Here is a 112,552-nt window from a genome sequence, read left to right as displayed (position 1 = left end):
GCATTATCATATATCAGAGCCCCAGCCAGGTAATATCACACAGTAACATGCATTATCGTATATCAGAGCCCCAGCCAGGTAATATCACACAGTAACATGCATTATCATATACCAGAGCCCCAGCCAGGTAATATCACACAGTAACATGCATTATCTATATCAGAGCCCCAGCCAGATAATATCACACAGTAACATGCATTATCATATATCAGAGCCCCAGCCAGATAATATCACGCAGTAACATGCATTATCATATACCAGAGCCCCAGCCAGGTAATATTACGCAGTAACATGCATTATCATATATCAGAGCCCCAGCCAGGTAATATCACGCAGTAACATGCATTATCATATACCAGAGCCCCAGCCAGGTAATATTACGCAGTAACATGCATTATCTATCACACAGTAACATGCATTATCTATATCCGAGCCACAGCCAGGTAATATTACACAGTAACATACATAATATATATCAGAGCCCCAGCCAGGTAATAAGCCAGGTAATATCACACAGTAACATACATTATCTATATCAGAGCCCCAGCCAGATAATATCACACAGTAACATGCATTATCATATATCAGAGCCCCAGCCAGGTAAGATCACACAGTAACATGCATTATCATATATCAGAGCCCCAGCCAGGTAATATCACACTGTAACATGCATTATCATATATCAGAGCTCCAGCCAGGTAATATCACACTGTAACATGCATTATCATATATCAGAGCTCCAGCCAGGTAATATCACACTGTAACATGCATTATCATATATCAGAGCTCCAGCCAGGTAATATCACACAGTAACATGCATTATCATATATCAGAGCCCCAGCCAGGTAATATCACACTGTAACATGCATTATCATATATCAGAGCTCCAGCCAGGTAATATCACACTGTAACATGCATTATCATATATCAGCGCTCCAGCCAGGTAATATCACACAGTAACATGCATTATCATATATCAGAGCCCCAGCCAGGTAATATCACGCAGTAACATGCATTATCATATATCAGAGCCCCAGCCAGGTAATATTACGCAGTAACATGCATTATCTATCACACAGTAACATGCATTATCTATATCAGAGCCCCAGCCAGGTAATATCACACAGTAACATTCATTAGCATATATCAGAGCCCCAGACAGGTAATATCACGCAGTAACATGCATTATCATATATCAGAGCCCCAGCCAGGTAATATCACGCAGTAACATGCATTATCATATATCAGAGCCCCAGCCAGGTAATATTACGCAGTAACATGCATTATCTATCACACAGTAACATGCATTATCTATATCAGAGCCCCAGCCAGGTAATATCACACAGTAACATGCATTATCTATATCAGAGCCCCAGCCAGATAATATCACGCAGTAACATGCATTATCATATATCAGAGCCCCAGCCAGGTAATATTACGCAGTAACATGCATTATCTATCACACAGTAACATGCATTATCTATATCCGAGCCACAGCCAGGTAATATTACACAGTAACATACATAATATATATCAGAGCCCCAGCCAGGTAATAAGCCAGGTAATATCACACAGTAACATACATTATCTATATCAGAGCCCCAGCCAGATAATATCACACAGTAACATGCATTATCATATATCAGAGCCCCAGCCATGTAATATCACACAGTAACATTCATTAGCATATATCTGAGCCCCAGCCAGGTAATATCACACAGTAACATGCATTATCATATATCAGAGCCCCATCCAGGTAATATCACACCGTAACATGCGTTATCTATATCAGAACACCCACAGTACCTGATTGCAACAACAAAACTTTCCAAAGCACCACTTTGCACCAAGGTTGCACACACAAGCCTTCCAAACACCTAGATTGCCCATCCAGGAAATGCCCCAGCCAGCACCCAGATAGCACGCCCATGCTGGCTGAGCATCATGGGAAATGCAGTTGATAAAGCTGCAGATGTTAGCTGTGAATAAAAATTCCCATGATGCTCAGCCAGCCAGGTGTCCACCATGATGCTGGCTAAGCATCATTGGAATAGTAGTCCACAGCAGAAGAGATTTTTTTTTATATATATAATTACAGAAAATTCAAATGTTAGCCTCCCTCCCATACTTTTTTAAAATTATATTAATCCCTTGATTTATCATGTAATGGCCCCAGCTGCCCTCAGTGACCCCACAACCTTGTGTATTGTGTCAGGCCTCTAATGTTTTCATGCCCCCTGCCAGTCCCCCTTTATGTGATACCCCTAACCCCCTTGTGTGTTGCCCAAAGCCAGCCCCCCATTGTGTATTTATACCACCAGCCAGCCCCCTTTTAGTATAAATTTAAGTGATGCCCCTAGCCAGCCCCCCTTGTGTATTAATGCCCCCACAACCTTGTGTCACTTGCCTTCCCCCACTGTGTATGTATGCCCCCAGCCTGCAGCCCCTTTAGTCTTGATTTATAAAATGCCCCAGCCTTTTCCCTGTTGTGTATTATTACCCCCATCACTTTGAGCCCCCCAGCCAGCTACTTTTTTCCTGACTTTCCCACCTGCTGCACGGGACTGACTGCCACAACTCTATTGACTCTGTGAGCCCGCTCCCTCCAGCATCGTACAGCCTCTTCCAGGCGGCAGGACGAAGAGTCTCACTGAAGCAGAAGCAGCACGGCACACACAAGCCGTCTGCTTCTGCAGTTGCTTTGCTCCGGAGAATCGTGACAGAGGTAAGACAGGCGGGACAGGGGGACAGAGCCCCAAGATCGGCACTGTCCCTCCCACTCAGGGGCAGTTGAGGGCCCACTCAGAACAGACACTGATACCCAAAAACTCACATCTCGACAGGCTCTGCCACACCAACACCCAAACACACACACCAGGACAGGCTTTGTAACACCGACATTCAAACACACACACCAGGACAGGCTCTGCCACATTGACACCCAAACACACACCAGGACAGGCTTTGCCACACAGACACCCAAACACATATACCAGGACAGGCTTTGCCACACAGACACCCAAACACATATACCAGGACAGGCTCTGCCACCCAAACACACACACATCACGAAAGGCCCTGCCACACAGAAACACTCAAACACACCAGAACCTAGCAAAGTTACTAATCCCGCCCCACACCTTTTGCCTATTATGATAAGGAGCATTTAAAATATATAAAATAACCTTGGGTGCAGATCCCACCCCCTGCTCACCACCCCTGTCATGAGATAATCAATTAAAATAAATTTAAAAAAATACCCCAATACCTAAGTCCCCATGGCAGGAAGCATAAAGTCCATCCATAGGATGCTACCTTCAAACAAAAAAAGTCCATCCAACAGTTTACATTCAGCTCTGGCGTCTCAATATAAATTAAAAAAAAAACACCAGACAAAACAGGATTTGGTGATTTGTTGCCTCTAACAAAAAAAGGTATTTATTGTTCACTTGTATGGATTTACTTTGCATGTTATCATATTATTTTTCTGTCTTGCCCAAAGACAACTGCCCCACGGAAGGCAGACAACATACGTCGGCTTACTTCTAGTATGGGTAATAAAACACTTTTTATAAAGTTTTTCTTATAATCAGAGTTTGAAAGGTTTATTATGTCTTTTCAGTCATAACGCCATGAAGGTTCTTATGGTGGGTAATCCATCTACCAGCAGCACCTCCATTCATCTTTTACTTTGACACACGTCCTACAATGTGTATATACTTTATATCAAAGACTCAAAAGATAAAACAGAAATATCTAGTTTCGAACTTAAACGTATATAAATCAGTACACATGAATAAAACTAAAATGAAATAGTAAAAGTAAAAAAGACTAATAAAGGCAACTTTCCTTGATACAATAAGTATTGTCAACAAATTCTTCTCAGGGTATTAATTACTTTTTTCAAATGTATTTTGATATCTTTATTCCTCAGACTGTATAAAATTGGGTTACAAAAGGGCCCTACCACTGTAAGTAAAAGAGATAATAGTTTATTAAGGTTAAACGATTGCTCTTTGGAGGTGGCGACATAAACTGTTATTAGAGTCCCGTAGTAGGCACAAACTACACTCAGGTGAGAGCTGCAGGTGGAGAAGGCTTTCTGCCTCCCGATGCTGGAAGAGATTCCAAGGATGGTGACAAAAATGGAAATATAAGTAAAAAGAATAAAAAAGAAAGGGACGGTTAGGAAGGGCATGCTCATGACAAAATCGACAAGTTCAGTAACAGTATGTTTCATACACGACAACTCTAAGAGCGGAGCAAAATCACAGAAATAATGGTCAATTACATGACCACAGAACTGTAAAGCAGAAACCAAAGGGACAATGATAGATGTTATAATACACGCTAAGAGCCAAGAAAAAAGAATTAGTTGGAAATAGAGTTTAAATCCCATGATGGACGTGTAATGCAGTGGACGGCAAATGGCCAAATACCGGTCATAGGACATCATCGTGAGAAGAAGACACTCAGTACCTTCTGGAACAGAATAAAAGAAAAACTGAGTGATGCAGCCAGTCAAAGATATTCTGCTACCTCCATTAACTAAAACATGGAGCATGTTGGGGACTATGATGGTGGATACAAGGATATCGCATACTGATAACTGAGTGAGGAAGAAATACATGGGCGATTGCAGACTCGGAAACTTTGCCACCAATATAATAATCAGCAGATTCCCGACTAACGTCAAGATGTAGATCACAAGGAACAGAACAAACAGAACCGGAGTCCAGACAGGTGGATTTCTAAAACCTAACAGCAGAACATACATCACATTACTCTGGTTTATTACATTCATATTTTTAATTAAAACGACAAAAAAAAATTGATCTGACAAACTTTTTAAAAATATTATTAAAGGATCTAAAATTTTCCACAGAGTTTTCTAGTGCTACTAATGACTCAGCATTTTACCAATACAGACCTTTTAACTTCTATGGAAGATATTGAAACACTTTTTTTTTATATATAAAATTTGATGGTTGGAGGTAGGAAATGTATTCCACTGTTTTATGATAGTCCTGGAGCTTCAAGAACTAACATCGGCCATAAACCAGTTTGTTCTCAAAATGTTCTGAAAACAAGTAGTAAACCAAGTGCTCCGAGTTGTGGTTCTTCAAGATTCTGTGATAAGAGACATCTGGTCTTTATATATAACCTGCAAAATATATAGCACTAAAATGAATTAACCAACATATTACTTTGGGAAGCAACATTTACGTACCACAGGAGGTTGAGATCAGCGAGCGCTTCTGTGTTATCAACCCGCATAATTTGAACCGAACGTTATTGGAAACATTTGTACTAATCTCCTGTTTACAAGCATTCAGTGTTTAAACATGGAAAACATAGAAGATGTCACACGTAAAATTGTAAGCTATGTTGAAGTATACAGACCCTATAAATATCTTATATCTTGACTAAAGATAATGTTTCAATAACATGTAAGGATTGAATAAAAAACTCAGGAAGACATATTGATACAATTATGGAATTCCAGAATATAAACAATTTATAACGCTATGCACATCGAGCTAAATACATATATAATTTTACATATTTTATTTTAAGCAGAGATAGGTGAGCTGACAAGAAAGCCATCAGCAATGTATTTTGTGTATTGAAAATAGACCATCATAGAATAAATAAGGTAAAAAAAAAATCAATAAATAGCCATTGAATAAATCAATTTAGGTATAATTCATTTGGTCGCATCAAAACAGGCTAAATACTTAACTAGGACATTCAGAGCACAATCTATAAGCAAAAATCATCAATTGTATATAATCTAAAATAGAGATGAGATGAATGATGAATTCCGTATGAATGGTTATTTTGAAAAAAACAGGAACCGGAAAATCTTACCTCTTTTATATCAGAGTGGGAGATTAAATGATGTTTTCATCAGATTGAGGTGAAGTTGGAAGTATTTTCTGGCAGGACCCCACGCTGCTTGCGTAGCAGAGGTACAGTGCGGTAAACAGACAATAACAGGTGTCCTTATACTGTGTAAAAACCATGACATCATCTGTGTACAAGAACACTAGGGATGGGTATTATACAGAGAATTCCAGGGACGAATTCCAGGGAGCCTGAATGCAGCTACTAATGGGATTACATATCCATGTACATAATAACCATTTTCACATTGTATTTCCTTAACCATTTTGTGGTTTTCAAATTTGATCTATGCCTGAGAAGTGAGCCCTGCTCCTGCAACCCTGTAGACTACTAGGAGCTTAAGTGTAAGGGACTGCTTGAGCAAAGATGACTTGATTGTAATGTGGAGGAGTCAGAGGTTAACTCAACTGACTGGACTTTACTGGGGACATGTGCCCTTGCATGCTAACACACCAAAAAAATCTACTTGCACGTTCATGCAGGAGGCGCAGGAGGTATAAGAGTTGAATAACGACTTGCATACCCTCACCTGAAATATACAAAATTCAGTCCTAAAAATATTAAAAGGATGGTTTCCTCTATCTGGCAGGCTCATAAAAGAATACTGCATAATAATGTATTTTGTGAATGCTGCCCCTCTGTTTTCCTTACCTGCATTGCTGCAGCTAGGGAGTTCTAGAGAGTTCAAGAGAGTGTGGAGAAAGGCCCTTCATGTCAGCGGCTGTGAGAATAGGCCTCAATAACTGAATAGTTGGGCTGAATAAGAGAGTCCTTTTTGAAGAAGCCCCCTTTGCATTACAGCTAGCATCTGAAAGTGAAGTGCTGTGAACCGTATAAAGTTTGTCTACATAAAACATCCTACACTAAGAAGTTATGTGGTCAATTGAGTTTTGGGTTAAATAAAATGACCAAATTCAGCTTCAGTTGCATGCCCCCGCATACTGAGATGGGCAAAACAACTGGGAGATTCACTAATCTGGGAGTTGTTTCCAAGGACATGCTATTGTCTGTAACATTTTAGAGTTCGCAAATTTCAATGAGAACTCACATGTCCTCGCCTGAAACTTTAAAATGTAAAAATTAAATGTGAAAAAAATCCTCAACTAAATAAAAACTAACAAGGGTGGCGTGATGTTTACCCTTTCCCTTCTACCCCGGACCAAAGTGGGGTTAGGGTAATAAAAGAACATGGGGCAGTAGTTTATTGTCCTACACCTCTTCCCAAACCCGCTAATGGGAAAAGGGTATTAAATAATAAGAAAAAACTTTATAAGAGATGTGACCTCCAAGCTGTGCCACCATTTAACCCCTATCTCATGGGAGGGTGAATGGGATTAAAAATGAAAATTTCCCCCCATAACCCCCATTTGCTCCCATAAACTCACATTTTTTGCCTCACAACATGCACTTTATTGAATAGACCCGTTCTTCATACCTAAATGACTTATCAACACAGCAAAGACCTTTAGAAAAAGGTAGAGCATTTGTGAGGCTAGGCAGTAATGTTGGACAAAAAGGCCCGGCTCGCAATCTCTGTTCTAGTTCATCCCAAAGATGTTAGATGGGGTTGAGGTCAGGGCTTTGTGCGGGGTAAGTCAAGTTCTTCCACACTCATTCAATGGACCCAATCTGCTGCTGGAGTTCAGTATTCTGAAGTATGCAGCCCTACCATCCACAGAGGCGCCATTCATTTGGACAGTGTGTCAGATGGCCAACTCACGCCTGAATATAAGTTTTGTATTTTTTTTGATGCTGATGGACCTAAGAATCAAATTGACTTCTGTCTTCGATTGGATTCATATCATGACATTTGTTGGTTAGCCTAAGTGAAATGCTACCACTAAAATGAAAGCAGACGTTCAGTGCCAGTCTTTCCAATCTTTAATTTGTTACACAATCAGTGCTTGTAGTGAAAAAGAAAACTGTGTTGCATCATTGCTGCTATTACTGTTTTAGAATGCGTCAATACAAAGCCAAGGCATGCAGTCTAATGTTGCTTCCTAAGGTGTGTTGGCTATAAGTTGGCGATAAAGTAGACCTGAGGAGCTGTGGTGTAGAATAGTGATGCTGTACTGTTGATTAGTGTATTTATTGATAAGGTCATTTTTTTAATTTATTTTTATTTTGTTTATTTTTTTTAGATCTGGAGTAGGCCAATGTTGATGAGGTCATTTAAAGTGTAATCAGCAGGGAGTTATACCTCGTCTATGCAATAAAGTTTTTCCAAGAAATGAAATGTTCTAACATCTCTAAAGATATATCTTACATATCAACAAAAACATATCAATTCTATATTGGAAAAACATAATGTTCATGGATATAATCTTTAATTATGGGGAAACAGCTTATTGATCCAAGGAGAAATCTGACTGCCATTTTGGGGTCAAGAAAGAATTTTTTCCCTGGTTAGTGCAAAATTGGAAAGAGTCAAACTGGGGGGTTTTTGCCTCCAACAGCAACAAATAAACAGATATAGGAAAGGCTGAACTTGATGGACGCCGGTCTTTTTTCAGCCTATATAACTGTGTAAATAAGTAACTATATCACGCTAACTCCAATACACTCTTCTACTGATTTAAACCTATATATAACAATTGAGTTTGTTATTGTTCAACAAAATATTATTTTAGGGCGAAAATAAGAAAAGCAGAAACTGGCCTCAGAGAGATATTACTATACAATCCATATATCTAACATACCTATTTTACTGCTCTAAATCCAAGTTCCTTTGTCCCGTGTTTAAATGAAATGTAATGCATGAGTTCTAAACATGGAAGGTGGTCAAAGACCCTTTCATTTTTCTTCACTTTTTAATTTATATATTGTTAGCAATTTGCTCAATATGAAAGATAATGCACTTGGATTGACATAGCTGAACCAATGTTTTTAAATATAAGGACAAATAATGAAGTCATATTGGTCTACACAGCAAGGAGTTGGGTGGTTGACCATAAATACAACTTACTACAATCGGCAATTTAAAATGAATTTTTGAAAATGTATTTTGATCTCTTCATTTCTAAGACTGTATATAATTGGGTTAGAAAATGGCCCTACCACTGTAAATAAAAGAGATAGTACTTTATTTATATTAAATGGTTGCCCTTTGGAGGGGGCAACATAAACTGATATTAGAGTCCCATAGTAGGTACACACAATAGTCAGGTGAGAGCTGCAGGTGGAGAAGGCTTTCTGCCTCCCGGTGCTGGAGGAAATTCCAAGAATGGTGATACAAATTGAAATGTATGTGAAAATAATAAAGAAGAAAGGGAAGACTACAAAGGGTATGGCAAAGATAAAGTCTACAAGTTCAGCAAGTGTATGCGTTGTACATGACAACTCTAGGAGAGGAAAGAAATCACAAAAATAATGGTCAATAGCATGACTACAAAACTGCAAAACAGAAATCAAAGTTACAATGATAGATACAGTTATACTTGTTGAAAGCCAAGAAGAAAGAACGAGTTGGAAACACAGCCTAACAGTCATGATGGACGTGTAATGCAGGGGGCGACAAATGGCCAAATACCGGTCAAAGGACATCATCGTGAGAAGAAGACACTCTGTACCTTCTATAACAGAAAAAAAGTAAAACTGAGAGATGCAGCCAGTTAAAGATATTCTGCTTCCTCCATTAATGATAACATGGAGCAGGTTGGGGACTGTTATGGTGATAATCAGGATATCGCTCAATGATAACTGAGTGAGGAAGAAATACATGGGAGATTGCAGCCTCGGAAACTTGGCCACCAATATAATAATCAGCAGGTTCCCGACTAACGTCAAGATGTAGATCCCAAGGAACAGAACAAACAGAACCGGAGTCAAAATCTGGGGATTCTGCAAACCTAACAGCAGAATCTCCCTCACTTCAGTTTGGTTGATTTCATACATACTTCAGTGGACGGAACCATAAAATATTTGAATCCGGTAGATTTGTCTTCGAAAGTTAGATGTTTCTTTCTAATTTTCTAGTGGCCATTAATTATGCAGACCCTTATTATGTTAACCTTGTCTGAAGGGGAAAACAGTTGCAAGTATTGATGATGCGAAACCTTAGTAGTAGCGGCAGCTGTAAGCCAGGTTGTTCTTAGAATGTTCTGGAAGAAGAAGTAAACAAAGTAGACAAACTGTGGCGCCTGGAGATGTCCAGTCTTCCAATTTAACCTGAAAACATAGAACTAAAATATATTAGCCAATATGTTACTTTAGGTAGGACTGTTACCTGCCAACCACCAGTTATGTGCAATAGATATACCATAAATCAGACAAAATACAAGAAAGCTAAGGAAAAGATACTCTCCTTATAAACTCTCCTCCAATCCCCAAAAATATGTGTCTAACAATACAGAGAAAGCCATCTTCTGCTCCTAGGGCCTCCACAGGGCTCAAAAATATATGTATGTAGAAAGGAAGGAAGAAAGAAACAAAGGCATGGCACTGTATAGGTTAAAAATATTAATAAAAGGCAAATATAAACATATCTGGGGGTATTTTAAGACGCTCTCTACATCAAACAGCAACTTTAAAATCAATTAAGGTAGGGTCATTAAGTAGAGCCTAACAACTGCACGTACCTTGTCATATGAGATGTCGTATTTGAGTGTTCTGGGATGATGTCATTTTGAATGTTTTTGGTGATGTCATCAGTGCTGGTGGTATAAAACCCCTGAAATGTAAACGGCAAAGAATATTGTCCTCTTTCACTTTGTTATTTATTTATTTTTTTCTCAATTAATTTTTATTGAAATAAGTAACTTTTAAGAGAGGAATACAGAAAAAAAGGGGGAAAAAAGGGAGGGGTTCAGCTACTTACAATAGTTAATGTACATTTTTCATATATACTGCAGTACATCCACATGAGAGTATAATGAGATGTACAATCTTAATATATCACAATTGAACTTAGAAAATGACACAATACACTTCTCTTTTTCCTAAGTAGAGTCCCATTCTGACCTAAATTTGCTAGGAAGCTTCGTAAAAATTAGTTTTTTATGAAGTTGGAATATTTCTTTCTTTTCTCTGCAATTGCGTTTAGTTTTCTTTAATGCAATTCACATTGTGTTGATTTTTCTTGATCCCTTTTTTATAATTTGTCTAAATTAAATCATAAAAAGTGATAGAAACTCCGACCTTGGAACGAAGTGTTACAGACCTGCGTTATTAACACAGAGATTGAGTTGGAAGCTACCTATAAAAAGACCAGCATTTTAGGGCACAGATAAAGCTAATGATATAAGAACATATAGAAATAGAAACAATGCAGAAATAAATGTAGGAAAAAATAAATAAATATATATTTTAACTCACCAATTCATTCAGGTATACCAGAGAAGAAGATGAAATAATGTTTTCGTAAAGTTGAGGCAAAGTTGGAAATATTTTTGGGTAGGAGCACACGCTGCTTCTATAGCACCGAGCAATGACCAGTCAGTAAATGCTTCCGAGGACTTTATAGCGTGTAAAAAGCATGACATCATCTCGATACAGGAACACTAGGGACGGGTATTGCACAGAGGATTCCAGGGAAGGAACGCAGCTGCTCACCGTCTTAATCGTTTTCACACTGTAGTAAATTATATTCATCATATAAGTTATTTTGACATTAAATCCATTAAGTGGATGAAAGGGGCCCCCGATCTTATAAGTTTGCAATTTATTAGGGGGTTAATAAACTGCTTGGGCAAGGATGACTTGGTTGTAGTGTGGGCCATTGTCCTGGAGACGATGGGGAGAAATGATGGGTCCCTTTTTAGAATATCAGTGATTGGTATTATGAGGATTAGACTATACTCAGGTCACATGGTGAACTTGTATATTCACTAAGATATCTATATAGTTGACCCCTTAGTAACTTGACATATAAAAAAGACTATGTCTGAGCTGAATTTGATTAGAGAACAAAGACAGAACTGATTCAAAATATTTAATCTGAGTATAAAATAGGTCACAGCGCTGTTATACAAACATACATATAAAAAGAGACATAGACATAAATGCAAGTACATAAACAGTGTAAAATAAACGGGATAAAACAGCATGTCACATCATCATTTCTTGGAGCATTGGTGTTGGCTCTTTGAAGGTAACCACCTTCCCCGCCCCCAAGACCGTCTTTTTTCTGTCACCTGAGCAAAGGGAAGGGAGTAGGCAGTTCAGCAGATTGACATCCAGAAGGTGGCTCCTATCTGCTCAACTTTTGCCTGGGATCACATAATACTGAATATGACACTCGTTGAGCTTGGTATAATTATGACATCAGCATCATCATAATTCTCTGGTCCTAGTGATCATTTCCAGACAAGATGGCAAAAGAAAACTGTTGCATGTAAGCAAGCAAGCATGGCTGTGTACTTGTGTATGTGTGTGAGCATGAATGGGTACTTGTGTGTGTGTGAGAGCATGGATGTGTGCTTGGGTGCTTGTGTGAGGCTATGGATGTGTAATTGTGTTAGTGTGTATGTGTGAGCATTGATGTGTAACTGTGTGTATGTGGTGAGCATGGACATGTACTTGTGTGTGTGTAACGTTTCACCATGCGCTGGCTGGACTTGTTTATACTTTGCGTTATTCATTTCACGTTTCCAGCCACTAGTGGCCGCCCTTGCCACTCAGAACCACTCTGACTCATTATCAGGTCCAGCTGCAGTTGATTCCATCATCAAGATAGCCTTCATAAACCTGCCCAGCCCTGCAGTCTGGCCCTTGACATTAACGTTTAAGGACCACATGCTTTGCTTCCTGATTTGTTCCTGCTTTGTTTCCTGATTTATTCCTGAGTTGCGGCCAGCGCCCCACTAAGTGGACTCCCAAGTCGAGTGCCCTGCAAGTGGGCTTCCAGCCGTGTGCCCTGCAAGTGGGCTTCCAGCCGTGTGCCCTGCAAGTGGGCTTCCAGCCGTGTGCCCTGCAAGTGGGCTTCCTGCCGTGTGCCCTGCAAGTGGGCTTCCTGCCGTGTGCCCTGCAAGTGGGCTTCCTGCCGTGTGCCCTGCAAGTGGGCTTCCTGCCGTGTGTGCCCCAACCAGAGGGCTTCCTGTCAAGTGACTTTCTTTGTATATATTGTTGTACCACCATATACAATACAACTCCTAATCCTGATCTTCTGTCTGTGGTTTATTCCTGTGCCTGTCTGTAACAACCCCAGGCCATCATGCATTGTGGGGTACAGACAGAGCCCCTCGTATCCCCTGCACCTGGGCTCCTAATAGACCTGCTCACCAAAAAAGAAATACAGAGAAGGCAAGAGAAAGACCTGTGCTTTTATTGCGGAGGGACTGGCCACAGGATAACATATTGTCCGCACAGACCAGTCAAGCCGTCCGCAACCCACATCGAGAAACCCCATGCCCAGGAACCTGCATATGACGCCAGCAATGTCACAAAGCAGGAGCATTCCCTGTCGCGACCACAGACGGGTAATGCAGAGGTTAACCAGTCCTCAGCACCTGAGAATCCTACGCCCTCCATCGTAATGTCAGATGACCTCCAGACCTTGTCTGACGCCCCCCGAGTGGTCTGATATGGACAGTGTGTCATCTGAGGCGGATGCAACAGACACATCAATGGATATGAACCCCCCCGGCTGTTTGTGCGGTCAGGAACACCACTCCTACCACTCACAGGAGTAGGAAAAGGACACTCCAAACCGCACGACACTCCCTAGGGGCTCCTGGCAACGTCCTTGCATCAGATCGAAAGATCGTACACCGAACAGAACTGATGCAGTATGAACAACGTCTCCGTGACCAAAGGTCCAGTAAACGTTCCTCCTTTCCACCTGCAACCCAGCCCTGTCTTGGTGCTGTTCAACACCGATCGGAGGAAATCCGTGCACAGGGCAAATACCTAACCCCTGGTAACTTCAGGAGTGGATGTAGGACAAGACAAGCACTTACCGGGACCCTCGCATCTGTGTATCCAGTAGCTGAAGTCTATCCAGCCCAACTCAGCACAACAGAACCCCTACCATCAGATCCCGTTGTGACTTCCAATGGAAACGTGATATGTCGTGCAGACCTGGAAGGGTTTGAGAAAGCGCTACGTGCGAGAAAGAAGTCTCACCGCAGATGGTGAGACCACAGGTCTGTGAGCATCCGGAGGCTGCTCCTTGCGGTGGGGGTATGTAACGTTTCACCATGCGCTGGCTGGATTTGTTTATACTTTGCGTTATTCATTTCATGTTTCCAGCCACTAGTGGCCGCCCTTGCCACTCAGAACCACTCTGACTCATTATCAGGACCAGCTGCAGTTGATTCCATCATCAAGACAGCCTTCATAAACCTGCCCAGCCCTGCAGTCTGGGCCTTGACATTAACGTTTGAGGACCACATGCTTTGCTTCCTGATTTGTTCCTGCTTTGTTTCCTGATTTATTCCTGAGTTGCGGCCAGTGCCCCACTAAGTGGACTCCCAAGTCGAGTGCCCTGCAAGTGGGCTTCCAGCCGTGTGCCCTGCAAGTGGGCTTCCAGCCGTGTGCCCTGCAAGTGGGCTTCCAGCCGTGTGCCCTGCAAGTGGGCTTCCTGCCGTGTGCCCTGCAAGTGGGCTTCCTGCCGTGTGCCCTGCAAGTGGGCTTCCTGCCGTGTGCCCTGCAAGTGGGCTTCCTGCCGTGTGTGCCCCAACCAGAGGGCTTCCTGTCAAGTGACTTTCTTTGTATATATTGTTGTACCACCATTTACAATACAACTCCTAATCCTGATCTTCTGTCTGTGGTTTATTCCTGTGCCTGTCTGTAACAACCCCAGGCCATCATGCATTGTGGGGTACAGACAGAGCCCCTCGTATCCCCTGCACCTGGGCTCCTAATAGACCTGCTCCCCCGGTTCGTGACAGTGTGTGAGCATGGATGTGTACTTTTGTGTGTGTGAGCATGGATGTGTACTTGTATGTTTAAGCATGGATGTGTACTTCTGTGTATGAGCATGGATGTGTAATTGTGTGTGTGAGCATGGATGTGTAAGTAGGGTGAGATGGAATATGTGTTAGTGAGTATGAGTAAGTGTATGTAATGTGTGTGTTTATATATGTTTTATGTTAGAAGGAGAGGGGCAAAAGAGGCACGAACTAGCTGTTAAAGTTGGGAGGCCCGGGGAAATTTTCGCATCAGGGGCCGGTGGTTTTGTTATGTCCCTGCCTGTGTCCATTGTCTCCACCCCCTCATTGAGATGTAGCCAAGATGTCTGGTCCTTCACCCTTCCACAGGTAACATCTTCCTGTCAAAGGTGACAATACCCATTATCAAGATTTATATTGGGCTCTGACTTCAAAGAGAAAGGTGTGAACAAATATTAATGAACAAAGCCATACAGCCAAATCTCTTAACCCATGCTGTGCCAAGCTCAAGTTAACTCATGCAGTGGCATGACACACTTCTTCTCTTGTCTCTTCTTGCTCTTCTTTCTTCATCTGTTCTTCCCAAAAAAGCTCCTTTAACCAGACCTTCCACAACAATTGCCCCGATTGGTGGAATACGGGAGAGACTGTCCCCACGTGGTGCACCATGGATCTTCTCTGTTGCAGAAGTACTCAAAGAGGACAGTCAACTAATCATAATTATTACAGTACGGAAACTTTGTGCATTTAAGATGAAATAGCTTTACATGAAGTTTCATGTTCTGACATATTTCATGTCGCCAATTTCATTTTTCCAGAATTAACTGGCCCTACTGGCCTTTATACACTTAAATATTTTATGGCAATATTAGCCCTTAACATAAAAGTATAAAATTTTTTTACAATTGCTTACAATTCTAGACAGGATATTTTACTTGACAATATTACAGATTGGTAAAATAATGTACCTCTACCTGCTCCAGGGGGTATTACACCATTTCATAAAACTCACAGGGAAATGATGACATAAATTGCTTATTAGAACACTAGAGACCAGGATTGTATAGGGAGTTGCACTGAACCTCCTTGATTGCAAAAAATAGATTCAAGAAAAAATATACTATATGTATTTCATAATTTGTTATTATTTTATCTGTTAGCATTTTCCTCATTCATATTAGAGTTAAAATATCCAACATACTTGATTTGAATAATGTTGAAAAAGCTGTCACCTAGGTTATTTAAAAAAAAATAATTGAATAGAATCCATTTTTTAAAAAAAATATATGAGATGCTCTCCTAAAACAGGCAGCCACTTCATAGCCTGTCCTACTGTGCGCAATTGCTTAGGAACATCTCAAATATCAGCTTTCTTACAGAAATAAATCTCCATATACATATCTGTCTGATCTCACCAAAAAGGGCAGTCCAGATCCAAAAGCTCTTCTGTACAAGGAAACCAACATCCTCAGACATATGTTTGGTCCTTCGTTGGCCTCATCAGTGGGGTACGGTTGGTATCCCTCTAGGCACAATAAAGCAAGCATCTCATCCTCCTTGTTTATGACATTTCACCTTTCATAAATCACTTGGGGTTCACCAAGTGTAAAGCTGAGTCCAGACGTGGACCTCCTTGCTCTCTTGTGCCTAGGGGAATATCAACCTTATCTCACTGAATAGGCTAATGAAGGCAGAAATGTACCACTGGGTTTACCTCCAAAGAGCAAAGTTATAGAAAACAAATCCATGGACTGGTGCTTCCAAACCATCCAGTTATATCTTAAAATTCAGTTACTTCTGATAGGACCCATACTAATTAATGGCCTTAGTAATCAAAACCATCTGATAGCTTCTAATGAAAATAGTTTCTCCTACCCTCATCCAAGGGATTATCGCCATTGTTGGTTTTTAGAGCTTTCTCTTATCCAGTCTATGGAGCTTAGGTAGCCAGTCAGTTACAGAAGACAAGAACAAATAGGCATCGCAAGGGGAAACTTGATATATCACATATCTCCTATAGGCCAAATGTGTTAATCATTCCAAACTAAATAATAAAGGGGGTATGAAAGGAGCAAGATGTGCAGAACATTATGAAGCCTGACAGTTTACTATGCATCATGAAAGCACACAATCTAAGTCCTAGGCCAGTCCTGGGATTGATACAGAGAAGAAGATCTTACTCCTACACTCCATTGCACAAGTTAAATTTGAGGTGAAAGGTGATCATTGTTAACCTTATCTGCATATGTGGAAGCACCAAAAGATTTCCAAAGGGGAAAAACAAGCCTTTTGATTTGTCTAGTGGGATTTCCATCATCTTTACCCCACCATAACCGTTGTTATGTATATTTCTGGTGCTTCTCCAAGTTTCAAACATTAAGCCAGTATCAGAGTCCCATAAAAAAAACAGTTGTCCGTGAGTATGATCTGGCCATGAGCTTTGTCTCTAGTCTGCAGTACAGCGGACATTTGCTCTCGAGGGATCCATGTATACAGTGGATATGGAGGTGAAAGGTAATCTTTGTTTACCTTATTTGCATGTGCCTACCCAGAATCCCTTGGGGTTGTGACATCACCGTAAGATTTCTGAAGTAAAGACAGGGCTTCTGTCTTGTCTGGTGGGTGTGGATTAGTGTTTAATAATGCTTTACTACTAACCTTAGGTAGAAAAGCTACTTGTTAACAAGACTTCATAGAACTCAAATTCATCGAAATTTTAACAAAATTTGCCAATGTTGTTAATTCATACAAACGTCCGAGAACAAGGAGAGACCCACAATGGAACAAACTAAAACAAAGGAGAGAGCTCAGAATTTTTGTTTGCATTTCATTGTTTTTCTTCTCACTCGCTTTCACTCATGCTCTCTCACACGCTCTCTCACGTTCTTTCAAAATCTCTCTCACACTTTCTCTCATGCTCTCTTAATGTCTCCGTCACTTTTTAAAAAAACTTCCTTATCCTCATATTCTTCAGCGCCACTTCTTGTCTTGCCTTTTCTCATTCTTCTGTCTTCAGAATTCTTTCTTCTGTCTTCTTTCTTGGTCCGCTTCTCCCCACTATCCACTCTGTTAACCAGGCCTCCTGAAGCGCTCATACAAATGGACAGATCCTCAACACACATCTTCTCTCCCAATTGGAGTACCGTATTTGCTCGATTATAAGACAAGGTTTTTTCCAGAGCAAATGTTCTGAAAAATACCCCTCGTCTTATAATCGAGGTCGTCTTATAATCAGATAATAATGATAATAATTATAATACCCCTAACCAGAGTGGCATATAGGGGTATAAGGCATATCATGGGGCAGAGGGGCATATAGGGGGTTAAAAGGCATATCATGGGGCACAGTGGCATATAGGAGGGTATAAGACATTTCTGGAGGCAGAGTGGCATATAGAGGGTTAAAAAGCACATCATGGGGCAGAGTGGCAAATAGGGGGGTATAAGGCATTTCTGGGGGCAGGGTGGCAAGCCTGGGGGCAGATGTGCATAACGGGGGGGCAGGTTGGCAAATAAAAGGAAATAAAAAATATATATTTTTCTCAATCAAATTTAATAAATGCTAAGAAAAAATAGTTTACATAAATTAATATTTACTAGTAAAACTTTTTTCCTATAGGGTATCCTAAATTAATATTTTGAGTTTGGGGGGGGTCGTCTTATAATCAGGGTCGTCTTATAAGACAAGATGAAAATTTAAGTAAAAATAGTTGTCAATTATGTCAATAATTTTTCAAGTAAGAATATATAGCCGCTAATTAAAGGCATTTATATTTATCAGCCATTAAAGATATCTTTTGTGACTATAAAATAAAATGGATAAATATAAATATTTATAAGCTTCAAGATTTATTTCAATGCTAAAAAAGCTACATTCAATTATTTAGAAGACACAGCTGTCCTACCTTGAAAGTCTCTGTAGAGACATCAATTCCCTGGTGTCCTTCTACAGAGAGTGTGTCAGATCTCCTGGATGTATAGAAAAATGTATAAATATCCTTAAAGCAATTGCAGAGACAGTTATGTCAAAGAGATTCTGTGAGCAGAAACCATTCAAGATCATCAAACAAGATTTTGAAAGGTCCGATCATAATTCCATTTTCGATATTGTCCCATGGTTTAAAAACTCTTGAAATGAGAATCCTTTTTTTGGGTGATCAAGTGGAACAACAGAGGTAATTGAAATATTTTTCTGCTTTCTCTTATTGGTTATGGCAATAAATATTGATACATTTCATGGACATGTAATATTAGTAAATGTATTGAGCAAATATCCCAGATCATTTGTTAAAGATACCTAATAGAGGTAGCGATCTGACCAAAATGGTCATTGGTTATATATGGATGGATTATAGTGATTTTTTTACTTGTGGGATAATGATATATGTAAATTAAATCACCAGCATTTGAATAAAATGGATAGAAGTAATCTGAACTGAGATGTGGGTAGAGGCATCAGAGAAAGGTGGAAGAAGGGAGAGGAAAACCTTAATAAGTCATTGGTCATGTCTTGGATTCAGGAGCCATATGCCTATCCCATGCATGTTAACATTCCCTCGTTGTATTGGCCTCTACCACTTCTAATGGGAGGCTGTTCCATATATGTCCCATCCTCTCAAGTAAACCATCTAAGCTTCTGACATTTTAGTTTAAGGTTATGGTCTCTTGTTCTAACATATCTCCTTCGTGGAAATACACATCCCTCCTCTTCTTTGTTTAATGGGAAAACCATGGTTTGTTACTAACTGATATAGCTAAGCTGTGGTTAAATAGCATAAACCCATGGTCCCATCCCTCAAACAATCCCAGAATTATGTTCCTCTCCTCCTATTGACCCCCTACATGTCATACAAACCAGTACTGTCTAAGGTCGTGTAGATAATATGCCATCAAATCAACTACATTAGATACACTTAGCTCCATGGTAAGCAATACAGACATGTTAGGATAAGATAGGACTTAAAAAGATTGGGGTATGTGGTGGGCTACCAAACTATTTAACATGATGGGATTCCCGATACATATTTTAAATAGCATTAGCCATTTGTATTCCATATTTTGCTGTATGCATTTATTAATCATTGAAATAGCACCTTGATATCCAGTTTTCAATATATATCCATCAGAGTAAAACTCAAAGAAACAGGGTATGAATAAGTTAATTATAAAATTTAAATATACTTTATTTGAATAATATATTAAAACTATTAAGTCTTGTGATGTTTTTTTCTACTGTTAGGAAATGTTTCCAGCCAACCAGACGAAAGTGAGAGAATTCCTGCTTTTGGGCTTTCGTAATCCTCAGAATGTTAATGCGGTGCTCTCTCTACTATTCCTTACAATCTATATATTAACATTATTTGGAAACCTGCTGATTATTGTATTGGTGGCAAATGTCCAACATCTAAAAAACCCCATGTATTTCTTCATCACTCAGTTATCCTTGTGTGACATCCTTCTGACCTCAAACACCGTCCCCAACATGCTCCGTATTTTAATTAACGGAGGAAGCACAATATCTTTTATCAGCTGCATTGCACAACTTTATTTCCATGGGATTTCAATAACTACTGAATGTCTTCTTCTCATGGTGATGTCCTATGACCGGTATTTAGCCATCTGCCGCCCTTTACATTACACCTCTATCATGGATCTCAAGCTACAATTCCAACTTGTTGTTCTGTGTTGGATTGAATCATTTCTTATAGTATTGCCCATTGTCGTTCTAACAATGAATTTAGAATTCTGCGGCCCCCAAATAATTGACCATTATTTCTGTGACCTTGTCCCACTTTTGGCACTTTCTTGCTCAGACTATACAATTGTTGAAATTGTAGATTTTGCCCTAGGTGTGCCTACTGTTCTTGTTCCTTTCTTCTTCATTCTTTTCACGTACATGTATATTTTTACCACTACGTTTGGAATTTCCTCCTCCTCGGGTTTAAGGAAAGTCTTCTCCACCTGCAGCTCTCACTTGATAGTGGTGAGTACGTTCTATGGGACTCTAACAATGGTTTACTTGTTCCCTTCTGAAGGACAATCATCAAATCATAATAAGATCATGTCTCTTCTTTATTCAGTTGGAGCCCCTTTTCTTAACCCAATAATATATAGTCTTAGGAATCAGGAGATTAAAAGAACTCTGCTTCAATATATTTCCAAATGCTCAAACAGAAATTAAAAAAAATAAAAGTACACTCATATTTAAGTGGATTTTTTTACAAAATATGACTAGGAAAAAAGAAAGAATAAATTGTAAAATAAGCAGAAACAATTTACTAATCTAGAACTAGAGATCACTGAAATTACTTTGATTTTTTTTCTTCTTTTACTTCATTAGATGTTTGTTGGTTTGCCTTGATCTGATTAGGCTCAAGCTGGTCAATTATTCAACAATGGCTCCACTCAACCTTTATGTATATCTGATCAAAAAGAGATTATGTGAACTGGGAAGTGAATAGTATGATTTTAGTATAACCTGCATTTCTTTGTCTAGGTTTAGATGGTTCATTGAATCAAGCCCAAGTCCACACGGGACAAACAAATAAGAAACAAATATGTTAGCATTTATCGTATTGTGTGATAATAAGGCTTAATAAACATAATTATAATATGATGAATTAATTAAAATATATTCAAGAACACAAATATGTGTTTCCTGTGTGATGTAAGGGTATGTTTATATAAGTAAAGGAGAAGGTACCCAATGAATTTTGTTCCTACCTTTTTGGTTCAGATGAGATCCGGAAGGCTTTTTTATTATTTTGAAAGGGAATTAATTGTCTCCCACTCACTCTCATTAACTCTTACTCACTCTTTCTCAGTGTCTGTCTGCCTACCTTCACCAACAATCACTTTTCTCCTTCTCTACTTCTTTCCTTCTCGAGATGCCTGTGGTGTGCATAGAGACTCTGCCTTATTGCAGAAGTACTTGGAAGAGACCAGAATGATAATAATAATAATAATAATAATACCACTGGACAGCTCAGGGTCCAAAGATGTTATGATCCAAAAAGCGACGTGATCCGTCATTGGGACTCTGAGCAACAGTGTCAAAAACTTCCCCGGGAATAGTCCTAGTTCCATAGCCGCATGGACTTACTCCAGCTCACTATACAGGGCCGAAGAGAGCCATACCCATTATTTTCAATTGCGCCACACAAAGGGAAAAAGGGGACACATTTTCACTTAGACCACCCATACCATATATAACTAATATAATAATTTTTTGGTCAAAATCCACCTGTATTGTGTCAATATCTAATAGCCTCATCAGTATGTTTATATATCACATTATGTATGTATGGTGTTTCTTTTTATTATAAAATTATTGTGTACTGTGTCAACATCTAGTTGTTTCATCAAAATCCAAACAGTATGTTACATATTTGATGAGGAATATTTTTGAAGTTTTAGGCAAGGGCATGTGATGTCACATTGAACTCTTTTTTCCTTTCATGCCATGACTTGTTACTCATAAAATGTATGTTAATGTTCAGAAATGAAAATGAACGTTATCACACAAAGGCTGGAGTTGAGCTTTGTCAGCTGAGTTAAACCTTAACTTGACTGACCCCTCAAATTCATAGTGAATAGACTGAAAATGCTTTAAGACTTAACATTTTAGCCACTTTGATTATTATGACCTTGGTGAAAGCATGAAAGCCCTCTTCCACTTTTGGTTTTTATTTTTTCTCTCTTTGTCACCTATTTTTTTTCTTTCAGAAATCTCACATATTTTCCTATATATTAGTTGTAACTTTTGAAAATACTGTGTATTAGTAATGACTGGCTGTCAATTTCAACAAAACTAAAACAAAGGTTCATTCTTTTTTCAAAAGATGACAATTAAACTTAAATTATTTGTCACCATTGTCAACCATCTCATTTTTGTGTAAGAATATATAGCCACTACATAAAAGTACATGAAAGTATCTGCTATTTTACCTAAAAACTATTTGATATTCAACATATTTTGTGTGATTTGCAAAGCAACTATCGAGCTCAACAAAGAATTGTAACTATTTATGAGCTTCAATAGTTAATATTTTTTGTTTTCTACATTTGGTTATTTAGAAAGGTCAGAGGCAGGTAGCAATCAACAAAAAAAGAGTCAAGCAGAAGTTGGCAACAGGAATGAAATATTATAATGGAACAGGAACGCTAGGAAGAGTTTACAGCAAAAACATGGAAGCTCACATTGATCGTACATGCCCTCATCTGAAACTTGTAAAATGTAATCATGCAGGTACTTGTACTCCCTCGCAAACATCATGCAGATTGGAGAAGCTGTGCATTGTTTCTAAAGTGTTAGCATCTGAGGACATTCAACTGAAATAAAGTCAGGTCAGTCATGGTAACTCTTAAGGTGACTGACCACTCGCCTTCTTTTTGGATAAACCCAAGAGACATTTCAGAAGGAGATTTCAATTGAGCTTCAGATTCTTCTCTACACATTGCACTGCAGTCCATATCCATTATACCTGTCACACATCGCGCAACTCACCTGTCCACCCCCGATCACTATACACCCTATCTCCCCGGCAACCAGGGACACCGGGGGAAATGAGTCGGCAGGAGGGCCAGCCCCCACGCTCAGCGTTCCATGCAGCGTGATTTTGGCTGGACATGGAATGGCACAGGTGATGAGTGGGAATTTGGGGAGGATGAGAGGAGAAGAGGCCAGGCCAAGGTCCAGAGATAAGTGAAGCTCAACATGGAACTAGTTGTCTTTTTTTGGGGGGCAGGGGGAATTATTTCAGGTCTGAAGGGACACAAACTGATATAAAGGCCCTGTCCCCCACAGTAAAAAAAATCTTGATTCCTCCTTCTGGTTCATTTGTCAGCAGTGAGTGGGGCTGATGAAGGTTTGCCTTAAACAGAGGTATGCAAATGTGGAAGCGGGTAGGGGCTTCAGTTGTAGCCTCAGGTTCTTGGCAAGCCTGACAGAGGGTTTGGTGGCTGCTAGTATCTCATCCATAGATCTGGGGCTAAAGCCACCTTTCATATATCTCTTGAGAGGATCTCAGATGTTTCACTTCTTTTACCAGTAAGGAGGAGGATGATCGTGATGAATATCCATTGGAGGGTGCCAGGTTAAGGGGCTTCATGCTCTCAAATGCAGATAAGCTGGTTCTGATAAAAAAAACATTCAACACTACAAGCAAGGGCTCTTCAGAGTATAGATCAGCAATTATACAGAAAGTTAGAAGAATGTAGTCAAAGCAGTTGCCAAAACGTCAAGAGGTCCAAGAATAGATGAATGGTTTTAGGTGGAAAAAAACCACCTGAATTGACACCACACACTGTTTAATCTGTTTTAGTTTTGCAGCAGATACAAGACATCAGTTTCAATATAACATGAGAATACAATGGGGTTTATTTACTAAATCTCAAGTCTATCAAGCGATGAGTAACTTATCTCACTTATCTCACGTTGTATGCATCTGCATGCTACAACTCATATCATTCACTCATTCATGCTAATGTTGGTTGTGAGTGACTTTGAGTGCCTGTGGCATTAAAACACTCATGAAAGTAACTCACTTCAATTATAGTCAGCGGAGAATGTTTTGCTACAATATATTTTATAGAGAGCGCTGATTGTAAGTGCTAGGTATGCCACAAGGTGGCCATATTTATGGACCTCCCACGGACACTCTGTTGTTTCCGTTTCCTCGCTGTAGCTGTTTTTGTCGCAATACATCTTAGGTTTTCTAAAAAGTTTACTTTCAGAGAAGTATTTGCCGACATTTGTTTGTTCCTGAAATAGAACTTAACTTACGATAAACCATTATCCTTATAGAGTTCTCCCGATACACAAGGGCTCTTCCTTAATTCTCTCAATGCAACAGCTACTGTATCCCTCGTGTCTTTATACATAATGCATGTCATAGTTCTATGTGTGTCGAAAAAATGTATAAATACAGATAGATGTTGACTATATTCAAGTCGATTATATTATAAGTTGTGATAGCAGATGTCACGCATGATTACTTTTTGGTTCATTTTGAAAGATCCTGCTTTTAGAAGCAAATCTCAAAGGTAATCGGATGTTTTCATTGTTGATTATGAATTCAGAATACAAGCCCGTAACGTTTATGCTTTTTTTAGCTAATTTTATATATTTTTTTTACAAATTTGTAATTTGTACAATGTTGTTTCTTGTAAATTGTAAATTTCATGAATTTAAATAAAATATTTGCAAAATAAAAAAAATGACTTGTAATGTACTTTTAAGAGAAAATCTTAAGAAAAGTATGCTGTTCTTCTAAAACAATATTTGAAGTATTTTATGCCATTAATATGGTTATTTTATTTGTATTTATATTGCTTTTACATTATTTACAGGATGAAATTGTCATGAATACAACTGATTAAAAAATGATATTATGAATAATTCTTTTAATTATATAAAAATTATACAACACACACTGGGGCGCATCGAGTAGTCATAATTTCCAATACGGAGGAAAATAAGAACATGAGAAATGGTACAATACCATGCCAAAAAAAAGTTATATATGATACATTTTGCTACTTATTGTATGCCCTCCATACTGTATTGTTCGTGTTTACAGATTTTCATAAAATAATGTGAATTTAAAAAAAAAATGTAGTCGAAAAGACAAAAGATATACAGATAAAAGATCTATTTCCCATTTTTTCCACCAAAAGGTACTAACGCAAACAGTCTTTCCTGTTCCAGGAGATGCTACCAGACAACCGGACAAAAATGACAGAGATTCTGCTTCTGGGATTTCAGAACCCTCGGATTTTTAACCAGATGTTATTCGCTATATTCCTTGTTTTCTACATTTTGATAATGTTCAGCAACCTGACGATCATTTTACTGGTGGCAAAGGTTAAAAGCCTGCATACTCCCATGTATTTCTTCCTCACTCAGTTATCATTGTCCGATATCCTGCTCACAACCAATATAGTCCCAAACATGCTCCACGTTATAATGAAAGGAGGAAGCACCATAACGTTCCCTGGCTGCATCACACAGCTTTACTTCCATGGCATTTCCATTGCTGCCGAGTGTCTTCTTCTCACTGTGATGTCCTACGACCGATATTTGGCCATCTGTGACCCATTGCATTATACCTCCATCATGGAGCTCAGGCGTCAGGTCCTGCTAATTATGTTGTGTTGGCTTTCTGCTTTTCACTTAATGTTCCCCATTATTTTCCTCGTAGCTAACTTACACTTTTGTGGACCCCCCAAAATTGATCACTTCTTCTGTGATCTTGCTCCTCTTCTCGAGTTGTCCTGCTCAGATCGTACTATTGTTGAACGTGTAGACATAGCCTTAGGAATACCTTCTGTCGTTCTGCCTTTTTTCTTCATTCTGTTCACGTATACCTATATTTTCTTCACGATTCTTGGGATTTCCTCCAGCACCGGGAGGCAGAAAGCCTTCTCCACCTGCAGCTCTCACCTGACCGTAGTGTGCACCTACTATGGGACGCTAATAATAATTTATATGTTTCCTTCTTCTAAGAGACAATTATCTATTGGAAATAAGCTCATATCTCTGCTATATTCAGTGGGAACACCATTTCTCAACCCAGTTATATACAGTCTTAGGAACCAGGAGATTAAGACGGCTCTGCTTAAAGGTTTTCCACGTAGTTTCAAAATAACTTAAACATTTTAAGATATATGACACAGAAAAGGGAAACGTTAACAAATGAGTAGCAATTAAGGGATACATTTAAATTGTGCTAATGAATAAGAGGGTAGCCTACTTGTAAACTGCTTCTTTCATTTGTCCATGTTATAATTTTCAAAACAGACATTAATAGTTAAAATATAGATATTTGTCAGGCAGTTTAAGAAAGCCATTTAATATGATTTAATATGTTACATGATATGTATTCATATAGCTCAAGCAGATTCTGTAACACTCATGCAATAGGGTGCCATTGTAGGGTAAATAAAACATTAACAAATTAATAGTCGTTAACATACTGAGAAGGAGAACCATCAAACTATTTGGTAGCTGAGGACAAGGTTGTATCCTTCTCAGAATAGATGTTTTTTTTTACTGAATGTTTGAAATTAGAATAGGAGGGAGAACGTCTGATGGAACGAGGAAGGGAATTCCAGCATGTGAGAAGAGATGATATTGGTAGAGGAGATACACTGGAGTCATTGGAGGAACGAAGAGGGCCGTTGGAGGTGTATTTGCATATGGGGGTGCAGAGTTGTTGAAGGCTCTTTAGATAAGAGTCAGAAAGGACTGATTTGGGAGATGTTCCTCAGATGAAGGTAGGAGTATTTACTCCTCTCAGCACTCTGCAGAGACGCTTGGTCCTCCTTTCCATAATCGAGCACCTCAACCTATTTAACAGGGTAGAGTGTCAGTGGAACAGCTAAGTCTCAGCAAAGAAACATTTTGGTAAGACAAACTTTATAAAAGGGATATATATGGTAGCTTAACTATGTTTGTTTATCAAAGCTACAGTATTTATAGTTTTCATTTTTTTTAATTAGTTTGTTTGTATAGTTTAAAAGCAATGGGATGTTTTGCATCAGGCTACCTAAGATATTTGGCAAAGGGTGCCTCAAAGATTATGTCATTAATTTCATATCATGAAGTTATTTATTCTCTGCTGTCCAACCCTGACAAAGACTGCCTGAACAACATCCATCAGCTAAGCAGTAGATAAGAGACAATTTAACGAGAAGGCATCATCATTGAGAACCAAAGAATAGGAAGATGGCCGTTTCAATGGTATTTGGTAGTTTTCAACTGTGCTAATAATTCATGCCGGTTTAATTGATTAAACCAAGATGCCCCAAAAATATATATTTTTTATACAAAAAGCTTTGTCTCATAAGTGACGCAATTACGTTAACCGTTTAACAGTCTTGGGAGGTAGTTTTAAGTAAAATGGTCTACTCTAGTATTTTGACATTTCAAGTACACATGAGATCAGCCTGTCTAACAACAACAACATTTCAGCAGGAGCAAGAATCACTAGCTATGATACATACATTATCACCCCAGTACAACTACCATCCATTTTACAATCCAACGTAATTCAATGTAGTACCTTGCACATCACCGGATGGAAGGGGTTAAACCGCTAAGGTTCACTTCCTCCTTGCCCTTGTGTTGTTTCTGGCTGTGTTTCTGATTACCTGTGCAGAACCTGGCTTTCCCTGACGTCTCTCCCGGCTCCTGATTCTTGGCTTGATCCTGACAGCACGGATCTCGGTATTCCGGAATCTGGCATGTCTGAGTGCTCGCCTTGGTTCCTGATCCCGGCTTGTCTTTTGGTATAACTATTTGGCTTTGTTTGCTTGGTTATTAGAATAAAGATGTTTTGCACTTTACATTTTATGTTTATCTGGTTCCTGGTCCCTAACATTATACTAGGTCCATGAACCCAGAAGACGCAGGCAATCTACCATTTTTACCAGGTCTGACCAGGTAGACCAGCACATGAACCAGTTTGCATTAGCCCTCCAGACCTTCTTGCTCAGTACTGCGCATCTGGCTCCACCATCTTTGCTACTCACGGTGCAGGCTGCCCCTATACTGTAACTACTAACGATTCTGCTCCATCTGCCATAGGTGACTCCAATGATGCTAGAGGCATGACTGAGTTTGCCCCACTTCCCGAGCATTATGGGGCAACCTTAAACAGTGCAGTGGTTTCCTGACCCAGGTCAGTATCTATCTGGCGGTGCTATCTCAGGCCTCTCTATCTGATAGGAGTAAGGTGTGCTTCATGATCTCCTTACTCTAAAAAAGGGCCTTGGCATGGGCTAATCACCTTTGGGAGATGCAGAAGCCTTTAACACACACTTATGCAGAGTTTATTATGTCTTTTAAAAGGGTATTTGATGTGCCTGCTCGCGCCACTTCGGCTGCCAAATGACTAATATTTATTCGGCAGGGTACAAGGACGGTTTCAGATAACACCATTGAATTTTGTACCCTTGACACTTGGTTGGAGTAATGAGGCTCTCATGGTTGCTTTCTCTAAAGTGTTATAGCCTTATGATAATATATAGATTATAATTTCTTCATGATTAATGCAATAAATAATTATCAATTAGGATTTAACCCCTTAATGACAAAGCCCGTACATGTGCGGGCTCAAAATGCATTGTTTTCAATAGGTTTAGGGACCGCCCATTGTCCTTAAGGGGTTAATGTACTCACCCTTTCATTTTTAATGTTGTAAGTATATTGGTAGATATCAGACAGCTATGAAGTACGATGGTTAACTGTCTACATTTGCTTTTAATATAAAGTACGTGTCCACTCATGGTAAACAACTTTGAGTAACATAGTCAAGGTCATGACTGAGGTAGCGCCACTGCGTCGCCCTCTTTTACCCCCCCAAATAAATACACAAACACAAAGTAAATAATATAATGTTTTATTATAGTCAACTATGGAAAAATAAGGCCACGGTGCAGGCCGCTTTACGCCTTCCACACCGTGACACAGATATAAATAACTTTATTCATAGTAAAATGAACTTTATTTGTAAACACGATATAACATAGTATATAATATAGCGATGCACGTGCCGCACCACCCGACTTACTTATGACACGTGCAAGCCTTAAAACTAACAATTGTAAACCAAATATAAAGGCTACAAATCGTAACCCTAAATTGTAAACAACGACTGTAAACTACCGACCCGGCTGGCACAGGCGTAAAACCGTAAAAACCGTAGAGACCACCGGCGTCCCCTGCACGGCAGCCATTGTCACGGCTAGGATTCACCAAGGCACAAGCACAAGGAGTGTCCTGCACTTAGGCCGAGGGCCTGTGCACCACGGGTCAAACCACACCTAAGGTGGTTAACCCTTGCTCTATGCCAGCTTGATAACCAACCGCCAAGGAACAAAAAAGAGGGGTGGGAGGGAGGGAAAGCTTTCCAGGTCAATTGAAAAAGTGACCTAAACGGGGTGGGCTCCCATATATATAGTGACCCCCACCCCTAAGCACAGTAGGATGATGCCCACCTATCATTGTCAGCTCAGGGCCGTCAATCAACATTGACTGACAGCCCCCAAGCATGACTCAGCAGATTTTTCTGCAAAACAGGAAACGGGAGGGGGAGAGGGCTGCCTGACGTCCCCTCAGTCATGCCCCCCTCTTGCTCCATGCTCTCGCCTGGGGCTTTCTTACCGTGTGGCGATGCCAACTTTTGGTTAAGACAAAGGGTATATAAGATATAAAAGTGAAATTGTGAGTTTGAGGCGGGCGAAATACTTTTCTTACTGAGAGACTCTATCCCACAGGTATGTTGCAACTTATTCTCTTTATTGGCAAATATTATACTTAGTTTTATATACTCTGCTTTATAGATACATTTTTGGGCTCCGTGGGGGACAGGTCTTAAGTGGTGTCATGGCATAGTCACCCAACTGTTCCAAGACACACCTAATGAAAGTACTAAATGTTCCGAGATGCATTCGATAAGGGCCAGGCTGGTAAGCTCCCACTTTACCATCAATAAGATTGCACCATTGAGCTGCAATGAGGTTAGGTCTATCCTCTATCTGTCACAGAGAATAAGGCCATGGAGGAGTATGTCTCTCGTGTGCTGACTCGGGGGGTTCATCCGTAAGTCCTACTTTCCTGCTGGTGCGGATACTTCTTTGTGAAGAAAAGGAGCAGAAAACTGAGACCCTGTATTGATTACAGTAGACTTAACTGCATCACGGTTAAAAATGCCTACACGATTCCGCTTATTACCAAGCTATTTGAGCGCTTGAGTCCAAGATGTTTACTAAGCTCGACCTACGAGGGGCATATCATTTGGTAAGGATAAAGGAGCAGGGCCGGGCCAAGGCAAAATGCCACTCCCCCCCATTATCTACCCCCCCCCGGTACTTACCTTTCAGCAGTCCTGTTCGGTCTCGGTACCGGCTTGTAATGCTGAGCGCCGGAACAGGGAGACTCACCGCAGAGGAGAGAGAGAGGGGCGCCGAGCGGGTACTGACAGCTTGGTAAGCGAAAACCACTCGGCGCCCCTTTCTCTCTCTTTCGCTTTAAAAAAAAAACAAAAAAAAAGGGCTTGGGGCGGCAAAGTACCGCCCCTTCAAAAGTGCCGCCTGGAGCGGTTGCCCCACTCGGCTCCATTGTCGGGCCGGCCCTATAAAGGAGGGCCACAAATTGAAAACTGCATTTAACACCAGGAGCAGGCATTATGAATACCTTGTTATGCCCTTTGATCTCTGCAATGCTCCCAAGGTTTGCAAGCAATTCATACATTATGTCCTCCAGGACATGCTCCAACAATGCAGGGTGGTATACCTAGACCTTTTGGTATATGCTCCTGGATCACAATTTGGCTTTGTGTGTTTGGTTATAATAAAGGTGTTTTGCACTTTATGTTTTGTGTCCGTCTGCTTCCTGGTCCCTTACAATTAGCCCCCAATATTATAAAAAAGAAGAATTGAGTAAGGCAGGGCATTGAATCACAGAGGCAGGTACTAGCAGACAGACACAGAAATGATTTTCCCAATATTAGAAAAAAAACAAGAATTGACCGCCTCAGAGTAAGGAATGAGATAGAGATGCAGTGGCTGTAGTAAGGCATGTGGCCTGGACAGGCATTTGCAGATAGGCACATGGAGCCCCTTGGCATAGGACTGAATTTTCCTCAATATTCTAAAAGAAATAAAAAAAACAAGAATTGTCCACCCTAGAGGAAGGCAAGGAGGTAGAGCAGCAGTAGTAACACATATGGCCCGGGCAGGCACTGGCCTATAGGCACTTGTAGCCCCTTGGTACAGTATTGCACTTCCCCAAAATAAAAAAATAAAAAAGAATTAAGAGCAAAAGTAATTATAACCATCTAAATAAAATTACAAGAAAACTTTTCTGTTTCTCTAAATGATGCAATTACTTTATTAAATAAATTGTGTTTTCTTCCTTCTACCTGCCCCCAGTGGCCTTTCGCAGTAATCACACCATGGTTCCCATATGTATTTCTAAAGGATATAAACATCTTCAAAGCAGGCATTGGCTGTTTAATAAATTTGCATTACATGCAGAGAACACGTACGTTCATCAGAAAAACAAGTCATGGGTATTATTCTATAGGAAAAAAAACTTGAATTTTGAAACCTTGAATTTTACAATATAATTTTTTACAATATAATAGAACACCCCAGGTAATATGAAGAATATTCTGGGTTTTTTTTTGTTTTTTTTGGTTAATTGCTTGATGATTGATTTATTGAAAATGTATTACGAAACATTGATTTTGTAAATATAAAGAATAGATCTTGTGCCAAGGAACTTTCAGAAAATGTTAACATCTGAAGAACAAAAAAAAAAGGTGGTAGGTAAAAAGGAGTTGCGACATTACTCCGGGCACCCTTGTCATATTCATGCATAGTGCTTAATAATTAGGAAAACTGAAAAGTGAGGGGGGTAATTAACAAATCCCTGTGTATTCTTACAGCATATGAAATCAAATCTGTTAATATGATATAGTATATGCAACAATCTAAACATATTTAAATTTACTTGTGGATTTAATGTGAAATCTCCAGAATCACTTCCAGGGATTATTGTATAAAAGAAAATGTAAAAGGTGACCTTTTTTTTTTTTTCTTTTTTTGGAGGGGGGGTCTTGCAGGATTAAATGATAACCCTTGCTGCCTGCAGATAAAGGTTTCATTTTTTTTAAATAGTATTAAATGTTCAAATAGTGAATTAATAATTTTCTCTCCATTTATTATTATTTTGTCTCGGTTTAATTTGACAAAATTGTATTTACTTTCAACGTATCATGTACAGAGATAAAAATGATAAAACCGATTAAAATAATCATGTAACACCACTTCAAGCGTGTCAGTCCCTTATACATTGATACATTAAATAGTAAGAAAAAAAGGAAAATAAACAATGAAAAAAGGAAAGAAAGAGAAAAAGGTGTTTAATATATTAACAGGCTGCAGTCCCAGTAGAAGTCACATATTCATAGCTTATCATCAACACTGTTGATAATCTTTAGAAAGTAAGGCAAATAAAATAACAATGAAAATTAACCCAGGAGTAAGTTTAAAATTATATTTTTTCCCCTGATAAATAAAACGAACCTGTTCTAATGCCCAGTATATTGACATTTTCTATCCATATGTAGTTAAAAGGCCCTCTAAATCTGATTTTTTCATCTTTCCTTTCTCTTTTGTATATGTTCCTCATTATTTCTTTAATATTTAGATTAATCACCAATATATTAAAGGCCTTGTAGCCCCTGAGGAAGTCAGGACAGCCAATGAAATGAACAGGGCAATAGTTCTTGTGCAGACTTGGGTCCAGAGTATTTACAGTTGTGTGACAAAAACAAGTACCTCCTCTTTGAATTCTATGGTTTTACATATCAGGACATAATAACAATCATCTGTTCCTTAGCAGGTCTACTTCAATACAACCTCAGATGAACAACACACGACATATTCCACTGTGCCATGATTTATTCAACAAAAATAAAGCCAAAATGGAGAAGCCATCTGTGAAAAACAGTAAACCTTATGATTTATTTCTTTTAAAACCATCTTTAGCAGCAGCAACTTGAAGTAATCGTTTTCTGTATGACTTTATCAGTCTCTCACATCGTTGTGGAGGAATTTTGGCCCACTTACAACATTCTTTACAACGTTGCTTTAGTTCATTGAGGTTTGCAGCGGTTTGTTTATGCACAGCTCTCTTAAGGTCCCGCCACAACATTTCAATCGTGTTCATTATTTTCTTTTTCAGTCATTCTGTTGTTGATTTGTTGGTGTGCTTGAGATCATTGTTCTGTGGCATGACCCAATTCCGGCCAAGCTTTAGCTGTTGGACAAATGGCCTCACATTTGACTCTAGAATACTTTGGTATACAGAAGAGTTCATGGTCGACTCAATGACTGCAAGGTTCCCAGGTCCTGTTGCTGCTTTTCCATTTTGGCTTTATTTTTGTTTAATAAATCATGACACAGTGTAATATTTCATGTTTTGTAATTCATCTGAGGTTGTATTTACCTAATGTATAGACCTGCTAAGGAAAAGATGATTGTTAGTATGTCCTAATATGTAAAACCATAGACTTCAAAGAGAGTGTACTTTCTTTTTCACACGACCGTACCTGCAGAACCACCTGGGAGACTGGTAAGAGAAGTCAACAGTCAAAAGTTTACATTCTGAACCGGTTACCCATTTGCTGTTAGATGTGTTTGCACTTGAGCTGGTTCTCAGTGCTTTTATTATTTTATTCAAAATAAATGTATACTTTTTACTTTTAGATATACAGTGCTATATTTCTCTCTTCTTCTCTATACATACACCCTGGAATTTTGAGGAGAGTGTGTACCTCCAATAGATGGTGTCTACCCTCCGGTGGTTAGAGGAGTCCTCGCAGAGTGTCACAGAATAATATAATATATTTTAAGGAAGACTGATTGTCCCTGAGAATCACAGTTTTTGACAATGTCCCTGCTTTACGAAAATGTTCCCCCTTAACCAGACCAGAGTGGTGGTGTTTAAGCTTTTGGGATTTCGAAATCCACAGATTTTTACCATATTTCTATTTCTTCTGTTCCTTGTGATCTACATCTTGACGTTAGTCGGGAACCTGATGATTATTATATTGGTGGCAAAGGTTCAGAGTCTGAGAACTCCTATGTATTTCTTTCTCACTCAGTTATCGACATCTGACATTCTGCTCACCACAAATATAACCCCTAACACCCTACACGTTATAATTAACGGAGGAAGCCCGATATCCGTTACTGGATGCATCACACAGTTTTACTTTCATGGCGTTTCAACTGGTGTTGAATGTTTTCTTCTCACTGTGATGTCCTTCGATAGATATTTAGCCATCTGCCGCCCATTGCATTATACCTCTGTTATGCATCTCAGGCTCCAACTCCAACTTGTCATTTTTTGTTGGCTTTCAGCTTTTTTTGTAATGTTACCCATCATTTTCCTAATGAACAATTTGCAGTTTTGTGGTCCCCACATGATTGACCATTATTTCTGTGATCTCGCACCCGTGGTGGAACTGTCGTGTTCAGATTCGACCATTCTGAAACTGGTAGATTTTGCTTTAGGAATTCCTTCTGCTGTTTTCCCTTTTTTCTTTATTATTTTTACATGTCTTTATTTTTATAACAATCATTGGAATTTCCAGCACCACCGGGAGAAAGAAAGCCTTCTCCACCTGCAGCTCACATTTGGTTGTAGTCATCACGTACTACGGAACTCTGATAATGATTTACCTGTTTCCTTCGAAGGGACAAACATCTAATAATAAGATAACATCTCTTCTATATACAATGGGAACTTCTTTTCTCAATCCAATTATATACAGTTTTAGGAATCAAGAGATTAAGAAGAATCTGCTGAAATATATCACAAATATCCTTAGAAGAAATTAAGGGACAATGTCGGCTAAGATGATTCATTCAACATGATTAATTACCTGTTCCTCCAATACACATTACATTGCATTTATTTGTATGGTATCAGCAGATTCCATAGCGCTTTTTTAATAGAGAATGGTGAAAATATTTCCACTGACAGCAGTGTTCAGGCTTAATTGGAGCGGCGGAAGGTGTAAGAGGCACCAATGACACTAGGTAGTAGCGAGTTGCCAAAATCCAGAGGTTAAGAAAGAAAATGAGTTAGGCGATCATAGGTTCGGCGTTCCAGCAGTTTAGAGGCAAGGGTTAGATGGGTAACAGGAGATCAGAGTTTATTTTAAAAGAGGATAGGAATACTTCAGTGAAAAGAGAGAGGTTGAGGTGATGGGTTAGGGTAGGTATCAGGACATGGCAGAGGGACAGTAGGAGTGAGGTGGGAGAACAATGTTGTTAGGTGGGAGGTAGAACAGGTTGAATGGTGTCAAGGGATCATCAGTAGAATTAACACAGCAGTACTTCTAATATGTATCTTTTTCTGCTCCCCATCAGTCCAAATAAAGTTAGGAACCAAGGCAATAGGGTATGGCACCATGACTTTGTAGCAACGTACTAAGTGAAGAGAGACTTGTACCACCGGAAATAAAGATCTAACTGCTTTCCTGGCAAAGCTGCATCCTCTATGACTAGAATAAAGAGGATACTTATTTTTGTGTGAAGTTGTCCCTGTTTAAAGTAGGAATTTAGTTCATTGTAGACTGATGAAGAAATATGCCAAATTATAAAAAGTAGCTTGTTTCCACAACTGGATTTCCACTGATTGGCCCGTTTATAGGCCGCACTTTTTCCCCATAATTTTAATCTTTAAAGTGGGGCTGCGGCCTATAATCGGGGTTTAGCATGTTTACCTTCTCCAGGGTGTCTGGAAGACCGGATCAGAAGACTGCTTTCGGTAGTGCGGTCCGGCAAAAATGCAGTCCCCCGGCGACGCGAGCAAAAACTTTAGTTCCGCCCTGATTCTTGATTCTCAACGTTGATGTAGATGAGGCAGACTGGTGCAGGAAGTGGAGGTCACATCTGCTGCATCTACATCAACGCTGCAAAACTAAAGTAAGGAGTAAGGAGGGTGGGAGCCTCCTACCATACATTAAATGTTAAAAAAAAATATATATATATATATATATATATATATATATATGTTTTTCTTTTAAATAGCACCAACCTATAAGGGTGCGGCCTATAATTGGGTGCAGCCAGTGTTCCCTCTAAGCTGTGCGCTTGTGCGCGCGCACATAGCTTTTTTAGAGAGCGCACATGTCCAAAAATTGTGCGCACAACAGTTTTTCCCAAAAAAAGAAAAAAATAATAATTTTTTTGAAACTTTATGCGGCGCGGACATTGTGCGCACAAAATTTTTGCTCTGTGAAACTTTTTGCACAAGATAAATTTTCTGCGCACGCCAACTAAGAAAAATTAGATGGAACATTGGGTGCAGCCTATATTTCAGCCAATACGGGTATATGTTACACACTCCTGGACACAGTTTCAATATTTCAGCCAGCCTTAATTTTGTTAATTGACATTAAAAGATGAAGATATGTAGAGCAAAATAAGAGAATACAACCAAGTAGTTGTCAGACAGTAACATTAAATTATCACAGTAAAATTAAATTATGTTTAGTATTCACAAAAAATAGGTCAAGTAGTCTTTCAAGTTAAAGGTTGACCAAACTACATGCACTTGCATGCTTACACTTGCAAAGCGACTCTGTAAGAAATGTTTTTCATGCTTTTATTCTTACCTATACATATATACACCTTAGGCCTGCATGCAACCTGAGTGCTAGGAACACATGTTCTCAAACATGTGATGTAGCTATTAGAGGGTCTTCTGTGAAATGCCAGTGTATCCTTTGACTATTCCTAAAATTCACATATTGCTATAGATATTTAAGACAAAGGAATATCTAACAAACTCATGTGTTTGAGTCTATTTACTATGAAGTCAAGTGGTCAGTCGAGTGAAGGTTTATCAAGACTGACCACATTCAACTTTAGTTGCATGCTTGCGCATGTCAACACCCACGACTTGTGAAGTTGTGACGTTACGGGCTAGGGCATGCATGTTGAATGTAAACTTGCATGTGCTTAACTGAAATTAGCAACCTGTTGCTATATTAACCCCTTAAGGACCAATGACATGCCAGAAATGTCACAAAAAAAACCATACAGTTAAGGGCCAATGACGCGCCTGGCAAGTCATGGGGTTAAATGAGCTCAGAACTCAAACGGTGGTGCTGCAATGCCTTAATATTGATACAGTAACTTGGAGTACCATACACAAAAGCAGTATAAGCACAACAGAACTGTTAAAACAGCCAGAGTGCCATGTTCCTAGCTACCTTACCTCCATCAACCACAGGGAGATATGAGTCCCACTGGGCTCCTAAGCCTGAAAAGGATTATCTTGTCAACATCAAAGATGGTAGGTGCAACCTTGCTCTGGAAATACACCCACTATATGTAGCACAGCATTCCCCTATGCTGCCATACTCAGGTTGCCAAAGGGGGGGGGGGCGGCCTAGCTCCCACCCTGATACCTATATATAGCCACACCTCCTTCCCTTTATTGTTTAGCCATTAAACTACCTTCAGTGTATTTGTTTCCTGAAATCCCTGTTTGCATCTATTTTATTTGTACTCTGATCTCCAGCTGTCATGATTCCACCCTGCTACCCCGGACCATGCATGATTATTTTGCTGTAATGTCCAGTTGCTACCACTAGTGGCCACCCTCCCCCGTACCCGAGCCCGTACCCGTACCCAAGCCCGTGCCTGTACCTGAGCCCGTGCCCGTCTGCCCTGCCAGTGGGCCTCCGTACCCGTCCGCCCTGCCAGTGGGCCTCCGTACCCGTCCACCCTGCCAGTGGGCATCCTGCCTAGAGACTTACTGCCTGTACTTGCTGTTCCTATCACCTTCATTAATACAGTACCTTTCCAAGTATTCTGCCTGTGCTGTGTTTCATTGCGCCTGTCTGTACCATCCCACTAACCGTCATGCATCGTGGGGTACAGACAGAAACCCTTGTATCCCCTGCGACTGGGCTCCTACCCGACCTGCTTACCAGGGTCATGACACCAGCCTGCTTCCGCCTCCCTTTTTGTACTATGCCTTTGCATTTATTGCCCTCCAGCTGCTTGGAACAGTGTTTTTGTTTGCACGTGTGTACTGCTATCTCTGCTGCTTCTATTCTCCGAATTGAAAAGCCCTTTTGAAGAAAAAAATAATAAACAAATACATAATTGCTTTCTCTCCGTGTTACATGGGCTTTTTTTAATAGTTGTTGTTGTATTTTATATTATGTAAAGTTGTGTTAGACTTGTGCATTCATAATCGTATGAATTGCAAATGTACTGAATTTTTGTAAATTCGGTGTTTAGTATGAAGTCCTGAAAACAACAAAAATGAAGCAAAATTGCTCCGAATTTTTGTCTGAAATTCGTGGGCCCGCATTCATTCATACTCTCTCACACACTCACTATCTCACATCTTTGTTCTCAAAACCATGAACTATGGGTCCCCAAAACCTAAGCATCTGGAGGAGGGAAAGTAACTTGGAGGGTACTTGCCCCACAATACCTCCTTTCAAGGGGTATATTTTCAGGGAATAAATAACCTCTTTCCCTATTTTGTGAGCACCTGCAGTTTACTGAATGAACCCCAAAAAAGTCCCATTCCTCTCATAACAAGCTTAAGGATTTTAGCCATAATAAAGCTTATTATTTTATTTTTTGGGAACAAAGTAATTATAAACAAGTAATTCAAATTCCATTATTCTGGATTCTGCAAAACTTCTTTTTCTGAATAATAATACAAATTGTTTCTTTATGATCCCTATAGATTTCCTGCCCCTAGTGGCCTTTTACAGAAATGACATCATGGTTCCTGTGTGTATTTATAAAGGATATAAAAATCTTTAAAGCCGTTATTGTCTGCTTCATACACCTGCATTCTGAGCGGAGAAAACAATTCATTTTCAGGTCATTATATTTTTATAGCAATAGGAACCTTGGATTTTGGAACCTTGAATCTTACTTTTTGAAGACATAATAGATCCTCCCGGCTAATATGAAGAATATTTTGCTTTTCATATTTAATTTGTTGATGATTGATTTATGAAGCATTGATTATAGAGAATATATGTTTTCTAAGGAAATCTCAGAAAATGTGACGGGAGGCATCTGTTAAAAATAGGTAGGTAACAAGGAATGGTGGGATTAGTCCAGGCACCCTGGAATCTATACTCTCATCAATCTCACTGTGGTGATGGGATCTGGCAGTAGATGAAATTAAATTAATTTGTCTGTTATTAAAATGTAATATATGCAACAATCTTAACATTTAAGTTATTTGTGGATGTAACCCCTTAATGACAAAGCCCGTACATGTACAGGCTCAAAATGCATTGTTTTCAATGGGTTTAGGGACCGCCCATTGTCCTTAAGGGGTTAAAGTAAACTCTCCAGAATCACTTCCAGGAATAATTTTCTAAAATAAAATGCAGCAGGTAATCCAATTTTAGGGATTTTGCAGCATTACTTTACCGACTTTTCATCAATTTCCTATGTATTCTAGATGCAGAAAAATATAATGATTTAGTAAATTGGAACTCTTGCAACATGGGCTGTTTGTAGACTCCTCCAACACAAAGCTTAATTTTATGTAATTAAGTATTTAAATAGTTAAAAAAAATCAAGTTAGAACAATAATTGATGGTTAACTTTCTCTACACTTTCACTAATTGTCTTCTGCAATTTTTCATATTTTACTTTTTTTTTTTTTTAAATAAAAATCATAAAGTGAGAAAAAAATGTATCTCCCTATAATCTACAGAAAGATAATTTGGTATCAAAATCAGTGGCATATGTTATCACAGTTAATAGAATTGACATAAAAATAATACTTTTTCTGAATAATTCTACACGGTACAAGGTTATCTATATCTTGATAAAATTAACCTGTTCTAATAGTAAACGTACAATATCAACATTTTCTGTTCTTTATTGAAATTGTCTTTAAAAATGTTATAGTGAAATTGATTGTGATTTGCTATAGTCCTCTTTAATTGCATTTATATATATTATATATTTATATATCACATTATTAGTTTTCTGCAATGGTTTTCTAAGTTATATTATTTTTAACTTGCATATTTTTATTATAATACGAATAATATAATTTTATTTAAATAAAATGTATTTAACACGTTTCTTTAATTATGTTGTCGGAGCATTCGTACAATTTTCTGTCTGTTTTAATGGAGGTCAACATGGAGGAGACAAGTCACTTCATAGCATAGGCCCTTATAGAACTGAAGATGGTTGAAGAACGGAATGAAAGTATCTCACTAGCTTAAGTTAAGTAATTTTAAGTAATTTTTAAGTATTAACAATACATCCGACAAAATATTTCACCATTTGTGGTCCAATATCGGTTTTACTAGTTGACCGCTAGGTGTCGCTGCAGGGGACCTGGATCCTCCCCTCTGGCAGATGGTGCCTGCACTTCTGCTGGGGCTTCTGTGACGGAGTGCTGTTGTCATTTGACCTTCCGGTGCTCCACCATAGATGACCTGGCGGAAGTACCGTCCAGCAGCAGCGGAGGTTTTCTACGCGCATCGCTCAGACGTTCACCTGCTGCCAGAGAGGAGGATCCCCCGCAGTGCTGCAGGAGACCTGGAACCTCCGCTCGCGCAGCAGGTCATCGTCTGCGCCATATAGTAATAGTAAAGACTAATTTAAAATATTGATGATCTCAGATAAATTTTTTAGTGATGTTATTGGTTTGTAGTACGATTGACCCAAAAATCAGTAACATAAAAATGTAAAAAATAAATACTACTCATAAGTAATATAAGCCTTTTCTAAACCAGACTATTACCCAACAGGTTTTTGGAGCAAACGATATCTATTGAATTATATTGCGAATTTCCCTGCAACAAGAACATGGTCCTCGTAAACCAGACACAAGTAACGGAATTCATGCTTTTAGGATTTCGGAACCACAGTATTTTGACCGTGGTTCTTTTTGTTCTGTTTCTTTTGATCTACATCTTGACATTAGTCTGGAACTTGATGATTATTATATTGGTGGCAAAGGTTCAGAGTCTGAAATCCCCCATGTATTTCTTCCTCGCTCAGTTATCATTGTCAGACATTCTCCTCACCACAAATATAGCCCCTAATACCCTTCATGTTGTAATTAACGAAGGAAGCACAATATCTGTAACTGAATGCATCTCACAGCTTTACTTTCACGGGGTTTCAACTGTTTCTGAATGTTTTCTTCTCTCTGTGATGTCCTATGACCGATATTTAGCCATCTGCCGCCCATTGCATTATACCTCTATTATGGATCTCAGGCTTCAACTACAACTAGTTAGTTTTTGTTGGCTTTCAGCATTACTTATAACATTGCCCATTGTTTTCCTAATGTACAATTTACAGTTTTGTGGTCCCCATATAATTGACCATTATTTCTGTGATCTTGAACCCATGCTGGAACTGTCATGTTCAGATGCTACCATTGTGAAACTTGTAGATGTTGCCTTAGGAGCACCTTTTCTTCTTTTACCTTTTTTCTTTATTCTTTTCACATACGTCTATATCTTTATCGCCATCATTGGAATTTCCAGCACCATCGGGAGACAGAAAGCCTTCTCCACCTGTAGCTCTCACTTGATCGTGGTGATCATGTACTATGGGACTCTGATAATGATTTACTTGGTTCCTTCTAATGGTCAGACACCTAACCATAATAAGGTAATATCTCTTCTATATACAATGGGGACCTCATTCCTTAATCCAATTATATACAGTTTGAGGAATCAGGATATAAAGAATAATCTGCTGAAATATATTACAAATACTTTTAAGAAGAATTAAAAGCACAATGTTCGCTATTTTCTCTGGAGAAGGACTAGGACAAGGTGAGATTTTAACCTTCCTTAAATGCATATTCAATGGTCTTCAGGGATTATCATTGCTAGCATTGACACAACAGTAGCCGTATGATATCTGCTCCTCATTAGTTTAATAATGTTGGAAACAAAACATTGACAAATGTTCAAAAACCTGGAACCTGTACTGGATGCCTACTACGGAGTACCCCTCTGCATACTGGACCCTCCAACATCAGGCCACTCGCGGGTCATGACAAGCTTCATGGAAGCAGGCAAAAAATGACGGCTTTTCATGGAAACGTTGGCTGTTGCCATTATAAATATTTCTTTCAGCTGTAATTTTGTTCATTGACATTAAATAAAGCCAATACGTTTTCATACAGTAACATCAGAATATGAAAGAAAACAGGACCAATTTATATATGAGCTGGCACTTAAAAGTGAAATAGATAATAAATAATAGGCAATTTAGGTGATAAATTAGGTAATAAATGATGAACACATTATTGATCTAAAATAGATGTCTTTCTAGAACGGCTCTAGTTCTCTGGGTCAACACTCAAAATTCTTGACACGCCCCTTCATTTCCTATTAAATTAGGTGTTTCCTGTGATGTCAGTGGGACTGCCTACCGACGCCAGCTGGACCTCCTGTTGATGTCAGTGGGCAGTCCTGGCCATGTCCCACAAGGGAAGACTGTGGGTAGCCAGAGCTCAGAAGTTCCTAGGTATGGTTATCAGGCTACCATCTGGTTCTACAAAACACCTGGTTTTATCCGCTTGTTGAGAAACTAATCAACTAACAGCTTAACTACTGTCCTCCCACCTACCATCTTCTTACTGTTCAGTCATTCTGTACACATGTCTAGTAATATGTAGTTTATACTGCAATACAGTTTTGTCCTCGGATCCTCCTCAAACATCTAAAAAATTTACTTCCAACTCCTTCTTGAATGTAAGCTCATTTGAGCAGGGCCCTCATCTCCAGTTACCATCCAATTAGTTATGTAATATGTTACGAGTTATGTCCTATAACCCATTATACAGTACTGCAGAATATGATGGCCTCCATAAAACCAATAAATAATTCCAAAAATGTGTCATTGCATGCACTCCTGTAACACTTAAGTATCTTATTAACGCATTAATTGTGGCATTGTAAAGCGCGTGACTCTTATCACATTAGATTTAACCACTTTTTTGTGAACAGTCCTTATTGCATTTAAGTAATAAGATAAAAATGATTTGGAGGAGAAGACCAAAGATCCGCCTGTCATTTGTATATAGTGAGGAGTAATGGATTCACTGGGTCCATGAAAATAAAAGGGAAGATTTATTATTATTTTTTTATTACAGTAGGTAGTGTTTTCGCTTAAGGTGCTTTGACTGACCTCATCCGTTACTACCTGGTGAGGGCTTAGAGGTATAGAGGTAAGTAGTTGGGGGGCATAGATGTACTTTCAACCCTGCCATCCTGCCATGTACCGAATGGGGCATTAAGCTCATCTGAGTCAATACCTCCCAGTGTGTATTACATGGGGCCCAACAATTGCCCCCTCTGTGTATAGTGGGATTGGGGTAATTAAATAACCCTTCAAAAGATATATGTTTCTTTTCCACCATAATGAAGACACAGACCCACCCAATCCTTGACCCTCCTTACCCGCTATCATGTCAGTAGTGGGATAGGGGGTTAAAGTCTCAATATTGCCCCCATGGGGGAGGGGAGTTAACCATAAGTAAAATCCCTTTAGCAGAGGCACACACTCTTACCTGTGCCCACCTGATGATGGGGAAAAAAAAACTGAATATATAAGACTACACTAGGAAAACAATTTTTACTAGTAAATATTCACATGTAAACTTTTTTTTTTCATATTTAATACAAACTATGATTGAGAAACATGTTGTTATTTGCCAATGTGCCCCCTGATGCCACTCTGCCCTCCCAGACATGTCCCCCATGCTTCAGACTCCCTGGTGTCTAGTGGTAGCAGCCGGTGAACATACAAATGATGTGTGTAGACAACGTCTGCTGCTGCCTGGTACTTCCCCTGTAGAGGAGGATCCAGGTCCCCTGCAGCACTGCAGGGGATCTGGATCTTAGTCAGACCTCTATTTGAGGTCAGATTGCAAGACTACCTTGAATATAAGAGCATTTGCTCTGGGGGAAAAAAAAAACTCTTCTTATATTCAAGCAAATATGGTAAATATACATTCAAATTAATATTATAAAACAAATAGTTTTAAGTTGAAGACAGTAGGCAATTTTTTTTCTTTGCTGCTATTGGAAGTAGTTAAATGAAAAAAAATCAGGTAAAACAGTTTGACAGTTAAATACCGTATTTGCTTGATTATAAGACGAGGTTTTTTTCAGAGCAAATGCTCTGAAAAATACCCCTCGTCTAATAATCGAGGTCGTCTTCTAATGTCCGCTGGGGCCATGCTACTTACCGGGCTTTGGTCGCGAGCAGCAGGAGAATAGGAAGCTAGAAGAGTGTCACATAACTCTGCCTCCCCCCTCCTTCCTCTGGGGCGGGGCCAGAGAAGTTGCACTCACAGCCAGGCCCCTGCAGAAGTCTTCGAGTGAGAGATCTGCAGTTCAGGTAAGGGGGTGGGGGGTTTGAGTGTGTGTGTGTGTGTGTGTAATTAATGGAATGAATGAGTAGTTAAAGGTTTGTGAATGATTGTGTGTTAGTATGGATGTGTAAGGGTGGTGGTAGCATGGCATAGGGAGGCTGTACTCACACTCCTATCATCCTCAGGTTCCAGCATGTACTGGCTGCCTTGGCTTGATAGGAGTGTGATTGCTGTTAGCAGTTATATATATATATATATATATACACACACATCCAGAAATGCCTTTTAACCCCCTATATGCCACTCTGCCCCATGATATGCCTTTTAACCCCCTATATGCCACTCTGGCATATAGGGGATTAAAAGGCATATCATGGGGCAGAGTGGCATATAGGAGGGTATAAGACATTTCTGGAGGCAGAGTGGCATATAGAGGGTTAAAAGGCAAATCATGGGGCAGAGTGGCAAATAGGGGGTATAAGGCATTTCTGGGGGCAGAGTTGCAACCCTGGGGGCAGATGTGCATACTGGGGGGGCAGGATGGCAAATAAAAAAAATATATTTTTCTCAATCATAGCTTGTATTAAATATGAAAATATTGTTTACATGAATTAATATTTACTAGTAAAACTTGTTTTCCTATAGGGTAGTCTTATATTCAGGCTTTTTGTTTTTTTCCTAAATTAATATTTAGATTTTGGGGGGTCGTCTTATAATCAGGGTCGTCTTATAATCGAGCAAATACGGTAATCTTCAATGAACCAATAACATTATAACAGAGCATATATAAGCCCCTAAACATTGAAATCCTCTTTCTTTGGCTGGTCCAATGATGGCCAAAATCATGTTGAACTGGATAAGTAAATCAAACCAAAAGCAGAAATGGAAAAAAAAAACCCACAATCCAGGACAAATGACATCAATCAACCTCTTGCCTTGAAGGGGATGTGATATTCCTAACCTATGAAAAATAGGGAGGGTTAGTGAAATATTCTCAGGGAGGGATATTGGATTTTGTCTTTAATAAAATCCTTATATTGCGCCATGACGCTAGCATGAAGGAGGCTCCATATTATGCACGTTTAAGAGATATATATTAACCCCTTAACGACCTTTGCCAGTTCAAAAAATTAAATAAGCTTAGAAAGTGATCAACGATCACTTTCTTCGCTAAAACGGCGTTACTGTAATGCCTCGATGTCGAGGCATTCAGCAAGGCCGAGATTGGCATCGGGGGCCATGTCTGGCCCCTCCCCGGGGCGTCAACAGCCGCCATACATTGTATGGCAGCGGACGCCCGTTTTAAAAGCGTTTAGGAGGCGATCAACGATCGCCTCCTAAGCTTAAATGGTGTCGCTGGAATGCCTCGATCAGGAGGCATCCAGCGACACCAAACACTTACCTCTGGATGGGCTGTGACCGCTCCGGAGAGTGGTCACAGCCGCAGCTGCCGGTGATCTTCGCCATCAGCAAGCAAGAAAAAATGGAAAAAAAAAAAATGTGCTAACATTTAAAAATAATTATGCAGTGATGTCATCACTAGATGAACCATCCAGTACCAGCAAAATGTGTAAAAAAAATATAAAAAAAAGTATTAAAAAAAAAAGTTTATTATTTTGAGCAAGTGCTAAAATTTCTCAAAAATCTCAACAAAGAGTTAAAATAAAAGCACTTCAAATACCCAAGGGGTGTCTAATATAAAAGAAAAATGGCTGATGGGGTAAATTGGAGTGGCCGAGCTCAAAGATAGGGCATAGGTACAGACTGACCAAAATGGAGAAAAAAAGCACACTTCCCAAATGTGGCATTTTAAATCTCAAACAACACGACAAACCCATGCATGTCGGGTATCACTGCACTCAGGAGATGTTCCTGAACACACATTGGGGTGTTGTTTAACAGTGACATATACCAGAACCTGTATATCTATAACTAAAGTACAATTTGTGTGAAAAAAAAATAAAAAAAATTACTATTACAAAGTTTGCCAAAGTGTGGTTGTATAACTGTTGCATGGAAAGGGTTAAAATAACAGCATTTGAAATACCCTGGGGTGTCTAGTTTTCAAAAATATATGGTTTGAATGGGTTAAATTGAGTTAACCGGCTTCAAAGATATTCCAAAGAGGAGATGGAGGCAGACTGACCAGATTTGTTAAAAAAGGTTTGGAAATCATAAAACGCTGCTTGTACTTATTGCCCTATAACTTACAAAAAACAGCAAAAAAACATAAAAACATTGGGTATTTCTAAACTCAGGACAAGTAGTAGAATCTATTTAGCTAGTTTTTTTACTTGCTTTTTTAGGTGAGTAAAAGATTTTTCAAATAAAAGTCATAAAATGTTTTTTTTTTCAATTTTTCACCATGTTTTTTTTTTATTTTTTTTTATAGTAAATAAGATGATACGATCAAAATAACGGTATCTGAAGAAAGGCCATCTTGTCCTGAAAAAAACAATATATAACTTATGTGGGTACACTAAATGGGTGAGGAGAAAATTACAGCTGAACACAAGCACCACAAAAGTATTAAAACAGCCTCGGTCCCACGGGGTACAAAAAGAAAAAACGAGCCCGGTCCTTAAGGGGTTAATCAATGTGAAACAGATTTAACCCTTAAGGACAATGGGCAGTCCCAAAACCCATTGAAAAGTATGCATTTTGAGCCCGTACATGTACAGGCTTTGTCTTTAAGGGGTTAAAACTCTAAAGGTATTTTCTCTAGATCTGCTGCCCTATGAACCGATTCATCCGGATCATTAAAAAGAATCAGTTTAAAAGAACGATTTGTTTATGGACCGGACATCGCTAGTTCAGATTTAGCTTCACAGAAGGAGGAGGATAGAACAATAACAAATGGGATTTATATTTGTTGCGATAGGAAGGAAGGAGACATATGGACTGTGGGGACATTGTTAAGAGGAAAGGGAGATAAAATGTGTTTGAAGAGCAGGGGTAAAGAGATGAAAAGTAAAAACATAATGAGGATTGGCATGAGTGGGACAAAAGATTAAGTGGTTTACTTGCTGATTACAAGTTGATGTTGACACTCTTGCAATTTTAACCACTGTAACACTTAGCTGTCCATTTGGAATGAAGCCACATTTCCAACTAAGGCCTAGGAATTTATAGATAGGATGATTGCATATAGGATGTTTCACATCTTGTCTTAACAATTGCAATTAGCCTAGACAGGAGTGCACCAAAGTTAACCCAATAAACCAACAGGGTACATAGACAGGCAGGATAGAGACATACTAGGTGCAAACAAGGAGTTAAGGCAGGAGAAAATGGGTTCAGAGTGGATCAGATGCAATTTGTGATAATTATACCAGGTGAAAACAAGGGGTTAAAGCAGTAGATGAAGGGTTCGGTGTGGATCAGATGCCATCTATGATAATTATACCGCCTGAAAACAGGGGGTTAAACAAATAAATGAAGGGTTTAGCGTAGATCAGATGCAACATGTCATAATGATATGTACAGATGAAGATATGGTGGTGATTAATGATTTCCAGATGAGTAATTTGAGGAAAGCATGGAGACGATGGATGGATGGATGGATTTCCCAGAGTAACCCTTATTAGGCTGTCCACTCATAAAGAGCCGTCTTGGGATGAGGCCACTGTAGCTCATCACCAGTGCTTAATACTTCAGCATCTTAGCCCTGCCTCATAATGCTGGAGGTGATGTATTTCCTTTTCCTGCCACTGCAGAGGTTTATGGGTAAGGGAAGGCCATTTTTTTTTTTATTTATTTATTATTTTTATTAAATGAGCTGGGAAGAGAGCACCTGGTCTCAATCTCTCCTCTTATGGAAGCATCAGCGGTTTGCAGTCTGGCTTCCTTACATATGACATTTCACACTTGTTAACATGCTTTGTCAACTGTATTTTTGTAATGGTGTATTACAGGGGTGTCCAACATGCGGCCAGCGGGCCAAATGCGGCCCACGTGAGATCGGCAGCCAAGATCACAAGCTCTGCTGCTTATTTGTGGGGGGGTCTATTCACTGCTCCAGTTCCGCTTCCTCTGTGGGGAGAACGAGGGAGGCCGTGCCCCCTGCTGAAGGCTGTGAGCGGCATCGATAGCTGTAGTGAAGGTAAGGTGGTGGGGGAGGTTGTTTGAATGAGTACGCCTGTGAGGGAATGAATCTGAATGAATTAATTTGTGTGTGTGTGTGTGATAGCATGGATGTGTAAGTGCTGGAACCTAGGCATGATGTGACTGTGATTGCTGTTAGCAATCACACTCCTATCATGCCAAGTCAGCCAGTACATGCTGAAACCTGGCTAGCTGCCCCCTTGTGTATTGATGCTACCAGCAGTATGGGGTCTGCACTTACAGCCACCCTGTACTAGCGTGTACTGGCTGACTTGGAATGATAGGAGTGTGATTGCTAACAGCTACCAGCAATCTAACAGCAATCACAGTCCCATCATGCCTAGGTTCCAGCATTTACTGGTTGTCTGGGTATAAAAAGAGTGTGTTTGCTGTTAGCAATCACACTCCTATCATGCCAAGTCAGCCAGTATATGCTGAAACCTGGCTAGCTGCCCCCCTTGTGTATTGATGCTGCCAGCAGTATGGGGTCTGCACTTACAGTCACCCTGTACCAGCATGTACTGGCTGACTTGGGATGATAGGAGTGTGATTGCTAACAGCAATCTGCTAGCAGCAATCACAGTTTCATCGTGCCTAGGTTCCAGCATTTACTGGTTGCCTGGGTATAAAAAGAGTGTGTTTGCTGTTAGCAATCACACTCCTATCATGCCAAGTCATATTGTTGATTTTTTTTTTATCCAACTGTGGTGTGTTACTTTTAATAAAAGTGTGGTTAACCCTAAAATTGGACAAAAAATACAATGCCCAGCCAACCAGTACATGCTGGAATCTGGGTATGCCTGAGATTGCTGTTAACAATCATAATATATAATTTTTTTGTACAATTTTGGTGTGTGACTTACCGTATTTGCTCGATTATAAGACGACCCCCCAAAATCTAAATATTAATTTAGGAAAAAAACAAAAATCCTGAATATAAGACTACCCTATAGGAAAAAAAGTTTAACTAGTAAATATTAATTCATGTAAACAATATTTTCATATTTAATAAAAGCTATGATTGAGAAAAATCAAAAAAGGTCGAGGCATTCAGCAGCGCTTTTTGACGTTTAAAGACGTGCCGGTCCTGGCACGTCAATTGTCGTAAAGCACATGCTTTTCCGTGTCGTGCCAGGACCGGCAATTGTCGTTAAGGGGTTAAAGGCCATATTTTCTCACAGTGAAAAATGAGTGCGGCCCTCGCACTTATACAATTCTGATGAAGTGGCCCACTGTAGAAAAAACTTGGATGCCCCTGGTGTATTATCTTTATGTATTCTGTATTCTTACAGTTTGCATCATTCTGTTAGTTTAACCCCATTCCCTATGGCTGGTTAATAAAGCTACAGACTTCAACCTAATCTCATTTATGGACTTGTAGGAGGGTGTTAAGCTGCCTGTCGAGCTCCACATAGACCCCGGGGGTACGTGTAGTGGAGACAGGACACAAGTAGATGTTCAAAAAAGTACGCCTCGCCACTTTGAAAGGTAAATGATGAACTGACTATTAACTGCTGGGTTGTCTTTAACATGGGGCAAAAGGGGCAGCGGCCCTGGGCCCAGGCATTCCTAGGGGCCAGTAGCAGCACCTACGGTTGCAGGGGTTGCAACTGTGACCGGCCGGCCACGCCTAGGGGTCCTGGATGACCCCCTGTGATCACTTCCATACATGCTTATCTCTGCATTGCGAGCAACCTCTCTGTGCTGCCCAGGAGAAGCACCCTGCTGCATTCCTGCTTCCCCTGGGTTGTAAAAGAGATCTTCACGCAGTGTGTGACCAACGTGGAGGTAAGCGTGCAAGCACCACTGAGAAATCTACAGTTGAGATAGGGGGGGGGGCAAGAGATGGCAAGTTCTACGCGTCCAGTCTTGGTGCTGGGCAGGTCCTGTGGATGCAATCAAGCGATGCTTAATCAGGTCGTATATGTGCAATCTGGGTGCCAGGGCTGTTCTTTGGAGTCTTCAACCTGTAATCAATGCCTGTAATTAAGGGTTTCCATGCATTATGAATTAATACCTGCAAATGCAGGGTTTGTATGTCTTGTTCAGTTGATTTATACCTGCAAAGGGAGGAAATAAAAGTTGTGGTACAGTGAAGGAGGGGACAAAGAGACTCTGGGGTGATGTCTGGGAATGGGGCAACTGAGGCTGGCCCGCACAGGGTGGCTGAACACCTAAAGCCGGCCCTGATCACGACTTGCACTCCGTTTCAGGTTGCTCGCCGGACCTGCACCCTTCATTTGCTGTGTGATCTGCATAGTATTGTGTGCCACCCCTACCCCCGCGTGTGTGTGGGGGAGACTGCACTGACTCTGACATTCACCTCCTACTCTGTAGAGTCAGTGCGGGAAGTATATTTGCTGCTTCTGCTTACACTTCCACATCTTCTTGTTCTTCATCTTCTTCTCGCTTATCTTTTATCTTTTTTATCTTATTCTTCGTCCACATCTCCGCGGACATAACCTCGCGCAAACGTATGCCCAAATTTCAGCTCTTTTGGTGACGTCTTTTCCCCTGACTGGAGGATCTGGGAAGGGAATGTCAATGGAGGAGCCGCCATTTTGCCCCAAGGCGAACTTCTGCCAACATTTCACAGTAAGTGCCACCATATTGGTGGAAGTTCACGCCAGATTATGTCCGTGGAGATGCAGATGAAGATGTGAAAATGGACAGCAGAGAAGGAAGGGAAAACTTTAGAGAGAGTGCGAGTGAACGGGCCCATGAAATTCTGAGCTTTTTGCTTCTTTACATATGCTTCGTGTAGGTGGGGTGTGTGGCTTCGTATGAATCACCAAATTTGCCATCATTTGTATGTATCTGAACGCACAAGTCTAATAGCTAATTAAATAGATAAATAATAAAAATGCATTTTAATATTGTATTAAATAGATTAACTTTTTTTTCACGTGCAGGTGGAAAAAGTCCTGCATGGAAGCATAATATAGCAGAAGAACATAGGAAAAATCTGAAAGTTTGTTCTCTGCAGCACATATCAAAGTGCCGACGGAGAGACCTACATGGAAAAAAAATCATCTGATCGCATTGATGTAGCAGATTGTTTTATTGGAAAACACTTTCCGCATATAGATGGTTTGCAGAGCATTGAAGTGAAAGCTGAAGTAATTAATGGCGAGCCAGTTGGGTCCCCAACAATTGATTTCATGCACATACATGTTCATGGCAGTCGCTGGGTTACATTAAGCAACATTTTATGTTCTAAAGAGAATGTTACTGGTCTGGATTCTGATGACATTTTGCTGATAACTTGGATGATGAGAATATGAACAATGACCTCAAAAGAACTCACAATGTAGAGAAACAATCAAATTTGAATGGTTGTTTAGCAATTACTGTGGCATTCAAGTGAGATCAGTTAAGATAACACATTACAGCATGTTTCAAGGATCGACTAATAACACCGTCCCCAACTGAAAGGAGGAGAGAGGCAACAGACCTGGAAATTGCCATGTATGGCACGTGTAGGATAGTCTACGGTTCAGCGCTCATCGCGTTCAAAATGGTATCCTTAAAGATGTCAAAATAGACCTGAAATTGCAAGAAAAAAGGAAAGCTGTGTATGGAAATACAAAACGTGCACACAATCCCAGCCATGAATTCATGTTAATTGAAAACACCCCATACTTTATTCCAGGGGTATGTGTGTTTGTCACGGTCGTGCGGAAGCTTACCAGGTATCTAGGGGGTTAATGCTGCTGGGAAAGCATTTCGTGGGACTCGTGGCAGGAGGTTTCCTGGCAGGTGGAGCTGGGAACCTCAGGTCTGGGTTTAGGGCATCCCGGTATATCCTTCGCCGTGTGGTACCTGGATAACTTGGTAAGCTTGGGGTGGTTTTTGTTACATTAAATGGTTAAATTATTTGTAATTTTTTTTGGTTTCATTGTGTTGGTCATCAACCTGTTAATGCACCTATTTTTGGTCATTTTGGCATCGGCTAGTGTTAAAATAAAAACGGCTGTGGCCTCTTCTAACCCAACCCTGATTGTTGTGTGTATATATTGGGGGGGTTGTGTTTCTGGGGAGGCCTAGCACAGGAGTCGAGGCTGCTGCAGTTATGTGTTTATTTTGTGTGTTTCCTACTTTCCTATTTTTATTATTATTAATTTGTATTTTGTATTCACCTACTTCGTCAAAAACTTAAGGGTATTTTATTCCCAAATCAAACTGTAACAATTGCCAGGGAAAGGGATAAAATTCGAGGGATTTGAGATTTTTACCGATGAGTGCCATGGATTGGTGAAGGCATTGCCCACTGATCACAAAAATAGAACATTTGTGTTGATTTTCCATTTTGTCTCTTAAATGGGCAATGGGATACATTTATAAAATGCTCACAATGAGATTTCAATGCATTTAAGGTGGAACAAGGAGGCATCGTATTGTCTAAAGCTAGTCACGGCCATACTGGTGTGTGTGTATATATATATATAGATATATACACACAAACTAGCTGTAGCCATGACAAATTTAAATTGCCTGATCTTAAAGGCTTTACATTTTTACATTTCCTGTGGATTTAAACTTTTATATCTCCACAGTAAAATCTCCTCACCATATTGTAAGCTATTGGATGTGGGGTATACACAGTGTAATATATTCTAGCGGGGGATGGGTGTGAGGTGTACGCAGTGTAAATATGTCGGTCTAATGGGGTAATTTTGTAGAAATGATTGCTGAAATGATTTGCTGGCAATGGGCTGATATTTGAAGTTTTATCCATATTGTTAATAAAATTATATAATTATGTAGGGAGATATATGTGTCAGAACTCATCATTCTTAAACTATACATTTTTAAGTAAAACTCCCTTATAATTATAGGTTTTAGATGATCTTTGTTAAAAACAAATGTTGTTGCAGTTATTATACCCCTAATGCTAATCTGACACAAAACGTGTCTGAGGGCAGGACCACTGATTTGGCCATCTTGCCGCTCTGGTGAACAGTCACTCAGGAAGAGAAGCCTCTTACTCTTTGGCCGCTTCCTTCAGCTACTGGGGCTGCTTAATTCCTGGGAAACTCCACTGATGGTATTTCCGTCTCCCTCCAGGTCTGCACCTGTCAGGATCAATGCTCCCGATAGGCCTCATGCAACCTCAGGCCTTGCACAGCTTTAGCCCTGCAGCATGGTCCTCCTTCCTCTCTTTTTTTTTCCTCTCTCCCCCAACATGGAGTCTCTCTCTCTCTGATGGATTTGGGTCACCTGACCTCAGCTCAGAAGTTGCCCAGGCCACACCCTTCGCTGCCCACCACTGCCCACAGTCCAAGTGATGCAGCATACAGTATCTGAGTGGCTGAGGGTGACGTGTGTTGCTGCATTAAATGGAAAATAAAACCCATGATATGCAATGCACAGAAACATATTTGTAACACAGGGGGTGCTACATTAATATGATTGGTTAATGATGATCTACTTGTGATGGGAATGGCCTGTACCCCAACTGGGTACACCCATCAGACATTGCTTCCTTCTGCCCATAGTCACCAGGAATACACGGCTTGGATCATCAGTGTTGACGACAGCAGGAAATAGAACCTCTCAGGAACCTCGGTGGCGCCGTAACATAGCAATACAGTGCTGACGAGTACCTAACACATTAATACACATTAATACACATTTCTTCACAACCCAGATAATCAGCCCATTGTCAGCAGGCAAAAGGCTAGCCATCAGTCCCCTCCAAAAACCTGTCCACTTATAGCTATTGTTACTGTATTGTTGTATAAAAATCAGTATGTAAATGGGCATCCAGAGCTGGGGGCAAGTGGAAATTCAAAGAGGTTGACAAAAAAGCTTTTATTTATGTCTGTGCAGTCCCTGCTGTCAGAGTGGTTTGGTCGCTCTAGCTGGTCTCCTCCCCCTCACACTAGGGGAACTGCTTCTTCATAGACACAGAGTCCCCACCTGGGCAGAGACACAGTTTGCAGCCTGCAGACACAAGGTAGTTTTTTTCCAAACATGTATTGCAGCCAAGGTTAGTTAATACATCAGCTCTAATGACCTCTGCCAGCCTGGTACTTTAGGCATCATGGGAAAGTGAGTACAGTTGGAGTGTCAAAGGTTAGTTTTTAAATAAGTATGGATTGGCACTGCAACTTCTGAGGAATGGTCATCTCAAGAGTCTTATCCATTTAGTTGGCTGAACATCATGACAGATGTAATAACAGCACTTCGAGTGCCAAATGTTACCACAACAAACTGCAAAACTACCAAGTGTCATATTTTGGCTCTAAGAAATACTTTGAAATACCTCAGAATGCTACACAACACTAACTTTCCTTGACTGCAGCTTCCATGAAGTTGAGCCACAAATAGTAGGACTGGTAGCTGTTAACTGATTGGACTTGGGGGGCCCAAGCGTGTCCCTTCTAGATGAGGGGTCGTACTGAGAAGAGATAAAGTGAAACAAATTGAAAGGAAGAGCCCCCTCAATCCTGCAAACATACTTCTACCAAGGGCCCTTCTATCAATACGGGCCAACATGTTTGGGAGATTTGTATTTACATTGAGACATCATCTGCATCATACAGTATAAAAGAGAGAAATAAGAATACAATGTATTCTTCACACCAGATGTTATTGGGTTTCATTTCATTATTGGAACAGCAAGTGGACCAATGGTGAGGATCTTATGGCTTGTATTGACAACCATGCACCTTAAGAGGAAGAGCACTCAGCCTCAGATCTCTATTAAAATTCATGTGAGACTTACCGAAAGGGGAAAATACGTTACATGTTTGTTAGAAATGAAGGAGTTAACACTCAGAGCTATACAGTGATACGTGTGTATAGGAATGCTGGATGAGGCAAATAGAGCAGCCAATGATGAGTGGAAGTAGATAACCTCAGGTCAAAGGAGAAACAGCAGCATCAAGGACCACCAAGGAGTCTCTCAATCAGTATCCATTCGGGTCAGAAGGGCAGAAGCAAACAAAGAAAGTCAGAACGGATACAAAGTTAGCAAACAGAAATCAATCATTATCAGAAGTAGGAATTTGTGCCCCCCAAGAGCTTAAGTGGACTTCCAGCTAACATCCCCCTAACTGCAAGTAACACATTTTCATGGCTGAACCACTCTTATCAACTTGAAAACAGCTGTGTTATATTTTGACGGCTGACCTTATTTTACTTGATATAGTTGACCTAATAGTCTACAACATCACTGATATAGTTGGAAATAAAAGACAATCCATTGGGTTTCATCAAAAAGTTCCAGTGTGATACCGCATGTTACCTAACAAACGAGGACACAGGAGGTGCAAAAAAGGTGTTTATATATATATTTTTTTAATTTTAGGATATAATGCTTTTTGTGTGTTTACCCTGCAAAACTGTCGCCTGTATGGGCTACATGTGCTATTTCTGAGTAAGTGCATTTATTGGATTCATTTGATATGGAGACAAGTATTTAGTGAGAATTTGTATTTAAAAGAACTAACAGGGCTGCTCTTATTGAAATATTATTATTATTTAAGCTTCTGTGCATTCGTGATCATGGGATCATTTTTTGGGGTTTTCTACTTATTTTATTTCATGAAAGATACATTTCCTTAGTGCCCGTGTAATCTCTTTATTTCTTAGGCTGTATATTAAGGGGTTTAGCAGTGGGGTCACAATAGTATAACAGACAGAAATCATTTTTTGTAACCCTGAGTATTGTCCTTCAGATGGAACCAGATAATTAAACACCAACGTCCAATAATACACACAGACCACGGTCAGGTGGGAGCTGCAAGTGGAGAAGGCTTTTTGTCTACCAGCCGAGGCAGAGATCCGGAGGATGGCGGCAATGATGTTCGCATACGTCACAGAGATAACAATTAATGGTAGGAATAATATAGGGACAGAGTTGATCACACTTATAGTTTCTATAGCTGATGTGTCTGAGCAAGAAAGACTGAGAAGTGGAGGAAGGTCACAATAAAAATGGTTTATTGTATTTGTTCCACAAAATAGCACCTTGTGCAGGAGAATAATCTGTGGTAAAGGAATAAGTATCCCACATACCCAACATGAAGATGCAAGAAAAATACAAAGTTTAAGGTCCATCATGGAGGAATAACGCAATGGGTTACAGATGGCCAAATATCGATCGTAGGACATCGCAGTGAGGAGTAAACATTCATTAGCGGTGGCAATAGAGAAAAAGTAGAATTGGGTGAAGCAGCCATCTTGGGTTATAGAAGTTCCTTCTCTCAATATAATCTGCAGCATTTCAGGTTCGATGGTTGTGGAGAGAAGGATGTCGTTGAGAGACAGGTGGCTGAGGAAGAAGTACATCGGAGCGTTGATGTGGTGACATGCGATGACCAGTGATATGATTGTGAAATTAGCAGATAATGTTATAATATAAATTATTAGAAACAAAAGAAAAGGTAAGAGTTTAACGTTGTGAATATTCTCAAATCCAAGAATCCAGAAATCCTGAATTATTGTTCTGTTCTTAAAATCCTGCATGTGATGCATGATAAAATAATTCTCTGAATGTGTTTCAGAACTAGAAAAGAAGCCATAGAAGTGTGACTATTATTATTATTATTATCTTTTATTTATATAGTGCCAACAATTTACGCAGCTTTTAATACAATACATACATTCAAGGGGTATAACAAGACGAGAATTGACAGACTAAGACAAACCGATACATTAGGTGGAGAGGCTCAGCTTGCAAGTTTACAATCTTGAGGGAATGTGGTGACAAACATAAGGCACAGGGTAAGGGTGAATGGTAGTGTGGGGTTGTATCCGTTACAGGGAAGTTATGGTGCAGCAGCTCTGAAGAAGTGAGTTTTCAGATGTTTCTTGAATGTTAAGAGGGAGGGTGAAAGCTGAAGGTTCGGTGGAAGTAGATTCCAGAGATATGGGGCAGCCCAAGTGATATCTTTAGATGAGAAAAGGAAGAGGTGATATTTTATTTATTAAAGGACGCTAGTGAATCAAAGCTTGGATTGAACACTTACTGCAGAGTATTTAGAGATTAGTTGATCATCTAACATTTTGAACATTTTAACATTTTTTTCTCATCACAATAAAAATTTGAAAAGAGAAAACCCATCTATTCTTAATGTAAATTGTTAGCATCGGACTGCGCATTCTAAGCATGGAAGACATAGAGAAAGACAAACTCTTACCGTGTCCATAACGTTCTCTCGGTGTTCTTGCAATATTTGTCTAGGTTGATAACAATCTGCCTTTTATAGATTTTTTTTCTTTCTACTACGAGCCTCAGTAATCCTCAAGTGATCTCCAAACAAAACAAACTAATTATTCCAAATAGACTAGATCGCTAATTATCTTCAAGTTGTTTTACAAAAAAAACAAAAAAACGTTTTTAACGTGTTTCGGATTTGTAAATAAAAAATACACTATTGGAACTAGTCAATAGTTTCAACCAGATGTGTTAATAAAAAGCTAAAATAGTCCTTGTGTTGAATTTAAAATCTTATCTTTTGTCTCATTTCTGACTCAACTCCCTAAAACTCTGTAAACTTGCAAGATGCAGGTCCTCAACATATTTTTGCTTTTACACAGTTTGCTTATTTATATCATTGATTTATTTGATAGTACTATGAGCTGTGAGCTGTGATGGCAATATGTAATAATAATAATGCAAGTAAAAATAGCAGCCATTATTTTTATTGTCTTCAATCATTTCAAAAGACAACCATTACTTCACTCCTAATTTTAACAATGCATTCTGGCCGAGGCAAACTTTTTGGCAGGTCCAAGAGGCAGCAATGTAGATCCAGTGGTCGGCCAAGGAAACTTATTACAGCAGTTGAAACACACATCTTGCTTACTTTTTATCATAATTGGAAGATGTCCATCAGTACCATCAGCTAAACGTTGGCAGAAAACAGTTGGACACTGGTAAACACATCTACTGGCTGGAGACGTCTGGACAGAATTTGTTTTCATGGAAGGTAAAAAGCAATATGTCACGGAACTGGGTCCATACAGACGACTCAGGAGCGGCCAAAGATGGTGTTCAGGAGTTATTGCGCAGTAGCGGAGTTGGACAGGGCCTGGTGCAGGGCGACTGCACTCTCCTGGGTGGGCATCTAGGGTTGTGTGACCACACACCAGGGTCCTGACATAGCAGCGGATGTTGTCCAGAACAAAGCAGAACTTGGTGATATCCTGCAGGCACCCTGGAGCAGGCATGAGACATCGCACTAGAATCATGTGCAAGATGCTGCAGACTGGGATTATGGACGCTAAGCACAGTACAGGAGAAACATAGCGAGCAAGGGGACAGAGCGAGCAAGGGACAGGGAGACTGAGCAAGAAACATAACCAGACAAGACATACATGGTACAGGACACAACAAAGGACAGGGAGCAAGGAACACAAGGATTGGAGTGAGGAGCTGAGACGCTTTAAGCAAGGATAGGCTATCTTAACTGGCACATGGGGAGAGGAGACAGGGACCGAGATCCTCAGCTGATTCAGGGAAAAGAGGGCAAAGGTACATAAGAGACAGACACACATGAATGCAGGAACTAGCCTAAGACTATAAAATAACAATTGGAGATTCCGCCACATCATATGGCCATAGTATGCTTAGCCCACCATTTTTCTGTACCCAGTGGCCTTTCACAGAAATTCATGTGTATTTATTTAGGCTCTAAAAATCCTTAAAGCATGAATTTTGGGAATTTATGAATATTTATTGATTTATTTCTTTTTGACATGGAGGAGAGAGAGGGGCGCCGAGCGGTTGCTAGGCGCCCCTCTCTATCCTCCGTGTAAAAAAAAAAAAGTGACGAGGCTGCCGTGGATCCAGGACATGTGGTCACCCTAGCCTGTGGCACCCCCCCTGCTAACTCCATCGCGGTGCCGGCATGTCATGCTGAGCGCCGAAATATGACGTCATATTTCGGCACTCAGCAGTGAAGCAGCGCAGCGGCAGAGCAGGAAGCAGTGTCAGAGCAGGAAGACGGAGGCGTCATGCTCCCACCGCAGGACTTCTGAATGGTAAGTCCAAAATCTTTAACTACAAGGGGGGAGAATGTAGATAGTGGGGAGGGAGAGAGAGGGGGGTAGATAGTGGGGAGGGAGAGGGGGGTAGATAGTGGGGAGGGAGGGAGAGATGGGTAGATAGTGGGGAGGGAGGGAGAGGGGGTAGATACTGGGGAGGGAGAGGGGGGTAGATAGTGAGGAGGGAGGGAGAGGGGGTAGATAGTGAGGAGGGAGGGGGTAGATAGTGAGGAGGGAGGGGGTAGATAGTGAGGAGGGAGGGAGAGGGGGTAGATAGTGAGGAGGGAGGGAGAGGGGGGTAGATAGTGAAAAGGGGTAGAAAAGGGGAAAGGTAGATAGTGAGAATGAGTGAGAGAATGAATTAATGTGTGGATGAATTGTCTGAATGATGGAGATAATTAATGAGTTTGTGAGAATGCATTAATGAATGTGTAAATTTGTGTGAATGAGAGAGAATAAATGATTGTGTGAAATAATTATGTTAATGAAAGTGTATATATGTATATATATATATATATATATATATGTATATATATATATATATATATGTATATATATATATATATATATATATATATATATATATATATATGTATATATATATATATATACACTTTCATTAACATAATTATATATATATATATACATAATTGCTAACAGCAATCACACTCCTATCATGCCAAGTCAGCTAGTACATGCTGGAATCTGGGTATGCCTGGGCATGATAGGAGTGTGATTGCTGTTAACAATTTTCGGTTTCAGTCCAGAATTTTCGTTTTGGTGCATCCCTAAGCCAGACAATGAAGTGGTAGGCCTACACCACATCAATGTTGGGTTAGTATATAGTGATAGGAGTTATGCTGAACTATTATCAGTGTCTGGCTCAATGTATAGTGATAGGGATTACGCTGTACCACCGTCAATGTCTGCCTCAGTATATAGTGTTAGGTGTTATGCTGTACCCCCGTCAATGTCGGCCTCAGTATATAGTGATATGTGTTATGCTGTACCCCCATCAATGTCTGCCTCAGTATATAGTGATTGGTGTAATGCTGTACCACTGTCAATGTCTGCCTCAGTATATAATAATAACAGTAATGCTGTACCACCTTCAATGTCTGCGCCAGTATATAACGATAGAAGCTATGCAGTTTTAAAGTGTGTGTGTGTGGGGGGGGTGCCACATACAGGATCCACCCCAGATGCCAAATACTCTAGGTACGCCCCTGCAGTGACATGTACCAGGAGCTGTAAATTCACACCTGAAGCACAAATTTTGACAAAGGCTGGTGGTAAAACGAATACACGGAAAAAATACTAGCATTTGAAATACCCTGGGGTGTCTAGTTTTCAAAAATATATGGTTTGATGGGATGAATTGAATTAGCCCTATTGGGACATGGGGGCAGTAGGACCAGATGTTAAAGTTCCAAGTTGAAAAATGTGCACTTCCCAAAGGTGGCATTTTAAATCCTAAACAACCCGACACTGCACTCGGGAGATGTTGCTGAACACATATTAGGATCTTGTTTGAAAGTGACGTATACCAGGAGCTGTAAATCCATACCTGAAGCGCATTTTTTATGATAAGAAAACCCAAAATAAATTACTACCACAAAGTTTGACAAAGGCTGGTGGTAGAATTAGTGCATGGAAATGGTTAAAATACTAGCATTTGAAATACCTTAAGGTGTCTAGTTTTCAATAATATATAATTTGATGGGGTAAATTGCATTGGCCAGCTTTAAAGATACCCAAAATAGCACATGGGGCAGAATGACCAGATTTAGAAAAAAAATTGCTTTTGAAATAGCAAAACGCTACTTGTACTTATTGCCTAACAACTTGCAGAAAAAAGCAAAAACAAACATAAAAACATTGGGTATTTTTAAACTCAGGATGAATAGTAGAATCTATTTAGCTGTTTTTTTATTAGCTTTTTTGAATGAGTAAAACATTTTTCAAATAAAAGTGAGAAAAGGTTTTTTCTTTTAAATTTTTTAACCATATTTTATTATTTGTTGTATAGGAAATTAGATAATATGATCAAAAATGGTGAATCGGAAGAAAGCCTTTCTTGTCCTGAAAAAAAACCAATATATGTGGGTTCACTAAATGGGTGAGGAGAAAATTACATCTAAAGACGAGCGCCGCAAAAGTGTTAAAACAGCTTCGGTCCCAAAGGGTACAAAAGGTAAAAAAAAAACCAGCCTGGTCTTTAAGTGGTTAAAGTATCTGACTAATTTTTTGCATAGTGTTATCACACAAAGTAAAATGGCTGCCAAGGTGTTTTAACCAAATTGAATGATGGGGAAGGGACCAGGGAGATTAGTAGACGAAGACGAACTCGAAGATTCTTCGTGTTGTGTGTCTTCATCACCATATACGTTTTGCCGCCGCCATGTTAGAATGTTTGTTATTCGGGCTGGCCAATGAAAATGCACCCTCCGTGTTTGTTTTCATGTTCGCCCGAATATGAATGCACAAGTCTACTGGTTATTGTATTGGTGGCAAAGGTTCAGAGTCTGAAATCACCCATGTATTTCTTCCTCACTCAGTTATCAATGTCGGATATTCTGATCACCTCAAATATAACCCCTAACACCCTTCATGTTATAATTAACAAAGGAAGCACAATATCTGTAACTGGATGCATCAGCTTTACTTCCATTGCGTTTCAACTGCTGCTGAATGTTTTCTTCTCATTTTGACATTGTCACATTGCATTATATCTCTGTTATGGATCTCAAGCTTCAACTTCAACTAATTATTTTATGGTGGTTTTCAGCATTTCTTATAACATTACCCATCATTTTCCTAATCTACAAGGTACAGTTTTGTGGTCCTCATATGATGACCATTATTTCTGTGATATTGCACCCGTGTTAGAACTGTCATGTTGAGATCCTACCTTTTTGTTATAAATAGAGGAGTAAGCCCACTTTTGTAGAGGAATGCTGGATGAGGCAAATGGAGCAGCCAATGATGAGTGGAAGTAGATAACTTCATGTCAAAGGAGAAATACAGCGTCAAGGACCACCAATGAGTATCTCAGTATTCAGTTTGGGTCAGAAGAGCACAAGCAAACAAGGCAAGTCGGAACTAAAACAAACGGTAATCAATCACCGTGATCTCTAGGTGTGGAGATGAGTTTAACTCAAAGCCAACAACCTGGTAAAGTTCCTTGAAGAGATATCTCATTAAATACACCTTTTTCTGAGATTCTGTCCCAATATCCCATTAACCTTATGAAGTCCAAATGATTACTCAACCCAAATGAAGTAGGACATGATAGTTTAAACCAGAGTAGACATCTGGGATTCTGGGAAGACACACTAATAGGTAGGATTTTTTGTCCTACTAATTTACTTAATTTTTGTCCCCAAGAGCTAGTTGGACTAACTAACATTCCATTAGCTGCAAGTAGCATATTTTCAAGGCTGAAACACTCTTATCAACTTGAAAACAGCAGCTGTGTCAGGTTTTGACGGCTGACGTTATTTTACTTGACTTTTCAATATTCTGTTAATTGACTTAATCATCTACAACATCACTGGTATAGTAGGAAATAAAAGATATGTTGAGTTTCATAAAAAAAATCCAGTGTAATAACTGTGATATCGTATGTTACCTCATAACGAGGAGGTACAAAAAAGGTGCTATAGTTGTGATAATATGAATTTTATGCATCATTTTTTATTCTTTTTATAATCTTAGGATATAATACCCATTTTGTATATCTACCCTGCAGAACTTGCGCCTATATGGGCTACATGTGCTATTTCCGAGTACAATGCCATTTATTGGAGTCATTTGACATGGAGACAAGTATTTAGTGAGTATTTGAAAAACTACCAGGGCTGCTCATATTTAAATCTATTAATGAAGCTCCCTGGCATTCATGATAGCGAGGAGTCATTTTTGAGGTTTTCTACTACAAAGATACATTATTTTCATTTTATTTTGTTTCATGAAAGATACATTTCATTAGTGCCCTTGTAATCTCTTTATTTCTTAGACTGTATATTAAGGGGTTTAGCAGTGGGGTCACAATAGTGTAACAGACAGAAATCATTTTTTGTAACCCTAGGAATTGTCCTTCAGATGGAACCAGATAATTAAACACTATGGTCCCATAAAACATACAGACCACGGTCAGGTGGGAGCTGCAGGTGGAGAACGCTTTTTGTCTACCAGCCGAGGCAGAGATCCGGAGGATGGCGACAATGATGTTCGCATACGTCACAGAGATAACAATTAATGGTAGAAATACGATTGGGATAGAGTTGATTGCACTTATAGTTTCTATAGCTGATGTGTCTGAACAAGAAAGACTGATAAGTGGAAGAAAGTCACAATAAAAATGGTTAATTCTATTTGACGCACAAAATGTCATCTTCTGCAAAATAACGACATGTGGTAAGGAAATAATTATTCCAGAAACCCAACATGAAGATGTAAGAAGAGTACAAAGTTTGAGGTCCATGATGGAGGAATAACGCAATGGGTTACAGATGGCCAAATATCGATCGTAGGACATCGCAGTGAGGAGCAAACACTCATTAGAGGTGGAAACTGAAAAAAAGTAGAATTGGGTGAAGCAGCCAGCTTGGGTTATAGAACTTCCTTCTCTCAATATAATCTGCAGCATTTCAGGTTCAATGGTTGTGGAGATAAGGATGTCGTTGAAAGACAGGTGGCTGAGGAAGAAGTACATCGGAGCGTTGATGTGGGGACTTGTGATGACCAGTGATATGATGGTGAAATTAGCAGATAATGTTAAAAGATAAATTATTAGAAACAAAAGAAAAGGTAATGTTTTAATGTTGTGAATATTCTCAAATCCAATAATCCAGAAATCCTGGATTATTGTTCTGTTCTTAAAATCCTGCAGGTGATGCATGATAAGATAACTCTCTGAATGTGTTTCAGACCTAGAAAAGAAGCCATAGAAGTGTGACTATTATTATTATTATTATCTTTTATTTATATAGTGCCAACAATGCAGCGCTTAATACAATACATACATTCAAGGGGTATGACAAGATGAGAATTGACAGACTAAGACAAACCGATACATTGGGTGGAGAGGCTCAGCTTGCAAGTTTACAATCTTGAGGGAATGGGGTGACAGAGTAAGGGTGAATGGTAGTGTGGGGTTGTATCAGTTACGGGGAAGTTATGGTGCAGCAGCTCTGAAGAAGTGAGTTTTGAGATGTTTCTTGAATGTTAAGAGGGAGGGTGAAAGCTGAAGGTTCGGTGGAAGTAGATTCAAGAGATTTGGGGTGGCCCGAGTGAAATCTTGTAGATGGGAAAAGGAAGAGGTGATATTGTATTTATTAAAGGACGCTAGTGAATCAGAGCTTGGATTTTTTTTCACATCACAATGAAAATTTGAAAAGAGAAAATCCATCTATGCTTAATGTAAATTGTAAGCATCGGACTGTGCATTCTAAGCATGGAAGACATAGAGAAAGACAAACTCTTACCGTGTCCATAACGTTCTCTCTGTGTTCTTGCAATATTTGTCTAGGTTGATAACAAACTGCCTTTTATAGATTTTTTTTCTTTCTACTACGAGCCTCAGGAATCCTCAAGTGATCTCCAAACAAAACAAACAAATTATTCCAAATAGACTAGATCGCTAATTATCTTCAAGTTGTTTTACAAAAAAAAACAAAAAACGTTTTTAACGTGTTTTGGATTTGTAAATAAAAAATACACTAGTGGAACTAGTCAATAGTTTCAACCAGATGTGTTAATAAAAAGCTAAAATAGTCCTTGTGTTGAATTGAAAATCTTATCTTTTGTCTCATTTCTGACTCAACTCCCTAAAACTCTGTAAACTTCCAAGAAACAGGTCCTCAACATATTTTTGCTTATACACAGTTTGCTTATTTATATCATTGATTTATTTGATAGTACTATGAGCTGTGAGCTGTGATGGCAATATGTAATAATAGTAATGCAAGTAAAAATAGCAGCCATTATTTTTATTGTCTTCAATCATTTTAAAAGACAACCATTACTTCACTCTTAATTTTAACAATGCATTTTGGCCGAGGCAAACTTGTTGGCAGGTCCAAGAGGCAGCAGTGTAGATCCAGTGGTCGGCCAAGGAAACTTATTACAGCAGTTGAAACACACATCTTGCTTACTTTTTATCATAATTGGAAGATGTCCATCAGTGCCATCAGCTAAGCATTGGCAGAAAACAGTTGGACACTGGTAAACACATCAACTGGCTGGAGACGTCTGGACAGAATTTGTTTTCATGGAAGGTAAAAAGCAATATGTCACGGAACTGGGTCCATACAGATCACTGTAATGACCCAGGAGCGGCCAAAGATGGTGTTCAGGAGTTATTGCGCAGTAGCAGAGTTGGACAGGGCCTGGTGCAGGGCAACTGCACTCTCCTGGGTGGGCATCTAGGGTTGTGTGACCACACACCAGGGTCCTGACATAGCAGCGGATGTTGTCCAGAACAAAGCAGAACTTGGTGATATCCTGCAGGCACCCTGGAGCAGGCATGAGACATCGCACTAGAATCATGTGCAAGATGCTGCAGGCTGGGATTATGGAAGCTAAGCACATTACAGGAGAAACATAGCGAGCAAGGGGACAGGGCGAGCAAGGGACAGGGAGACTGAGCAAGAAACATAACCAGACAAGACATACATGGTACAGTGAGGAGGGAGGGAGAGGGGGTAGATAGGAGGGAGGGAGAGGGGGTAGATAGTGAGGAGGGCGGGAGAGGGGATAGATAGTGAGGAGGGAGGGGGTAGATAGTGAGAAGGGAGAGAGGGGGTAGATAGTGAGAAGGGAGGGAGAGGGGGATAGATAGTGAGAAGGGCGGGAGAGGGGGGTAGATAGTGAGAAGGGGTAGAAAAGGGGGAAAGGTAGATAGTGAGAATGAGTGAGAGAATGAATGAATGTGTGGATGAATTGTCTGAATGAGGGAGATAATTAATGAGTTTGTGAGAATGCATTAATGAATGTGTAAATTTGTGTGAATGAGAGAATAAATGATTGTGTGAATTATGTTAATGAAAGTGTGAATAAGTGAGTGACTGTTAAAGTGTTGGTGTGTATGATAGATGTATAATTGATGTAGAGCAGGATGTTTGAGCCTTGGGGACCAAGATGACACAGGCAGGGTGTTTATGGGACAAAGCTGGCACAGGCCGGGCTGTTTGGGGACAAAGTTGACTCATGCTGGGCTGTTTGGGGACAAAGATGGAAAATACTGTGTGTGTAATCTGGGTGCTGGTCAGGTTCTATGTGGGCAGTGTGGAGTCCAGAGCTGGCTTTGGGTTGTGCAACCTATCATCTATGCCTGTAGTTTTATCTCTTGCTATGTTTCCATACATTATTATTGTATACCTGCAAATACGGGATTTGTATGTCTGATTCTATGCCTCCAGTGCTGAGTTCACATGTGAACAATAATAATAACAATATATATATATATATATATATATATATATATATATATATATATATATATATATATATATATATAATTGCTAACAGCAATCACACTCCTATCATGCCAAGTCAGCTAGTACATGCTGGAATCTGGGTATGCCTGGGCATGATAGGAGTGTGATTGCTGTTAACAATTATATATATATATATATATATATATATATATTAATATTGTTGGTGATTTTTTTGTCCTATTTTGCTGTGTTACTTACTTTAAATAAAAGTGTGAGATTTTTTGTTTATGGTGGGGGGTCATATTTGGTTTCGAACAGGTAAATGCTGGATTTTCAGTTTCAGTCCAGAATTATCGTTTTGGTGCATCCCTAAGCCAGACATTGAAGTGGTAGGCCTACACCACATCAATGTTTGGGTTAGTATATAGTGGTGGAAGTTATGCTGAACTATTATCAGTGTCTGGCTCAATGTATAGTGATAGGGATTACGCTGTACCACCGTCAATGTCTGCATCAGTATATAGTGTTAGGTGTTATGCTGTACCCCCGTCAATGTTGACCTCAGTATATAGTGTTAGGTGTTATGCTGTACCCCCGTCAATGTTGACCTCAGTATATAGTGTTAGGTGTTATGCTGTACCCCCATCAATGTCTGCGCCAGTATATAACGATAGAAGCTATCCAGTTTTAAAGTGTTAATGTGTGTGTGGGGGGGTGCCACATACAGGATCCGCCCCAGGTGCCAAATACTCTAGATATGCCCCTGCAGTGACATGTACCAGGAGCTGTAAATTCACACCTGAAGCACAAATTTTGACAAAGGCTGGTGGTAAAACGAATACATGGAAAGAGTTAAAATACTAGCATTTGAAATACCCTGGGGTGTCTAGTTTTCAAAAATATATGGTTTGATGGGATGAATTGAATTAGCCCTATTAGGACATGGGGGCAGTAGGACCAGATGTTAAAGTTCCAAGTTGAAAAATGTGCACTTCCCAAATGTGGCATTTTAAATCCTAAACAACCCGACACTGCACTCGGGAGATGTTGCTGAACACATATTAGGATCTTGTTTGAAAGTGACGTATACCAGGAGCTGTAAATCCATACCTGAAGCACATTTTTTATGATAAGAAAACCCAAAATAAATTACCACCACAAAGTTTGACAAAGGCTGGTGGTAGAATTAGCGCATGGAAATGGTTAAAATACTAGCATTCGAAATACCTTAAGGTGTCTAGTTTTCAATAATATATAATTTGATGGGGTAAATTGCATTGGCCAGCTTTAAAGATACCCAAAATAGCACATGGGGCAGAATGACCAGATTTAGAAAAAAAATTGCTTTTGAAATAACAAAACGCTACTTGTACTTATTGCCTAACAACTTGCAGAAAAAAGCAAAAACAAGCATAAAAACATTGGGTATTTTTAAACTCAGGATGAATAGTAGAATCTATTTAGCTGTTTTTTTATTAGCTTTTTTGAATGAGTAAAACATTTTTCAAATAAAAGTGAGAAAAGGTTTTTTTCTTAAAATTTTTTAACCATATTTTATTATTTGTTGTATAGGAAATTAGATAATATGATCAAAAATGGTGAATCGGAAGAAAGCCTTTCTTGATCTGAAAAAAAACCAATATATGTGGGTTCACTAAATGGGTGAGGAGAAAATTATATCTAAAGACGAGCGCCGCAAAAGTGTTAAAACAGCCTCTGTCCCAAAGGGTACAAAAGGTAAAAAAAAAACAGCCTGGTCTTAAAGGGGTTAAAGTATCTGACTAATTTTTTGCATAGTGTTATCAAACAAAGCAAAATGGCTGCCAAGGTGTTTTGACCAAATTGAATGATGGGGAAGGGACCAGGGAGATTAGTAGACGAAGACGAACTCGAAGATTCTTCGTGTTGTGTGTCTTCATCACCATATACGTTTTGCCGCCGCCATGTTAGAATGTTTGTTATTCGGGCTGGCCAATGAAAATGCACCCTCCGTGTTTGTTTTCATGTTCGCCCGAATATGAATGCACAAGTCTACTGGTTATTGTATTGGTGGCAAAGGTTCAGAGTCTGAAATCACCCATGTATTTCTTCCTCACTCAGTTATCAATGTCGGATATTCTGATCACCTCAAATATAACCCCTAACACCCTTCATGTTATAATTAACAAAGGAAGCACAATATCTGTAACTGGATGCATCAGCTTTACTTCCATTGCGTTTCAACTGCTGCTGAATGTTTTCTTCTCATTTTGACATTGTCACATTGCATTATATCTCTGTTATGGATCTCAAGCTTCAACTTCAACTAATTATTTTATGGTGGTTTTCAGCATTTCTTATAACATTACCCATCATTTTCCTAATCTACAAGGTACAGTTTTGTGGTCCTCATATGATGACCATTATTTCTGTGATATTGCACCCGTGTTAGAACTGTCATGTTGAGATCCTACCTTTTTGTTATAAATAGAGGAGTAAGCCCACTTTTGTAGAGGAATGCTGGATGAGGCAAATGGAGCAGCCAATGATGAGTGGAAGTAGATAACTTCATGTCAAAGGAGAAATACAGCGTCAAGGACCACCAATGAGTATCTCAGTATTCAGTTTGGGTCAGAAGAGCACAAGCAAACAAGGCAAGTCGGAACTAAAACAAACGGTAATCAATCACCGTGATCTCTAGGTGTGGAGATGAGTTTAACTCAAAGCCAACAACCTGGTAAAGTTCCTTGAAGAGATATCTCATTAAATACACCTTTTTCTGAGATTCTGTCCCAATATCCCATTAACCTTATGAAGTCCAAATGATTACTCAACCCAAATGAAGTAGGACATGATAGTTTAAACCAGAGTAGACATCTGGGATTCTGGGAAGACACACTAATAGGTAGGATTTTTTGTCCTACTAATTTACTTAATTTTTGTCCCCAAGAGCTAGTTGGACTAACTAACATTCCATTAGCTGCAAGTAGCATATTTTCAAGGCTGAAACACTCTTATCAACTTGAAAACAGCAGCTGTGTCAGGTTTTGACGGCTGACGTTATTTTACTTGACTTTTCAATATTCTGTTAATTGACTTAATCGTCTACAACATCACTGGTATAGTAGGAAATAAAAGATATGTTGAGTTTCATAAAAAAAATCCAGTGTAATAACTGTGATATCGTATGTTACCTCATAACGAGGAGGTACAAAAAAGGTGCTATAGTTGTGATAATATGAATTTTATGCATCATTTTTTATTCTTTTTATAATCTTAGGATATAATACCCATTTTGTATATCTACCCTGCAGAACTTGCGCCTATATGGGCTACATGTGCTATTTCCGAGTACAATGCCATTTATTGGAGTCATTTGACATGGAGACAAGTATTTAGTGAGTATTTGAAAAACTACCAGGGCTGCTCATATTTAAATCTATTAATGAAGCTCCCTGGCATTCATGATAGCGAGGAGTCATTTTTGAGGTTTTCTACTACAAAGATACATTATTTTCATTTTATTTTGTTTCATGAAAGATACATTTCATTAGTGCCCTTGTAATCTCTTTATTTCTTAGACTGTATATTAAGGGGTTTAGCAGTGGGGTCACAATAGTGTAACAGACAGAAATCATTTTTTGTAACCCTAGGAATTGTCCTTCAGATGGAACCAGATAATTAAACACTATGGTCCCATAAAACATACAGACCACGGTCAGGTGGGAGCTGCAGGTGGAGAACGCTTTTTGTCTACCAGCCGAGGCAGAGATCCGGAGGATGGCGACAATGATGTTCGCATACGTCACAGAGATAACAATTAATGGTAGAAATACGATTGGGATAGAGTTGATTGCACTTATAGTTTCTATAGCTGATGTGTCTGAACAAGAAAGACTGATAAGTGGAAGAAAGTCACAATAAAAATGGTTAATTCTATTTGACGCACAAAATGTCATCTTCTGCAAAATAACGACATGTGGTAAGGAAATAATTATTCCAGAAACCCAACATGAAGATGTAAGAAGAGTACAAAGTTTGAGGTCCATGATGGAGGAATAACGCAATGGGTTACAGATGGCCAAATATCGATCGTAGGACATCGCAGTGAGGAGCAAACACTCATTAGAGGTGGAAACTGAAAAAAAGTAGAATTGGGTGAAGCAGCCAGCTTGGGTTATAGAACTTCCTTCTCTCAATATAATCTGCAGCATTTCAGGTTCAATGGTTGTGGAGATAAGGATGTCGTTGAAAGACAGGTGGCTGAGGAAGAAGTACATCGGAGCGTTGATGTGGGGACTTGTGATGACCAGTGATATGATGGTGAAATTAGCAGATAATGTTAAAAGATAAATTATTAGAAACAAAAGAAAAGGTAATGTTTTAATGTTGTGAATATTCTCAAATCCAATAATCCAGAAATCCTGGATTATTGTTCTGTTCTTAAAATCCTGCAGGTGATGCATGATAAGATAACTCTCTGAATGTGTTTCAGACCTAGAAAAGAAGCCATAGAAGTGTGACTATTATTATTATTATTATCTTTTATTTATATAGTGCCAACAATGCAGCGCTTAATACAATACATACATTCAAGGGGTATGACAAGATGAGAATTGACAGACTAAGACAAACCGATACATTGGGTGGAGAGGCTCAGCTTGCAAGTTTACAATCTTGAGGGAATGGGGTGACAGAGTAAGGGTGAATGGTAGTGTGGGGTTGTATCAGTTACGGGGAAGTTATGGTGCAGCAGCTCTGAAGAAGTGAGTTTTGAGATGTTTCTTGAATGTTAAGAGGGAGGGTGAAAGCTGAAGGTTCGGTGGAAGTAGATTCAAGAGATTTGGGGTGGCCCGAGTGAAATCTTGTAGATGGGAAAAGGAAGAGGTGATATTGTATTTATTAAAGGACGCTAGTGAATCAGAGCTTGGATTTTTTTTCACATCACAATGAAAATTTGAAAAGAGAAAATCCATCTATGCTTAATGTAAATTGTAAGCATCGGACTGTGCATTCTAAGCATGGAAGACATAGAGAAAGACAAACTCTTACCGTGTCCATAACGTTCTCTCTGTGTTCTTGCAATATTTGTCTAGGTTGATAACAAACTGCCTTTTATAGATTTTTTTTCTTTCTACTACGAGCCTCAGGAATCCTCAAGTGATCTCCAAACAAAACAAACAAATTATTCCAAATAGACTAGATCGCTAATTATCTTCAAGTTGTTTTACAAAAAAAAACAAAAAACGTTTTTAACGTGTTTTGGATTTGTAAATAAAAAATACACTAGTGGAACTAGTCAATAGTTTCAACCAGATGTGTTAATAAAAAGCTAAAATAGTCCTTGTGTTGAATTGAAAATCTTATCTTTTGTCTCATTTCTGACTCAACTCCCTAAAACTCTGTAAACTTCCAAGAAACAGGTCCTCAACATATTTTTGCTTATACACAGTTTGCTTATTTATATCATTGATTTATTTGATAGTACTATGAGCTGTGAGCTGTGATGGCAATATGTAATAATAGTAATGCAAGTAAAAATAGCAGCCATTATTTTTATTGTCTTCAATCATTTTAAAAGACAACCATTACTTCACTCTTAATTTTAACAATGCATTTTGGCCGAGGCAAACTTGTTGGCAGGTCCAAGAGGCAGCAGTGTAGATCCAGTGGTCGGCCAAGGAAACTTATTACAGCAGTTGAAACACACATCTTGCTTACTTTTTATCATAATTGGAAGATGTCCATCAGTGCCATCAGCTAAGCATTGGCAGAAAACAGTTGGACACTGGTAAACACATCAACTGGCTGGAGACGTCTGGACAGAATTTGTTTTCATGGAAGGTAAAAAGCAATATGTCACGGAACTGGGTCCATACAGATCACTGTAATGACCCAGGAGCGGCCAAAGATGGTGTTCAGGAGTTATTGCGCAGTAGCAGAGTTGGACAGGGCCTGGTGCAGGGCAACTGCACTCTCCTGGGTGGGCATCTAGGGTTGTGTGACCACACACCAGGGTCCTGACATAGCAGCGGATGTTGTCCAGAACAAAGCAGAACTTGGTGATATCCTGCAGGCACCCTGGAGCAGGCATGAGACATCGCACTAGAATCATGTGCAAGATGCTGCAGGCTGGGATTATGGAAGCTAAGCACATTACAGGAGAAACATAGCGAGCAAGGGGACAGGGCGAGCAAGGGACAGGGAGACTGAGCAAGAAACATAACCAGACAAGACATACATGGTACAGTGAGGAGGGAGGGAGAGGGGGTAGATAGGAGGGAGGGAGAGGGGGTAGATAGTGAGGAGGGCGGGAGAGGGGATAGATAGTGAGGAGGGAGGGGGTAGATAGTGAGAAGGGAGAGAGGGGGTAGATAGTGAGAAGGGAGGGAGAGGGGGATAGATAGTGAGAAGGGCGGGAGAGGGGGGTAGATAGTGAGAAGGGGTAGAAAAGGGGGAAAGGTAGATAGTGAGAATGAGTGAGAGAATGAATGAATGTGTGGATGAATTGTCTGAATGAGGGAGATAATTAATGAGTTTGTGAGAATGCATTAATGAATGTGTAAATTTGTGTGAATGAGAGAATAAATGATTGTGTGAATTATGTTAATGAAAGTGTGAATAAGTGAGTGACTGTTAAAGTGTTGGTGTGTATGATAGATGTATAATTGATGTAGAGCAGGATGTTTGAGCCTTGGGGACCAAGATGACACAGGCAGGGTGTTTATGGGACAAAGCTGGCACAGGCCGGGCTGTTTGGGGACAAAGTTGACTCATGCTGGGCTGTTTGGGGACAAAGATGGAAAATACTGTGTGTGTAATCTGGGTGCTGGTCAGGTTCTATGTGGGCAGTGTGGAGTCCAGAGCTGGCTTTGGGTTGTGCAACCTATCATCTATGCCTGTAGTTTTATCTCTTGCTATGTTTCCATACATTATTATTGTATACCTGCAAATACGGGATTTGTATGTCTGATTCTATGCCTCCAGTGCTGAGTTCACATGTGAACAATAATAATAACAATATATATATATATATATATATATATATATATATATATATAATTGCTAACAGCAATCACACTCCTATCATGCCAAGTCAGCTAGTACATGCTGGAATCTGGGTATGCCTGGGCATGATAGGAGTGTGATTGCTGTTAACAATTATATATATATATATATATATATATATTAATATTGTTGGTGATTTTTTTGTCCTATTTTGCTGTGTTACTTACTTTAAATAAAAGTGTGAGATTTTTTGTTTATGGTGGGGGGTCATATTTGGTTTCGAACAGGTAAATGCTGGATTTTCAGTTTCAGTCCAGAATTATCGTTTTGGTGCATCCCTAAGCCAGACATTGAAGTGGTAGGCCTACACCACATCAATGTTTGGGTTAGTATATAGTGGTGGAAGTTATGCTGAACTATTATCAGTGTCTGGCTCAATGTATAGTGATAGGGATTACGCTGTACCACCGTCAATGTCTGCATCAGTATATAGTGTTAGGTGTTATGCTGTACCCCCGTCAATGTTGACCTCAGTATATAGTGTTAGGTGTTATGCTGTACCCCCGTCAATGTTGACCTCAGTATATAGTGTTAGGTGTTATGCTGTACCCCCATCAATGTCTGCGCCAGTATATAACGATAGAAGCTATCCAGTTTTAAAGTGTTAATGTGTGTGTGGGGGGGTGCCACATACAGGATCCGCCCCAGGTGCCAAATACTCTAGATATGCCCCTGCAGTGACATGTACCAGGAGCTGTAAATTCACACCTGAAGCACAAATTTTGACAAAGGCTGGTGGTAAAACGAATACATGGAAAGAGTTAAAATACTAGCATTTGAAATACCCTGGGGTGTCTAGTTTTCAAAAATATATGGTTTGATGGGATGAATTGAATTAGCCCTATTAGGACATGGGGGCAGTAGGACCAGATGTTAAAGTTCCAAGTTGAAAAATGTGCACTTCCCAAATGTGGCATTTTAAATCCTAAACAACCCGACACTGCACTCGGGAGATGTTGCTGAACACATATTAGGATCTTGTTTGAAAGTGACGTATACCAGGAGCTGTAAATCCATACCTGAAGCACATTTTTTATGATAAGAAAACCCAAAATAAATTACCACCACAAAGTTTGACAAAGGCTGGTGGTAGAATTAGCGCATGGAAATGGTTAAAATACTAGCATTCGAAATACCTTAAGGTGTCTAGTTTTCAATAATATATAATTTGATGGGGTAAATTGCATTGGCCAGCTTTAAAGATACCCAAAATAGCACATGGGGCAGAATGACCAGATTTAGAAAAAAAATTGCTTTTGAAATAACAAAACGCTACTTGTACTTATTGCCTAACAACTTGCAGAAAAAAGCAAAAACAAGCATAAAAACATTGGGTATTTTTAAACTCAGGATGAATAGTAGAATCTATTTAGCTGTTTTTTTATTAGCTTTTTTGAATGAGTAAAACATTTTTCAAATAAAAGTGAGAAAAGGTTTTTTTCTTAAAATTTTTTAACCATATTTTATTATTTGTTGTATAGGAAATTAGATAATATGATCAAAAATGGTGAATCGGAAGAAAGCCTTTCTTGTCCTGAAAAAAAACCAATATATGTGGGTTCACTAAATGGGTGAGGAGAAAATTATATCTAAAGACGAGCGCCGCAAAAGTGTTAAAACAGCCTCTGTCCCAAAGGGTACAAAAGGTAAAAAAAAAACAGCCTGGTCTTAAAGGGGTTAAAGTATCTGACTAATTTTTTGCATAGTGTTATCAAACAAAGCAAAATGGCTGCCAAGGTGTTTTGACCAAATTGAATGATGGGGAAGGGACCAGGGAGATTAGTAGACGAAGACGAACTCGAAGATTCTTCGTGTTGTGTGTCTTCATCCCCATATACGTTTTGCCGCCGCCATGTTAGAATGTTTGTTATTCGGGCTGGCCAATGAAAACGCACCCTTCGTGTTCGTTTTTATGTTCGCCCGAATATGAATGCACAAGTCTACTGGTTATTGTATTGGTGGCAAAGGTTCAGAGTCTGAAATCACCCATGTATTTCTTCCTCACTCAGTTATCAATGTCGGACATTCTGATCACCTCAAATATAACCCCTAACGCCCTCCATGTTATAATTAACAAAGGAAGCACAATATCTGTAACTGGATGCATCTCACAGCTTTACTTCCATTGCGTTTCAACTGCTGCTGAATGTTTTCTTCTCATTTTGACATTGTCACATTGCATTATATCTCTGATATGGATCTCAAGCTTCAACTTCAACTAATTATTTTATGGTGGTTTTCAGCATTTCTTATAACATTACCCATCATTTTCCTAATCTACAATGTACAGTTTTGTGGTCCTCATATGATGACCATTATTTCTGTGATATTGCACCCGTGTTAGAACTGTCATGTTGAGATTCTACCATTTTGTTAGAAATTGAGGAGTGAGCACACTTTTGTAGAGGAATGCTGGATGAGGCAAATGGAGCAGCCAATGATGAGTGGAGGTAGATAACTTCATGTCAAAGGAGAAATACAGCGTCAAGGACCACCAATGAGTATCTCAGTATTCGGTTTGGGTCAGAAGGGCACAAGCAAGCAAGGCAAGTCAGCGTGATCTCTAGGTGTGGAGATGAGTTTAACTCAAAGTCAATAACCTGGTAAAGTTCCTTGAAGAGATATCTCATTAAATACACCTTTTCTGAGATTCTGTCCCAATATCCCATTGACCTTATGAAGTCCAAATGATTACTCAACCCAAATGAAGTAGGACATGATATATTAAACCAGAGTAGACATCTGGATTCTAAGACACAGTAATAGTCAGGATTTTTGGTCCTACTTATTTACTTAATTTTTGTCCCCAAGAGCTTCAGTGGACTTCCAACTAACATTCCCTTAGCTGCAAGTAGCATATTTTTAAGGCTGAAACCCTCTTATCAACTTGAAAACAGCAGCTGTGTCAGGTTTTGACGGCTGACATTATTTTACTTCAACACTCTGTTAATTAACTTAATTTTCTACAACATCACTGGTATAGTAGGAAATAAAAGATACTATGTTGGGTTTCATCAAAAAATTCCAGTGTAATAAGTATGTTACCTCATAACGATAGACAAGAGGTACAAAAAAGGTGCTATAGTTGTGATAATATGAATTTTATGCATCATTTTTTATTCATTTTATAATCTTAGGATATAATGCCCATTCTGTATATCCACCCTGCAGAACTGTCGCCTGTATGGGCTACATGTGCTATGTCCGAGTCATTTGACATGGAGACAAGTACCGTATTTGCTCGATTATAAGACGACCCTGATTATAAGACGACCCCCCAAAATCAAAATATTAGTTTAGGAAAAAAACAAAAAGCCTGAATATAAGAAAAAAAGTTTTACTAGTAAATATTAATTCATGTAAACTAATTTTCATATTTAATAAAAGCTATGAGTGAGAAAATTATATTTTTTATTTCCTTTTATTTGCCAACCTGCCCCGCCCCAGTTATGCACATCTGCCCCCAGGCTTGCCACTCTGCCCCCAGAAATGCCTTATACCCCCCTATTTGCCACTCTGCCCCATGATGTGCCTTTTAACCCTCTATATGCCACTCTGCCTCCAGGAATGTCTTATATCCTCCTATATGCCACTGTGCCCCATGATATGCCTTTTAACCCCCTATATGCCCCTCTGCCCCATGATATGCCTTATACACCCTGGCATATAGGGGGTTAAAAGGCATATCATAGGCCTGAGTGGCATATAGGGGGTTAAAACGCATTTCTGGAGATATATATATATATATATACTGCTAACAGCAATCACACTCCTATCAAGCCAAGGCAGCCAGTACATGCTGGAACCTGGGGATGTTAGAAGTGTGATTACAGCCTCCCTATGCCATGCTACCACACCCACCCCCCTTACACATCCATACTATCACACACTCATTCACAAACATTTAAATACTCATTCATTCCATTAATCACATATACACACACACGCTCAAACCCCCCACCCCCTTACCTGAACTGCAGATCTCCCACTCGCAGACTTCTGCAGGGGCCCGACTGTGCGAGCAACTTCTCTGGCCTCGCCCCCAGAAGAAGGAGGGGGGATGTAGAGTTATGTGAGGACTGTGCTAGCTTCCTGTTTCCTGCTGCTAATAGCAGAGACGCTGCTCGCGATCAAAGCCCGGTAAGCAGCACGGCCGAAGACGAATGAGGTCTGATTAGAACGACGACCTCGATTATAAGACGAGGGGTATTTTTCAGAGCATTTGCTCTGGAAAAAACCTCGTCTTATAATCGAGCAAATACGGTATTTAGTGAGTATTTGAAAAACTACCAGGGCTGCTCATATTTAAATCTATTAATGAAGCTTCCTGGCATTCATGACAGCGAGGAGTAATTTTTGGGGTTTTCTACTACAAAGATACATTATATTCATTTTATTTTGTTTCATGAACGATACATTTCATTAGTGCCCTTGTAATCTCTTTATTTCTTAGACTGTATATTAAGGGGTTTAGCAGTGGGGTCACAATAGTGTAACAGACAGAAATCATTTTTTGTATCCCTGAGTATTGTCCTTCAGACGGAACCAGATAGTTAAACACTATGGTCCCAAAATACATACAGACCACGGTCAGGTGGGAGCTGCAGGTGGAGAAGGCTTTTTGTCTACCAGCCGAGGCAGAGATCCGGAGGATGGCGGCAATGATGTTCGCATACGTCACAGAGATAAATATTAATGGTAGAAATAATATTGGGACAGAGTCGATTGCACTTACAGTTCCTATAGCTGATGTGTCTGAACAAGAAAGACTGAGAAGTGGAAGCAGGTCACAATAAAAATGATTAATTCTATTTGACCCACAAAATGTCATCTTCTGCAAAATAACAGTATGTGCTAAAACAATAAGTATCCCACAAACCCAACATGAAGATGTAAGAAGAGTACGAAGTTTAAGGTCCATGATGGAGGAATAACGCAATGGGTTACAGATGGCCAAATATCGGTCATAGGACATCGCAGTGAGGAGGAAACACTCATTAGTGGAGGAAACTGAAAAAAAGTAGAATTGGGTGAAGCAGCCAGCTCGGGATATAGAACTTCCTTCTCTCAATATAATCTGCAGCATTTCAGGTTGAATGGTTGTGGAGAGAAGGATGTCGTTGAGAGACAGGTGGCTGAGGAAGAAGTACATCGGAGCGTTGATGTGGTGACATGCGAGGACCAGCGATATGATTGTGAAATTAGCAGATAATGTTAAAAGATAAATTATTAGAAACAAAAGAAAAGCTAAGAGTTTAACGTTGTGAATATTCTCAAATCCAAGAATCCAGAAATCCTGAATTATTGTTCTGTTCTTAAGATCCTGCAGGTGATGCACGATAAAATAATTCTCTGAATGTGTTTCAGAACTAGAAAACTAGAAAAGAAGCCAAAGTCTGACTATTATTATTATTATTATTATTATTATTATTACATTTTATTTATTAAAGGACGCTAGTGAATCAGAGTTCGGACTGAACACCCACTGCATTAGAGTTTTGAGAGGTTAGTTGATTATGTCAAATTTTGAACATTAAAAAAAAAACAAAAAACAGTGAAAACTTAAACAGAGAAAAAAATGTACCATCTATGCCCTGTGTAAAATGTTAGCATCAAACTGTGCATTCTAAGTATGGAAGATGTAAGAAAAATAGTTTAATAACTCTTACCATGTCTATAACGTTCTCTCTGTGTTCTTGCAATATTTGTCTAGGTTGATAACAATCTGCCTTTTATAGATTTTTTTTCTTTCTACTACGAGCCTCAGGAATCCTCAAGTGATCTCCAAACAAAACAAACTAATTATTCCAAATAGACTAGACTACTAATTATCTTCACGTTGTTTAAAAAAAAATGTTTTTAATGTGTTTTGGATTTGTTAATAAAAAATACACTAGTGGAACTAGTCAATAGTTTCAACCAGATGTGTTAATAAAAAGCTAAAATAGTCCTTGTGTTGAATTGAAAATCTTATCTTTTGTCTCATTTCTGACTCAACTCCCTAAAACTCTGTAAACTTGCAAGATGCAGGTCCTCAACATATTTTTGCTTATACACAGTTTGCTTATTTATATCATTGATTTATTTGATAGTACTATGAGCTGTGAGCTGTGATGGCAATATGTAATAATAATAATGCAAGTAAAAATAGCAGCCATTATTTGTATTGTCTTCAATCATTTTAAAAGACAACCATTACTTCACTCTTAATTTTAACGATGCATTCTGGCCGAGGCAAACTTGTTGACAGGTCCAAGAGGCAGCAGTGTAGATCCAGTGGTCGGCCAAGGAAACTTATTACAGCAGTTGAAACACACATCTTGCTTACTTGTTATCATAATTGGAAGATGTCCATCAGTGCCATCAGCTAAGCGTTGGCAGAAAACAGTGGGACACTGGTAAACACATCAACTGGCTGGAGACGTCTGGACAGAATTTGTTTTCATGGAAGGTAAAAAGCAATATGTCATGGAACTGGGTCCATACAGATGACTGTAATGACCCAGGAGCGGCCAAAGATGGTGTTCAGGAGTTATTGCGCAGTAGCGGAGTTGGATAGGGCCTGGTGCAGGGCGACTGCACTCTCCTGGGTGGGCATCTAGGGTTGTGTGACCACACACCAGGGTCCTGACATAGCAGCGGATATTGTCCAGAACAAAGCAGAACTTGGTGATATCCTGCAGGTACCCTGGAGCAGGCATGAGACATCGCACTAGAATCATGTGCAAGATGCTGCAGGCTGGGGTTATGGAAGCTAAGCACATTACAGGAGAAACATAGTGAGCAAGGGGATAGAGCGAGCAAGGGACAGGGAGACTGAGCAAGAAACATAACCAGACAAGACATACATGGTACAGGACACAACAAAGGACAGGGAGCAAGGAACACAAGGGATGGAGTGAGGAGCTGAGATCCTCAGATGCTTCTCCTTTAAGCAAGGATAGGCTATCTTAACTGGCACATGCGGAGAGGAGACAGGGACCGAGATCCTCAGCTGATTCAGGGAAAAGAGGGCAAAGGTACATAAGAGACAGACACACATGAATACAGGAACTAGCCTAGGACTATAAAATAACAATTGGAGATTCCGCCACATCATATGGCCATAGTACGCTCAGCCCACCATTTTTCTGTACCCAGTGGCTTTTCACAGAAATTCATGTGTATTTATTTAGGATATAAAAATCCTTAAAGCATGAATTTTGGGAATTTATGAATATTTATTGATTTATTTATTTTTGACATGGAGGAGAGAGAGGGGTGCTGAGCGGTTGCTAGGCGCCCCTCTCTCTCCTCCGTGTAAAAAAAAAAAGTGACGAGGCTGCCGGGGATCCGGGACATGTGGTCACCCTAGCCTGTGGCACCCCCCCCTGCTAACTCCATCGCGGTGCCGGCTTGTCATGCTGAGCGCCGAATATGATGTCATATTTCGGCACTCAGCAGTGAAGCAGCGCAGCGGCAGAGCAGGAAGCAGCGTCAGAGCAGGAAGACGGAGGCGTCATGCTCCCACCGCAGGACTTCTGAATGGTAAGTCCAAAATCTTTAACTACAAGGGGGGAGAATGTAGATAGTGGGGAGGGAGGGAGAGGGGGTAGAAAGTGGAGAGGGAGGGAGAGGGGGTAGATAGTGGGGAGGGAGAGGGGGGGTAGATAGTGGGGAGGGAGGGAGAGGGGGTAGATAGTGGGGAGGGAGGGAGAGGGGGTAGATACTGGGGAGAGAGAGGGGGGTAGATAGTGGGGAGGGAGGGAGAGGGGGGGTAGATAGTGAGGAGGGAGGGAGAGGGGGGTAGATAGTGAGGAGGGAGGGAGTAGATAGTAGGGAGGGAGGGAGGGGGGTAGATAGTGAGGAGGGAGGGAGGGAGGGGGGTAGATAGTGAGAAGGGAGGGAGAGGGGGGTAGATAGTGAGAAGGGGTAGAAAAGGGGGAAAGGTAGATAGTGAGAATGACTGAGAGAATGAATGAATGTGTGGATGAATTGTCTGAATGAAGGAGATAATTAATGAGTTTGTGAGAATGCATTAATAAAGGTGTAAATTTGTGTGAATGAGAGAGAATAAATGATTGTGTGAATTAATTATGTTAATGAAAGTGTGAATAAGTGAGTGACTGTTAAAGTGTTTGTGTGTATGATAGATGTAGAGCAGGATGTTTGAGCCTTGGGGACCAAGATGACACAGGCAGGGTGTTTATGGGACAAAGCTGGCACAGGCCGGGCTGTTTGGGGACAAAGTTGACTCATGCTGGGCTGTTTGGGGACAAAGATGGAAAATACTATGTGTGTAATCTGGGTGCTGGTCAGGTTCTATGTGGGCAGAGTGGAGTCCAGAGCTGGCTTTGGGTTGTGCAACCTATCATCTATGCCTGTAGTTTTATCTCTTGCTATGTTTCCATACATTATTATTGTATACCTGCAAATACGGGATTTGTATGTCTGATTCTATGCCTCCAGTGCTGAGTTTACATGTGAACAATAATAATAACAATATTTTTATATATATATATATATATATATATATATATAAATATATATATATACATATATATATATATACATATATATATATATATATATATATATATATATATATATATAAATATATATATATATATATATATATATATAAATATATATATATATATATATATATATATATATATATATATATATATATAATTGCTAACAGCAATCACACTCCTATCATGCCAAGTCAGCTAGTACATGCTGGAATCTGGGTATGCCTGGGCATGATAGGAGTGTGATTGCTGTTAACAATTTTATATATATATATATATAAATACATATATATATATATATATATTAATATTGTTGTTGAATTTTTTTGTCCTATTTTGCTGTGTTACTTACTTTAAATAAAAGTGTGAGATTTTTTTGCTGGATTTTCGGTTTCAGTCCAGAATTTTTTGTTTCGGTGCATCCCTAAACCAGACATTGAAGTGGTAGGCCTACACCACATCAATGTTTGGGTTAGTATATAGTGATAGGAGTTATGCTGAACTATTATCAGTGTCTGGCTCAATGTATAGTGATAGGGATTATGCTGTACCACCGTCAATGTCTGCATCAGTATATAGTGTTAGGTGTTATGCTGCACCCCCGTCATTGTCGGCCTCAGTATATAGTGATATGTGTAATGCTGTACCCCCATCAATGTCTGCCTCAGTATATAGTGATTGGTGTAATGCTGTACCACCTTCAATGTCTGCGCCAGTATATAACGATAGAAGCTATGCAGTTTTAAAGTGTTAATGTGTGTGTGGGGGGGTGCCACATACAGGATCCGCCCCAGGTGCCAAATACTCTAGATACGCCCCTGCAGTGACATGTACCAGGAGCTGTAAATTCACACCTGAAGCACAAATTTTGACAAAGGCTGGTGGTAAAACGAATACACGGAAAGAGTTAAAATACTAGCATACTTGTCTAGTTTTCAAAAATATATGGTTTGATGGGATTAATTGAATTAGCCCTATTAGGACATGGGGGCAGTAGGACCAGATGTTAAAGTTCCAAGTTGAAAAATGTGCACTTCCCAAATGTGGCATTTTAAATCCTAAACAACCCGACACTGCACTCGGGAGATGTTGCTGAACACATATTAGGATCTTGTTTGAAAGTGACGTATACCAGGAGCTGTAAATCCATACCTGAAGCACATTTTTTATGATAAGAAAACCCAAAATAAATTACCACCACAAAGTTTGACAAAGGCTGGTGGTAGAATTAGCGCATGGAAATGGTTAAAATACTAGCATTCGAAATACCTTAAGGTGTCTAGTTTTCAATAATATATAATTTGATGGGGTAAATTGCATTGGCCAGCTTTAAAGATACCCAAAATAGCACATGGGGCAGAATGACCAGATTTAGAAAAAAATTGCTTTTGAAATAACAAAACGCTACTTGTACTTATTGCCTAACAACTTGCAGAAAAAAGCAAAAACAAGCATAAAAACATTGGGTATTTTTAAACTCAGGATGTATAGTAGAATCTATTTAGCTGTTTTTTTATTAGCTTTTTTGAATGAGTAAAACATTTTTCAAATAAAAGTGAGAAAAGGTTTTTTTCTTAAAATTTTTTAACCATATTTTATTATTTGTTGTATAGGAAATTAGATAATATGATCAAAAATGGTGAATCGGAAGAAAACCTTTCTTGTCCTGAAAAAAACCCAATATATGTGGGTTCACTAAATGGGTGAGGAGAAAATTATATCTAAAGACGAGCGCCGCAAAAGTGTTAAAACAGCCTCGGTCCCAAAGGGTACAAAAGGTAAAAAAAAACCAGCCTGGTCTTAAAGGGGTTAAAGTATCTGACTAATTTTTTGCATAGTGTTATCACACAAAGTAAAATGGCTGCCAAGGTGTTTTAACCAAATTGAATGATGGGGAAGGGACCAGGGAGATTAGTAGACGAAGACGAACTCAAAGATTCTTCGTGTTGTGTGTCTTCATCACCATATACGTTTTGCCGCCGCCATGTTAGAATGTTTGTTATTCGGGCTGGCCAATGAAAACGCACCCTTCGTGTTCGTTTTCATGTTCGCCCGAATATGAATGCACAAGTCTACTGGTTATTGTATTGGTGGCAAAGGTTCAGAGTCTGAAATCACCCATGTATTTCTTCCTCACTCAGTTATCAATGTCGGACATTCTGATCACCTCAAATATAACCCCTAACACCCTCCATGTTATAATTAACAAAGGAAGCACAATATCTGTAACTGGATGCATCTCACAGCTTTACTTCCATTGCGTTTCAACTGCTGCTGAATGTTTTCTTCTCATTTTGACATTGTCACATTGCATTATATCTCTGATATGGATCTCAAGCTTCAACTTCAACTAATTATTTTATGGTGGTTTTCAGCATTTCTTATAACATTACCCATCATTTTCCTAATGTACAAGTTACAGTTTTGTGGTCCCCATATGATGACCATTATTTCTGTGATATTGCACCCGTGTTAGAACTGTCATGTTGAGATTCTACCATTTTGTTAGAAATAGAGGAGTGAGCACACTTTTGTAGAGGAATGCTGGATGAGGCAAATAGAGCAGCCAATGATGAGTGGAGGTAGATAACTTCATGTCAAAGGAGAAATACAGCGTCAAGGACCACCAATGAGTATCTCAGTATTCGGTTTGGGTCAGAAGGGCACAAGCAAACAAGGCAAGTCAGCGTGATCTCTAGGTGTGGAGATGAGTTTAACTCAAAGTCAATAACCTGGTAAAGTTCCTTGAAGAGATATCTCATTAAATACACCTTTTCTGAGATTCTGTCCCAATATCCCATTGACCTTATGAAGTCCAAATGATTACTCAACCCAAATGAAGTAGGACATGATAGTTTAAACCAGAGTAGACATCTGGATTCTAAGACACAGTAATAGTCAGGATTTTTGGTCCTACTTATTTACTTAATTTTTGTCCCCAAGAGCTTCAGTGGACTTCCAACTAACATTCCCTTAGCTGCAAGTAGCATATTTTCAAGGCTGAAACCCTCTTATCAACTTGAAAACAGCAGCTGTGTCAGGTTTTGACGGCTGACATTATTTTACTTCAATACTCTGTTAATTAACTTAATTTTCTACAACATCACTGGTATAGTAGGAAATAAAAGATACTATGTTGGGTTTCATCAAAAAATTCCAGTGTAATAAGTATGTTACCTCATAACGATAGACAAGAGGTACAAAAAAGGTGCTATAGTTGTGATAATATGAATTTTATGCATCATTTTTTATTCATTTTATAATCTTAGGATATAATGCCCATTCTGTATATCTACCCTGCAGAACTGTCGCCTGTATGGGCTACATGTGCTATTTCCGAGTCATTTGACATGGAGACAAGTACCGTATTTGCTCGATTATAAGACGACCCTGATTATAAGACGACCCCCCAAAATCAAAATATTAATTTAGGAAAAAAACAAAAAGCCTGAATATAAGACTACCCTATAGGAAAAAAGTTTTACTAGTAAATATTAATTCATGTAAACTAATTTTCATATTTAATAAAAGCTATGAGTGAGAAAATTATATTTTTTATTTCCTTTTATTTGCCAGCCTGCCCCGCCCCAGTTATGCACATCTGCCCCCAGGCTTGCCACTCTGCCCCCAGAAATGCCTTATACCCCCCTATTTGCCACTCTGCCCCATGATGTGCCTTTTAACCCTCTATATGCCACTCTGCCTCCAGAAATGTCTTATATCCTCCTATATGCCCCTCTGCCCCATGATATGCCTTATACACTCTGGCATATAGGGGGTTAAAAGGCATATCATGGGGCTGAGTGGCATATAGGGGGTTAAAACGCATTTCTGGAGATATATATATATATATACTGCTAACAGCAATCACACTCCTATCAAGCCAAGGCAGCCAGTACATGCTGGAACCTGGGGATGTTAGAAGTGTGATTACAGCCTCCCTATGCCATGCTACCACACCCACCCCCCTTACACATCCATACTATCACACACACACTCATTCACAAACATTTAAATACTCATTCATTCCATTAATCACACATACACACACACGCTCAAACCCCCCACCCCCTTACCTGAACTGCAGATCTCCCACTCGCGGACTTCTGCAGGGGCCCGACTGTGCGAGCAACTTCTCTGGCCTCGCCCCCAGAAGAAGGAGGGGGGATGTAGAGTTATGTGAGGACTGTGCTAGCTTCCTGTTTCCTGCTGCTAATAGCAGAGACGCTGCTCGCGATCAAAGCCCGGTAAGCAGCACGGCCGAAGCAGAATGAGGTCTGATTAGAAGACGACCTCGATTATAAGACGAGGGGTATTTTTCAGAGCATTTGCTCTGGAAAAAACCTCGTCTTATAATCGAGCAATATTTGAAAAACTACCAGGGCTGCTCATATTTAAATCTATTAATGAAGCTTCCTGGCATTCATGACAGCGAGGAGTAATTTTTGGGGTTTTCTACTACAAAGATTTTATTTTGTTTCATGAAAAATACATTTCATTAGTGCCCTTGTAATCTCTTTATTTCTTAGACTGTATATTAAGGGGTTTAGCAGTGGGGTCACAATAGTGTAACACACAGAAATCATTTTTTGTATCCCTGAGTATTGTCCTTCAGACGGAACCAGATAGTTAAACACTATGGTCCCAAAATACATACAGACCACGGTCAGGTGGGAGCTGCAGGTGGAGAAGGCTTTTTGTCTACCAGCCGAGGCAGAGATCCGGAGGATGGCGGCAATGATGTTCGCATACGTCACAGAGATAACAATTAATGGTAGAAATAATATTGGGACAGAGTCGATTGCACTTACAGTTCCTATAGCTGATGTGTCTGAACAAGAAAGACTGAGAAGTGGAAGAAGGTCACAATAAAAATGATTAATTCTATTTGACCCACAAAATGTCATCTTCTGCAAAATAACAGTATGTGCTAAAACAATAAGTATTGCACATACCCAACATGAAGATGTAAGAAGAGTACGAAGTTTAAGGTCCATGATGGAGGAATAACGCAATGGGTTACAGATGGCCAAATATCGGTCATAGGACATCGCAGTGAGGAGGAAACACTCATTAGTGGAGGAAACTGAAAAAAAGTAGAATTGGGTGAAGCAGCCAGCTCGGGATATAGAACTTCCTTCTCTCAATATAATCTGCAGCATTTCAGGTTGAATGGTTGTGGAGAGAAGGATGTCGTTGAGAGAGAGGTGGCTGAGGAAGAAGTACATCGGAGCGTTGATGTGGCGACATGCGATGACCAGTAATATGATTGTGAAATTAGCAGATAATGTTAAAAGATAAATTATTAGAAACAAAAGAAAAGCTAAGAGTTTAACGTTGTGAATATTCTCAAATCCAAGAATCCAGAAATCCTGGATTATTGTTCTGTTCTTAAGATCCTGCAGGTGATGCACGATAAAATAATTCTCTGAATGTGTTTCAGAACTAGAAAACTAGAAAAGAAGCCATAGAAGTCTGACCATTATTATTATTATTATTACATTTTATTTATTAAAGGACGCTAGTGAATCAGAGTTCGGACTGAACACCCACTGCATTAGAGTTTTGAGAGGTTAGTTGATTATGTGAAATTTTGAACATTAAAAAAAAAAAAAAAAAAACAGTGAAAACTTAAACAGAGAAAAAAATGTACCATCAATGCCCTGTGTAAAATGTTAGCATCAAACTGTGCATTCTAAGTATAGAAGATGTAAGAAAAATAGTTTAATAACTCTTACCATGTCCATAACGTTCTCTCGATGTTCTTGCAATATTTCACTAGGTTGATAACAATCTGCCTTTTATATCTTTTTTTTCTTTCTACTACGTGCCTCAGGAATCCTCAAGTGATCTTCTACCAAAACAAACTAATTATTCCAAATAGACTAGATCGCTAATTATCCTCAAGTTGTTTTACAAAGAAAAAAAAAAACGTTTTTAATGTGTTTTGGATTTGTAAATAAAAAATACACTAGTGGAACTAGTCAGTAGTTTCAACCAGATGTGTTAATAAAAAGCTAAAATAGTCCTTGTGTTGAATTTAAAATTGTATCTTTTGTTCTCATTTCCGACTCAACTCCCTAAAATTCTGTAAACTTGCAAGAAACAGGTCCTCAATACATATATACCAGTTTGCTTATTTATATCATTGATTTATTTGATAGTACTATGAGCTGTCTATATGGCAGTCTATATATTTTATGTAGTAATAATAATAATAATAATAATAATAATGCAAGTAAAAATAGCAGCCATTATTTTTATTGTCTTCAATTATTTTAAAAGACAACCATTACTTCACTCTTAATTTTAACGATGCATTCTGGCCGAGGCAAACTTGTTGGCAGGTCCAAGAGGCAGCAGTGTAGATCCAGTGGTCGGCCAAGGAAACTTATTACAGCAGTTGAAACACACATCTTGCTTACTTGTTATCATAATTGGAAGATGTCCATCAGTGCCATCAGCTAAGCGTTGGCAGAAAACAGTTGGACACTGGTAAACACATCAACTGGCTGGAGACGTCTGGACAGAATTTGTTTTCATGGAAGGTAAAAAGCAAAATGACACGGAACTGGGTCCATACAGATGACTGTAATGACCCAGGAGCGGCCAAAGATGGTGTTCAGGAGTTATTGCGCAGTAGCGGAGTTGGACAGGGCCTGGTGCAGGGCAACTGCACTCTCCTGGGTGGGCATCTAGGGTTGTGTGACCACACACCAGGGTCCTGACATAGCAGCGGATGTTGTCCAGAACAAAGCAGAACTTGGTGATATCCTGCAGGCACCCTGGAGCAGGCATGAGACATCGCACTAGAATCATGTGCAAGATGCTGCAGGCTGGGATTATGGAAGCTAAGCACATTACAGGAGAAACATAGCGAGCAAGGGGACAGAGCGAGCAAGGGACAGGGAGACTGAGCAAGAAACATAACCAGACAAGACATACATGGTACAGGACACAACAAAGGACAGGGAGCAAGGAACACAAGGATTGGAGTGAGGAGCTGAGATCCTCAGACGCTTCTCCTTTAAGCAAGGATAGGATATCTTAACTTGGACATGGGGAGAGGAGAGAGGATCCGAGATCCTCAGCTGATTCAGGGAAAAGAGGGCAAAGGTACATAAGAGACAGACACACATGAATACAGGAACTAGCCTAGGACTATAAAATAACAATTGGAGATTCCGCCACATCATATGGCCATAGTATGCTTAGCCCACCATTTTTCTGTACCCAGTGGCTTTTCACAGAAATCATGTGTATTTATTTAGGATATAAAAATCCTTAAAGCATGAATTTTGGGAATTTATGAATATTTATTTATTGATTTATTTATTTTTGACATGGAGGAGAGAGAGGGGCGCCGAGCGGTTGCTAGGCGCCCCTCTCTCTCCTCCGTGTAAAAAAAAAAAAAAAGTGACGAGGCTGCCGGGGATCTGGGAAATGTGGTCACCCTAGCCCGTGGCACCCCCCCTGCTTACTCCATCGCGGTGCCGGCATGTCATGCTGAGCGCCGAAATATGACGTCATATTTCGGCACTCAGCAGTGAAGCAGCGCAGCGGCAGAGCAGGAAGCAGTGTCAGAGCAGAAAGACGGAGGCGTCATGCTCCCACCGCAGGACTTCTGAATGGTAAGTCCAAAATCTTTAACTACAAGGGGGGAGAATGTAGATAGTGGGGAGGGGGGGAGAGGGAGGGAGAGGGGGTAGATAGTGGGGAGGGAGAGGGGGGTAGATAGTGGGGAGGGAGAGGGGGTTAGATAGTGGGGAGGGAGAGGGGGTAGATAGTGGGGAGGGAGGGAGAGGGGGGTAGATAGTGGGGGGGGAGGGGGGTAGATAGTGAGGATGGAGGGAGAGGGGGGTAGATAGGAGGAAGGAAGAGGGGGTAGATAGTGAGGAGGGAGGGGGTATATAGTGAGAAGGGAGAGAGGGGGTATATAGTGAGAAGGGAGGGAGAGGGGGGTAGATAGTGAGAAGGGAGGGAGAGGGGGTAGATAGTGAGAAGGGAGGGAGAGGGGGGTAGATATTGAGAAGGGGTAGAAAAGGGAGAAAGGTAGATAGTGAGAATGAGTGAGAGAATGAATGAATGTGTGCATGAATTGTCTGAATGAGGGAGATAATTAATGAGTTTGTGAGAATGCATTAATGAATGTGTCAATTTGTGTGAATGAGAGAATAAATGATTGTGTGAATTAATTATGTTAATGAAAGTGTGAATAAGTGAGTGACTGTTAAAGTGTTGGTGTGTATGATAGATGTATAATTGAGATGTAGAGCAGGATGTTTGAGCCTTGAGGACCAAGATGACACAGGCAGGGTGTTTATGGGACAAACTGGCACAGGCCGGGCTGTTTGGGGACAAAGTTGACTCATGCTGGGCTGTTTGGGGACAAAGATGGAAAATACTGTGTGTGTAATCTGGGTGCTGGTCAGGTTCTATGTGGGCAGTGTGGAGTCCAAAGCTGGCTTTGGGTTGTGCAACCTATCATGCATGCCTGTAGTTTTATCTCTTGCTATGTTTCCATACATTATTATTGTATTCCTGCAAATACGGGATTTGGATGTCTGATTCTATGCCTCCAGTGCTGAGTTCACATGTGAACAATAATAATAACAATATATATATATATATATATATATATATATATATATATATATATATATAATTGCTAACAGCAATCACACTCCTATCATGCCAAGTCAGCTAGTACATGCTGGAATCTGGGTATGCCTGGGCATGATAGGAGTGTGATTGCTGTTAACAATTATATATATATATATATATATATATATATATATATATATATATATATATTAATATTGTTGGTGATTTTTTTTGTCCTATTTTTCTGTGTTACTTACTTTAAATAAAAGTGTGAGATTTTTGTTTATGGTGGGGGGTCATATTTGGTTTCGGACAGGTAAATGCTGGATTTTCGGTTTCAGTCCAGAATTTTCGTTTTGGTGCATCCCTAAGCCAGACATTGAAGTGGTAGGCCTACACCACATCAATGTTTGGGTTAGTATATAGTGGTAGGAGTTATGCTGAACTATTATCAGTGTCTGGCTCAATGTATAGTGATAGGGATTACGCTGCACCACCGTCAATGTCTGCATCAGTATATAGTGTTAGGTGTTATGCTGTACCCCCGTCAATGTTGACCTCAGTATATAGTGTTAGGTGTTATGCTGTACCCCCGTCAATGTCGGCCTCAGTATATAGTGATATGTGTTATGCTGTACCCCCATCAATGTCTGCCTCAGTATATAGTGATTGGTGTAATGCTGTACCACCTTCAATGTCTGCGCCAGTATATAACGATAGAAGCTATCCAGTTTTAAAGTGTTAATGTGTGTGTGGGGGGGTGCCACATACAGGATCCGCCCCAGGTGCCAAATACTCTAGATACGCCCCTGCAGTGACATGTACCAGGAGCTGTAAATTCACACCTGAAGCACAAATTTTGACAAAGGCTGGTGGTAAAACTAATACACGGAAAGAGTTAAAATACTAGCATTTGAAATACCCTGGGGTGTCTAGTTTTCAAAAATATATGGTTTGATGGGATGAATTGAATTAGCCCTATTAGGACATGGGGGCAGTAGGACCAGATGTTAAAGTTCCAAGTTGAAAAATGTGCACTTCCCAAATGTGGCATTTTAAATCCTAAAAAACCCGACACTGCACTCGGGAGATGTTGCTGAACACATATTAGGATCTTGTTTGAAAGTGACGTATACCAGGAGCTGTAAATCCATACCTGAAGCACATTTTTTATGATAAGAAAACCCAAAATAAATTACCACCACAAAGTTTGACAAAGGCTGGTGGTAGAATTAGCGCATGGAAATGGTTAAAATACTAGCATTCGAAATACCTTAAGGTGTCTAGTTTTCAATAATATATAATTTGATGGGGTAAATTGCATTGGCCAGCTTTAAAGATACCTAAAATAGCACATGGGGCAGAATGACCAGATTTAGAAAAAAATTGCTTTTGAAATAGCAAAACGCTACTTGTACTTATTGCCTAACAACTTGCAGAAAAAAGCAAAAACAAACATAAAAATTTTGGGTATTTTTAAACTCAGGATGAATAGTAGAATCTATTTAGCTGTTTTTTTATTAGCTGTTTTGAATGAGTAAAACATTTTTCAAATAAAAGTGAGAAAAGGTTTTTTTTTTAAATTTTTCATCATATTTTATTATTTGTTGTATAGGAAATTAGATGATATGATCAAAAATGGTGAATCGGAAGAAAGCCTTTCTTGTCCTGAAAAAAAACCAATATATGTGGATTCACTAAATGGGTGAGGAGAAAATTATATCTAAAGACGAGCGCCGCAAAAGTGTTAAAACAGCCTCGGTCCCAAAGGGTACATTAGGTAAAAATAAAAATCAGCCTGGTCTTTAAGGGGTTAAAGTATCTGACTAATTTTTTGCATAGTGTTATCACACAAAGTAAAATGGCTGCCAAGGTGTTTTAACCAAATTGAATGATGGGGAAGGGACCAGGTAGATTAGTAGACGAAGACGAACTCGAAGATTCTTCGTGTTGTGTGTCTTCATCACCATATACGTTTTGCCGCCGCCATGTTAGAATGTTTGTTATTCGGGCTGGCCAATGAAAACGCACCCTTCGTGTTCGTTTTCATGTTCGAATATGAATGCACAAGTCTACTGGTTATTGTATTGGTGGCAAAGGTTCAGAGTCTGAAATCACCCATGTATTTCTTCCTCACTCGGTTATCAATGTCGGACATTCTGATCACCTCAAATATAACCCCTAACACCCTCCATGTTATAATTAACAAAGGAAGCCCAATCTCTGTAACTGGATGCATCTCACAGCTTTACTTCCATTGCGTTTCAACTGTCTGCTGAATGTTTTCTTCTCATTTTGACATTGTCACATTGCATTATATCTCTGATATGGATCTCAAGCTTCAACTTCAACTAATTATTTTATGGTGGTTTTCAGCATTTCTTATAACATTACCCATCATTTTCCTAATCTACAAGGTACAGTTTTGTGGTCCTCATATGATGACCATTATTTCTGTGAGATTGCACCCGTGTTAGAACTGTCATGTTGAGATACTACCTTTTTGTTATAAATAGAGGAGTTAGCCCACTTTTGTAGAGGAATGCTGGATGAGGCAAATGGAGCAGCCAATGATAAGTGGAAGTAGATAACTTCATGTCAAAGGAGAAATACAGCGTCAAAGACCACCAATGAGTATCTCAGTATTCGGTTGGGGTCAGAAGGGCACAAGCAAACAAGGCAAGTCGGAACTAAAACAAACGGTAATCAATCACCATGATCTCTAGGTGTGGAGATGAGTTTAACTCAGAGCCAATAACCTGGTAAAGTTCCTTGAAGGGATATCTCATTAATTACACCTTTTCTGAGATTCTGTCCCAATGTCCCATTAACCTTATGAAGTCCAAATGATTACTCAACCCAAATGAAGTAGGACATGATAGTTTAAACCAGAGTAGACATCTGGGATTCTGGGAAGACACAGTAATAGGTAGAATGTTTTGTCCTACTTATTTACTTAATTTTTGTCCCCAAGAGCTAGTTGGACTTCCAACTAACATTCCCTCAGCTGCAAGTACCATATTTTCAAGGCTGAAACACTCTTATCAACTTGTCAAATCTATTAATGAAGCTTCCTGGCATTCATGACAGCGAGGATTACTTTTTGGGGTTTTCTACTACAAAGATACATTATATTCATTTTATTTTGTTTCATGAAAGATACACTTCCTTAGTGCCCGTGTAATCTCTTTGTTCCTTAGACTGTATATTAAGGGGTTTAGCAGTGGGGTCACAATAGTGTAACAGACAGAAATCATTTTTTGTAAACCTAGGAATTGTCCTTCAGATGGAACCAGATAATTAAACACCAACGTCCCGTAATACATACAGACCACGGTCAGGTGGGAGCTGCAGGTGGAGAAGGCTTTTTGTCTACCATCCGAGGCAGAGATCCGGAGGATGGCGACAATGATGTTCACATACGTCACAGAGATGAAAATTAATGGTAGAAATAATATTGGGACAGAGTTGATCACACTTACAGTTTCTATAGCTGATGTGTCTGAACAAGAAATTCTGAGAAGTGGAAGAAGGTCACAATAAAAATGGTTAATTTTATATGACCCACAAAATGTCATCTTCTGCAAAATAACAGTATGTGGTAAAACAATAAGTACTCCACAAACCCAACATGAAGATGTAAGAAGAGTACGAAGTTTAAGGTCCATGATGGAAGAATAACACAATGGGTTACAGATGGCCAAATATCGATCATAGGACATCACCGTGAGGAGGAAACACTCATTAGAGGTGGAAACTGAGAAAAAGTAGAATTGGGTGAAGCAGCCAGCTCGGGATATAGAAGTTCCTTCTCTCAATATAATGTGGAGCATTTCAGGTTCGATGGTTGTGGAGAGAAGGATGTCGTTGAGAGACAGGTGGCTGAGGAAGAAGTACATCGGAGCGTTGATGTGGTGACATGCGATGACCAGTGATATGATTGTGAAATTAGCAGATAATGTTATAATATAAATTATTAAAAACAAAAGAAAAGCTAAGAGTTTAACGCTGTGAATATTCTCAAATCCAAGAATCCAGAAATCCTGGATTATTGTTCTGTTCGTAAAATCCTGCAGGTGATGCATGATAAAATAATTGTCTGACTGTGTTTAAGAAATAAAAGCTAGCAATAATAATAATAGTCACACGTCTAAGGCTTCTTTTCTAGTTCTTAAAGGACGCTAGTGAATCAGAAGTTGAATTGAACACCCACTAAATAAATTAGAGTATTTAGAGATTAGTCGGTTATATAACATTTGTAACGTTTTAACATTTTTTTTTCGATGTCACAGTGAAAATGTAAAAAGAGAATATATAAATATGCCCTGTGAAAAATGTTTTCATCGAACTGTGCATTCTAAGTATGGAAGAAAAAAAGTTCAATAACTCTTACCATGTCCATAACGTTCTCTCGGTGTTCTTGCAATATTTGTTTAGGTTGATAACAATCTGCCTTTTATATCTTTTTTTCTTTCTACTACGAGCCTCAGGAATCCTCACGTGATCTCCGACCAAAACAAACAAATTATTCCAAATAGACTAGAACGCTAATTATCTTTAAGAAAAAGTCTTTAATGTGTTTTGGATTTGAAAATAAAAAAAATAAGCTGGTGGAACTGGCCAAAAAACCTATAAGAAACTGGTCCTCAAGTACATATATACCAGTTTGCTTGTTTATATCATTGTTGATTTGTATATTTTTAATATTGCATGCAAAGTACTTTGAGATATGATGGCATACTATATATTTTATGTAATAATAATAATAATAGAAAAAAAATTAGCAGCAATGATTTTTTTTGTCTTAAATCGTGTGAAAGGTGAACCATTATTTCACTCTTTTAATTAACGATGCATTCTGGCCTAGGTAAACTTGTAGGCAGGTCCAAGGGGTGGCAATGTAGATGCAGTGGTCAGCCAAGCAGTTAACTAGACTTGTGCATACCTATTCGGGCAAACATGAAAACGAACACAAAGGGTGCGCTTTCGTTATTCAGCCCAAATACCAAAGAAACGAACATGGCGGCAGCAAAACGTACACGAAGACGGAGACACACAACACAAAGAATCTTCATGTTCATCTTCGTTAATATCCTATAGCTAATCTCCCTGGTCCCTTCTCCCTTTAGCCTACCTTTTACTACGCAGCATCGCATGGGTTAACGGTAGCGAGACTCTATAGGATTACGCAACGAGTTAAAGGTCCGTGCGAGCGACTCTATTGGTCGCTGGCAGAGGCCTCCTCTGGCAACAACCAATTGGTTGATGCCAGAGGAGCTCCCTGCCAATGACCAATAGAGTCGCTAGCATGGACCTTTAACTCCAGGAACCTCCCAAGGCCAAGTTCCCTGACGGCAACCAATAGAGTCGCTCGCACAGATCTTCAACTCTTGGAACCTTCCCAGGCCAAGTTTCACCGTCAGGAGTTAAATTCCTGGAGCGCTGAGGCCGAGTTTCGGTGCCAGGCTCCATCTATCACTGGCAGGGGGCTTGCCTGACATCCACCAATAAAGAGCAGCTACCCTTCATTGGTTGATGGCAGAGGAGGCCCCTGCCAGTGACCAATAGAGTTTTCTGGCGCCAAAGCTGCTACGTACAGTTACTGCGCTAACTGCGTATTAACCCCTTCTAAAAAAACAGGAAAAAAACGAAGAAAATAACCAAACACAAAGAATGTACCGAACACAGGAACGGGCGAATACTTGTGGAATATGAAGATTTTTTTTCCCCACGAAGACGAACACGAAGAGTTCGCCGGCGCCCAAGTCTAGTTGAAACACACATCATGCTTATTTTTTTCATAATTGGAAGATGTCCAGCAGTATCAGCTCAGCAGTGGCAGGAAACAGTGGGACTCTGGCAAACACATCTACTGTCCAGAGATTTGAGGTGCAGGAAAATGGCAGCAGGTTTTATAGACAGGTGAGTCAGAATTTGAAATATTTGACTGTAGCAGAAGGCAGTTTGTTTGCCGAAGGGCCGTGGTACAAGAATGAGTGTTTGCAGGTAACAGTGCCGTATAGGTTTCTTGCAAGTTTGGGGCTACATTTCTGCAAATGGAGTTAGGGATTTAGTCAGTCTCCTCAATGCTGAGAAGTACAGGCAGATACTTATCCATCATACAATACCATCAATGAGGCAACTGATTGGTCCCAAGTCTATTCTGTAGCATGACAACAACCCCAAACATACAGGCAAATCCATTAAGAACTATCCTCGGTTTAATGAAAAACAAGGAGTCCAGGAAGCGATGGTATGGCTTCCACAGAGCCTTGATCTCAACATCACCGAGTATGTGCAAGTGTACCTCGAAGAATTGAGGCTGTTTTGAAGGCAAGGGGGGTCACCCCAAATATTAATTTGATTTAGAGTTTTCTACTGTTCCCTAACTTTGCATTTTGTTAAATTATAAAAAGAATCAATAAATCATTTTGCACAGTACTACAGTGGATATACCATATTTGCTCGATTATAAGACGAGGTTTTTTCCAGAGCAAATGCTCTGAAAAATACCCCTCGTCTTATAATCGAGGTCATCTTCTAATCAGACCTCATTCTGCTTCGGCCGTGCTGCTTACCGGGCTTTGATCGCGAGCAGCGTCTCTGCTATTAGCAGCAGGGGAACAGGAAGCTAGCACAGTCCTCACATAACTCTACCTCCCCCTCCTTCCTCTGGGGGCGGGGCCAGAGAAGTTGCTCGCACAGCCGGGCCCCTGCAGAAGTCTGCTAGTGGGAGATCTGCAGTTCAGGTAAGGGGGCTGGGGGGTTTGAGCGTGTGTGTGTGTATGTGTGATTAATGGACTGAACAAGTATTTAAATGTTTGTGAATGAGTGTGTGTGTGTGATAGCATGGATGTGTAAAGGGGGTGGAGGTGGTAGCATGGCATAGGGAGGCTGTAATCACACTTCTAACATCCCCAGGTTCCAGCATGTACTGGCTGCCTTGGCTTGATAGGAGTGTGATTGCTGTTAGCAGTATATATATATATATATATATATCTTCAGAATGTATTTTAACCCCCTATATGCCACTCAGCCCCATGATATGCCTTTTAACCCCCTATATGCCAGAGTGACATATAAGGGTATAAGGTATATCATGGGACAGAGGGGCATATAGGGGTTAAAAGGCATATCATGGGGCACAGAGGCATATAGGAGGGTATAAGACATTTCTGATATGCCTTTTAACCCCCTATATGCCCCTCTGCCCCATGATATGCCTTTTAACCCCTTATATGCCAGAGTGGCATATAGGGGTATAACGCATATCATGGGGCAGAGGGGCATTTAAGCAAAATTAAATTATTTTTTTTTTCTTTATTATATCTATTGTGTCCCCAGTGGCCATTCACAGAAATCACATCACTGTTCCGGTGTGCATTTAGAAAGGATATAAAAAATTTTAAAGCACGTGGAGAAAACATCTTCATAAAACATTTCAGATCTTTATTTCTGATTCCATCTTAAATGTAGATATTATTGTAGCAGAAACAACCTTAGCTGAAATCTTGAATCTTTCTTTTTGATGATATAATAAAACATCCCAGGTAATATGAATAATATTTAGTTTTTTTATAATTAATTGGTTGATGATTGATTTCGGAAGCATCGATTATGAATAAGTAGGTAAAAAGGAATGGTGGATCAAGTCCAGACACACTGGACTCTATACTTCCCTCAATCTCGCTGCTTTGATGAGATCTGACAGTGGATGGAATTAAATTGCCTGTTATTAATTGTGGATTTAAAGTGAAGTTTCCAGAATCACTTCCAGGAATGATTCTCTAGAAGAAAGTGTAGCAGGTGACTGAATTTTGGGAATTTAATATTACTTTACCCATTTTTTTTGATCTATACCTGAATTACATAAGGGAGGAAATAGAAGTTGTGGTACAGTGAAGGAGGGGACAAAGAGACTCTGGGGTGATGACTGGGAAGGGGGCAGCATGAGGCTCACCCACACAGGGTGGCTGAACACCTGGAGCCGGCCCTGATCACGACTTGCACTCCATTTGAAGTCACTCAACGGACCTGCACCCTTCATTTGCTGTGTGATCTGCATAGTATTGTGTGCCTCCCTTGCCTTGCGTGTGTGCGGGGAGACTGTGCTGGCTCTGACAGTGACCTCCTAATCCAGGGGTGTCCAAGTTTTTTTCCGCAGTGGGCCATTTCACCAGAAAATATGGCCTTTAATAAGATCTGCAGATTGAAATAAAGTAAATGACACAAACCCTCTCTCTGATTTCTGGGCCTAGAAAGTTTTCTCCTCTGATCTGACTACAAATTTAGGAGGGCGTTTTATCTCTGGATATGTAAAAATTAAATAGTTCTATTTATTCTAAGGATGCACCAAAATGAAAATTCGGGATCAAAACCGAAACAGAAAATGACCCCCCCGCCTTTAAAAAACAAATAAATAAATAAAAATAAGCACACTTTTAATAAAAGTAAATAACACACCAAAACTGGACAAAAAACTCAATAACAATATTAATATACCGTATTTGCTTGATTATAAGACGAGGTTTTTTTCAGAGCAAATGCTCTGAAAACTACCACTCGTCTTATAATTGAGGTTGTCTTATAATCAGACCTCAAATAGGTCTGACTATGAGACGACTAAGATTCAGATCCCCCGCAGCTGCAGGGGACCTGGATCCTCCTGTCCCCCCCCGCCCCACTTACCGGTACTTCGGGGTCCCCGGTGTGTAGCTGGGGCAGCGTGTAGATGTCTACGCGATTTGCGTAGACAACTTCCGCTGCAGCAGGAAGGAGGTGTGGCTAGCAGCAGGGGTTGTCTGCGTTCATCGCACAGACCTTCCCCGCCAGTCAGAGATCAGAGTTCCCCCGCACCGGTGCCAGGAACTCTGATCTCTGACAGTCGGGGAAGGTCTGCGCGATGGACGCAGACAACCCCCGCTACTAGCCACGCCTCCTTCCGGCTGCAGCGTAAGTGTGTGTGGGATCTACACGCTGCCCCGGCTACATGACAGGGAAGTCAGAAGCACCGGTAAGTTTTGGGGGGGGCAGGGTAAGTGAGTGTTAAATGGGGGCATAAGGCATTTCTGGAGGCAGAGTGCTCTGTGAAATGCCTTTTAATCCCCTTAATGCCACTCAGGAGAGAGGCAACAGACATTGCTGTGCTCCCAATGTACAGCACGAGTAGGATAGTCTACGGTTTAGCGCTCATCGCGTTCAAAATGGTATCCTCAAAGTTGTCAAAATATATGAAAAAGGAAAGCTATGTATGGAAATACAAAATGTGCATGAATTCATGTCAATTGAAAACACACCATACTTTATCATAATTAATTATTTGCTGCTCTGATTTGCTATTGAGTATTTAATATCTGATAATATGATAGTGATACCATTGTCTGTATCTGCATGTTCTGAATTGACACTCTAGGCAGCCAGTAGGAGACGAGAAGGGGAGAAATGTTATTTCCGATTGGATGTACACTTTTCTAGCAGTGTGGCTAATTCACTCACTCCTACTACTAGAAACAATGTTTCCTACTCAATTACATGTAAAAACTTTCCCAAATTAAGTCAGAAACATAGATAGATATAGATATTGTATTTTCTTTCCCAAAAATAAAAATCATTACTATCAAAGAATTAAGATGGTAGAAAAAACTAAAATAAAGTACTGTATTTGCTTTATTATAAGATGACCCCCCCCCCAAATCTAAATATTATTTAAGGAAAAAAGAAATGGCCTAAATATAAGACTACCCAATAGGAAAAAAGTTTTACTAGTAAATATTAATTGATGTAAATTATTTTTTCATATTTAATAAAAGCTATGATTGAGAAAAATATTTTTTTGTTTTTATTTCCTTTTATTTGCTAACCTGCCCCCCCAGTTATGCACATCTGCCCCCAGGCTTGCCACTCTGCCCCCAGAAATGCCTTATACCACCCTATTTGCCACTATGCCACATGATGTGCCTTTTAACCCTCTATATGCCCCTCTGCCCCATGATATGCCTTATACCCCTATATGCCACTCTGGCATATAGGGGGTTAAAAGGCATATCATGTCGCAGAGTGGCATATAGGGAGTTAAAAGGCATTTCTGGAGGGATATATAATATATATATATAAACTGCTAACAGCAATCACACTCCTATCAAGCCCAGGCAGCCAGTACATGCTGGAACCTGGGGATGATAGGAGTGTGATTACAGCCTCCCTATGCCATGCTACCCCCCTCATTTGCCATCACACACACACACTCATTCACAAACATTTAAATAGTCATTCATTCCACACATACTTGCTCATAAACCCTCCCCCACCCATTACCTGAACTGCAGATCTCTCACTCGCAGACTTCTGCAGGGGCAGATTTTTTTTCTTTGTTCACCTAATTCATCAAAAACATTTTATTTCCATGTCAAACTGCCCTGTGTTCTTTTACTATGACCAGGAGCATGGGATTCTTGATTTTTACCGATGAGTGCCATGGATTGGTGAAAGCATTACCCACTGGTCACTAGACAACGGGATACATTAATAAAACCCTCACAATAAGAGTAAAATGCATTTAACAAGGAGGCATCATATTTTCTTAAGCTAGTCTACAGCAAGAGTGGACATGTGTGGCCAACATAGCCATACTGGTGTATATGTTCTATATACGCAGTGTAATATATTATTTTGGGGGGTTTTCAACTATAGAGATACATTATATTCATTTTATTTCATGAAAGATACATTTCATTAGCGCCTGTGTAATCTCTTTGTTCCTTAGACTGTATATTAAGGGGTTTAGCAGTGGGGTCACAATAGTGTAACAGACAGAAATCATTTTTTGTAACCCTATGTACCGTCCTTCAGATGGAACCAGATAATTAAACACCAACGTCCAATAATACATACAGACCACGGTCAGGTGGGAGCTGCAGGTGGAGAAGGCTTTTTGTCTACCAGCCGAGGCAGAGATCCGGAGGATGGCGGCAATGATGTTCGCATACGTCACAGAGATAAAAATTAATGGTAGAAATACGATTGGGATAGAGTTGATTGCAGTTACAGCTTCAATAGTTGATGTTTCTGAACAAGAAATTCTGAGAAGTGGAAGCAGTTCACAATAAAAATGATTAATTATATTTGACCCACAAAATGTCATCTTCTGCAAAAGAACGATATGTGGTAAGGAGAAAAAAATTCCAAACACCCAACATGAAGATGCAAGAAGATTACAAAGTTTAAGGTCCATGATTGTGGAATAGCGCAATGGGTTACAGATGGCCAAATATCGATCGTAGGACATCACGGTGAGGAGGAAACACTCATTTGCAGTGGAAACTGAGAAAAAATAGAATTGGGTGAAGCAGCCAGCTCGGGTTATAGAAGTTCCTTCTCTTAATATAATAATAAGCATTTCAGGTTCGATGGTTGTGGAGAGAAGGATGTCGTTGAGAGACAGGTGGCTGAGGAAGAAGTACATCGGAGCGTTGATGTGGCGACATGCGATGACCAGTGATATGATTGTGAAATTAGCAGATAATGTTAAAAGATAAATTATTAGAAAGAAAAGAAAAGCTAAGAGTTTAACGTTGTGAATATTCTCAAATCCAAGAATCCAGAAATCCTGGATTATTGTTCTGTTCTTAAAATCCTGTAAAATGCATGATAAAATAATTCTCTGAGAGAACTAGAAAAGAAGCCATAGAAGTGTGATTATTATTATTATTTTTATTGCTACCTGTTAGCATCAAACTGTGCATTCTAACCATGGAAGATGTAAGAAGAAAAGTTCAATAACTCTTACCATGTCCATAACGTTCTCTCGGTGTTCTTGCAATATTTGTCTAGGTTGATAACAATCTGCCTTTTATATCTTTTTTTTTTTACTACGAGCCTCAGGAATCCTCAAGAGATCTCCGACCAAAACAAACAAATGATTCCAAATAAACTAGGCCGCTAATTATCCTCAAGACAAAAAGTCTTTAATGTATTTTGGATTTCTAAAAAAAAAAATCAGCTAGTGACACCGGTCAATGGTTTCATCCAGACGTGTTAATAAAAAGCTATGTTTGTATTATTGATTTGTATATTTTTAATATTGCATTAATAGTACTTTGAGCTATGATGGCATACTATATGTTGTATGTATTAATAGTAATAATAATATTAAAAGTAAAAATAGCAGCCATATGATTTTTTTTTGTCTTAAATCATGTAAAAGGAGAACCATTATTTCACTCTTTTAATTAAGGATGCATTCGGGCCTAGGCAAACTCATAAGCAGGTCCAAGGGGTGGCAATGTAGATGCAGTGGTCGGGCGAAAGAAACTTAGTGCAGCAGTTGAAGCACGCATCATGCTTACTTTTTCATAATTGGAAGATGTCCATCAGTGCCATCAGCTCAGCAGTGGTAGAAAACAGTAGGACCCTGGCAAACACATCTACTGTCCAGAGAAGTTTGGTCAGAATTGATTTTCATGGAAGACTTGAGGCAAAAAGCAACACCCCTGATATAGAAACAATGCCAAGTGGCTCGACTACTCATCACAACACAGAAATGAAGTTGGAGGAAAATGGCAGCAGGTTGGCTGTAGCAGAAGGCAGTTTGTTTGCTGAAGGGCCGTGGGACAAGAATGAGTGTTTGCAGGCAACAGTGTGGCATGATGGTGGTTTCTTGCAAGTCTGGGACTAAATTTCTGCAAATGGAGTTAAGGATTTAGTCAGTCTCCTCAATGTTGAGAAGTACAGGCAGATACTTATCCTTCATACAATACCATAATGATTGGCCCCAAATTAATTCTAGGACCCGATGGTATGGCTCCCACAGATCCCCGATCTCAACATCACCGAGTATGTCTTGAATTACATGAATCCTAGGGAAAAAAAAGGGAAAAAAAAAAATAAAATGTCGGTGCGCTAAGCTAGTCACAGGCTCAAATAATACAAATGTGTAATACGAGGCCTACCAAACAGGTGTAAGCATGCTGCAAGAAACAGTGTATTGGCTGTACAATGTATACAAGAAACAAAAACTGTCTGCGCTTCTTACCCTAATAAAGTTGGCAACAAATATATAAACATAATATAAATGAGAGGTTTTGGTTATATGAATTGGCCAAAGCATAATTAAGCTCACCCGCCACGTCAAGGCACACTCTCAATAGGGTGAGAACCTACTCTCACCTCCTACATAGTGGGCACACAAAGCAGTTTATACTGCTACCAAAACCTTATTAATGTGTTGGGGGAGGTGCAATTAAACCTCCTCCCTATTAACCCCTGGACAGCAAGCTGCAACCAGACTGATGAGGAGCCAACAACCTCAAATATGTGCAAACAGGGAAAAAAAAACGTGGCGGGTGAGCTTAATTATGCTTTGGCCAATTCATATAACCAAAACCTCTCATTTATATTATGTTTATATATTTGTTGCCAACTTTATTAGGGTAAGAAGCGCAGACAGTTTTTGTTTCTTGTATACATTGTACAGCCAATACACTGTTTCTTGCAGCATGCTTACACCTGTTTGGTAGGCCTCGTATTACACATTTGTATTATTTGAGCCTGTGACTAGCTTAGCGCACCGACATTTTTTTTTTTTTTCCCTATTACATGAATCCTACCTGCCAAGTTGCTTAAAATGCTGTGTGAAATCGAAAAATCTAATGCAAAAGCCAAGATCAAGATGCCAGAAATGATATGACCAAATGCCATGGTCGAGGTGCCAGAAAATACGCAGAAGGTAAATAAAGGCTCCAGGCACTCAAGAGTTCCAACGTCAGCCAGATTTATTGAAACGAAAAAAAACGTTTCGACCTCACAATGAGGTCTTTTTCAAGCAAGAAGCTGTACTGGCCAGACAGTTTTTTTTTTTGTTGGGGGGGCTAGCCCAGATACAAATCCTAATCCTAGTTTGAGGTGCCTGTCCTCGATCTGAGTCTATGGTGCCACCCAGCCCCAACGTTCCTCATAACACTTGTTATGAGCCTGTTCCCAGCCTCAGCGCCCTGTCAAGAGACTTTCCAACAGATGCACTACCCACTACCTGTATCCTGTTTGTGTCTTGTTTACCTGTATAAACCAGTCCTGTTTGTATTACCTAATCAGTCAGCACACTCCAATATAGACTGTTTCCTAAATATCCAGCCTTGTGTTTGTTTTCTCTTAGTCTGTCTGTATCTGTACCTTCCCGTCCGGTATCATGCATCCGGACACATCCCTGCCCAACCGACATCGCTGGCTTTCTGTTGTCTGATATAACAGCTTCCGTCACAAAAGCCGGAAATCTGTTACATTTTTAAATGCCGATTGCACATTCCCTTCCGGGTTGCGTCACTCCGGAAGTTCATCGGAGGAGAGGATATCCCCTGCAGATGATTCCGCTCCGTCTGCCACTGGTGATTTTAATACTGCCAGAGGCTTGGCAGGGTCCGCCCCGCTTCCCGAGCGTTATGGGGGTGACCCTAGTTTGTGCAGACGTTTCCTGAACCAGGTCAGTATCTATTTAGAGATGGTACCTCAGGCCTTTCCGTCTGACAGGAGTAAAGTGGGCTTCGTGATTTCTTTACTCTCACACAGTGCCTTGGCATGGCCTAATCCCCTTTGGGAGACACAGAAACCTTTAGTACACAATTACCCTGAGTTTGTTGCGTCTCTAAAACGGGTATTTGATGTACCGGCACGCTCTGCTTCGGCTGCCAAACGATTAATGTCCATTCGGCAGGGTACAAGGACGGTTTCGGACTGTGCTATTGAGTTTCGTACCCTGGCCGCTGAGGTTGGTTGGAATAATGAGGCTCTCGTGGCTGCTTTTTCTAATGGGCTCTCGGATATACTTAAGGATGAGATTGCGGCCTGGGACCTTCCCAGTGATTTGGAGAAATTGGTCTCTTTTTGTATCCTTATTGACTCACGAATCCGTGAGAGACCATCCTTCCGGGAGCGCCTGCGGAGGCCTCCTATACGTTTAGCCCCGAGCTTTTCATCCCCACCCGTGCCTCCCTCTCCTCCCATGCCTCCTGGTCTTAACACTTCGGGCGTTGTGGAACCCATGCAGCTTGGATTTACCCGTCTCTCGGTTGAGGAGAGGGCCTTTAGGAGGAGGGAGGGTCTCTGTCTTTACTGTGGTTAAGCAGGGCACCTGCTGCGAACTTGCCCTACACGTCCGGGAAAACACCTGCACCTAAGGCTCCAGAGGGGACAGTCCTTAGGTGGCGTCTCGGCGTCCCCAGATATCCAGAAGGATAAACCTCTAGTCTCCGTGGGTCTCACTTGGGGCAAGATTTCCATCATTTCAGAGGCACTCATTGACTCGGGGGCAGCGGGCCTTTTTATTGACAGCACCTTTGCTCAGAAGCACTCTATTCCGTTGCAGCTTCGGACTGCTCCACTTGCCATTGAGGCGATCGATGGCAGACCGTTACAGCCCCCGCAGGTCACCCATGAAACCGCTTCTTTGTCTATGGCTGTTGGGGCTCTCCATCATGAAATTATTCAACTACAGGTGATACACTCTCCTCATTATCCTGTGGTTTTAGGATACCCATGGTTGCGCAAACATAATCCCGTGTTTGATTGGGTAAGGGCCGAAGTCTTGGCATGGTCGCCTAATTGTTCCAAAACATGCCTAGGGAGAGTGGTGAAGGTGCTAACCACTTCTCCGGTCTCTTTTTTGCCTGAGGAGTATCAAGAGTTTCATGATGTATTCGATAAGGGCCGGGCTGGTGAGCTCCCACCTCACCGCCCGTACGATTGTGCCATTGAGCTGCAACCTGGTGCCATACCCCCTCGAGGTCGAGTTTAACCATTATCTGTTGCAGAGAATAAGGCCATGGAGGAGTATGTTGCGGATGCGCTGTCCCGGGGGTTCATCCGTAAATCCTCTTCCCCTGCTGGGGCCAGATTCTTTGTTGTGAAAAAGAAGAGCGGCGAACTGAGACCCTGTATAGATTACAGGGGGCTCAACCGTATCACGGTTAAAAATGCCGATTCCACTCATTACCGAGTTATTCGATCGCTTAAAAGGGTCCAAGGTATTTACAAAGCTCGACCTGCGAGGGGCGTATAACTTAGTAAGGATAAAGGAGGGCCACAAATGGAAAACCGCGTTTAACACCAGGAGCGGGCATTATGAATACCTAGTTATGCCCTTCGGCCTCTGCAATGCCCCCGCGGTTTTCCAGGAATTCATAAATGATGTCCTAAGGGACATGCTCCAACAATGTGTGGTGGTATACCTAGACGATATTGTGATCCATTCCACCTCCATAGAAAGCCACCACGCTGATGTAGCCCGAGTCCTACAGAGGTTACGAGAGAATAATCTATTTTGCAAATTGGAGAAGTGCGAATTCCACCGCAAGCAGGTCACCTTTCTGGTGTACGTAATTTCAGAGGTCGGTTTCGCTATGGATCCTGAAAAACTCTCGTCTGTTCTCGAGTGGCCACGACCTGTAGGTCTCCGCTCCCTTCAACGGTTCCTCGGCTTTGGTAACTATTATAGGAAATTCATTCTGAATTTTTCCTCCATTGTTAAGCCTCTTAAGGACATGACCAAAAAAGATGGCAATACCTCTCTTTGGTCCCCAGGGGCCATCAAAGCTTTTGAGTCATTGAAGGCCGCTTTTGCCGCAGCTCCTGTTTTGGTACACCCGAAACCCAAACTTCCATTCATACTTGAGGTCGATGCGTCTGAGACAGGGGTAGGCGCCCTCCTGTCTCAACGTCCTACTCCTGAGAGCCAGTTGCAGCCATGTGGGTACTTCTCCAAAAAGCTAAGTGCTGCGGAATGCAACTATGAAATTGGTGACTGTGAGTTGCTTGCGATAATACTGGCTCTCAAAGAATGGAGGCATTTGCTTGAGGGAACTTCTGTACCAATCCTAATTCTCACGGATCATAAAAATCTCACCTACCTGTCCGAGGCTAAACGCTTAACTCCGAGGCAGGCCCGTTGGGCATTATTTTTATCCCGTTTTAATTATGTGGTTTCGTGCCTGCCAGAGACAGTTCTCGAAAGCTAAAGAGGAGTGTCCTCCTAGTCCGATTATTCCCCCAGACCGAGTACTGGCTACCATACGTACCAGCATAACATCTCCCCTCGGGGACAGAATACGGGCCGCTCAGGTAGATGCACCTGCTGAAACCCCCTCAGGGCGATGTTTTGTACCTGTCAACCTGCGTACCAAGTTACTTTCCACCTATCATAATCCTAAATCAGCAGGTCATCCCGGGAGGAACCAACTTCTCTGGTCGGTTTCCCGTCTCTTCTGGTGGCCAGGAATTAACAAAGATATTGTTGCCTTCGTAGCAGCCTGTCCAGTCTGCGAGCAGACTAAATCACCCCGTCACCTTCCAGTGGGCCTTCTCCAACCCATACCTACTGGTGAGGGGCCATGGTCTCACCTTGCCATGGATTTCATAGATGACCTTCCGCTGTCTAATGGTAACACAGTTATCCTCATGGTTGTTGACCGTTTTTCTAAAATGATACACTGCATACCATTCAGAAAGCTCCCTTCCGCTAAGGAGTTGCTACAGTTTTTATCAAGGAGATCTATCGGCTACATGGGGTTCCCAAAGTCATACTTTCTGACCGGGGTAGCCAGTTTGGCTGGGTTGCCATGGCTACACTCCTGTCACTCTTGTGACTCAGCCCATTGTCCAGCCCACAGCCAGCCCCTTTTGGCTATTTAAGCAGCTAAACTTCACTTCCTCCTTGCCCTTGTGTTGTTTCCGGCTGCAAGTGCTATCGCTGTGTTCCTGAATTCCTGTGTATGACCTGGCTTTCTCTGACGTCCCTCCCGGCTCCTGATTCCTGGCTTGTTCCTGACTTCGCTGATCTCTGTATTCCTGACCCCGGCTTGTCTGAGTACCCGTCTTGGTTCCTGACCCCGGCTTGTCTTTTGGTATATGCTTTTACAATAAAGGTGATTGCATTTTACGTTTTGTGTCCGTCTGGTTCCTGGTCCCTAACACTCTAACCATTTAAAAAAAAAAGAATAAAAAAAAAATTATATATATATATATATATATATAAAATACAAAAAATAAAATAAAAATATATATAAAAAAAAAATAATAATAAAAAAAGAAAAAACAACCTTACATCCCATTGCCCTAACACAACATCTACCCAGTATAAGCCTCCTACGCCCGTTCACAACCCCCAAACCCGTTAAGCCATAAGCATAAAAATTATACGAATAATGTACCCCTTATAGTATGTTCCCTATAAGTGCTGGAAAAGTATGGAAAATCTATATAAATTAGGTATTTCTGAAATCAGGACAACTGAATTGATAAACTTGGAGGGGATTTTCCATCATTGGTGTTTTTTTTTTTTTTTAGTAAAAACTAATTTTCGCTAGTTTTTACTAAATTTCTCATTCTAAAGTTTTAGCTAATCATGTAAGTATGGTATCAAAGGAAAGCTCTATCTCTCCTTGAAAAAAACAATATATAGTTTCCATGGATACACTATTCACAGGAAAGGAGAATAATTGCTGAACCGACATAGCGCAAAAATAGCAAAATTGCTCCGGGACTTGAGGTACCAAGAACCCCTGGGATTGAAGGGGTTAATGTCTGATAATATGGTTGTGATACCATTGTCTGTATATGCATATTGGATGAACACTTTTCTAGTAATGTGGCTAATTCACTCACCCCTCCTACTAGAAACTGTGCTTCTTAATCAATTACAGGTAAAAACTTTCCTAAATTAATTCAGAAACTTTATATTTTTTTGTGTATTTTCTTCTCACAAAAAAAAGATATTATATATATTATTATTATTATTATTATTATTATTATTATTATCATTATTATTATTATTATTATTTTTTTTTTAGTCCCATGTCAAACTGCCCTGTGTTCTGTAACAATGGCCAGGGAAAAGGATACAGTTCGAGGGATTCGTGATTTTTACCGATGAGTGCCATGGATTGGTGAAAGCATTACCCACTGTTCACTTGTGTTTCAAAAAAAACGATGCTAATTTGCATTAAAAACATTATTAAAATAGTTTTCATTTTGTCTCTTAACCCCTTCGTGACAATGGCTGATTTTATTTTTTGTACCCTTTGTGACAATGGCTATTATAACATTTTTGCGCTGCTCGTGTTTAGCTGTAATTTTATTCTTTCCCGTTTACTGTACTCTCCCGAGCGCTGTGATACCCGACATGAATGGGTTTGCCTGGCTGTTTTGGGGCAAAAGGGCCACATTTGGAGCATGCACATTTTTCAATGTTGAACTTTGGCATTTGGTGATCCACTGCCCATGCCCTATTTGGTACATCTTTGAGCTCGGCCAGTTCAGTGTGCCCAATAAAACCATATATTTTTGAAACCGAGACACCCCAGGGTATTTCAAATTCTGGTATTTTAACTCTTTGCATGCACACATTTTACCACCAGCAATCTTTTAAAGTTTGCAGTAGTATTTTTTGTGTGCATTGTTCCCTACACACCTACTTTATGTATGAATTAACAGCTCCTGGTATATGCCGCTGTCACACGATACCCCAATATGTGTTCAGCAACATCTCCTGAGTACAGTGATACCCAGGCCCGGACTGGCCATCGGGCACACCAGGCATTTGCCCGGTGGGCCGGGCCACGGCAGGGCCGCATTGACTTAGGGGCTGATGTAGCTGCAGCTCCAGGCCCCTACCCTACCTACGGCCGCATTAACGCAGGGCATAAGGGGCACCTGTCCCTTAAGCCCGCCGCAACTGCAACCGGGTCCGCCACTCTAAGGGGCCGGGAAGTCCCCACCAAGGCCGGCATTACGGGTCTGCGGCCGCACAGGGTTTAAATTAAAACATCGGGGGGGTTTTTTAACTTTATTTAACATCCTCCATGTTAAATAAAGGTTTTTTAACTTTATTTAACATGGAGGATGTTAAATAAAGTTGAAAACCCCCCCCGATGTTTTAATTTAAACCCTGTGCGGCCGCAGACCCCTAAGGCCGGCCCTGGTGGGGGCTTCCCGGCCTCTTAGAGCAGGGCGCCACACTCCAGGGGGCGCGACGGGGGGAGGTCCGCACCGGGTGCCGCTCATCAAGGGGTGCCAACTTGCGGCACCCCTCCAGAGACGGACAGTAATGTCCGCCGCTGGAGGAGCAGGCTCGCAAGGGAGCGGTATCGGAGGTCTGTTAAAAAACCTCCGATACCGCTCCCTTGTGATCCGCGCGGCAACAGCTGCTGTGCGCCGGGGTTTGTTGTCAGATCCCGGCGCACAACACTGAAGCCGTGCCCACCGCTGTCCGTGCCCTCTGAATCAGAAGAAGACAGAGAAGACAGAAGAACTGAAGAAGAGGAGCGAAGAGGAGGAAAAGGAGCTGTAAGGAGAAAAGAGGAAAGGTAGGAAAACATTCAGTGAGTGGATTGGTGTATATGTGTGGATTGGTGTATATGTGTGGATTGGTGTATATGTGTGGATTGGTATATATGTGTGGATTGGTGTATATATGTGTGGATTGGTGTATATGTGTGGTTTGGTATATATGTGTGGATTGGTATACGTGTGGATTGGTATATATGTGTGGATTGGTATATGTGTGTGGATTGGTATATATGTGTGGTTTGGTGTATATGTGTGGATTGGTATATGTGTGTGGATTGGTATATATGTGTGGATTGGTATATATGTGTGGATTGGTGTATATATGTGTGGTTTGGTATATATGTGTGGTTTGGTATATATGTGTGGATTGGTGTATCTGTGTGGATTGGTATATATGTGTGGATTGGTATATATGTGTGGATTGGTGTATATATGTGTGGATTGGTGTATATATGTGTGGATTGGTGTATATATATGTGTGGTTTGGTATATACGTGTGGTTTGGTATATATGTGTGGTTTGGTATATGTGTGTGGATTGGTGTATATGTGTGGATTGGTATGTGTGTGTGGATTGGTATGTGTGTGTGGATTGGTGTGTGTGTGTGGATTGGTGTATATGTGTGTGGATTGGTATGTGTGTGGATTGGTATGTGTGTGGATTGGTGTATGTGTGTGGATTGGTGTGTGTGTGTGGATTGGTATATATGTGTGGATTGGTGTATATGTGTAGATTGGTATATATGTGTGGATTGGTGTATATGTGTGGATTGGTGTGGATTGGTGTATACGTGTGGATTGGTATACGTGTGGATTGGTATATGTGTGTGGATTGGTATAT

At 40.1% G+C, this 112,552-nt stretch overlaps 6 protein-coding genes and 1 pseudogene across 6 annotated transcripts; 3 read left to right on the top strand and 4 right to left on the bottom strand.

Moving 5' to 3' along the window:
* Positions 1–8,871: 8,871 nt before the first annotated feature.
* On the bottom strand, positions 8,872–9,801 carry LOC128491708 (olfactory receptor 5-like). Its single transcript, XM_053464019.1, has one exon. It carries the CDS (start codon positions 9,799–9,801, stop codon positions 8,872–8,874), a length of 930 nt encoding a protein of 309 aa, XP_053319994.1.
* A 15,669-nt stretch (positions 9,802–25,470) lies between these two features.
* Positions 25,471–26,388, top strand: LOC128491706 (olfactory receptor 11A1-like). The gene has a single exon (XM_053464017.1). It carries the CDS (start codon positions 25,471–25,473, stop codon positions 26,386–26,388), a length of 918 nt encoding a protein of 305 aa, XP_053319992.1.
* A 7,828-nt stretch (positions 26,389–34,216) lies between these two features.
* LOC128491705 (olfactory receptor 10A3-like) lies at positions 34,217–35,150 on the top strand (annotated as a pseudogene).
* A 5,988-nt stretch (positions 35,151–41,138) lies between these two features.
* On the top strand, positions 41,139–42,077 carry LOC128491704 (olfactory receptor 10A7-like). The gene has a single exon (XM_053464016.1). The coding sequence runs from the start codon at positions 41,139–41,141 to the stop codon at positions 42,075–42,077; it is 939 nt and encodes a 312-aa protein (XP_053319991.1).
* Positions 42,078–56,316: 14,239 nt separating this feature from the next.
* On the bottom strand, positions 56,317–57,261 carry LOC128491702 (olfactory receptor 5V1-like). Its single transcript, XM_053464013.1, has one exon. It carries the CDS (start codon positions 57,259–57,261, stop codon positions 56,317–56,319), a length of 945 nt encoding a protein of 314 aa, XP_053319988.1.
* A 6,472-nt stretch (positions 57,262–63,733) lies between these two features.
* LOC128491701 (olfactory receptor 5V1-like) lies at positions 63,734–64,678 on the bottom strand. Its single transcript, XM_053464012.1, has one exon. It carries the CDS (start codon positions 64,676–64,678, stop codon positions 63,734–63,736), a length of 945 nt encoding a protein of 314 aa, XP_053319987.1.
* A 6,039-nt stretch (positions 64,679–70,717) lies between these two features.
* On the bottom strand, positions 70,718–71,662 carry LOC128491699 (olfactory receptor 5V1-like). The gene has a single exon (XM_053464011.1). It carries the CDS (start codon positions 71,660–71,662, stop codon positions 70,718–70,720), a length of 945 nt encoding a protein of 314 aa, XP_053319986.1.
* Positions 71,663–112,552: the final 40,890 nt, after the last annotated feature.

The sequence above is a fragment of the Spea bombifrons genome, chromosome 4 (genome assembly GCF_027358695.1).
Source record: "Spea bombifrons isolate aSpeBom1 chromosome 4, aSpeBom1.2.pri, whole genome shotgun sequence".
Lineage (NCBI taxonomy): Eukaryota > Metazoa > Chordata > Amphibia > Anura > Pelobatidae > Spea > Spea bombifrons.
The sequence above is the reverse complement of the archived record's forward strand: the minus strand, read 5'-3'. Positions and strand labels throughout refer to the sequence as shown.

Excerpts from the sequence above, each read along its gene's own strand:
- LOC128491708 (XM_053464019.1), bottom strand. The coding sequence starts at position 9,801 with ATGTATGAAATCAACCAAACTGAAGTGAGGGAGATTCTGCTGTTAGGT.
- LOC128491706 (XM_053464017.1), top strand. The coding sequence starts at position 25,471 with ATGACAGAGATTCTGCTTCTGGGATTTCAGAACCCTCGGATTTTTAAC.
- LOC128491704 (XM_053464016.1), top strand. The coding sequence starts at position 41,139 with ATGGTCCTCGTAAACCAGACACAAGTAACGGAATTCATGCTTTTAGGA.
- LOC128491702 (XM_053464013.1), bottom strand. The coding sequence starts at position 57,261 with ATGCATCACATGCAGGATTTTAAGAACAGAACAATAATTCAGGATTTC.
- LOC128491701 (XM_053464012.1), bottom strand. The coding sequence starts at position 64,678 with ATGCATCACCTGCAGGATTTTAAGAACAGAACAATAATCCAGGATTTC.
- LOC128491699 (XM_053464011.1), bottom strand. The coding sequence starts at position 71,662 with ATGCATCACCTGCAGGATTTTAAGAACAGAACAATAATCCAGGATTTC.